Raw genomic sequence first — 143203 nt, forward strand, 5'->3', positions numbered from 1 at the left:
TAAGAACATATGTCAAACATTAATTGTTCTAAGAACATTCCATTAACATTACCTATAATATTTTATCCTAACATTTATTTATATGTCAGTAAAAACTAAATTTAATAATAATAAAAATAAACAGGAAAAGATAACTTGTTTAGAATGTAGAATATATATATATATAGTGTAAAGACTATCGACTCTACCGGACAGGGACACCGGCAAAGGATATAAGTATCGCTTTTTATTTCTCTTCTTTTCTAATACCGTCGTGATTTGTATTTGTTAACTATTTTAATTTTAGTTAAATAATGTCTGAATTTATTATTTCTGTATAGGTCTTTTATTAAGTTTTAGTTTTATTTAATTTGAGTTATTTTAATACTTCAACAAACTAAATGGAAACTATATATATATGTGTGTGTGTGTGTGTGTGTGTGTGTATATATACACACACACACACACATACACACTCTAAAACAAAACTTTCAATTCTTTTCTTATGGCTGTTGATTGAGTGTAGTTGCTCTTGTTTCCCACAAGGTGTCACCGTAAACACAATGTATTATGCAGCAGGAATAAGTGGGAAGAAAACCATTACCATGGCAACATAACAGCCCACTCATAGTGAGTAGGTCCCTCTGAATATTGCTTCAAGAAATCAAGTGAGAGATGCTTTCCTGGTTCTGATGGCTGATGGTCGCTGGTTGATATTTATCATTGTCAGGCCTTTCTGTGGCTTTGTGTTTGCACCTGTCCGATTCTCAACATCAATGCCGAGGACCAAAATCTATTTCATTTCATGATCAGATGTCGTTATGAAGGATATTTATAGAACACTACTCATGTTAGCTTTGAAAAGTGTTGGCTGTTTATTTGTTGCAAGAGAGAGTATGAGAAACAATAAATTAATCTGCATTTTAGATATACTGCTTGTTTTAGATATATCGTCTTGTCAAGTTAATGAAATGAGGCATAAAAGATTTCAGCACTGAATTTAAAGGGATAAATAATTCATTTTTAAGTGAACTATTCCTTTAAGCGAATATGTTCTAATAATGTTTGGCAAACGTTCCAATTAAGTTTAAAAATTGTTAAATGAACATCCAACTGAGCAACCATATTTTCATAAAATAAAAAATAAAAAAATGTTCCATGAACGATGTATAAATAATGTTTGTTTGTTTTTTTCTAATGTTTTGAGAATATTATTAAAAACCAAATAACTTTTAACTAACATTCTATTAATGAAGAACATTTGTTCATAACTTTGTGAGAACCTTGCCAGAATGTTCTGAACTCTGAAAACGTTCCTTGGGATATTAGTTGATTTTATTTTCCTGATATCTGAGCTCTTTATTCATCATGTGTGATTTGTTTCCCTTCAAGCTTTCAAGTTTGTATCTCATTAAACCTAAAAGATACACATTGGTATCATATTAGTACCTAAATTGTACCATTTGAAATGTAAAGGTTCAAAAGGAAAAGCTGGAAGCAAACAGACTGTGATGGAAGCACAGCACAGGTTTAGTCACCATCATTAGCATGTTTCCTCTTCCCGTTGACCTCTCACACTGCCTGATGGATGTTTGCTGTAGGCCTCAGCCCCATAATAATGATGCATGACTGTGTTCAACATGACTTTGATAGCCTGTGTGATAATGTGTCCTTCTGTAATGGCAGTTAGTAAAGTATCGCTCATTAAAATCGTGCTCCTCTTCCGCGCTGATCAGATCCTGGAATAAGCCCTGGACCCACGCATTCTCCTTAGTGTGATTGTGCCACCCACGTCCAGCCCTGAGTTCGCTCATTTCTCTGAGAAATCAGTCTGTTCTGCTGAGTCTGGTCCACAGAGAGCTGAGCATTTAAATATCACACAACATTTGATTCAAACATCAAACAGCGGGGTCGCTCATCTACATGTCACATGACGGTCATCACACACGGATTTCAGATGAAAACAATACGCTGCGACTTCAAAGTGAAATAATGCATGAAAAAAGAGGTTTCACATCATATATGGCAAGCCAAATCTGGTGTTAAATTAGTGAATGAGCTCTGAGATTTCTTTTTGAACACTTTAATTGAGATTTTGATCTGTGTCTGAGACACTGATTTAACAGAATAATAAGAAGTTTAAAAAAGAGACATGCCTTGAGAAGTAATTAGGTTGTAAGCCCAGTCTTTACACAGTCAGTGGCCCTAAAATTAGATGGGTGAGTCACCTAATACGCAATGTCTACTACATACTAAAAATATGCAAATCATTGGGGATGCACACTTCTGAATTTGTATGAAGACAGAATGGCAATATTAAAGGGGTACTCCGCCCCAAAATTTTCATTTTCGTATGGTGTAATTACAACATCCACCAGCAGGGACTATAAGCAAAACTTGTCCTTTTGGTTGATAATCACAGACCTCAGTGTTGTGAACTATTAGCATCTTCATGTTAACACTAACATCTAGCCTAGTTAATGACTTTAAATTTACCAATTAATTGTTCTAGGCCCATACTTAGGATGTATAGTTCAAAACCCCACTGTAAATACTGTAGTATTTTTTCTGGACACATTACATTTAAGCATTTTGTACATGCATTTGTCCAAGCGACTTATAACACATTTACATTTTACACTGGCATGCTGTTTACAAAGTAGTATGATTTGGGATGCAATAATCCTTCTCTTGCATAGGAAAATATGCACATTAGGATGCAGATGGCATCTCTGTTCATCTGAGAACCAATGAGAGAAATCATTATAATCATTGTGTAAATCTAAATACGTGTTGCACACAGCAGGGCATTAATATATCCGTGCAGAAACCTGCAGTAGTTCAAAGATAATAAAAGGAAGTCTATGCCAAAGAGGAGATTGTTTTGGGACCATAATGTCAGGCTATGAAACATAAGCTACAGAAGAAACCTTTCTACAAAGTCAATTTCACAATAGAAAACAATTCGTCCCGCTCCAAGGGTCCAAACACCTTGAAAAACCATGTATTTTATATTTGGAGTTATTTCAAGTCATTTTGTTGCAATTGTTTTTCTCTGGATTCCAAATGGCCTCATTTGAAATCAACTCTTTGTCTCAATATAACTTCATTTCTTTAGTCTCTGAATACAGACCAGCTTCAAGTTTCCATCGGATCGTGCCACACAGAGGTTAAAGAGGAAAAGTGGGATTGTGGCAGTGGCGAGTAATTGTGAAGAAAAAGAGGTCCTGACAATCCTCCCCTCTGCATTTGGCATGGAGCCTGGGGTATGGCTGAAAGGAACGCGTGGGTGGACGGGAGGCAAAAGCTTTGGAATTACACCACATTTGGCATCTGTAGAGGCGAGCATGTGAAAGCTGAATGCTCTGCACCGGATTGTGTCATTGTTTGGTCGTGCACAATGAAATCCTTACACATTTTGCTTGTGACGTGATCAGAGTATATGAAATGCATCAGCCAATGAGCGAATTGTGTTGTTTTTACATGCTATTCACAATATTTAACACAGTCTCTCCTTTAATATAAAAAAACAATAGATTTCAATGCCATTAAAATAAAATTTTCTTAAACAAATTCATTATACAACATCCTTACACTAGGACTATAGTAAACAGTTGTCTTTTTTTGAGGCTAACGTTCTGGCAAGGTTCTCTCAAAGTTAAGAAAAATGTCCTTCTAGCAACATTAATAGACTGTCCAAAGTTATCCAATATTCTTAAAACTAAATTTATACATTGTTCATAAAATGTTTCTTCTAAAGCATTTTGGTTGGACATGTTTTTAATGTTACTTCTTGTTTCACAATGTTGAGAAAACATTCACATAATGTTTGCAAAATTATCAAGTGGAATGTTCCATTAACGTTTGAAAATCCACAATATATATTTTTTAATATTAAAACAACTGGACATTTTGAATGTTCAGAGAACATTCAGAAATAGCATTTTCGTACCTTAATGGTATGCTTAACGAAACGAACATATTTTTGTTATTTTGGGTAGCTGGCAGATGTTTGTCTGTTACTCTATTGTTCATTTTAGGCTGGAATGCTGTATTGACCCATCAGAAAGAATAAGCCACACAGAAATCAAAATCAAGTCACACAGTCAGTGGGCATAAAAATGACCCTTTAGTTCATTTTCGAAAACACTACAAAAGTCTGAACCAATTAAAGCACTTAGAAATTTGCTATGAGCAACATGGAATTCTATTAATTTGCAGAAAACATGGTGTTCATTTGTGGAGCATTTGGCAGTTTATGCCAAAATTTCTGCATTATTGGATTCTTGTAATAGTATACCTGACACAGAACAGCCAGAGCCACACACCAGCCAATCCCAGCGCACTCCCTCACCAGAGTTCTAATCACCTGCACCTGTCTCCCATCAGCACACTCATTAGGCTGGCTTCATAAGCAATCCCTTCACCTCACTTCAATGTCCGGTCTCGCTTACACATGTTTGGACTCACTCACATGCAAGTCTTCTTTAGAATACTTACCTTTCAAGTGTTGTCTCCTGTACTTCCCTCCAGCGTCCAGTCCTCGTCCTCCAAGCTCCGATCAAGTTCCTGTAGTGGATTCTCTCACCAGCTCCTCTGCCCACGATCTCCTGAAGTGAAGTGAAGTGAAGTGACATACGGCCAAGCATGGTGACCCATACTCGGAATTCGTGCTCTGCATTTAACCTATCCAAAGTGCACACACACAGCAGTGAACACACACACACCTTGTACACACACCCGGAGCAGTGGGCAGCCATTTATGCTGCGGCGCCCGGGGAACAGTTGGGGGTTCGGTGCCTTGCTCAAGGGCACCTCAGTCGTGGTATTGAGGGTGGAGAGAGCGCTGTACATTCACTCCCCCCACCTACAATCCCTGCCGGCCCGAGACTCGAACCCGCAACCTTTGTATTACGAGTCCGACTCTCTAACCATTAGGCCACGACTTCCCTGGTTCAACTCCAGTATCCAGAAGTCATCCATCCTGAACACTCACCTGAACCACCCGCTCATTCTGCTGTGCCATTTAATAAAATCTGTCTAACCTTCCTCTCTTCGTCTGGGGGTTCATTCCGTAACAATACCATTGTAAACAGTGCCAACGCATCCCCATTGCAGTGTTACTGCAAACCCCTACGGCAAAAGCCTGACTAGGAATGGGAATTGTAAAAAATTATTCTGCTATCGATTCCTTTTAATGATTCTGGTTCCTTATCGATCTCAATTCGTTAAGAAAAAGAGAGAAAAAAATTCAATTGAGCTGGCAAATGATTTTAATAATAAACTTGCAAAGGATGTGTTTACACTAACTTTTAATTACTTTAGTTTTTTGGAACTATAATTAGCCTTAACTATTAATCTATACGTGGAAGTCGTGGCCTAATGGTTAGAGAGTCGGACTCGTAATCGAAAGGTTGCGGGTTCGAGTCTCGGGCCGGCAGGGATTGTAGGTGGGGGGAGTGAATGTACAGCGCTCTCTCCACCCTCAATACCACGACTGAGGTGCCCTTGAGCAAGGCACCGAACCCCCAATTGCTCCCCGGGCGCCGCAGCATGGCTGCCCACTGCTCCGGGTGTGTGTTCACGGTGTGTGTGTGTGTGTGTGTGCATTTGTTCACTACTCACTGCTGTGTGTGTGCACTTGGATGTGTTAAACGCAGAGCACCAATTTCGAGTATGGGTCAACATACTTGACAATACGTCACGACTTTACTTTTTTTTTTTTTTTACTTTATACTAAACAAACATTTCACTCGTTTTTCATAAAATTGCAAACAATTAACAAAATGCATAATGTGTGTCTTTAACAACACGAACAAGCAGTCAACTCCATTTACGTCTCATTAGTAAAGCATTATTGTTTGATTCACTAAAAATAACAGACTCCTTGTGAATTAATGGTTTGTGATATGGACTGCACTGGTTGTGCTGTAGATTTTTGGAAAAAAACGGGAATAAGAACTGTTTCTTGATTCCTAATCCTACTGCCTAACATTTCAATGTATTAAAAACAAAATTTGCCTGACCCAGCATAGCACACGCAGTTTGGAAAATGGATTGAATGGGTTTGTCTAAACAGGTTCTTGCCAGATTGGAAATTTATTCACCTGCTTAGAGGATTTTAGCACAACTAAGCGATTGATCTAGTAAATGGTTTTGTAAATAAATGCATCTGCCAAGAGTTTAATTGTAAACGTAAATTCATTTGCCGTGATAAAGCAACTCTCTTGCACAACCTTTGCCAACTAATTTTCTAAAAACGTTTGACAATTCTTCTTTTCGACTTTTCACAATGTGCTTCCATACCGGCATGATACAGCAGAGTGTTCCCTGCCAATATGTATCTTTTTCCTCATTCATTTGAGAAAGTAAAGCTAAAGGTTGGTTCATTTCTGTTGCCTCTCCTCCCTCTTTCTGGAGCAGTTCCCTGGGGCAATTTCAAAACAAGCCAGCAAAGTGGGGCTTTGTCATATTGAATTTGCAATCAAATCAGTCAATTTAAAAAGGTGCTCGTTGTCTTAAAAAGGCTTTGCTTTTTCTCTGCTTTTACTCCCAATTACCCGAGCAGCATTCCACAGCATGAGTAATGGAATGCAAAGTGGTCTGTCTGCCTCGGCCACATCTCCGGAAAGCACTTACATCCTCATGCACACGCACACACAAAAGTTATGCATGCATGAAAGGACACACATGCACACATAAATAAACAGTGTATCAAAACATGCATTGACGCAGACTTTTCCTCTCTTTTTTTAAGAAAATTCTTGATGTAATCAGCCGATGTTGCACAAACACAGCCAGTGCTCTTTGATTACTGCAGTACATTTTGTTTTGACTGATTAAATGTGGGTATGTACTAACTGCCTCGGGCAGTTTTTCTGGATTAACAGGGTCATTCCTCCTATGCAGCACCTTTGAAACTTTGTAAATGAAAATGTATGTTGTTTTTAAAGAAATAGTTCACCCAAAAATTAAAATCTGGTGAAAATTTTCTCACCCTCTGGCCGTCCAAGATGTGGCTGTATTTGTTGCTTTCACAGAGCAGATTTGGAGAAATTTACCATTACATGACTTTCTCACCAATGGATCCTCTGCAGTGAATGGGTGCCATCAGAATGAGAGTCCTATCAGATGATAGAAACATCACAACAATCCACAATCAGCAGTTAAGGTCTTGTGAAACAAAAACTTGTGTAAATTATGAGTCCTCTATCCATAATATTGCTTTCTCCAGTGAAAAAGTTATCTTGTCTGAATCAGGAGAGACAAAAGCACAGATTAAGCACAGTTTACAATGGAAAACAGTTCAGAACAAATATTTCAGTGGATTTTGATGTGAGAGACAAAAGAAGATGACTTTTTCACTGAAGGAAGCATTATTATGGATTATAGACTCATATTTTGGCTAGAAGCTATGTTTTATGTAATTTAATTTGGACTGGAGTGGTGTGGATTACTTGTGGATTATTGTGATGTTTTTATCAGCTGTTTGGACTGTCATTCTGACGGCACCCATTCACTGCAGAGGATCCATTGGTGAGCAAGTGATGTAATGCTACATTTCTCCAAATCTGTTCTGATGAATAAACAAAATCATCTTCGAAGGCCTTATTTTACAATTATTATTGTACATTTTCAGAAAATATTAATTTTTGGGTGAACTATTCCTTTAAGGATATATATTAGCAGCTCAAGTTCAGAAAATTGGACTTATTATAACTTGATTGATTTAAATTATCTTACATTAGTAATCATGCTTTTGAATGTTTATCTCATCTAATCTAATGACTATTCCCTGCTAATGGCTATAATGCCAGATGGAAACTTCAAGAAGAAAATACGGATATGATACGGATGCAGATGCGGAGGTGGATGTGACCCCCTGGGTCGGTCTCATATCAGACATACGGAGGTCATTTATCACACCTTGCTTCTGAATGACATACACCCCCTCCTCATCAATACGCTTATCAGCCCGGTGCCACCCGGAATGCAATATCCTGCTCTGACGACTGCTGACAACATCCAGCTCAGCGCTGCGGATGTGTATTAATTTCAGGAGAGTTATGCTGTCTTTATGATGAGAACAAGCCATGTGTGGTTTTAATAACAGGCCAGTGTGCACATATGAACATATGGACTCATTATCATTTTTTTCTTAGGATGAAATATCTTTTCATCTTGGCCAGAAATAAAACTGTGCACTGAAATATATATGACTGTGCACTGTCATATATATTTCCTCCCAATCAAGTTTTTTTTTTTTCCTCCCAGGAAGGATCCCGTTGGCGTCCACTGTCTTTCCAAACACTGCTGGATATAAATAGACTCTGTAAATGAGGATTGTTTCATAAATTCTTCATGCTTTGCCAGATTTATGCTGGTTCTCCAGTCATTTGGTCCACCAGCTAATTGTCTCCATGTGTCAGATCTTATCTGCTATAATTAGAACAATGCCAGAACACACAAATCAACATCTGGCCACACTGTCACTGATCTCATATCAGAGGAACGTCAGACTTTGTGAAATGCTAACTAAAGTGAGTCCTGCTGATGCCTGCAGTAATTTGGCTCCATGCCTGCATGTGAAAGATCTAGCTGCTTTCTGCTGTTCTCTTCGGGTGTACCTGGAAAACAAAGCAAAAATCGTTAACCCCCCCGAAAAACAGCAGTTTTGTGTACTGTGCAGTAATGTTGTATAGTGCATCTGATTACATTACTTTGAGTGTAATGTTGCGTTTATGCAAAAGTTCAATTTACAAGTATATAAAAATTAATTTACAAGTATGTACAAAAACCCAATGATTGTATCCAAAGGACTTTATGTGTACTGAACTAATTCACTTACATAATTTAGCTTTCCTCTGCTAATTTCCACGGACATCCCCCTGAAATGTTTAAAGAATGCTTGTTTTGTTTGTTGTTATTGTATGTAGATATATATATATATATATATATATATATATATATATATATATATATATATATATATATATATATATATATATATATATATATATATATACACATGGACATATATGTATGATGGAGATGTGATTGGAAAAGTGTATATTTTGTAATAGGCATTTTATTGTTCCCTATTTGAGTTTGTAAATTGATATTGTTCAATAACAAAATAAATAAAAAAATTCCACGGACGTGATCCAGTCGTCCACAGTTTCTCCATGGCAGAAGATAATATTTATTTTACACATTTAATTGGGTGACTTACATTTTAAACACTGAAATTTTTTAAAGTTACTTTGTTTTACTCCACCATTGAAAATAGTTTCAAACTAAGCTACAGCAGAACCAAACAGTAGACTGGTGTTTCCTTGCTGAAAGGTTGCGTTGTTTTGAACAAATTGATGATTTTTATTGAATCAGTTGAATGAACAATTCAATGACTCACTTGAAGACAGTAACTTGTATCATTACTGAATTAATTCCTGATTTTCCGTCATATTCTGTATATAAATCTTGATCTTAGATGAAAACTTTAATGAATGAATCGATTGCATGGTCTATGATTCAATTATAAAAATGGTCAGCTGGCAGCTAGTGGTGTAAGGCTGTAAATAATATGTCTCAAAAAATATATATTTTTAAAAGGCTGTCTTAAGACTACTACCAATTTTGCATTGTGATATTATTTATGAAACTTAATAGACATAATAATCTCACCCTATTTTTTTTTGTTATGCACCCTAAAGGGTTAGTTCACACCAAAATGAAAATTCTGTTATTATTTACTCACCCTAATGTCTTTCCAAACCTGTAAGACCTTCATTCATCTTCGGGACACAAATTAAGATATTTTTGATGAAATCTGAGAGCTCTCTGACTCTCCATAGACAGCAAGGCAACTGAAATGTTCCTAGACCCAGAAACATAGTAAGGACACTGGTAAAGTACACTGGTAGTCCATGTGACATCAGGGGTTCAACTGCAATTTTGTGTGAAGCTACTAGAATACTTTTTGTGCGCAAAGAAAACAAAATTAACATAATTTACTCAACAATTAGTTACCATCGTCCACCAGTTTGGAGAGTACCCCAGAACGTATTCAGCTTAGTTTATGTTCGCGGGGGAAGTTAAGCCACTGATGTCACATGGACTGTTTTACTGATGTCGTTACTATGTTTCTGGACTTGGGAACATCTCAGTTGCTGTCTATGGGAGGGTTAAAGAGCTCACAGATTTCATTAAAAATATTGAAGATGAATGATGGTCTTATGGGTTTGGAATGACATGAGGGTAGTAATTAATTACAGAATTTTCTTTCTGGGTGAGCTAACCCTTTAATTCTCCTTGCCATTATGTGAAAAATCTTGATCTGAAAATTCTCGTCTGTTCATCTGTCAGTCTATTCAAATATTTATGTCCCATATAATGATGTATGACAAAAATGTTGACGTATTGTACCGCACAAACTATGAATTACCCCATAAGGTCAGTGTTTTGTGAATTAAAACTGGATTTATTACACTCTCTATGAACTGTTTTCTAGTAGCATGACATTGTCTGCTGGTCTGAAAGGCCACAGGAAGACTAAATGTCCTGCTCACCTGCTTGGCTTTCTAAAAGCTGCATGTGGGTTCGATTTGATTCCTGCCAACTGAACCATTAACTAATCTAACCCTTCCTGACAAGTGCAGTAAGGGCAAACACAACTTCACCCGGTTAGTAAATTGTGTGTGTGTGTGTGTGTTTGTGCTTGCACACATGAATGCTTGCATGCATGAATATTTCCAGGGGTGTTGGGTCTATGTTTGTCAAATGCAAAAGGGCACAAGGAAAAAAAGTGAATTATACTCTATATGCCTATTGAATCTTGTTGCCCAGTTGTCATCCTTCCATAGCTCAGTGTGTCTCAGATGTTTCTCCTGCAATTCCGTAAATGAAACAGGCAAATATAAGAATTTGTTGACAAACTGCCCAACAATTGTTGACAAACTGTAAATGACTTTTCATTGAAATCTCACAGGTAAAAAAAAAGGTCCATTGTTGTTAATAGAGTATAGAGAAGATGTAAGCTCATCCCACACAGAAGTCATTTTCAAACCAAGCAGCTTTCTGTTGATCAGCCTTGCAAAATCGCCTGACCAAATCTGTGAGGAACTTTTTCACAAAATTCCTGATAGTGCTGATTCCTGCATTTCACTGGTGAAATAATAAATATAATTAATAAATAAGAATGAATGTGGATTATAGCTCATAAAGTTTTGGTCTAGTTAAGTCTCAGTTTAATCTCTGTTTACTCATGTTCCCAGTGAACATAAATATTAATGTTTTGCTAACATTCTCATCTAGTTATGAAAATTTTATTTTGTAATATCTTCAGAAATTTAAAACATGCAGTTTTGAAATGTTTTAAAAACATTCTTGGTTATGTGAACATTAAAGAAAATATTAAAAGGACTATTCAGTTTTGTCGCTTTGCAAACATTATGGGAACATTACTCTTAAATATTCTCTGAACATCTGAAACAAGTAGCACTGTTTACAAAACACTAAAATGCTTCAGAAATATATTGTACATTTATTAATATATTGCATTATGCAAATACAGCTTGTTAAGGTTGTGAGGTGAATACAATTATTTTTTCATGTTATTCCTAGTTTGAAATATATAAATTGTGCTTCTTTGGCATGAATGAATGAATTTTAACAGTCACTTGTTTTAATGCTGAATAAATCCTCATTTTTGAAAAATCCTATTGAATGAATGATTCTGTGACTCACTCATAAACAGTAACCTTTTTTTGTTCCTCTTTCCTAGCAACGTTTAAAAAACACTAAAATGTACAATAAAATAAAATAAAATAAAAACATTACATGAACAATGTATAAATTGTTTTTGTGCTAATGTTTTGTTAAAGACCAGATAACAATGAACAAATCTCTATTAATGTTATTGGAAAGCTTTTGTTCATAATTTTTGTTCATAACCTTGCCAGAACATTCTGAGAGCAGTCCCTTTTAGATGGGTTGCTGTCTGGGAGGAACAACTGAGATAAAGATTTCATTTGTGATTTTAATTATTTTTTTAATGAGCACACATATTCTTTCTCTCACAGAAAAAGGGAAGTATTTCTGTCAGGTCTGTACGTCTGTGTATTGGTGGATAATCAGTTTCGGCATGAGTGCACCAAACGGCAGTTGGTCCCCAGGTTTATTTTGACTCAATCAAAACTAATCAGCTTTCATGCTATCACCTCCAGTTTCATATCCCACTGCTTTGACAGTTGGGTGATAACTTCCAATAGGTTATGCCTGGTGTGTGGGTGTGTTAATCTATTTTGTTTATTTGGATTCCCCAATAGCTGTCGGAGCATTGAAAGCTTGACTTGTGGAGTATGTGTGTCCCTGTCTCTTTTCATTTTGTATTTTTGCTCATGGCATTCCTTCCGCCATCTTGTCTGGCTCTCGCTGACAGTTCTAAAGAGAGAGGCAAGATTCCCTCATCCATGATTTTAACATCTGTTCCTGATTCTGTGCCACCCTGCACAGGTTACACTCAAATCTGCTTTCCAGGCCGCGAGGCATCTCCAGCTTCGTCTCAGTTTTACAGCTGACCGTCTCATTAAACAGAAAAATTATTTGGTTTGAGGTTTTGGTTATTAATTGTTTTCATTTGGAATAGTAAATTAAAGCCGTAAACCACAAGAGGCTATGAGTTACGGTTGAAATCCAAATTTACTTTCTTAATGCATGTTCTTGTGCATGAATAATCCTCGCTCATTATTCAAAATAATTATATCTGTTTTTGTAATCTTTCATAAAAACGTAAAACTAGCTTTGCCTCTGAAATGATTTAACTTTTGGCTGTCAGCATCAATTTTGTTTTTAAACTCCTCCTCTCCGCTATTTTCACATTACAGTCAATCAAGCCACATCTTACTTTTTTTTTCTTGACTTTAAGACATTATGTTGTTAAGAACAATGCAAAAGAAAAACAAAGCAATGTTTACACAAATGTTAGAAAAAAATATTTATATTTATTAATATAATAAATTATGCAAGTATAGCTTGTTACAGTACAGGTTGCAGTACAGGCATATACAGGTTATAATGTGGATACTATTATTTTAATTTTATTCCAAGTTTGAAATATATAAATTGTGCTCTTTGGATTAAATAAATAAGCAAACAAACAAACAAATAAAATAAATATGTAAATAAAGAAATAAAACAGTAGGAGAAAAAGAGACACAAATGTATTTTTTTTATATATTTATTAATATAATAAATTAAGCAAATACAGCTTATTACAGTACAGGCATATTCAGGTTATAAAGTGGATACCATTATTTTAATTTTATTCCCAGTTTGATATATATAAATTGTGCTCCTTTGGATTAAATAAGTAAGTAAATAAATAATAAATGAATAAACAAGTGAACAAATTTAAAGAAGAAATTTGAAATAAATAAAGCAGCAGCAGAAAAAAAGACACAAATGTTAAAAACTGTATTATATTTATGCGTTTATTAATATAATACATTATGCAAGAATAGCTTAAAGGGTTGCACTTTATTTTACAGTACGTGTAATTACATGTACTTACAATGTACTTACTGTCTACTTACCCAAGAAAGTACTGGCAATATAAGGTAACTACATGGGGTTCATGGGTCAGTACCTAGTTATTGTAATTACTACAATTAGTACATAGTATGTACATGAGGAACAGGACTGTCAAATAAAGTGCTACCGCTTAAATAATAAATAAATAGAATAAATATAGATAGATAGATAGATAGATAGATAGATAGATAGATAGATTATTATTTATATGCACAGACTATATTGTTTTGATTGCAAGATGATATGAGGGATCAGCTGCCATGCACAGTAGCTGACCTCGTCACGTTCCTCTCAGATCTGAATTGAGATGTGGGCACTTTAGCTCGGTTGTTGGCATGGCAACTGCTAGGCTTGTCAGAATGATAAGCTTTTTATAACCACAAGTTTACCAACTAGTGCTCTTTTATCTCTCGAGACCATCGTGAAGAGAATACTCACACACTGGGAAAACAATTCAAGTACATGTTGAACCTTGAGTGTTTTTCCGTTGTATTGTAGCATCCTTCAAGTTTTAGAGCTGTTAAGACATAAACAATAACTGAAGTGCCAAGTCTAACTTAATAAAAATCAGTTTATTTATAAAATATTATTTTCATGCTCAGGCAGACATGATTATTCCTACTGTATTTCTCATACGGTACATGCATTAACTCCTCAAATCATTGTTAAGGAGAGGTTGATTTTATCCTAAATATAAATGAATAAATCAATGCTGTTTTAAAATGCCATATGGCCATGACACTGAGATACTTTTATACAATCTTTAAATATTTCCAGCCTGAAGTCCTCATTAAAGCTCAGGGAAAAAAAGCTCTTTTACAACATATTTTTTCCACCAAGTGGCAGATTTTCTGGGCATGGAGGATCTTGTATGGGCACAGGAGCTGGGGGCGGCCGTCCTGCCAGGCCCCCGTGATACAGGTCCATATGCCACTGCGCCAGATGCCAAGAACAAAGGCATGGCAGCCGGAGCAGTCTCTAATGCCCTTGTCTGAGGCAGCCTGGTGCAGCCAAGAGAGGACGAGACAGCTAGAACTAATGAAAAACTAACAAGGACTGAGACTAAACTGTCTAACCGAGAAGCTGAGCTCTGCATGCGTCCTGGAGTCACGTTCGAAAACCGTGAGCTCGTCCCAGTTTTAGCATTTAACATCACAAACAAGGCAAGCCGCAACAGTCTTTCCCTGCATAGGCAAAAAAACAAACAAAAAAAAAAAACTGAGAAATAAATCAAACTATATTCATTACTTTAACATTTTAGAATGATTTAATTATAATTAGCTCATAATAATAAATTATAAAAACAACAACAATTAATAAATAAACATTTCTTGTTACATTTGTTATTATTGTTAACAACAACAACAGCAACAATTTTTACAAAGGTATTATGATTAATACAATTTATTATTATTTTTATTTATTTTATTATGATTTAATTATAATTGTATTATAATATAAAATAAAATTTTTATAATTTTAATAAATAATAAAAACAACAATTATTAATAAAAACATTATTGGCATTATTATTATTACAGCAACATTTAGTACAAATTTATTATTATTACTACAATGTATTATTATTATTATGATTATTATTATTATCCTATATAATCATTCAACAAACTGCATTTAGTTATGATTTATAAATGGCTTAATAATAATAATATTTTCAAATACTTTATATATCAAGCTGAGATCTAAATCAAATTAAATTAATTAATTAGTTTTACATTTTATTATGATCTAATTAGAATTGGCTTATAAATATAAATGATAAAAAGAACAACAATAGTTAATAAATAAACATTACTGTTGTTGTTGTTATTATTAACAACAACAATTATGACAAAAGTATTATTATTATTAATCTATATAATCTTTCAACAAACAATAGTTTCCTGCATGTATAAATAAAACATTTAAAATATAAATCAAACAAAATAATATTAATAATATTTTTTTAAATAATTTAATTTTAAATTGGTAAATACTAAAACCATTATTATCAACAACAATTATAAAATAAATATAATAATAATAAACTATTCTTACAATTATTATTAAAACAACAGTTTTCAAACAGTAATATTAATATTATTATCAACAACAATTATTAAATAAACTATTATTACTAAACTGTAAAAAAATTAAAATTTTAAGATTTTTGAGTTTTCTCAGCTTGTTTTAAGTTTATACAACAAAAATTTGAGACTCTCCTACAAAAATAAGTTGAGAGAACTCAGAAATCAGCTGAAGCTGGTTGCCTTAAAATGTTAAGTTGGCTCAACTTTTTTTTTTTTTTTTACAGTGTACTATTATTATTATTATTATTATTTTTATTGTTATATTTGAATAAAAATATATTTTCTGTACTCTTAAATAATTTGAACTTAATTTTAATAATATATCTTATTTTACCTTCTATATTATAATAATGTGCTTAAGAATTTTTTTTATTATTACACATATTTTTGAATGGCTGGCAAAGGAGAAAGATGCTTTGTAGAGTCAGAAGGTGTAGTTGCGACATCTACCAGCAGCTTCTGAATTTGAACATACAAAATGGGTGCCGTAGTTTTGGAAACCTGTTTGGAAACAATCATTCGATTTTTGTGCCACATCATCACTTAATATATTCTCTGACTCTCCAACATCATATATGCTGATTCAAACATTACTCACACTGAAAGTGACGCCAATAAACAACCAATAATAAGACATGACTGTGCCACTTGGACATACCAGGTTTCCTAGCAACAGCAATTAAACTAGTTTCCATTATGTCCATGCCTAATTTGCTTTTAAAATCCGTGTTTGGCAAGACTCCCACCTCTGATATGAGCCACCGAAATATCAGCTTGGCCACCACTGATGGCAATATCACTCCCGAAAGAGAAAAGCGGCATTCAGAAGATGGTGGTCTTAAAAGCAATGCCCCGCTCATGTTGTTGTCATTCTTCGCTTTGCTCCTGTCACGGAAAGCTTAGCTGCTCAAACTAGAAAATCCCTTCTTTCTACGGTTACCAAGGAAACTATTTACTGAGACCCTTTCCCCCCACAGCATTCATTCTCGGTTGCCGAATCAAGAAAAGTACTTACGTTTCGACTTCCACTTTGTGCATAATAAAACTATTACAAGCACAATGTGTTATCTGCCTGAAATGCCAGAGGATCGCAGGCCTGAGAGGACTTCCAAAAAAAATTACGTGTTTTTATTGTGTTCCCCTTCCGACGCTGAATTGATTGTAATTGCTGATGTCTTGGATGTGTATTAGCTTCTGAAGTCTGTCATGGTTTGAAAAGGTTTAAGGATTATTGTGGAAAACGAGCATGAGCTCTAAATGACTGCCTTTATTATTTCACCAACAATGAAGCCGTATAATATTGCATAAACATTTATGAGTACGAGCGACTTGTGGATCTATCTGGGTCAGTGCTCAAATCGAAGAAAATGGGTCAAGAGACATCAGAGAGACAGACAGAGATCCTCTAGGTATATGTGTGGTTTCTTTATGCCACCATCACCTGCTTGATGAAAACAATCACATACAATGAAAATGGGCTTTAAAGATATGCATTGTTGAAGTCTACAGATACAAATAGATAATGCGCAATAAAATAAACCCTTAAAAGTGTATTTTGCATGTCTTCTTTCCATTAGTTATGGAAATAGCTCAAAATCTCACAAGTGACCAGTCAAAAAAAACAACTACAAGTTTTTGCATGTAGTACCTTTCCTTAAAATGTACTTTGAATTTAAGGTAACTTAAGGTAAATATGTTTCGCATCTCAATTATTTTTGTTGAATACCATAACCAAAGCATATGTTCTGTTTGTGCTGCCTTTATAAAGAATGTATTGATATTTCTGGGTAAATTAGCAAGTAGTGCTAAAATGAAAGTATTGCTGGCATTCATCTCACATAAAGAAACTGAAAACAATAAAGAGGAACCATTGTAGTGTATTTCTTAAAGGAGCAGAGCAATTTTATGGACAGAGGGCTCATATTTTAGCTGGAAGCAATGGTTTTAAGTTAAAAAGGGCTTAATTATACATTTGTTTCTTTTTACAAGAAACAACTTTACAAGATGATAGTAGATGTACTGGAGTCATGTGGATTACTTTTAGATAATTTTTGTTTTGTTTTTATCAGCTGTTTGGACTCTCATTCTTTCACTGCAGGGGATCCATTGTTGGGCAAGTGATGTAATGCTAAATTTCTCAGAAATGAAACAAACTCATCTAACTTGGATGGCCTCATTTTTTTGGTGATCTGTTCCTTATAACTTAAAAGGTCATTAATAGAATTAAACAGAAAAGCTTATATGTTTTACTCCAAAAATATATGGCACATATCTTTTGAGCTGGCATGAAGTGAGAGCTCTACACCAGGAGAATAAAGTGTGCCCACAATGGTGTATTCTTTGCTATGCTATGCATAAATAATGTTTCATATGTGTGCATTCACTCAAACACCCGCTCGCCTGTGTGTTTGTGTGCAATCTTGCATGAGCCAATATGGGCTGATGTGTATGTGTCTGTAAGCATGCATGTGCCCACTGCTCTGTGTGTGTGTTTTATAACGGTATATGAGGTCAGTGTTAAGCACTGGAACTAGACAAGGACAGAGGGATCCCATGAACCCCTGCAGGCCCATTGACACGGTCAACATCTGCCTCTCTGGCTAATGCCTGCAATCGACTGAGCAACCTCCAAACAGCATCTAAGCAACATCTTAACAATGTACCAGCTGAACTCTCCTCAGGGGCTGAAGTCTGCACTCACCTCACCTGCCACTCAAATGGATTGTGCTCTGTTTCACTAACATGATAAACACACCTCACACTACAGAATAGAACGAAAGGCAAAATGAAAATGTTCTGCCTCAGAGAAATGTGGGGCACTATAAGACCAAAGCAAGAGGATGATGAATTTGAGATTAACTTTGTTCATGTACACACTGCAGCTAAATTCAGTTGTCAGTTCACATTAGTGCTCAATCTTGTTCTGTACACACAGAGTACAGTAATTTACAGGAGTGGAGACCGCTGTCACGTTTCTGTTGTGTTTTGCCATGTCTTCCTTTGACCTAGTTTTCCTTAGTTGCCCTGATTAGTTAATTAGCTCCTCACCTGTTTCTGTTTCCCCATGATTACGTTTAGTATTTAAAGCCTGTGTTCTCCCCTGGTCCTTTGTCTGCTATTTGTTTTGATCAATGTGTTTTGCTACCCCTCGCTCCTGGATTATCTCTGTTCCTTGTTTGACTTTTCATTTAAAGACCATATTTTTGATTATTCTCCTTCGTCGTTTGCTTTACTAGCACTACACATAACAGAATAGCAGACCCTCAAAGTGAGTAAATTAAGTGGCATTTTTCTTTCTGTTTATTTATTTTTTTTGTTCCTCTCCCGGAATGGATCTCCCCGCCATCCAACTCCTGTGCCTGGAGCAGATGGACTGTTCGCTGGAGAACCATACCAGGGATTTTCTCGATCTGGTGTGCCTTACCCACTTCCCAGACCGCTCGCTCTGTGTTTTCTACATCACCAGCCTGAGTGAGCGTTGTAAGGCACGCCTACCAGCAAATGGTCCCAAAGAGGATTTCGCCGCTTTCGTGGAGTGGGTGCTCGAGAACAAGAGATCTCCACTCACCATCTGCCCCTCCGAGGAGGACATCTCCAACCCCACTTCCGAACCAGAGACCAGCCAGCCGTCATCCCGCTGCACGGAGCTACTGCCTGAGCCCACTGCAGACAGAGAGCCTGAGCCCGCCGCGACTGAGCCTATCATCGCCACAGAGCCTGAGCCTCAAACATCGTCTGACCAAGTGCGCGAGCCGGCAACATCGTCCGTCCTCGCGGGAGTTTTGGTGGTGTTCGAGGGCTTGGAGGGAAGCCCCGCCCACACTCCCGCGACTGAGCTGCATCTGGTTTCTGGGTGCTATAAAGAGGAACTCCTGGACATTTTCAAGATGGACCTAATAGACTGGTTTGGAGAAGTATTAACCTGTGCTCCTGAATCTCCCACGTCTCCGCTGGATCCGTCCAGCCCTGAATCTCTCGCGTCTCCGCTGGTTCCGTCCAGCCCTGAATCTCCTGAGTCTCCGCTGGTTCCGTCCAGCTCATGTCCTCCTGTGTTCCCTCCCAACCTCCCTCTCCCGCCTCCTCTCAAACCAGCTAGTTCCTCACCTCCATCTCCGCTGATGCCTGTCAGTCCCTCGTCGACCATCCGCCGCCTCGGGACTCCACTCCTCTGGATTTGCCTCATCATTCCGTCCCTTCAGCTCTGTCAGGCTCCTCCTTCCCTTCAGCTCCACCTTCATTCTCAGCTGCACCGGCTCCACCGCAGTCCTCTGGATCCCCACATCTGCCTCAGTCGCCAGAGCCTTCAGTTTCGCCTCGGCTCTCCGTCTGCTCGGTTCTTCCTGGGTCTCCACCTCCAGCAGCTCAGTCTCCGTCAGTCGGCCCCCTGGTGTTGTCGGTCCCTTCTCCACTATGGCTCCTCCCGCCGTCAACTCCACCATGGGCTGCCATCCTGGCTGGCCTCTGGATTGCCTCCTGCTCCGGGCTCCTCCCACCCTCCACTTTCCCATGGACTTATTTTTTTGACCGTTTTGGTTTCTACCCCTTTCCCATTGCCTGCCCTTCATCTGCTCCTCGCCCTCCGCCTGAACCCCCACCCTCCCTCCTCTGTTGGACCTTTGTCAGGGCGAGGATACGCCATTCCAGGAGAGGACGAAATGTCAAGTTTCTGTTGTGTTTTGCCATGTCTTCCTTTGACCTAGTTTTCTTTAGTTGCCCTGATTAGTTAATTAGCTCCTCACCTGTTTCTGTTCCCCCATGATTACGTTTAGTATTTAAAGCCTGTGTTCTCCCCTGGTCCTTTGTCTGCTATGTTTTGATAGCTGTGTTTCGCTACCTCTCGCTCCTGGATTATCTCTGTTCCTTGTTTGAGTTTTCATTAAAAGACCCTATTTTTGATGATTCTCCTTCGTCGCGCGTTTTACTAGCACTACACATAACCGCATTCTACGACTGAATTAACTCCTGAAACATTCAGGTAGACAACCACATTGACAGTAAATCTACACAGTGCATACTGAAGAACTAGTATAATGGTATCAGAGTCATGTCTCTCATCTGTAAATCAGAGGGAATAAGGTATGTCTTATTCCCTCTGATTTACAGATTTAATTATTCTTGATGTATGTCTTGATTCATTAGTGTTGCTAGATCTTGCTCTCAAAATATAAAATAAGAACAAACCCATAACAAATTGAAATCCAAATGCTTTATCTTGAAAATAAGCCACGTAGCAAAAGATCGCAACCAGCACCTGCCTAATTTATTAACTTCATAAACTGGATTGATTCATCAGCCAAGCCCAAACAACAAGGCCAAAAATACTTAAGTGTTGCTTATAAGTAAGCATGGCAACACTTTTTAAGCAAACAAGACAGCTCTGTCATCGGTGGTTTAGTTAAAATTGACGAGCATAGTTAGACTTTGGTTGGTGTAATAGTCAAGTCGAGCTTTATTGACATTCTGCTACATGTGTGCAATTTTGTGTCTCGCGGGACCACGGTGCTACATACAAATTAAACATACTGTAATACAACAATAGAAATATAAGAAAGACAATTAAAGACCTATACAAACAGTTGACTATCTGACTATATACTATAAATAGGCAATACATACACATAATCTGAGACTGTACAAGAACTTTACATAAATACTGTACATGAAATTGTGCAAAAGAGATATTTTAGAGGAAGCAGCGCAGAGTGCAAGATGATTTGTAGCGCAATGCACAAGCAGTCTGACAGAGTGAGCTTTGATACTCTAGTACCTTCTACCTGATGGCAGAAGCTTTAAACATTAAGAGATTGTGGGATGGATGGATGGGGTCCGTCACGATGCTGGTAGCCTTATTGGAGCATCGTGTGAGGAAAATGTCTAGGATGGAGGGGAGGAGGGCTCCAATGGTCTTAGTGGCTGTGTTCACTGTCCGCTGTAGGGTTTTGCGTTCAGCAGCACTGCAAAGGGCTGAAAGCAGAGAAAGTAGCGGCGCTGTTGGGCCTTCTTGTTGAGTGACGTGATATTGGTGGTCCAGGTGAGATCCTCTGTAATGTGCACTCCCAGGAATTTAGTGCTGCTAACTCTCTCCACGGCCGAGCCGTCGATGGTCAGTGGAGAATTGTCAACAAAGTTTCTCCTAAAGTCAATCACAACCTCCTTTGTCTTACTCACGTTGAGGGCCAAGTTGTTAGGACCACACCATTCAGACAGCTGTGCCACTTCCTCTCTGTAGTAGTTTCATTATTGGCCTACCACAGTTGTGTCATCAGCAAACTTGATGATGTGGTTGGAGATGAACTTGGCAGTGCAGTTGTGAGTCAGCAACGTGAAGAGCAGCGGGCTGAGCACACAGCCCTGTGGGGCACCTGTACTCGGTGTGGTAGTGCTGGAGGTTTTGCAGCTGACACGGACTGACTTAAGTCTTCTGGTTAAGAAGTCCAGGCTCCAATTACAGAGGGGTAAGTTGAGGCCCAGCAAGTTCAGTTATTTGATAAGCTGCTGAGCAATATTAGATTAAGAAGTAAGAAGTAGAAGTAATATAATATTACTTTGGTCAAAAATATATCTAACAGTTGTGACTTAAGAGCTGTCAATGTAACTGTAGTAATATTTCTTACACCCACAAGCTATTTTTGGACTGAGGTAGGAATATGCAGTAGAAAAACTCCAAAACAAAACCAAACTCAACAGAAAAATATCTTCTTAAAGGCTCAAATGGACGTTTGACAGGTAGTGTGTGTATATACAGTACCGTGAAAAGGTTTTTGGCCCCTTCCTGTTCTTTTTTTTTTTTGCATATTTGTCACACTTAAAAGTGTTAAAAAAGTGTGAAAAATATGCAAAAAAAACAACAACAAACAAAACAAACAAACAGGAAGGGGGCACAAACTTTTTCACACCACTGTATATATGGAGCAACAGTAGAGAAAATTATTTTTATTTCTAAAATGTAAGTTACTTAATATTACATTGTTTATTTATCACACTTGCAATCATGCTTTTGGTCTGAAAATCTGTCAAGGCGCTGGTCTAATCTGGGTTTGTTTATGTTGTGTCCTGGTCTGTCTGGAGCACATGGCTGTCAGTTGGTATTTGTGCTTGCCATGTGCTCTATTGTCTATTGTTACCCCGCCTCTCTTGTTACCTTATTATCTTGTTAGGGTTAACACCTGTTTTAGATAATTAGTCACCCTCTTGTTTTCTGTCCTGTGCCAGATCGAATCTCTGCTCTGGCTCTTGTCTCTGTTGACGGTTATACTGTTCCCATTGTTGTCAAGCCTAGTCTTGCATAGTTTTCTTTGCATTTATTTTATACCTTTTTGATATTAGGGTTTTTTTTTCTTTTGATTTAGTTCTGTGATATCTAGTTCCTTGTTTTTTGAGCTCCTGCCTTTTAGTTTAGTTTTTCTTTTGCTTTTGTTTTTCCCTTTTCCACTTTTGCTCCCCAGCTCCCCCTTTGGCTCTGGCTGCTGGATTCCCTACTGTCTGCCTCCTCCCTCCCATCCCTGGCTGCCCAGCTCTGCCTGCTTCCCTGCCCTTTCGGTTCTATCCATCCAGCTGCTCAGCTACTATCAGTCTCGTTCACCAGCCTCAGGAGATCCAACTTAAGTCAGCCAGGCTTCATCCTCCTGGAACCTCTCTCGCTCTCTCTCTCGCTCTCTCTCACACCGTTGCCATTCACTGTGCCCTGGTGTTCATTGGAGAGCTTGTCTGTCTCGTAGCTCTTGGACTGTTGCTCTCTGCCAATCACTCAGGAAACCCCTTTCCTAGATTCCTTCTGCTGAGTTGGCATTCTCTGCCATGTACCTGGCTGGAATCTCTCCTGTCTACCCTCTCAGACAATGGCTAGTTCCTGTTTTGTGTTTGAATCTCAAATCTCTGTTATCCCTGCAACTGATTCCTCTTCCTTTACCACCTGACAATATCAGCCTGGCTCGTGAGATAGAGTTCGGTTTTCTAAAGTTGCTTTAAGCACCAACACAGCTTTCACTGACTGTGTCAATGCTTCCTTGAAAAGCCTTCACCACTGCTTTACCTCCACAATAACGGCAAACAGATGAGTTCTTTAATGTTACCCCTCATCAGCCGATGCCCTTTTCTAATCGTTTGACCTCCGGTCACCTCCGCTGCACTCTTCTCTGATGGAACCTGTTATGATGTCCAGCGAAATTACAGCTCTGTACCATTCACATAAACTCCAGTCAATAAATTAATCCCTGCTGCTTTTAATTTGATGTGATGATTCATTATTGTTCCCTAAGCTCATCTGAAGTAGATGCACCTTCAGCTATCAGTGCTAATGATCTCGAGAACAGCACTTCTTGCTGTTATTATGGGTCACTCATAAATGCAGTCGCAAGCAAATAAACCAGATGTGGTAAACATCCTTGCCATTAGTGAGATGGCAATAACACAGAAGATTGCTACAAAAGAATATAAGTGTTTTCTTGGTGGGTGAATGTTTTCACATTACTGCATATATAGACAAACATTTCTAGGTCATTTAAGAGTTGTTGTATTTCACCACGAATAATCAAATTTCTTGACTTATGCTCAGAAAACAGAGAATCATATGGTTCACATAAGGTGCGTTCTGATTGACAGAGTCCCTATGCAGTGTTCACTGCTCCATACTCCCTAAGCATGGGATATCTGTTAAAGTTGACTTCAATAATCGGTCATTTGGAAAGCCCTGGAATGTCATCCAAGAAAGGCAAAAACAGGGCACGCAGATTATGATATAACATTTTTACTTTCAAATTTAAATACATATAAAATACGAATACAATTTTGTATCTAATAAATATAGTCAAAATTTACATGTATAGACTGTTAACAGATTGTAGTGGTCTCATCTCATGCTTTTTCTTTTCCACACGCAGCCTCATAGTTAACTCTCCGGAGGAAAATAAAGTAAAATAAAAAATGACAGAGCCTCAGCTGTTTCTCATCGGTTTTACTTAGTTTCACTTATTCATGCAATACAATAGGCAAATGTAACATTAATCACCATAACTTTTATAAATACTCTAACTTGTGGAATAATAACATTTATTGCAACCACTACATTGTATAGCCATTAAAAAATGCTTTCAATGGCTCTGTTTCATCGTTAGTTCTAACTGGTGACGTGATGAGCAAAGACAGATGGGTGATGCTCCCTCTCCGCTTCCTGTGAAGTGATGTATCGATGTTCCCTTATTCCCTATGCTATTCACGCAGTGCTCGTGGAACTGAACATTTGCTCCCTTCGGATTGGAATCTCACTTAAGATGGCTGAATACCATGTGAAGTCCACTTCGCAGTCCACTTATGGTCAAAGCATTGACAGTCAGTGAAAGCTGAATGGAATGGAATGCACCTATAGTTTATTTGTATCCCAGACTGAACTTTGATGTCAGTGAGGCTGGTGGTTTTCTTAGGAGACAATTAAAACTCCTTAAGCAGAAGAATTTTAAAGTTTATATAAAATAGAGATTAATTTACTATAGAAATTATGGAAATTTTTTCACACAGTTCTGAAAAGTCAGAATTATGATCTATAATTTTAGAATTCTGACTTTTTCCTCAGCGTTTATATCTCACAATTCTGACATTTTTCTATAAAATTCTAAGTTTAAATTTTGGAATTTATATTTTATTTCCTCTGAATTCTGACTTTATATCTTGCTATTCCTTTTCCCCCCGGCTCAAATAAATAGCTCACAGTTCTTTTTAGCTCACAATTCTGACTTTTTTTTCTTGTAATTGCAAGTTTATATTTCACAATTCTGACAGAATTGCAAAATAGAAAAGGTTGAACTGTGAGATAAAATGGTGCAATAACTTTGTTATTTTTTATTAATGTTACCTGTTTTGTTTATTTATTATTATTATTGTAACATTTGGACCAATCAGACACAAATATTTGTTATATTTAACAAATAATCTCTTATGCCCCCTCACCTAACCAAAAGTCTAACTATGAGGGTCTGTGGACCCTTCCCCCCCGAGATGCATCTAACACCTAAGAAGGCAGAACAGGCTTCTGGTTCCATGGCAACCCATCTGATAACAATTGTTTTATTGCTTAAAGGAATGCAGGAACTCACTTCTTTTCCCCTTAGGAAAGAGACATGGACTCTTCTCTAATTAATTCATAGAAAAACCTTTCTTTGAATGAACACACATATCTTCAGGTCATTGTGTATATTATTACTGTTCTTATATATGTTTTTGCGTATTGTATCCTGTTTTATGCATGATTATGATAGAACACTAGTTAATATTACCTCATGTATATCATGTTTGGTTTCTATCAGTTCGTCTTCGGATGATCTAATTGAGAGTGTATATTATATGTCGATACCTGTGCAACATATAAGTGTTCTAAGAATCTTTAATAGTTTGTATATCAACGTCCAATCCGGTTCATATGCAAATTACCATGCATGGAGACAAAGAGTTGTAAACTTTCCCTCCAAAAGTTCAAGTCACCATAGGCCCTTTGACTCCCAGAGGTGTGACCTCTATAGCAGATAAAGCTCTCACGTAAGTGACGCTCTGGCAGTCTGCGGTTTTGTTAGATCCGAAGAGGATGTGAGCTAAAACTCTTCTGAACAATCTAAGTTTTGTGCCAGGCCTTGCGGCCCTGACTTTCCATTCAACAAAGGATCCTCGGACCTCAGCAGATCTCTTTCTTAGCTCTTTTCCACTCTCTACCTGGAAAGAACATTTCTACCTCAGAACATCTTTGGAATTCATCACTCTTCAACCCGGAAGAACGTGATAAGGAATCCAAAACCTTGAAACCATTAAGACTTTCATCTGAGACTGCATTCCGGACACTTGTCACGACCAAATGCATTGCAATATTGTACATTTAACTAAACAAAACAGAGGTTATTAGTACAAGTTATAAACAGCGCTGATGGTTTTACTCAGGTGGTTAAATTACTTTTTCCATAACTGCATTCTCTGGTTTTCCTGATGGTTTCATCCATCAACTCTCATTAGCCCTTTCCCCATGTATGAGTGACTGTATGTATGTTTGTTAGACTAGTTTGCTTTAGTGTTTAGTTAATAAAACTTGTGTGCACAAATTGCATGAGTTTCTGGTTCTGCCTTGCAAATTAAATGTCTCTTTAAGATTTTGACCCTCGCTACATGCTCTAATGCATTAATAGGAAAGTATTTGCTGTGGCCAAGGAAATATCCTTTCTTAGAGTTGATATGAACTTACACTGAATGTTCGCTGGACGGACAGATCAGTTGATGGAAATTTAATTCTGCTACAGTTATTACTGTCAGCCGATATAAATAATTGTAATTAATCATAATTATTTATATACAATTCCATTTTGAACTTATAACTTGTTACATTATTATTATTATTTTTTACTTCATTAGAAAGCGACCTGTTGGATTTATTACCATTTTCATTTGATAATTTTCAATTAGGTTTACATACCTCATTATTTTATATGAATACAACTTTGCGTGGTTATTCATGTGCAAAATACTTCCAACACAACTTGAAGACCTCAATAAACTGAAGGCTGTTTAAAACAAGACAAGACCTTCAGTATACTCAGCTTCCTATTTTAATAGAAAATACTTCAACGCAACAAAAAAGTTAAATCACATTAGGTCTCTTTCAATTAAAAGCACATTCAGAATCATAGACTGAGACGTACAGTACATGAATCACAAGAAAAGAATGTGTCAATGTAAATGAGGAGATGTAACGTTAGTCATGGTGAAGAACATCCTTTGTTTCCCATTAGCAGTCTCCATAAAGTTTCCAGTCTCTAATGCATCATCTGTTTATAAAGTTCCCCACAGCTCTTCAGGGAATCAGGGAACTTTAAATCAAACGACTCCTCTAAAGTCAGTTGGAATCGGAGGAGTTCGATGATGGTAGTTGTACAACCTACAATGACTAACGACTTAAATCGTTCAATAAATCTACCTGTGACGTTAATGTCTTCTCTCCTTATGACTTCTCACTGAAGGTACTTCATCATTGCACCATAACAGTCTCCCATATGCACTCTGAGCCGTTATAATTGTGAAATTAGCTTTGTGATTATGCCGTAGGTGCACCTGAGGCATGTCGTGGAACCACAGAGCTGAGGGTTCTGTCGGGAATATATTACTCCCACAGTGCTCTCAGCTATGGAAGTTTGAAGGTGGAAATTTTATTTCAGATTGCATTCTAATGACAAGCAGAGATGTCTTTGGTGATAGGAAGTTTAGGAGAACTTAAAAAGTAATAATAATAATACTAATGCACTGAAAATTTACTTGTGTTATTTAATTAGTTTAGTGTTAAAAATAATTGGCTTAGCTTTAGGGCCCAGATTTTACATTGGACATCAAGCAGTGACCGATCACAGGATTGTTATTAAAAATGTTGATATTGTTGATAAAAATGCAGTAAAAACAGCAATATTGTGAAATAATACACAAATCTATAATAGCAGCTTTCTATGTTAATATATTATTATATATATAATATATAATATAAAAAATGTAATTCATTCCTGTTATGCAAAGCAGAATTTTTAGCATCGTTGATGATCCTTCAGAAATCATTATAATATGCTGATTTGCTGCTTAATAAACATTTCTTCTTATTATTAATGTTGAAAACAGTTGTACTAACTAAATATATATAATCTTTTGTAACATTATGTCTTTACTGTCACTGTTAATCAATTTAATGCCTCTGTAATATTTACTTAATATTATGATTTTATTATAAATATTTATACACACACACACACATACACACACACACACACATATATATATATATATATATATATATATATATATATATATATATTATAATATAATACTTTTATATTTCTTTAATATTACATTTTCATTTTTTACATTTCTATATTATTATATTATATTATATTACATTATATTGTTGGCAAAGGAACAAATGCAATGTTTAAGGACAGTGGTTATGGCTAAAATCAAATTATGTCCAGGTCCATTATAACTATATTTCTGGTCATCTTTTTGCAGAATAGATATCTAAAGCTTCTCCAAAGTAGTTTCAGAAAGTCAGAAAAAGTGCTCAGATTTCTATCAGGGATGGAGGTGTGCAGAGCAACCGATCTGTGCCATCAAGGAAAATCACGGACACACTGTTTTCCCATAACAGTCAAACCACGACAGAAGAAAAGTTCTTATAAGTGTATCTGGTGTGACATCAAGACATTGTTGACATTTTTTTAGGGCTTGAGGTATGCCACAAGTTGCAGTATGACTGAGAAGCCGACAGGCTTGCTGTAAAAATATTAGTAGTGAGTATTTTTGACAGAACTTCTGAGACAAGTGCAGCACCGACACACACAAATGCATGACACACACCATCATAAACACAAGAGACTGCAGTACGGTCGAGCAGAACACGACACACCGCAGAATTATGTCACATCCGTGCTGTGGATGAGATGGATTGAATCATTTATCTGCCAAATGAGAAGAGGGAGACTGGGAGGAGAGAGGGGCCAGAGAGAAGATAGATGTCAGATGTGTGTGTGTAAAAAGAAAAGAAAATATAGAGTGGAGCAACGGTTCGGTGACACTGAGGTAAATTTCAGCGAGGAGCTGTGGAGGATGTCAGGTCTGGTACCTTGTCTTTGCATGACGTGTTTGGAGTCCATCAGATCAGATCTGAACGCTGACAGACTCTTTTCAGTGGGTGAACACTGACTATACAAACTTTCATACTGAATAAATCGGATTATGGACTGGATCGGGGGTCTCGGACTGTCAGGGGCTGCCAAAACTGCTTGTCCAGGGGTCTCACAGGACATGATGTGTGTGTCACCACGATATACAAATGACATATTTAACATATAACAGGATACTGACTATAGTCACATTATCTGCTATTTATGGCAAGAAGCCACTGGCAAAACTATTGTTTTTCATGCACTGCTCAATTTTGAGATTTTGGGCGATTTTGTTTCCATAACATGTTTTATTTTCAGACCAGCGGAAAGAAAATATCCAAAATACACATAAGTTTTTAACTTATAACACTTTATCAATTTGTGTCTGTAGATTTCAATTATGATACATGTCTTTAAAGGCTGTTTTCTCAAAATTAATTTTGAAAGTAAAAAAAAAAAAAGTGTTTTTTTTTTGGCTGTTGACAGTATTTTCTGATTTGTGGAGTGATAAAATGAGATATCTAAAAACCCTTTTATAAAATCCTTACTCTAAAATGTCAACAAAATGAAACAATAACTTTGAAGCTGACTTCATCTATTGTTCAGATTTCTGTTCTGGAAATGTAGGCAAATATGTGCTTTTTTATTAGACAATGCCTCATTTACATATGTAAACATAACATTTCCCTTGTAATATGAAATTTAACTTCTTAATGTACTGTATTTAAATAACTAGGGAAGTATGGTGATATGCAATAGTTAAAATTTCACCTTATTCAACTGTGGTGTCTTGCCTTACTATTTAGAATGCAGTGCAAATTGTCTCAAATGCTTTACAAGTGTAAGTTAATATATATGTAATTATTTAAATAGAATTAAAACCAGGTTTTGGTTAAATTAAGCTATTATTGAAATTAAAATATGCTATCACAGCCTGTATTTATTTATTTTTTCAACTTAATTGTGACTTTCTGGCATCATATTTAGGGAAAAGACATCATAGACTTTTTTTTTGGACCACATAATTCACTGTTATGGGGAAAAATATTATACTGATTTATTATTATTACATTAGCATACCAATGTTTTTTTTTTTACAGAAAATTTTCTGTTATGAATATGAAAGTGGGAAAATGTTGTTATATTATATTATCATACTAACTAATGTTTTTACAGAAAATATTCAATTTTATTTTATAAATATCAAAGTGGAAAAATGTTAATAAATTATCTGCAGTAACTTCCAGCTTTATCAAAAATTGTACTATTTCCTGATAACAACCCACTTTAAACAGAATGTTGCACTCAGCAGCCCAAGTGTTTCTAATGGACAAGTGCAGTGATTTATGTTGCACAATTCTTTTTTTTTTCCTATAATATCTCCATTACCAAAGCACATTAGAAACCACACACACACATTGTGTTCTGGCCTTGCTGAAGGATTAGTTTCCTCTCCAAGCACTGATTGATTTGTCAGAGCCCAAACAAAACTCGTTTTCTGCTATTGCGGTAACAGAAACAATTTAACAACCCAGCAATCTTAGAAGCAATTCTAGCATCAATCAGTTGGGGCGTGTTTTTTGAAGAGCGGGGTTCAATCACAGGAAAGTACAAAATCTGGTTTTCTCTACGGTGTTGCCTTGTTCGTGTTTTATATTCCTTGCAAATTAACCTTTTGCTGCACCGGCCAACTGGTGGGCAACCCTGTGTTATTTACTTACCAAAGCCAGTTTTACTCACATTTTGCTCTGTGGTGAAAGTAATTTTAGATACTGCAGGCAGAGAATCAAGAAGGACATTCATGCAGTAGAGTTTACAGACCTCTCATCGCTGCTGTGAATGCCCACTTTGAGTGGAGTGAAAGGTAAGCGACATGTGAAGGGTGTCCCTGTCTGGCGTTGCTTTTTGGACAGAGCAGGCCAGAATGTTATTGATTTAAATTTGGCAACACATTCAGATTCATCAGCCCCTTACAAGTTAAATCTAATTTTCATCCTCTCCATGTCTGTCACCAGAGACGATTCTCCCTATACGCAGAATACTCAAGCTGCGTAGGGCCCCCGAAACACCAGGGTGCCCCCTTGCTCTCAAAGATGTTCTAATTTTTGTTTCGTTTTTGAGTTTGGCCAGCGGTTATTGAAAACATGAATGATCATTTCTTTTAATGCGGTGCGCTGTCACCCTCTCTATTTTACTAAACTAAATTGCAAAAATGACTCGTCATTGTTGCCTAATGCACTGAACTCCAGATTGAAGCATCATACATGCCACTGCACAGGCAGTACAGCATGAAAAACCAAAACATAGACTGATCCTGTGTGTATCTACACATCAAGTAACACAACACATCAACGAAGGCATATAATTCAGAGAATAATCACTAGTATGAACATTAGATATTCTTTGCAAATTAATAAACAGGAAAAATACCTTTTCGTCATGCGTTTCATGGGGAGCCCAACTGGTTCATGGCACTTGTACTGAAGTACGTCGAGACCTTCATGTGTGAGTCATATGAAGGTCTTTGCAAAACCATTGATTAAAATGTGAGTATGATGTATCTCTGCATGTTACATTTTAATTCCAACATTTATTTGTTTTCCCATCCAGCGTATTCAAAGAACAATGACTATTGAATGAACATTCTGTAACGTAATACAAGTAATATTAATATGTAATTTAAAGAAATAGTTTAATTTAGCTCAAAGGGAATCATTTATGATTTTATAGGGATTTGAACAGAATCAGTGTTACGGCGATTCACTGAACGAGCCGTATAACAAACTCTGTACTGGATATTAAAATACAAAATATAGTGAAAACACTATTAAACAGCACAGTAACTAGATCGGCAGATTAAGACATTAACTTGTGAGCAGAAAACACAAGATACTTCTCTTTTCAATATAAATCAGATTTTATTTATATAAACCTAAGAAATAAACTAATCTAACACATGAACACAAGCATTCACACATTCACACGTTGCAGAAAGAGAGAAAGTGAGGAAAGGATGAGTGGAATGTGAAATCCCAAGTTTACAGAAATATGTTCAATTGCATAGACCTGAACAACCATCAATCACTTATTTAACCCTCGTTTTGAGTTTCTCAATGAGGCTAAGATTTATATTAAAGTCACCAATTCAGAACTTGGAGGCGTTACTTGCTTGCATTGCCTGTGTTACGGGTTTCCTTTGTGTTGTCGTTGCAGACAGGGGGTTCCCCGAAGTGTCTGATTGGCTGGAAGTTCAATAATCTTTGAAGTGAGGTCTTGGGCGTTGGCTGAGGATGCGGAGTTGGTCTGGTTGAAGTTTGAAGCGAGTGCAGTCGGAGCTGGACTTTGTAGCAAACTTACATTAACACACGAAACTCCACGGAAAGACAATAAACTAAAGTAAAAGAATAAAAGGATGTAACGAGACTAGGTTGGTTTTCTTTCCATCGCGGTAGCAGCTGGCACGTGGGCCAGAGCACACTCAAAGAGCAGCACGCGGTGGCAAAAGAGAAGCACAAAGGGCGTAAGAGAGTAAGAGCGAGTTTGATGGTGTCCTGAGTTTTTAAACTCTGCTTTCAGACCGTCCCATCTGGACGTCTTGACCAATTAGATACTGTCCTTGCTTGGGGTATTGCTTTGTTTCTCCACCCCACTAATAAATCGTAGTTATCTGTTCAGTCAAAGGTCCGAACTTTACAGGCTCTTGCAAAGTATACTTTTTGAACATGATTTCTATAACAAGACTATGATGCATTTGGCAAAGAATTGATTGGAAGAAACATTTAAAGCATGAATTTTCAAACTCATACATACCAAGCATGAATATTAATCCTTCAGCTATTACCACTACATACTCAATGAGTGATTAAAACAAGGATATACAAATGAGTGAATTACATACCTAATATACAGTTATGCACAGAAATTGTAACACGTCAGTTTCTGTTTAGTTCCCCTTTTGACCTTATTTGGTAGTTCCTATTCTGATTTAGTTAATTAGTAATCCTCGTTTAGTCCGGTCACCAGTTTTTAGTTAATTATCTCGTTGTCTCCTTTTTCCCCTGCTCTTTATAAGTCCTCAGTTCTCCTTATGTCTTCATCAAGTCTTAAAGTTATGTGAAATGAAACTACCTGGAGTTTTCTTCTGTTTCTTTTAATAAAGTTGGATTTTGTTTTGGCATTCCTCGTCCGCCTGTCTCCTTTGAGGAAGCATACCGTGACAGAAGACTCGACCCACGCTTGCTCCATGGATTGCTGCGTCTTGCCCTTGCCATACCTGTTTGCCACTGTCTGACCCTGCCTGTTTTCTGACCATGTTTTATAATAAAGCTTTGCATATGGATCCGCACGTCTCACGTCTCGTCAGCCCCGTAACAGAAATGATTAGTTTCATTAAAAATTGAAAATGAAAGTCTTTTATGTAGTTCTATGGAGAACGAAGGCATGTTCTTTTAGACAAAGGAATTTTGGTTTGGTCTGTCTTCTATGTGTGGAGACCTGCTCAAGAGAGTCTGTAGCTCGTGATTTTCTATCACAGCTTTACATGTGAACATCAGTCTTGATTACTTGCAACAAATTTGACAGTCTCCTTCTTGAACTGGAATTATCAATAAGTGTTCTTTTGTCTCAATGTTGCAAGCTGTTTTGTGAAAGAGGCTTGCTGGTTAGGCTTGCTTCAGCTAGTTGGAGCCAGGAATCCGATTTATGGCGTTGTTACAGCTTTGAGGCCCCCCTCTTTCTGGAATCTCAGCTTCTCAGGTTTCAATGTTCTGATGCATCTTAAATTCGTCTGATTCGGTCTCTGATATCTTACAATTCTATTAATGTTACTGGAAGAACGTTTGTTCATTTGAGAGAATCTTGCCAGAACGTTCTGAGAACGTTCCTGTTCGCTGGGATCATTGTGTATTCCATCATTTGCACCTGTTTCCAGAGCATAATTATCACATTATAACTCAATATTCAGAATCTATGAAAAGCAAAGTTTAACAACACTGGAGCTGCATCCGTCTCCAACAATACAGATAAAACCGTAAAGCATGAGTCAGGCTTTCAAACAGCTGTTGGCTTGAAAGGAGATACGCAAACACACACTGTGAAGACACGACCGTGGAGAGACCGTGCGTTCTCGCTTCACAGATGCCGTTCAGTTCTCCTTCACTCTTCATAGCTGAGCAAATAATTAACGAGAAACAGGATGAGTTTTGCTTTTCCTGACGCGCACAAACACATTCAACTCCTCCTCTTTTAACACGACCTAGATTTGAAGAGCTCATCTGGACAATTTGCATGCAAATGATGTGTCATTTTTCTTCTGATATTTATTACTTATCTCCGCATTTGCAAGTCTGTATTAAAAATTTCAGTGTGGAGCGAAAAATTACGCGAGCTGAAGCAAGAATGATTATTCTGAGAGGCTGTGAAACTTCTGTGTAATTTGACTTTGTTATTATTATTATGTAGACTTTTTCTCGTTAGTCATTGATGAGGTCTTGCATAATTCCTAATTAGATGAGTTATGAAGCTAGGACGCAGGAATGAACACGAGGCTGTAGGGACTGATACAGTGCGGTCAGTTTAACAGCCGATTGTTCTACTGAGGAAACATCTTCCCGGCTTTAAATAGACAATAATGCCATAAAGCTTTGAAATTTGTGAGTTGTGATTATTGCATGATCTACAACCTAAGTCGATCCCTCACTTTTATCCAAATTAAATTCAATATCACGTCTTACCTGACTACCATTTTTTTTAAACCACAACCACCTCACACTGTTAAATCCTCATTTAATAGGAATGGTAATTTTGCCTTGCATTAATCCTAATTTCTCTGTGGCCTTAAAACTTAACTAGATACAACAGCACTTAGCACTGACCTTTACATCTCAAAACCTTGTTAAAGATGTTGCTTTTATTTGAATCTTTAATCAGATCTCCCAGGTGCTAAAAATAGACCAGCATCCGCCTTGGCAATTAAACTGCTACTTGAGCTAATCAGCCTAGCTGAAACAACTGGAAAAGCTCAATTAACTGAGCTTGTGAAACTCTAATCATAGTTGCATTTTAGTGGCGTTAAAGCCAAGTAAACTGCCGCACATTCATTTGGCTTTATTTTCATTAGCTTGCTTGATAGAGCAGCGACTATATAGCAGCGGAAACATAGCCTTTCCAATTCACTTAGCTTTCCATTAAATCAACAAATTAAAATGGCAAGGTGCTGATCAGTCAAGCCGTTGGTTTAGCTACAAAACTGGTTAAATGAAACTTTAATGTGGTCTTTTAAACAAGCAGTAGCAAAACCATTGCAGCACTAATTTGCTCGCAGCTAATGGGCAAAAAGCATTCTGTTGATCGGTCATGGAGATCCATCTCGCAGTCACTCAATCCCCAAAAGCATTCGATAACAAATCTAGCCAAGCCGAAAGAAAAAAGACACAAGGAAGGCAATCATTTATTTGAAGCCCAGTGCATTTGCCAGAAAGGCCACAGATAGCGGCGACAGCTGCACAAAAACATCTGAGCGCCTTTTAAAGGCAGACGGGTGGATATGTTATGCTGCTGACATCTTAACCGTCAGGCATCTATCACATCCGTGGAAATGACTCTTCTATTTGCGAGCACCAGCTGACGAAAAAGACAACAATCTGTTTAGCGTGACACTTGCTGGGTGTACGGCGGGTCGCCGCTGTGCTCGTTCGGTGGAGTAATGAGGAAGAGTTTGTGGTTATTTGTGAGTGACGGTTCTCACTTTGTCATAGTGCTGTATGAAAGAGGTGGAAAATAGTCTGCATGGAAAAACATGGAGAGAAAATCTGTAGAGAAATTACTTGAAAATTTAAAATGTCAAAGCAATAGTTCAATATATTTGATCATGTGACTTTCTTCTGTGGATCACAAAATATGTTTTGCAGAATGGCAGAGACTTGCAATAAGTAGATGGTGAAATCAGGTTCTTAAAATCATGCTTTATGCTTTCAGTCTATTACTGATGCAGGATTTTTGTGCCAGAGCCATTATACAAATAAAAAAAACTTTATATTATTTTATATAATTATATTATATATTTATTATATTATATATAATATTTTATACAAATATATCTTAATAATTTATTACATGTAATTCCAAGTCTTGATCATATACTTGGAGCTTTGGACATATAATGGACTGGTTTCGACATTAATAATAATAAAAATCTCATTTTAAAATATATTTCAATTGAAAACAGCTATTATAAATGTCAATAATATTTCACAGTGACTGTTTTACTGTGTTTTAGATTAAATAAATCTTGAAAATGAAAAATGACAAGCGCTTGACTTGACTTCACTTGACAAATGATTATTTATGAGCTTTAAGTCATTAAATTTAAATTTATGGCTTGGCTTATTCGGAATCTGAAATCTCATCTTTAACTCCATCCTCATGGTGACATTTTCAAAAATGTTGCAAGTGAGAATCAAATGAAGTCTCTAGTGTGAGTAAACCAAAGCCACGCTGCAATAACAGCGGTAGCTTCTGTCCCTTCTCAAGGATGAAGAAAATCTCCACAAGCACAGTTATATAATTGCTTTTTTGACCTATACAACCGTGTCAAATTCATGACAATCACACGTTAATCTAAAGAAGGACAGAAGATCTTGAAATCCTTAATGCCAGCAGCACATTTGCTAGCAAGATTGTATTCTTATAATGTAATCCTCACAGACTTTTAACAGAGTCTCAGTCAACAAGTTCAAACACTAGTTTAGCATTTGGCAAGAAACACGCGATATTAAGAGTCTGTTTATGGAATTTTTGTAGATGTGGAGTCATATTAACACCCTGTAGTTTTAAACAGCCATTGACAGATTTAGAAGCAGTGTGCATGTGGCCTTTGACATTCACATTTACAGTGTAGGCGTACTGATGAACTTCATGCTGAAATTTATTTTGTTTAGGCATAAATAACCTGTAAAGTGCAGCTTGACAAAGTCAATACATAAATTCTCTCTATAGCCTAAATGAAGTGCCATAATCCTTGGTGTTGTTAGACAGGAGCCGTCATTCTCTGTCATCGGGTCCTTCCTCTGCTGACTGATGAAGTATAACGACCTCTTCCTCTTCCTCCTCACCCATTTTTAGAACTCCATTTAAGGGTTATTCTTTAATCATTCAGAATGAACTGTCTGGTGCTGCTCAGGAAAACAGCGGCCTGTCAGAACCGAGACCTCATCTGGATTCCCCTGCCCTCAATTTCATGTGTGATGCCAGGTCACGTATGAGAAACCCAGGATGCCTTGTTCTGCAATCTGGTTTGACAACCAATACAACAGGTTGGGCTTTGAAAATACTAGTTTTAAAATCCCATAAAAGGGCTGAACAAAAGGTAAATCTGATAAAACTAAACAAATGTGTCGGTCATATTTCACCTCAAATCAAAAGGAAAAAATTAAATAACTTTTTTATAAAGAAAATCCTATTTTAAGATCACTAAGATAATTTGCATTTACATTTTCATGATAATTAAGCATACTTCATATACTGCATTATATTATAGCAAAAATAACTAATACATTTTTTTAATTAAAGACGACGCAGCTAACAGGAAAGTGCACTTAAAAATTATTAAAGTTTTTTGAATTGCATAACTGCAATAAATCTGATCCATGCTTCAGTGTGATTGACCCCCAAAGTCCAGTTCATTTCACAAGTGTGACTGCTCTGTACCGTGTCCAGTGCGGTTTAACCATGCCCTGGCCCGCTTGAAGAGGTGGCTCGTGTGCAGTACACATGAAATGTGATCGCTAACCGCGCCGGAGCATGGGACAGTTAATTTACTATTTTTGTATGCACTATTGTTATCATTATGACAGCAACAATCTTTATTGCTACTTCTTGGATATCACACTTTTCAATTAATTTAATTTGAGTACATTTACATTTAGAATGGGTCTGGTTCTCATCTTATTGATGAACAGGTTTTGTAGTTTGTGAGAAAAGCTGCAGATTCCACCATTAACTTCAGCTGCCTCTGTAATAATCCTGTGATATCTGTCTGTTAGCGGAAGGATAATCGCAATTGGACTTTAGTACATGGCAACTGTGCCTAGTGTGAGTTTTTTGAACTTTATATCTTTATTATTAGCATTATAGTTATTTTTGTCTTGGGATACACACACAGAAAGCTGCTTGTTACTCATTTATCCATATTTCTTTAACACTCTGACATGTCAATAGCTCTGGCCCACTAAAAGCTCCACAGATATATTTGCATACCACAAAGATATATAAATGATATAGAAAAAGTTCAATTGATTTATGCTTTATATCATTGCCAACATATATATTGTCGTATTGGCATAGCAACCATAATGATTAAAGTATAATGAACACATTTGACTAGCTAGGTGATAAAAACCAAAATCTGACCAAAAAAAAAAAAAAATTATCAAGACTGACTAGTGCTAATGGTATGTTTCTCTTTCTAGTGCTCTTTGTGACATCCTCACCTTATCTTATATGCTGCCTTCACAGGCAATACATTTTTTATTCATAAATGTTTTTTGTAAATATGAGTTTTCTAGTTGGAAATTGGACATGATTGCCTTTGTCATATTTTCTACTGGAAAACCCTGAGATAATTTTTATACCCACGTTTCTGAGTTGTGCAGGCCATAAACATTGTGGAGGGGAAAATAGTTGCTGCTGGGACAGGTGTTTTTTTTCTCCCATAAAAGCAAGATCACCTTCTTTTAATGTTAAAATCATACACACCGTAGTGCAATAACCATTTTGAGCATTTTGTATATTTTATACACAGCAAAACAGCATGTATTTAACTGAAAATCCAGAATCATCAACAAGCTATCTATATAGATAGTTCTGTGAATGATAATATGGTTGTCAACGAATGGGATGCTACATTTTATTCAAAATTAAATACCTTAAATATCTACAATTGTGGTTTTAATAGGATGTTCCCAAGAAACCTGGCATCCTCCACCTGTCGCTTGTAATCAGACTTCTGAAATTCTGAAAACTTGCTTACCCAATTCCGGATGGCGTCATACAGCTGCAGCTCACATGCATGAAAGTGGCATGTTTGAACTAGTTGATACAGGAAACCAGCAGTCTAATAAAGAGGCTGATTGGCAAAAAGTACTTGATGTATTTTGAAAATACAAACATACTAAGATTAAATGTATTAAAATACAAAATACATTTGATTTTTTCAATGGTATTTGAAAAAATGGCTCTCTCACACCCTTCCACACACACACACACACACACACACACACACACACACACACACACACACACACACACACACACACACATGTTGGGTTTCCATGTTTTATGGGGACATCCCATAGGCGTAATGGTTTTTATACTGTACAATCTGTATGTGCTATTGCCCTACACCAACCCTACACCTAAACTTAGCCCTCACAGGAAACATGCTGCATTTTTAGATTTTCAAAAAACTTTATGCTGTATAATTTATAAGCTTGTTTCCTCATGGGGACCAAAAAATGTCCCCACAAGATTAAGATTTACTGGTATTACTATCCTTGTGGGGACATTTGGTCCCCAGGACGTGATGAATACCAGGTGCACACAAACACACACACACACACACACACACACCTCAGGCTTTACTATCCTTGTGGGGACATCTGGTGCTCACAAGTATAGCTAAACATGTACACACACACACACATACACACGCACGCACACACACAGTATTGTTATATTAATATTATATACTGATTCTAAGCAATTTGAATAAATGTATTTTGTAAAATATAATTAAATATGCACGCAAACTGTCTAAATGGACAGAAATTGTATATGTAATTCAAACACATAAATCTTAAAATCTTAAAGTGAAACAACTGAACAAACATGAGTCCAAAAACTAATCATTTTTGAAAAATTTATATATATATATATATATATTCTTGCATTTATGGTAATGAGAATGTTCAGGGGGAAATGGTGCACTAATTGCCACAAATAATGCAGAAATTGCATTGCAAAACAAAAAAATCATAATGGTCCTAAACACTGGTTCTGTTATCTGTTAAAGCAAAATGTAAATCATTACTTTGTTCTTTTAATATGACCGGACAACTCTCTTGACAGATTTTGTATGCTGTGCTCTGGACAGAGACTGTGCACTTTATTAACTGAGGTCAAGGCAAAGGTATTAAATAAATAAATAACCTCAGACTCAAACCGATCCTGACCTAATTGAGGCATTGGAAATCGTTGGTCATTAACTTCCTGCCCTCAGTGTCTTGCTACTGGAATTGTCTCATGGATTTGACAGTGGACCTCAGATCCTTGGAATAGATGATTTTAAGCTGCAGTGCAGAGGGAAGCCTCCTCCACTAAAATCAATCTGAATGGGGAGTTACTGTGTGTCACGCTCATAGTAATTTGTTCCTCTGACCCAACTGAAAAGTCTTGGAGGGAAATCCCTGTATCTGATGATGGAATTCCATGAGCCCATGTCCTGATCTTGTCTTAAAGGGATAATTCAGCCAAAAATGAAAATTTACTGAAACTTTACTCACCCTCAGGCCATCCAAGATATAGATATTTGTTTCTTCATCAGAACAGATTTTATCATGGATTATCTACTAGAATTTTGTCCAGAAGTGACAAATGCATTAATAATGGATTTGTTTCTTAGAAACATGCAGCTTTTCACTTCACAAACATTATTAATGGACTGGAGTGGTGTAGATTACTTGTGGATTATTATGATGTTTGTATTCACTGTTTGGACTCTCATTCTGACGGCACCCCTTCACTGCAGAGGAACAATAGGTGAGCAAGTTATGTAATGCTACATTTCTCCAAATCAGTTTTGATATGGGAATAAACCCATCTACATGTTGGATGGCCTGAGCATGAGTACATTTTCAGCAGATTTACATTTTTGGGTGAACTATTCCTTTCCGGTTTCTAAGTTGCTTGGATAAAAGGATAGCAATGCTTTCAATAATCAGTTTTTAAATGGAAGGAGAAAACATTACATAACCTATTTTGCTATTGATATATTTTGCCTTTGCCCAAGATTTGCCCTTACTGTAGTCATTATGCAGCCTGGCACAAAACAATGGCAAATAACAGCAAAAGAATGTATATAAGCATGTATTTTGACCATCCTGAATACTGGAAAATGTCCTGAAAGAGGCATATGAATAAAATAATCAGACATGAATATATTTGTTCTAGTTGTTTATTTAGCAAGAAGCTGTTGAAAGAGTAAGTATAATGATGTTTTAAAGAGAAAGTACCAATATTTAGAAATTGAGTCCCAGCACTTAAAGGACTAAAGCGGTTCAGTTGTTGGTTGTGTGCCTAAATTCACATTTACATTATAGGAAACAACATATTCATTATATAGAATGATAACAGACATTAGTGAGAACTTAGCTGGTCTTGGTGATTCATTTCAAAAAGTATACAACCTATTGATGTTTCCATTTTCCAAATGCTATACATTTTCAATTGAAAGAATAGTTCACCCAGAGTGAAAATGCAGTCATTTACTCACCCTCATGTTGTTCCAAACCTGTATGCTGGTATTTTTTTCTGAAGAGTGCACAAAAGAAGAATTTCTGAAAGATCCTCATGCAGCTTCATAGTGATCATGTCAGTAAACCTTCCAAAAGTACATAAATATACCAAAATAATAACAGCATACGCATTTAGAGCACCATTTAAGTGATAAATTAGATCAAATGTTATTTTTGGATGCAATGTTCCTTTAAATAATAATGCTGTCATTAAAAGCTGATTGACAGATCAGTTGTAACACCTATGAAAAAAAATCCCCTATTATATTCAGACATTCTGTTCAAAACATCCCATCTGAGAACATGAACCACTGGCACATGAATGTTTCATTCATGTATTTACATCGTCTTTTTTAGCAGGACAATGACAGAGAACTATACATTCTTTGTGTGGAAAGCTCTTTTCCATGCCAGGAAGTTTAAATGTCACCCCTTCTTTTTTTATTGCTCAAACAGTTTCTGCATAACAAAGATGCAACCATCATTTAATACAGTCAAAGCAATGTAAAAATTAAAGCAGAGCTTCAAACTATATGATAATCACACAGAAAATAGATTTAATATGATAGCATGTCAAATAATACTGAGAAATAAAGAGAATAAATTAAGATGTATATATTTCAATAAATGTATTGTTAAATAAATTTGAGCTAAAAATATCGAAAGACACTTTGATATGAATTCCTAAACATTAGAAAATATGTTTTATAATGAACAAATTAACAATAATAAATAGTAATAAATAATTGTAACAACAATGTATACCAATCCGAAACACTTTGATCATTTTCTATAGAGCCAAAAAGGCTGCAGCATGCTAAAATGAACATCATACATTTTTCCCTTAAAATGAATAACTTAAAAGCTTGCCTGAAATCTCTGCAATGCGTATTTTTTTTCTGTGTATAAAACTGTACAAACAGACAACATAAAACAGGCTCATGGTAAATCACACACAAGTGTATAACAACACCTACATGAACAAATATTCCTTACATATATACAAAAAAAAAAAAAAATTCAATAAGTATGTTGTCTTCTCTGTGAAATTTGCAGAATTCAGAGTGACATTTACATGATGTTACCGCATCATATTTTGTAACACACTGAATTTGAAGAATATTTAGCTTCATTTTAGAGGGTAAACAATTGTAGTAAACATGCAGTAGTTGAAGCACTTCGGTCTTTTGGTCCAAAAAAATCATTGTCTGTAAGAGTTCAATTACAGGAAAGCACAGTGGCAAAATGAGGAAACTACTGAACATGAAATCATCATATTATCATTTTTTAACATGTTCACTAATTTCCTTAGCTTCAGCATGAAAGATGAAGTGTGTCATTTCTGCATCATTACCGGCACCAAACAGATTGTTTCCAAACACTCCCTGTCTGCTATTGGTTGAAAAATAGCATAGCTCCGCCCATATCAGGCTGCTTACAGTTCTTAAAGTGCCACAAAACCACAGTGATTTCACTCTTTAAGAAGGCAACATATAGATGTCTTATAATAGTTTTTTTACAATAAACCTGGACAAGGAGAAAGTATCTGAACATCAAAAATGATGCACTTCATCTTTGATGGAAGGATGGAAAGCTCAAAATGCCGTTATATTTATAGTGGATTCATTAATATATAATTTAAAGAATAATGAACAACAAACTATGCCTAGGAAATAGTGCATTTATATACAATCATGAAGCACCAAGTCTAGTCACGTTTAAAGTAATATGGACCCATTTTACTTTCTTGTGACTAATTCTTAAAGTAAGATTTCACCCACAAGTGAACATTTCCCTAAAATATTTTCAACCTCAGGCCATCAAAGATGTTGATGAGTTCTTCATCGAAACACACTTGGAGCACTTGCTCACCACTGGATCCTTTGCAGTGAATGGGTACCGTCAGAATGAGAGTCCAAATAGCTGATAACAACATCACAATAATAATCCATAAACTGAAGGTTTGTAATAAACAGATCAATCATTACGAGAACACTAATTTATCAAGTTAGAATTTGTAATAAGTTACTTGTGGAATATAGTTTTTATCAGCTGTTTGGATTCTGATTCTGACGGCACCCATTCACTGCAGAGGATCCATGTAATTTAATGTTAAATTCACCAAATCTGTTCAATCAAGACACAAAAACAACTCATAAATCTTGCATGGCCTAACATTTTAAGCAAATTTCAATTTTGGGTGAGCTGTTTCTTTTAAGACTAAATAATATGCATTCCTAAGCTTTCATCGAAATACAACAATTAGCTTTCAGCTCTAGCCTTGTTGGCTAACATCAGTTAGTCTGGTTTTTAAATGAAATGGAATATTTTAAATTCCCAATGGGTAAAATCAAATCCCAGCTTGCATTTTTGTTGTTGTTGAGTAATTTTACTCAAAAATAGGGCACATTATGGAAGTAATATGGCCTGCAATTTCGGTTTCTTCTTGACTTCAAAGTTCAGGTTGAATGAGCTTTCCAAACAACCCTGATACATGCTGCTGCATTAGAGACCTTTATAAAGGGATGTAGTCAAAAAACTGACAGTAAACAAATCCTCCAAAATGCTGTTAAAGGAACATTCCTGGTTCAACAGAAGAAAATAAAATCACAGACGGTAAAGATACAGCAATTTGTGTAAACGTTTGATTTCATGTTTTTTTTTTTTTTTTTTAATGTATAGGCCCAGCACAAAATATCAGACCATAAGCACAAAAGAGCTTGGTCTAATATAAAAAAAATATATTTATAGGCTACTCAAAAACAAGCACCATCACAAAAAGGTTTAATTTTTACATCAAATAAATAAATAAATAACTATAATTTGCTAGTCTATATCACAGATAGAGGTCCAAAGTCAGATTCTCACAGAGCGAAACACAAACATAACACGTCATTTTCATTTTCACTACGTACATATTTACAAAGGCAAATGTCATTTCAAAAGCACTGCTGAAAAGGCTGTAGAAAAGAGCGACGAGATATAGAGAGAGATAGAAAGGCATCTTGCAACAATCCACGACACTTCTTTGTGGAGCAGATGGGAAAGAGCGTCGGAGCGTGATTATATTCAGTCCCTGGGTCGTTTTGGCCTAGTCTTTAGTCCTGCTTATTGGAACCCGTCGCAACCCTGGACACCATCTAATAAGAGGGCATCATGTCTTTGATCACGGGTTCTCTGTTCAAATACGTCGCCCAGTAAACCAGGTTGAATGTCCCGAAGAGAACCGGGAACATGATGCGGGATATGCGGTCGATTTTACTCACGCTGTTGAAGGTTTTCTTTGCCTCGGCCGGTTTCCCATCGGCTTTGGTCTTTCCCTGTTCGGCTATGCTTCCCTTGGCGATGGTGGGGAGGACGGTGTCCTTGGTGATATTAGGTGCGTAGTTTGCCACGGCGACGGCGTAGGCATTGTTCTTCTTGATGACTGAAGCTTTCTCCTTTTTCTGTAGGGAAAGTAAGAGTTTGTCACTTTTAAAAAGAAATTCACTTGTCAGTCCTATTTGGAGTGCTTAATGCAATTCTGTTGACACAGTTTGGATATAAAAGCAAGCGAGAACTGTATTTTATTGCCAATTTGTGAGGAATTTGTGAAGTTAACAGCTGCAATAAAAATTAGTTTTTACTTATTATTTTTGTGTGGTTATCCAGTACAAATATCTAAACATTCTTAAAAAGATATATTTGCTTGAGAAATACAAAAACCTAAGATATTAAGTATTGTTTTCTGAACAAATAAAACATCTACCAAAGGGATAAGAAAAATCTTTTTTTTTTTTAAGTTTATTGATTGATTGAATACCCCACTGGCAGATATTTTTCTTGTTTTAAGCAAAAACTCTTTAAAACATTATTTGTATACATTTTTCAGAAACTACAAACCTGGATTCAAAGTAAAAAGTTAAAAGAATATATATGTTTATTCATGTTTAATGAAGCAATGACCTACTCATCCCTTTACGAATTGGAAATGATGTAGATGAACCACAAAAAACAACATATAAAACATATAAACGTAAAAATGTATAAATATTATGTATAAATATAAAACTATAACCGTTAAAATGGTTTTCTTTAAGTGTGACAAAGCAGAAATAAAATACAGGTATTCTGCAATTAAACAATACTTACTGAAGTCAAAATTGCTATTTGCAGCCAATTTTACTTCTGTAAACAGACACATTTGTGAAACAGGATATACTAAAAAAAATAAATAAATGAGATATAATAATAATAAAAAGGTAGGATGTGAAAAGTGAGCGTTACACACCAGAATAAAACTATATTAAATGTGAGTTTGCTAAAACAATGATTGATATCTATGTACTGTATGCTCTTGGTTAACATTCTCTAATAGCCTGTACGGTTTAAGTGATTAAAAGAATAGGATTGGCTGCCATTCATACTGATAGATTTAAATCTGAAAAGGACAATCCCAGCCTCAAATATGGGTGTCAATCCCAAGCAATGCAGTCTATGTGTGTTATACATCATCCATTTGCCAGAGAAAACCACACAAGTTGTAAAACATGAGCGGTATTATGATGAGGAGTTGATGGAACAACTGGAGGTGTTGAGGATGAGCAGACTCATGATGAAGAATGTGAGGAAGATTCATGATTCAATAAGTTCTTGTCATAACAGCAGCAGGAAAATTCAGCTGTGGCGGCCCCACTCACACACAGAAATATAACAAGATCCCACACACAACAAACAGTCATTAATAACAACTTTCTCTCTCCATTAACGTGTGTTAACCCACACACACCCACACATAAAAAGAGACACATGCAATTCACACAGATAAGCCTGGGTAATATAGGTTAAAATCACACACACACACACACACACACACACACACACACACACACACACACACACACACACACACACACACACACACACACACACACACATATATATATAATATGCTTTTTACTATATATTTTTGCTATATTTATAATTGTATTTATAAAATCTGCTTTATATATATATATAAAGCAGATTTATAGAAGCTCCCGTTCCACCACATCCCAAAGATGCTCTATTGGGTTGAGATCTGGTGACTGTGGGGGCCATTTTAGTACAGTGAACTCATTGTCATGTTCAAGAAACCAATTTGAAATGATTCGAGCTTTGTGACATGGTGCATTATCCTGCTGGAAGTAGCCATCAGAGGATGGGTACATGGTGGTCATAAAGGGATGGACGTGGTCAGAAGCAATGCTCAGGTAGGTCGTGGCATTTAAACGATGCCCAATTGGCACTAAGGGGCCTAAAGTGTGCCAAGAAAACATCCCCCACACCATTACACCACCACCACCAGCCTGCACAGTGGTAACAAGGCATGATGGATCCATGTTCTCATTCTGTTTACGCCAAATTCTGACTCTACCATCTGAATGTCTCAACAGAAATCAGACCAGGCAACATTTTTCCAGTCTTCAACCGTCCAATTTTGGTGAGCTCGTGCAAATTGTAGCCTGTTTTTCCTATTTGTAGTGGAGATGAGTGGTACCCGGTGGGGTCTTCTGCTGTTGTAGCCCATCCGCCTCAAGGTTGTGCGTGTTGTGGCTTCACAAATGCTTTGCTGCATACCTCGGTTGTAACGAGTGGTTATTTCAGTCAAAGTTGCTCTTCTATCAGCTTGAATCAGTCGGCCCATTCTCCTCTGACCTCTAGCATCAACAAGGCATTTTCGCCTACAGGACTGCCGCATACTGGATGTTTTTCCCTTTTCACACCATTCTTTGTAAACCCTAGAAATGGTTGTGCGTGAAAATCCCAGTAACTGAGCAGATTGTGAAATACTCAGACCGGCCCGTCTGGCACCAACAACCATGCCACGCTCAAAATTGCTTAAATCACCTTTCTTTCCCATTCTGACATTCAGTTTGGAGTTCAGGAGATTGTCTTGACCAGGACCACACCCCTAAAACGCGATAAACACCATTTAAAAAAAAAAAAATTCTACCAAAATCAGTATTGTATATGGTCGGTATTGAAAAGTCTATTTTTAATTTTATGCTAAATGCAATATTTGTCGTGTTATTCTGTCATGTTTTCTTACTTTTTTTCCAAACCGCAACAAACACCCGTCTACTTTCTCTGCAGAATGGGATAAATCCGCTCAGCCAATCACAGCGCACCATTCCATGCATTGTAAACAGTACTGGTAATGGCGGCGCTTTGAATACAACCGGTATCCTAGTTTTCCTCATCTACTTTGTGATCAACAAACAAACAAAAATTAGGGCTGCAGGATAAATCGCATGTGATTGTCATGCGCATCTCGTCAGTAAAGCCGGTTCTGGGATCTCCATCACGTGCTTTCAGATGGAGCGGCATTTAATACACAGAGCCGTAGATCACAGCAATATCGCGTTCATAATCGCAGATGAATCGCATTCGATTATGAATGCGATATCGCGTAGCTTGTCAGTGTGAGTGTTTTTATTAATGCCATTAATGTTTTTGTTATAGCCTACAGTGTATAGCACTAGTCAACTACATGAATATAACATGGCAAAGACTGATTGAATGCATTTTTAGTCCAGTGCCTGTATATAAAATTAGTATTGACCAAGTTCAGAGGCTGTCATATGTGGATCAACTTACTTTGTTGTGTATTTTCAATATTTTCAATATGAAAAAATAACTTTTATATTGATTCAATGGATTTAGTGCATTATGAAGAAGAAGAAAAAACATGTCATGGATGTATTGCATTTTGGGGAGTTTTTAGAATAAATCTTTGAAACTCAAAATCTGGATTTGAATTTTTAATGTTATTTTAACCTAAATATGCTATGTGAAAGTTTGAAACAGAAAATCGTGGTTTTCATCTTGCCACTTTCTTGGTAAAGAAAACACATTTTTACTCAAATTAATCAAAATGGATTTATAGCGTTTTGGAACCAAACTCTTCATATATTCTGCCAAGATCAAACACATTAACATTGCCATGTATATCACCATGCTAAACTCTCAGAGAATTGTCATGACAGAAGTAAAAAAAAATTTTTTCCACAAGCATCCTCTTTTACATGGAAACAAATCACATCATGAAATTAAAATGGTTTGTAAATGCCATTTCATGTTGACTTTAAAGTAAGAAGTCCTGCCCTGAGTGATACGAGATGACGCAGCAGTGGAGCAGAACTGATTCGCGCAGGTGTTTTGATGACGAATGCGCTGAGCGTTCAGTATGTTTCTCCAGCTGGGTTATCGGCACATGCCTGCAGGCCCTGCTCTCATTCCCGGTGCTTCAAAAAGCCACAGAAAGACCTCCACCTCCCCCCTCATCCCAAGAGTACCACCTCTCCCTGACGCGCTGATGAAGCAGCGCTGCGGTAATTAAAGAGACTGACAGGAACTAGTAATGCATCAGTCTAAACGCAGGATGGTTACTAAGAGAGGGACATTTGATATACACTGTCAGCTCAAACACCACTGAAATTCTGCACTTAAACAATGTATGATCACTGCAAATGAGTCTGACAGCTCGCTGCTCCTTAGACGTCACTTGGATACCTTGAATGAAATCAGTGAAGATCTCCTAAAGGTTCTGGTTGGGCTAAGATTTAGATTAGAGTGGAATACAAAGTTTGATAGCATCGAAAACCATGTCTTGTTTAGCTGTGCATGTTAAAATGAACACTGACAACGTGAGCATATTGTCAAACAGCCTTCAGTAAAACAAATGAAATGACACTTTAAAATCCCACAGAGCCTATTTCATGCTTAAATCATTTATTTATATGTTGCTTTAGAAATCTTATGTGGCAGATTCGGAGTAAACAAGTCAGACGCTATGTGTATGTGTGAAGTGTGTTTTCTGTGCCTCCCAGAAATTAATCTCATAAAATCTATCAAGAAAATGAGCCAAAAATCAAAAGGAAAAAAGGAATTTAGTTTAAGATATTTTTGTACTGTGATATCTTTTGGGATTACAGTAACGAGAACAAGATTTGTTTGTATTGCAATGAATATAGGGCTTCATTTTCTTTTAAATAACATTTTGGAGTGAAAGCACGACTTTATCTTAAAAGTTTATAAAATGTTCACTGTAGCTGGACCAAATCTATCAGATAGATGAAATCTATTTTAGGTGCATTAGACACCAAAAACTTGTACCAAGAAACCAAGAAATGAACATCTACTCACTTTGACGGAGGAAGACAGTGCCAAAATCTGCATAAACATGCCAATTCTACAGGCTGTCATTTCTGATTGGCTGACTGACCTTTAGTGGGAAGAATGTGATTTGTGGAGATTTGAAGGCTCATGAATAAGCAATGATCTTGTGCTACAGAGTCTGACTAGGGGAAGGAAGAGACTCTATGAAACAGATATTAATCAATGCTAGATAACGAGAATAAGACTCCAAATTTGATTTTGTGGATGTGATGTGAAGTCTGTCAGAAAGACAGGGTGGCAGTAAATTGCAGGTTTGACCTCACTGGATTACAATAATTCTTTGCAAAGCACTAAAATCTCAATAGTCATTAAAATCATTTGACTGGAAAATAGCATATAATGCAGTTTTGCTTGGGCTTAATTTTAACTGACTGTGCTGTCATAAATCTTGTCTGCAAATAAATGTCCAATGCTGGCCTTGGATCATCTTTCTCTCATTATTGGTTTATAAATGAGTTAAAAAAAAAAATCTTTAAGCCTAAGTATTAAACTTTGGAGCGTAACTTTCCCATATAGTTTGTATTTTGAACATGAATTTTAAACATGACATTTCACACCATCATAGATACCACAAAGCGTTGGTATTGATTCATAAACATTTAGAGCACTTTACTGATTTTTTCCGTGATAGTTCCTTTGAAAATGAAATTTAACCACAGTGTCCTCGGCTCACAAAACACAACACTTGTAAAGCCTCTTTGGCGCTGACATTGTATATACAGTGGGGCAAATAAGTATTTGATACACTGACGATTTTTCAAGTTTTCCCACTTATAAAGAATTGACAGATCTGTAATTTTCATCGTAGGTACACCTCACCTGTGAGAGACAGAATATAAAAAAGGAATCCAGAAAATCACATTGTATGATTTTTTAATAATTAATTTCCATTTTATTGCATGAATAAAGTATTTGATACAATAGAAAAATAGAACTTAATATTTGGTACAGAAACCTTTGTTTACAATTACAGAGGTCAGACGTTTCCTGTAGTTCTTGACCAGGTTTGCACACACTGCAGCAGGGATTTTGGCCCACTCCTCCATACAGGTCTTTTCCAGATCTTTCAGGTTTTGGGGCTGTCGCTGGGCAACACGGAGTTTCATCTCCCTCCATAGATTTTCTATAGGGTTCAGGTCTGGAGACTGGCTAGGCCACTCCAGGACCTTGAAATGCTTCTTACGGAGCCACTCCTTAGTTTCCCTTGCTGTGTGTTTGGGGTCATTGTCATGCTGGAAGACCCAGCCATGACCCATCTTCAATGCTCTTACTGAGGGAAGGAGGTCGTTGCCCAAAATCTTGCGATACATGGCCCCATCCATCCTCCCCTCAATACGGTGCAGTCGTCCTGTCCCCTTTGCAGAAAAGCACCCCCGAAGCATGATGTTTCCACCCCCATGCTTCACGGTTGGGATGGTGTTCTTGGGATTGTACTCATCCTTCTTCCTCCAAACACGGCGAGTGGAGTTTATACCGAATTTATACAGGTAACGAGTTCAAACAGGTGCAATTAATACAGGTAATGCGTGGAGGATAGGAGGGCTTCTTAAAGACAAACTAACAGGTCTGTGAGAGCCAGAATTCTTGCTGGTTGGTAGGTGATCAAATACTTATTTCATGCAATAAAATGGAAGTTAATTATTTAAAAATCATACAATGTGATTTTCTGGATTTTTTTTATTTATATTCTGTCTGTCACAGTTGAGGTGTACCTACGATGAAAATTACAGACCTCTCCATTCTTTGTAAGTGAGAAAACTTGAAAAATCGGCAGTGTATCAAATACTTATTTGCCCCACTGTACAGTATCTTCAGTAATGGCGGACCGCATCTTCTCACTCAGGGCTGTGTTTATGCTAATAGGGCAGAGAACGTCACAAATGTGCAGGATTTTTCCCTTCAGTGATGTGCACAGAGGGAGAATCTGAAGCAGCTCTTTTGGAGAGACTGTTTATGATTTATTGGTTTTATAAAAAATTGAGTTGGTGGATTTTTAACATTATAGGCTGCTTGTTTTCACACACTGCGGCCACACAACTGTTCAAACACCTTATAAAAGTGATTTTTGCATAATAGGTCCCCTTTAAAGCACTGAATAATATTATGATGTATAACATTTTTTTACAAAGAGACTGAATGGTGTCCACTGTATTCAATATAAATTCATTATTATTTATTTTACAAAAGTGATTCAGTCAAGGACAGTAAGCGATTTTCTTTCTGATGTTTGATTTGCATTATTGACACAAATGGCAACAGCAGCTACTGTATATTAGGCTGCCTTAGAGGAATAGTTCACCAAAAAAGAACAATTCTGTTGTTGTTCTAAACCTGTATGAGATTCCTTCTGCTGTTGAATGCAAAATAATATTTTTGGAACAATACTGGTGGTCGGACAGTTGCTGGGCCCCCATGACTTCCATAGTATGAAAAAAACCAGTGGGGATCAGAAACTGGTTGCGATCATTTTTCAAAGTATCTTCTCTTATGTTGAGGAGAACAAAGAAATTCATAGATGTTTAGGACAATTTGAGTTTATGATGAAAGTATCTTCATTTTTGGGTGAACTATCTTTTTAATATCTCATCATATCCAGGATCTCATAATCTAACTCTACACATGCTTTATCTTTAAATAGGCCTATTAACGTTAATTTAAGACACAAATAACAAGGATACTCGCAAATACTAGAATTTTTGACACATAAATGTGTATTTGAACGTTTAAGCACAAAAAGGAGCGAAAAGTTTATTCAGTCGCAATATGAGCATGTGCGCGCCTTGCGAAATCAGGCTGAAACCGTTATAATGCACGCATTTACCAGAATGAATTCTGCCCCACTGCTTAATTAACAGTTTAAACTATTTTAAGTGCTTAAAACGCGTTTAAATGATAAGCTTAGCCAACATCTTGAAGCGCAAAATGATTGATATATTTCTATCGGATTATCTCCCAAGTCCCAGCCCTTAATGAATAGAGTTTGTTCAAATATACTGTACATCCAGTTAATAATCAAACTAACCTAAAATCTGTTTGGACGATGACGCTGTTTTTTTTGTTTGTTTCGTTTTTTCTGCTCTGCGCAGAATAAAAAGTGGACTGCTGTGCGTGGTCCACTCGCTGTTCCAACAACTTCCACTCCATCATTAGCTTTAGTAAAATAACCCGATAGCTGGGGATTTTACTGACTAACTTGTGTTTTTTTTCTGTTCTTCGTATTTGGAGTTTTACATTTATTGAGCCCTTCTCTCAGAATTGCTGACATTTTTACATATTGATTGTTCTTTGCGCGGCCATTTCCATATTGCTCCAGAACGAAGTGAAGAGTGGAGGTGAATGGAGACATACTGGGCAGCGATCACCTGATAGATACGTGCACATATCGTTCAGAAGTCAAATACAGAATAAATGCATTTGATTGGTAAACTAAATTCAGACTTTACGCTTCAATCTCAAATGGCAATGCATGGAGTTTACGGAAAAGCTCAACTAAATAACAGCGCTAATAAGTGGGGGGCGTGGTGGTTTTGGCGATCGGCGCGCCAGTCAATCTACCCCACAGCCAATCACGGGCCCCCTCGTTGTTCGGGCCCCAGGCTTCAGCCCCGCCTAGCCCAATGGTTAAAACGACCCTGCATGTATGAGTTTTTATGTTTTTATATTCATTGCACAAGCCATGTACTTTTCTAAATATCAGCACATGTGCTATTAATTTTATACAACAGTTACAGTGCATAGCAACATGTTGTTTCTTTCCTCGAATGAATCAGTTTTTGAACGAATCGAGTGAGCTAGTGATTCAACGGTCCATTCAGATGGACTCACTAGTTTCGTTTCTAATTGAATCAGCCATTTTGAACGAATCATTTGATTTGAACGATTCAATAAATCATTTATTAAAACAAGGACTTGCTGCCACCTACTGGTGATTTTATTATCATCATACCTTGGCTAGTACCATCACAAAAACACATTCAGCAAAATATTGTTTAATTATCAATATTGGCAATTATCAATACCAAAATTCCTCCATTTCAGGCCCCAGAAGGGAAAAAAGCTTATAAACAATAGTTCATTTAACAAGGCTAATTTGTCATTAAATAAAAACCTTTTTAAAAATTTGATACATTTTGTAATTATTATGTACAGGACCCCCCTCCCTCCCAACAAAAACAACAAAAAAAGAAATTGACCACAACATCCCCCCTACAATTTTTTTTTACAATTCGACCACTGATGCTAACAACCCCATTGTAATACCTAGAACTCATTAGCAACCCCATAGCAACACCTAGAACAAATTAGCAACCATACTGCAATGCCCTAGCAACACCTAGAACATTTTAGAAACCACATAGCAATTCCCAAAGGAACACCTAAAAAATACTAGCATATACACAACAATGCCCTAGCAACACCTAGCACTCATTAGCAACCCTTATCAAACCTAGAACATGTTAGCAACCACAGGCAATCACCACATTTTCTTTATAAACCATAAAAATGTCATTTTTCTTCTGTAATCCCTCTGTGTAATTTGAGCCTCTGTAGTCTCCCCTGTCTCAAACGAGCAGGATATAAGTGAAGTATACAGTGCTCCATGATAAGATCATAATGGACTAATCTGTGGTTAACTCATCCTGACCTGCAGCAGAAGTACATAGAGCCACATGTATCATAGACGGCGCATGATTCTATCAGCATGGCTTTACAGTTAGAATATCAGTGAACTACTGGAGAAGAAATTACTTTACAGATAAACACGCACTGAAGTGAGATCTTATAGATGTTGTTCAGCATATAAAATCAACGCCTATCTATTTAAAAAAAGGCAAACCATAATTTTTTCTAAGGTGCCCTAAAAAGATGGAGGAACATATTGGAAATGCAATAAAACATAAAATGTAAAAAGAAAGCAATTTATGGTATGCATAAGCATTTATTGAGGTGTCAAATTAGTCTCTGATGTTTAAATAAATGATTGTCAAAAAGATGAATTTGACAAGAAATGTTTCATATTGAATTCATATCAATATCTCAGATATGAGATAATTTTTTTATAATACATTTATAATTATGGCCTGTTTTTCAGAAGAAACATCTGAGAACCATGCAACTCAGCAAAAGTCACCGTTTAACCCTGTAAAGCCTGCCATATTGAATAATTGTCAGAAGAAAACAAAAGCATTTTATTATTATTTTTGGAGTATTATATTTGATACATCAGGCTTTTATGACTCATATATAGTAGTATGATATATGAGAATATGGAGCTCATATGAGGAGGAAAAAAACATCTCAGTTTTTTCAGAGGCCCAAACTGAGCAAAAATATGCAATTTGTATTTGGCCAAATAGCAAGATGAAATTCTAATAGCTTGTAATATAAATCATTGAGATCTTGAGATCCTCTGAAAAGTAAACTATCAATATCAAGACGACGACAGAAAGCATGTAATAGATATTGTAGGCTTTATAGGGATAATCACGTTGCTGTCCAGGAGAAACAAATGAGGTATTCAGGTGTTCTACAAGACAAGCCAAATTCACATCAACCTGAAGTGCTCTTAAATTCCCATCAGTCACATCATTTTTTCAGAGACGCCACATCACTCAAAAATTTACCACACTGACACCACGTCAATCAAGCTGAACCATACACCACCCCACCCGAACAACACAAAGCATGCTGGGACATGATTAATGATAATTACCTTGTCATTGACCACACTCTTGCCATCCCAAGCCCAGCCACGCTTGGTGAAGTAGTTGACTGTGGCGAACTCAATCAGGGCGGAGAAGACAAAGGCATAACACACTGCGATAAACCAGTCCATGGCTGTGGCATAGGCGACTTTCGGCAGGGAGTTACGGGCGCTGATACTCAAAGTGGTCATAGTCAGTACAGTGGTCACACCTGAGAGAAATACAAACAATGACAACACAATGCAAATTACCATGACAAACTAATGCAGAGCTCTATTCAACTCAGAATGTCAAAATTTCTTCAAGTTGGAATTTCAACTTCAATTCCGCAGAAATCTTGCATCACATGAATGCGACAGCACTTGTTTCCAACATTGCATGAAAAATAAAACCTGTTTAGCAAACGTTTGCAGAGACAGGCGTGTAAAACATGGTTCTGACAATTACACACACACACACATACGAAAACAAATGCGTAGTAAAAAGAGTTATACATAGAATAAAACATAATTTAAAGAGTTAGTTCACCCAAAAATGAAATTTAGCCCATGTTTTAGTCAACCTCAAGGCATCCTAGGTGTATATGACTTTCTTCTTTCAAAATTATCCATGCTCTTCCAAGCTTTATAATGGCACTGGTTGGGTGTTTTTTATCAACAGTCCAAAAGTAGTCAAATAAAGCACATCCATCCATATTTATAATGTTATAAACTTTTTTATAACGGATGACGTCGGACGTAGACGCAGCGTATGTGGTGATTAGTGACGAATGCAGAAGCACGGAGGGGAGCCAGCAAAACAAAACGTCACAAATTAAAAGCACAAAACGAGGATTTGTAAAGAAAAATGTTGGAGGAGTTCGATATAAGACAAGAGGAGACTGGTTTTCCTTTGCTAAAGTAAGGAAACTTTGCTTCCTTTGCTCCTGTAAACAAACTTGTGAGACTAGCATATCTCAGACGTGCATGTGCAACACATACGTCCTACATCATCCGCTGGAACAGCTTAAGTGTACGCGCAGAAGTGAGAGAAAAGTGTTTATTACGTTTAAAATATGGATATTTTTTCGTATCAATTTTAACGTATCAGTTCGCTACAGGAGGCCTTTATTCACCGAAGAACTGTGTGAGGCACATTTTATTATGGCTGGATGTGCTTTATTGGACTTCTTTTGGACTGTTGAAAAAGAAATAGACCAGCCCAATGCCATTAGAAAGCTTGGAAGAGCAACAACAATTTTTAATGTTACTCTGATTGGATTTATCTGAAAGAAAGTCATATTCACCTAGGATGCCTTGAGGGTGAGTAAAACATGCATAGGATAATTTTCATTTTTGGGTTAACTAACCCTTTAATAACTGAATGAATGAAGTAAAAGTAAGTAAGTAAATAAATATATATATTTTCCAACTTCTGGAATTTTTTAAACGGTCAAAACTGTTCCCCAAAATCTGCCTGTGTTTGTAAAACAAATAACACAGTAAAAAAACTACAACAAATAAATGTATAAAACAATTAATAAAATGATAATTGAATAAAACACCAAAAAATGAATAAAATGTCAAAATAGTCAAAACTGTTCCCAAAACATTACACACTGTTCATAAAATACAGATAAATTAATAAATCATTAATAAAACAAATATAAGCAAATAAATAAAATGACAAATAAAAAAGCAATAAATTAATGAATAAAACAATAAATATAACAATAACTGAATTACTAAAAAAACATGAATGAATAACCCTCAAATCAAACCTTTTGAATGTTTCAAAACGGGTCAAAACTCTACCTCTGCCATTGGTTGGAAATATAGATAAACAATAAATAAATGAATGAAACAATTGATAAAACAAACAAATTAAATAAATAAATTAGTAAGCACAACAGATCTTTATACTTTAGGAGCAACCAACCCAATCTTATGGCAAATTCGTACATATTTTACAAGGTGGCTAATTCGTACAAATTTGTATGACCTCTCTCGTACAAATTCATACAATTTTTGAAAAGTTGTACGTATTTTACAAGGTGGCAAATTCATAGGAATTCGTATGAAGGACCACCCCTAAACCTACCCATCACAAAAATCGTACAAAAATGCATGTGTGAAGTCATACGAATTCATAAAATATGTACAAATTGGTCATGAGATAGTGTTGGAGGAACACATCACCGTCTGTGTCACAGGAGAAAATATTTTAAATCACAAAAATGACATCACCTTCAATGACTTTGTAAGACTAAACATCTCTTAAGCTTGAGGCTGTAAAGACCCTGCTGTTATATCTTCAGCGCACCACATTTTTTCCCAGTCTTGGAGCTTCTAATCATCCAAAAACACGACAACCCTTTGGCCTCTAACTGCCTGAATTGCTCTCATTCTTTTCCATTTCTGTCCCTTTCTAAGAACTCTGCTGTGTTTACTGAAATTAAAGTATTTTTAGAAAGCGCCTTGTGAATTACACGGAAGGGCATGAATAATTCTGTTTTTGAGGGGAATAATACAAGATGATGACAGCCTTGTTCAGTCACGGGACCAGGGAGACAATAACCTTAATGAGAATCCTCCAGCACTTTCACAACTTTGGGTTCGCTCTGAACGCTCTCGGCTGAGACTCGGTGGCATCGTAAAGGGATTCTGGAGTGTGTTCCTGACTCCTGCCTGATCCAGGTCTGAAATGACAGATCGGCCTGGCAGACGGCAAGCTTGGGTACTCCGATCGCGACCGTGTGCGTAAACAAATGCCTGCAATTAATTTCCATTGCTGTCAAACTCTTCAGTATTCAATCCCAGGTGGGACAAGCATGACAGCAGTTTGAAACGGGCTGACAACAAGAGAAGCGCAGATAGGGAGTGTAGGATGGATCACCTTCCCCTTACTGTCAGACACCTTCAGCCATAATGCAGATATCCATCCAATGACAAAGCAGCCAATGCATCAGTCAGAACTTGCTGCAGTGAAAGGTGAAAGAGATCAATATAATCTCACACAGCGGATACATTTCAGATGACCAACTTAAATGTGATTACAAATCGTAGGAAGTGCATTAGCTCAATCTGCAAAAAACTATAGAGAACACATTTACACAGGAAGTGGAGAGAAATTTACCCATCAGTCATTGTGAACCATCTCATTAGCCCCACTTCTTAAAATATGGCTAAAGTAAATGGTTACTGAACAAGTAAAGTGCACCATTTATGTGATTACAATGTTATTAAAATAATATTTATAATTCAAAATTTCAATTTGAAAGTAAAAAGATTGTTTCAACTTAAAATAATTTGTTACCCCACTGACTTATTTTTTTTAGTTTATGCAACTTGAAATTTTAAGTTACTCAATGTTAACTGGAATATTTTAGTTTACTAAACTAAACATTTTAAGGCAGCGGGTTAATAAATTATTTTAAGTTGAAACAACTATTTTCTTTACTAATTCACAACTAATTGGTCAATTAACCAATTTTATATTAAACATTACAACAGTCAATAATCAATACAATTTAGGGGTTAAATAAAACACTTATGATTATAATTTAAATTAAAATAAAAAAATCTATTTAAATAATACAATTTTACAGTAAGAGGAAACACATTAGCCAAATCATTGTTTTATATTAAACCTCACAACAGTCATTAATAACTAGGGAAATAAATAAATAAATACTAGTCAAGTGTGCTAGTTTAAAGTGCAACAGTTATGTGATTTTTTACTGTAGTAAATAAAATAAAAATAAAATAATAAATACAAAAATAAAATTTTACATTAAAAAGACACCTCCTGTAAATTAAACGGAATATTTTTTGTATTAAATCACATCTGTCATTAATTGTAGTGAAATAAATAAATGTAAGTATAGTAGATTATTATACTGTAATTTATTGAATATGGAGTCTATTGTACAGGTGTACTGGGAGCAGTGAAGACTGCACAGGAACCCTGATTGCCTGAGTAGCAGGTGATTTGCTTGCTGAAGTTTAATCATCTCATTCGTAGAGACGCTGTCAGACTCTAGACTGCAGGATGGAGAAGTATCAGTTTTGGCATGGAGAGAAATGTAATGGAACACACTTCACCACTTCAGGGAGATGAAAGGAACAAACTGCCTGAAACGACTTCAAATGCCTCTGTTGGCACTTTTTAAAAAAGCAAAATACCATCTCAAAAATACATCATCCTAAATTTAGGTTATAAATGGCATGGTGACCAGCAGAATGGCTGAATTCTGTGCAATTATTTATCAGTTTCCATCAAGTACCATTATTGACCAAGCTGCAAATAAACCCAGCTGAACCACTAAAAAAAAAAACATACCATAATACATGACGAGACCAGCTGCTTTCTTCTTCACCAGAAAGTTAAAGAAACAATTCACCTAGAAATGAAAATTTAGCCACCCCCAGGCCATCCAAAATGTAAATCAGTTTGCTTCTTCATCAGAGAAAAATAATATTATAGATAGAAGCAACGCTTGAAGTTAAAAACTTCTTAATGATGGATTTGTTTATTGCAAACATGAAGCTTTTAGCTTCACAAGACATTAATTGATGGACTGTGGTTGTGTGGATTACTTGTGGATTTTTGTGATGTTTTTAGCAGGTGTTTGGACTCTCATTCTGACGGCACCCATTCACTGCAGAGAGTCCATTGGTGAGCAAGTGATGTCATGCTACATTTCTCTAAATCTGTTCTGATGAAGAAACAAATTCCTTTACATCCACACCTTGATGGTGAGTACATTTTTAACAAATTTTAATTTCTAGGTGAACTATTCTTTATGCTTTCAATTCCACAAAGCCTTAAAGTCGCTCCAAACCCCTGTGACTTTCTTTCCTCTATGAACACAAAAGATAATGTTAGGCAGAATGGTTACTTATTTCCATTCATCAAAAATAAATGCATATAAAAGTGCTGTCAATCTCCAAAATTAACAAAAAAATTACTACTGAATTAGTCCACATGACTCACACACTACATTCCAATTCTACTAAAGTCATATTTTTTTAGCATTTATTCAAACCTGTCACAATGCGATTTATCACAACATGAAAAACCAATTTGTCGTTAAACCTGGTGCAGTGTGGTTTTTTTTTTTTTAGACACTATGTTTGAACTGAAAGTGTTTGAAGATTTGCGAGTTGTCGCTGATGGCAAGATTTTCCGCAAACAGCTTCGTAATTTTGTTGCGCTCCTTTCACGAAGCTATTGCATCACATCAGAGGACTAGAGAATGAAATGCATGAGTCATACGGACCGATTTTATGGTGCTTTTTTTTGTTATTTTCGGAGCTCGAAAACCCCAGTCTCCATTATGAAAAGCACTCTGGGCATTCCAGCAATACAACTCATGGAAGAAAGAAACTCATATGGGTTTGCAACAACATGAGAGTGAGCAAATTAACAGAATTTTCATTTTCAGCTGGACTAATCCTTTAATACTTTCCCAATGCAACAAACTAAAAAACACATGGCCGTGCCGTGTACATACAAGCGTCATAATAAAGTATACATTAGATAACGCTCCAGAGCTATTTAGCCTGCAGCAAGTTTTCAATTATGTAGCTCTCGACCGCCTTCATGCTTATCTGAGCTCCATTTTAATGATATTCTCTCTATTTCAACTTTAATATCTCAACACCTCATAAAACTCTAATAAGCAATCCATGACATGGAAAAATGTCATAGAGCTTTTTTACAAATTCATCTGATGCTCTACAATTAATGCACGTCATTAATACACTGACTTTTCAGGGTTATTATTTGGCAAGGAAAGATCTCTTTTGGGAGCACTAACTCTGCACATTTGCCTGATGGCAGGTAGTTTAAAAGGCTCGTATAATAGACGGATAGTGAGAGAAAGATAAGAGATGGAAAGAGTGACTAGGACAGCTGAAGAACTGCCAGAAGACTCCAGGGACAGAGAGAGACACCGACAACAGAGAATAAAGACACAGGCAAAAATAGACAGACAGGCGGTAGGTGTAGAAAGACATCTGAACCCATGCCAGAAGGGCTCATCTCCTCAACGTTACCTGCTTAGCAACACAGAGCTCAGGGAATCTCCACAGTAACCGAATTGTTCCGTACCTGAGCTCCATAAATCCTCACAGAAACGCTCAGAAAGGACCGGCTTCCCTGCTAAAGTCTCTAATCTAGGGCAGAGGACTCTGGAGCCAGGGGCTCCCAAGGCTCCTTGTGCATTTTATGGCTTGAAGGTCACATATTTAGCTACAATAGTGTTTCTCAGCCCTGATCCTGGTGCACAGCAACATTTTGGTTGTTTTTAATACCTAAAATAACCAATTTAGGTCATAGAGACTCTATTAGTGAACTAGAATCAGGTGTACTATATTGGAAAACATGATCCAGTTTTTCTTACTCCAAAAGGCATACTTTGTATTTCACGGCTATTTTCCATTGTCTTTCAGGAGAAATAAATAGCCTGTTTATCCTACTTTAAATTCTGTATGTAAATATCCCACAATATTGGCTAGACTTGTTGTTTAGAAAGACAGGCTTGATTGCTGAACACATGTAGATGATAAATGTACATGGGGGGGGGGGGGGGGGGGGGCAAACTCATTACAGTTTCCCCATCCATTTCTACACTCTACACAAAAGTAAAGGTTTCAAAAGAGTGTTTTCGCAGTGATGCCATTGAAGAACCATTTTGGTTCTCCAAAGAACCTTTAAATCAACAATTCTTAAAGTGGTCATGAACTGAGAAAGCTAATTTCCCTTGATCATTTGATATATAGGAGGTCATTGTGCTATAGTTTCATAACTCAAAACTTTCTTGTTAGTCTAAAAACAGCTTATATTGAAGCCAGTCTGCCAAAACGATAGGTTGTGGAATGTGCCACTCTTTGATGATATAGTGAGGCTAAACTCCACAGAAGAAGATCAACGTCTGCTTCTACATCACTGCCTGTTTAGCCCCGCCCACCAGTTCGCAGATGTAGTGTAAATAACGAGAGGTGAACACAGGTCTATGCAAAAAACTATAAACTTGATTTGATGAACTTTATTTTTAATGAAGTTTCAGATCGCGTCGATAAGAACTTGGTCCTTTGTTCACATTATTTTACCGTGGGTTCATTTACAAACAAGATACAGTTCGACTCAGGATTTTCAGAAAGATTGAAACTAAAAGACGATTCTGTGCTGGCTATATTGGATCCAATGTTGCACCACACAAGTGTTAGCCAATCATAGCAGTGGGCGTATACTTCCGAGTTTACCATCTGCTACACCTATTCAAACAGAGCGTCCAGATGAGGGGGTTCAAAACATGACAGAAAATAGCTTATTACTTCTAAATTGTTATGTTTTTTGATGTAAAAATCTTGATAACATTATAAGCGGACCTCATAGAACAGTACAAAATAAAAACAAAGGCAGTTCATGAACCTTTAAAAGAACCACTTTTTCCACTCTAAAGAACAATTTGTGTAATGGAAAGGTTCTATATTCTTAAACATAAAGGTTCTTTATTGGCATCTAGGATTTCCTGAAGAACATTTCTATCATGACAACTCAGAAGATTTTAACATGGTAATGCATATGACAATGTCAATGCTATTTGGTCTTGGCAGACTAGATCTGCTATGCTGCTGCTGAATTGCTGCTGTTGGTTACTTTTGTTTCTGCTAAGCAAGTACAGGAACTTGCTACTGCCAATGCATATGGCAAAACAGTGCTGTGAGCAGTGTTGGGTAAGTTACTTTCAAAAAGTAATTAATTACTATTACTAATTACATCATCAATATTGAATTTAAATTAATTTACTAATTACTCTGTCTGAAAAGTAATTTAGTTCCTCAATAAGTAACTTAATTATCCAAATAGCTAATTAGGCTACATCTTAAAAACCCTATAATATTATTATCACTATTATTAATTTATTTAATTGGTTTATAGTTATATTTTATGGGTCACACTCCATACCGTGGCCCATGTGAGGACTTAACCAAATCTCCAGGTACTCATATGAGAACCAGGCTGAAAAACTTATGTGCACCCCTGCCAATAAACATTAAAGCACAGACAATAGAAATTAAACTCTTTACTCTTTCAATTTGAGTCAAACATAGAATTGTTTAGCCTTTTAGCTTTAATACAACTGTAAGCTAAAACTAAATACTTAAAAGTTTTTATAAAAAATGTAACCTTCTTTGGTTAACAAATAGAAATACTCTGCAAAATATCTGAATAACAAAAAAGCTTAAGAAAAGTTAAACAATACATTTCAGTTTGGCAAGATGTTCAGGAAAAGCCCAAATAATAAAATCCATACAGGCTTATGTAAAAATAACACGTTAACTAATGTAGGTAAGAACAAATTACAGAAATGATCTCCGCTGAATAAAGCCGCATCAGATCATGCTGTTCTTCTGATGGAAATTCTGGCTTATTCCTCACAGAAGATCTTCTTTCAAAAACAATGAAAATTAGATGAATATTGAATATTCATTTTCGATTTGAATTTGTTTATTTAAAAGTAGACACTTGAAGATTTCTATAGACATATTTCTCATGTCTCTGTGTCATTCGCTGAGTTTGTGATGAGTAGAAAGTTACTCAGTAACGCGTTACACCCAACACTGGCTGTGAGTATGTAAGACATACTGCTGCTGCACAAATAGCTTATAAAATAACCCCTAACAGATGCATACAGGTGGAGCTGGGGAAGGAGGAGGATTTCAGAGGAACTCTGAAAGCGCGCTGCAAATGCTCAAGTGAATGCTAACCAACCTTTTAAATGTAAATCAGCAAGCTCATTGGCTGCATATGCAACATGAACCAATCAGCTAGTGCCAAGTCATTTAACATTATGAATATCATCAGTTACGTTAAAGTGTCCCTATTATGGTTAATGAAAGGTTCATATTTTGGTTGAGGGAGTCCCCAACAACAGGTTGACATGCATGCAAGGTCAAAAAACATTTTCATTGTCTTATAATATACATTTATTTTTACCTTACTTGCTCAACGACTCCCAAACGATTCTCTCAACGTTTAATTTTTCCAAACCCCTCCTTTGCATTACGCTAATCTGATTGGTCTGATTGGTTTCATTTCCACTTCATCATGCCTGTAATGCCTGATAAAGCAGTCACATAATATCTGGGAATCAAAGTCTAAGATTCACAGAAATTTTGTTTATCATTTTATTCCAGAAAAGTGAAAATATATATATTTTTTGCTGCATGTTTTACTTTCTACAGATAGGAAAAACATCTCTTCAGTTTTCCCCTTAAAAATGAATGGGTAACTATGGTAACTGGGATTTTTCTTTACCATAAATATTTCTCAGTTAATTATGTACAGCACATATATCTATTGTTAGAATTGTAAATCTAGACTCAATCTTAGCCATGTCAATTTTAACCTAGGATCAAACCTTCACTTCTTTATTCAGCTCAGTGTGACCTTAGTCCTCTATTAATCTGTCACAGTAAATTAATTTATGCAGATTTTCTGTATCAGGTCGGCTGGAGGCCAACAGTGTGTCATAAAGTCCTGTAGAAGTCACAAAATCAGTATGCCAACAGTGACTGTACGGAACGTTTTCAATTGTAATCAACCTTTATATCCAAACCTCAACATGCAACATGATAAACACTATCAAGATGATGGTTTCTGGTTATTACAGTCCATTTATGATATTAAAACACCTCACATTTGAATGTAACAGTACACATAAAAATAGGCTTTGATGAACTCATAAAGGGGTCTTGAGCATATGAAATTCTTTGAGACTAAAGAAGAGCTGCATGCTCATTGATGTCTCTTTAAAGTTGTAAATTAATTATGCTCTCAACAGTGACTTTACTTTCCTCTTACTAATATAGTGTCATATTTCACATCTTTGAAGTTGCGTCCAAAGTGTGAAATATTTCAAAACCCCAGATCAATCTGAAATTTGTGATTAAGTTCGAGATTAAACTCACCAAAAACAGTCCGGGCTGGAACAGACTCTCGGTTGAGCCAGAAGGACACCTGGGACAGGATGACGGTCATGATGCACGGCAGGTATGTCTGAATCACAAAATAACCGATCTTCCTCTTCAGGTGGAAGTGGGCCGTCATCACAGTGTACTCACCTGTGAGGACAGAGGAGAGTTGTGGGAAACAGTCCAAAAAAGTCCAGAAATTGGATTTGTTAACTAAATAAAACCAGTAAATTTTGGGTTCACAATGTAATTTACATGAAATTATATTTTTTAAAAGATATCAACCCCTTTAATTATTTGTTCACTCAAAAATTAAAATGTTCTCATCCTCAGATTGTCCAAGATGAGATGAGTTTGTTTCTTCATGAACAGATTTGGAGAAATTACATCACTTGCTCACCAGTGGATCCTCTGCAGTGAATGGGTGCCGTCAGAATGAGAGTCCAAACTGATAAAAACATCACAATAATCCACAAGCAATCTTGTGAAGTAAAAATCTGTGTGATGCAAGAAACAAATCCATCAAGTTTTTAATTAAAACAAGTCAAACTACTGCTTTTGGCTAAAATATGAATCTAGTATCCATAATATTGCTTTCTCCAGTGACAAAAAGTTGTTTCTTCTGAATCAGGAGAGAAATATGCACAGATCAAGCACTGTTTACAAGCGAAAACAGTCCAAAGCAGTTCTAAACAAATCTGTCAGTGGATTTTGATGTAAGAAATCAACAGGGGAGGGACTTTTTCACTGGAGGAACGACCTAGGTTACGTATGTAACCCAGGTTCCCTAAGGGAACGAGAGCTGCGTCCGAAGACACTATGGGAATGCTCTCAGCGTCATTCCGCTCTGAATATCGTATGCAATCAGTCCAATAGAAGGGCGAAGCGTCACGGGCGGGGTGACGTCACGACCAGGAAGTATATAAGCACGTGAGGCGGCGCCCGCGTCAGCTCCATGTCATGAAGCAAGCGCTGGCAGGGATGCCGGAAGTATGGCTGCGAGACGCAGCTCTCGTTCCCTTAGGGAACCTGGGTTACATACGTAACCTAGGTCGTTCCCTTTCAGGAACGTCGAGCTGCGTCCGAAGACGCTATGGGAACGCTATACCAACGCCTCCATACTGACAAGTCCCTGTCTGTGTCAGGACAAAAGGACAGAGGAGCCTGGAGTGGCTCGGAGATCAAGGTTGTAAAACCTCGCAAAGGTCAGGGGCGTGGACCATCCAGCAGCGTCGTAGATGTCCCGTATTGGGACACCTGCCCAAAGGGCCTTTGAGGCCGCCATACCTCTAGTTGAGTGCGCTCTGACTCCCAGCGGATGGGCAAGCCCAGAGGCCTCGTAAGCAAGGTTAACAGCATCCACAATCCACCTACTAAGAGTGGGCTTCGTAGCAGGAAGACCCCTCTTAGGCGGACCATAGCATACCAGCAACTGGTCCGTCTTTCTCCACAGGGCAGCTCTGTGGATGTATGCGCCCAGTGCTCGCACTGGGCACACACAGTGGTGCTTCTCCTGGTCAGGCTCCCTGAAGGTGAAAGTGTGGGGTGAGAGTGCTAGGCCGAAAGGAAGAACCCGATACTGATACGCTTTGCCCCCGAAAGCGAACCTCAGGAACTTCCTGTGAGAGGGAAGGATGGATATATGGAAATAGGCATCTTTGAGATCTATCGAGACAAACCAGTCCTCGGACCTGATCTGAGACACAATCTGCCTGACTGTAAGCATCTTGAACTTCAGCTTTCTGACTGAGCGGTTCAGAGCTCGCAGATCCAATATGGGCCTCAGCCCCCCATCCTTCTTTGGAACAATGAAGTATCGGCTGTAGAAGCCGGCGCGAGTCTCGTGAGGAGGAACCAACTCGATGGCTTCCTTCCTTACTAAATTCTCGACTTCTTGTTCCAGAACCAGAGCCTGCTCGGGGCGGACCGTAGTCACGCAAACCCCGTTGAACGGCGGAGGTGGCCCATCGAACTGGATGGAATAACCATACTCTACCGTCCGCAGGACCCAAAGAGACACATCTGGCAGCCGCTGCCAAGCCGCTAGATGATCTACTAAGGGAATCAGTCTCTCGAGACTGACCTCTGGTGTTAGAGATATGGCCAGACCACTGTCTTGCTGCGGCTCTCCGGAGGAAGACGCGGTCTCTGGCGCTTGAGGCGAGGTTCTCAGGCCCGGGGAATTCTGAGAAAAGCACTCGCTGGGACCTGCTGTGCCCTGGAGCTGCAGGGTTGACAGACAGATCCCCGGAGGGCACCGAGGGGAGACGGTCACCGGGTACCGCGGTGTAAGCCGCTCCACCCCAGTAGGGGCCGCCCTCCGAAGTCCTGGAGCACGCCCATCAGGACTTGTGTGCCGAGGACCTCCTAGCCGTAAGGGTATCCCGAAGATCAGCCTTCGGCTTAGAGGTACTCGGCGTAGAGCGCCGCCGCACTCGGCTCCGCCGCGGGGGAGCACGAGTGGCCACGCTCTGCTTCTGCACAGCCCGGTATGAGGAGCTGGTATGCGGAGGGGACTGCTCCCGCCCAGCAGTCCCCCGAGTTAGAGATCGGCGAGGGAGGAACCTCTGAAATGCCTCCGCCTGCTTGCGAGCTTCCTGAAATCTGTCGACGACCAAGCTGACTGCGTCGCACAAGACAGATTGGACTGACACACACACAGAGCGCTTGCTGAAATGACAGAAAGCTGACGCGGGCGCCGCCTCACGTGCTTATATACTTCCTGGTCGTGACGTCACCCCGCCCGTGACGCTTCGCCCTTCTATTGGACTGATTGCATACGATATTCAGAGCGGAATGACGCTGAGAGCGTTTCCATAGCGTCTTCGGACGCAGCTCGACGTTCCTGAAAGGGAAGCAATGTTATTGATAGAGGACTTTGACAGAAGCAATGTTTTTTTCAAACACGTAGCTTTTCACTTCACAAGACATTAATTGATGGACTGGAGTGGTGTGGATTACTTGTGGATTATTGTGATGTTTTTATCAGCTTTGTGGACTCTCATTCTGACGGCACCCATTCACTGCAGAGGATCCATTGGTGAGCAAGTGATATGATGCTACATTTCTCCAAATCTGTTCCGATGCAGAAACAAACTCGTCTACATCATGGATGGCTTAATGGTGATGGCTCATTTTTTGGTTGAACTATTCCTTTTAATTGCTTTAATGTATTTAAATACATTTGCAAAATGGTTGACTGTGATTTAAGTACTTGCAAAATTGTGGTTTGGAAAACTACACAGTTTCAAAGTAGCTACATAAACACTGGTGAACAATTCCAATATGAGGATCAAAGTCTTGATGATTCATGATACATTGAGTGCAAAATGTGCTTCCTGCAACAAGGGAAAAATATCGAAGTCAACAAATTATATAATATTAATGGAATATTGTGATCAGTAAAAAATATTTATGGCTGATGCATTTCCTCAATTTACCCGCCATCAGAAAGAGCTGGCAGAAATATAATCTGATGGCAAATCATAAGCAAAGAGCGTGCAAAATGGGACCAGGTGAAGAAGCGGCACTCTGTAAATAGAACATCAAAGAGCAGGATTATGAAATGCATATTGCAACCAAGGATATTTTGAAAGAGCTGATGTCACAAAGCAGGGGAGGGAAAGATAAATGTAATTATAAGCCGGGGAGCTCTTTGAGGGATGCCACAATTACACCTCATCTCACGAAGCCCTGGATGAAAAGATCAGGTCAGTTTGTTACCAAGCAAAATGGCATAAAGTGAGAAAATCTCCTCGACATCATCATGAGGTTTTTAACCTCATTATAACTGAGCATTATCCCAACCGCTCGAAGAGACACAGAAATGTGGCAAGCCGCCTGGAAATGGAGAATCTCTACTGGCAAGCAGCTCACAAACAGAGAGAGAGAGAGAGAGAAAGAGAGCGGGAAAGCAAAACCGAAAGACGGAGGAAGACATTGGTTGCCCATGGCAACAGAAGAGAGAAATCTATCTGACGCCTTTGGATCTTGGTGGAGGACGCCGTGCTGGTGCCATTTGGCAAAGGGGGGGATCTCCTCGTCCTTTATGCAGAGGAAGCACAGACGGATTTTAGCCAGCTCTAATCCTGTAAAACCCACTCTTCCTTTTCTTGTTCAAGTGCACATGGCACACTCTCGGAGTTTGTTTCCTCCTTTCATGAGTGCCGGTTAGCTCAGCATGGAGCCGCGGTGGGGAAAATAAGCACAGATGAGGCTGAGCCATGTCTGATTTAATTTAATTAACAGCAGTCCACTAGAGAAACGGCATGATGAAATGTAAATGTGCGTAGAGAGAGACACAGAAAAGAAGGTGAGAGTTCAGGTCTGTATGTGTGTGAGAATGTGTCTCTACTGAATTAAAAATAAAAATTTTAGAGACTGTGTCATTGCTGTGGAGAAAGAAATAGATCTCTTTCAAAACCTAGTGTGCTGCCTACTTTGGCAGCATTTTAAAGCATCATACGCTCACTCTTGACATGAAGACTGGTCCAAATGGTAGGCAGCAACCTTACTGGCTTCTTGGATACCTCAATGTGGCCAAGTTCTGGCAGTATCACATGTAACCCGGAGTTATTACTGTAAAGCTCAAGTAAAGTAAAATACAAATGAAATAAAAAAAAAATGTTGATTTGGCAGTTAACTGAAATAAGTTTAAGCTGAAGCACTGGAAATAAAAACTAAAACCGAACCAAAAATAAAAGTTATATAAAAATAAATTAAAGCTAAATAGTAATGTTTGAAAAATATGATGAAAGCAGATCACAAAATTGCTAGATTAGAACATTAGGTTTAGAACTTGAACTTAAGAACTTAAAGGAAAATTAGAAAAATTGCCTTGGCATCAACTAAAATGTTTGAAGCATAAAATTACTATTTGGGAACCCAACAAAAAACAACAAACATACTGTATACAGTGGTGTGAAAAAGTGTTGGCCCCCTTCCTGATTTTTCCCTTTTTTTGTCACACTTTAATGTTTCATTATAAATGCTTCATGATAAAGTTTTTTATTATGAAGGGAAAACAAAATCCAAACCCACATGGCCCTGTGTGAAAAAGTGTTTGCAGAAAGAAAGTAATTGAGATCTATCAGTCTGGAAAAGGTTATAAAGCAGTTTCTAAAGCTTTGGGACTCCAGCGAACCACAGTGAGAGCCATTATCCACAAATGGCGAAAACATGGAACAGTGGTGAACCTTCCCAGGAGTGGCCGGCCGAACAAAATTACCCCAAAAGCGCAGCAACGACTCATCCAAGAGGTCACAAAAGACCCCACAACAACATCTAAAGAACTGCAGGCCTCACTTGCCTCAGTTAAGGTCAGTGTTCATAACTCCACCATAAGAAAGAGACTGGGCAAAAATGGCCTGTATGGCAGAGTTCCAAGACGAAAATCGCTGCTGAGAAAAAAGAACATAAAGGCTTGTCTCAGTTTTGCCAGAAAACATCTTGATGATCCCCAAGACTTTTGGGAAGATACTCTGTGGACTGACGAGACAAAAGTTGAACTTTTTGGAAGGTGTGTGTCCCATTACATCTGGCGTAAAAGTAACACAGCATTTCAGAAAAAGAACATCATACCAACAGTAAAATATGGTGGTGGTAGTGTGATGGTCTGGGGCTGTTTTGCTGCTTCAGGACCTGGAAGACTTGCTGTGATAAATGGAACCATGAATTCAGCTGTCTACCAAAAAATCCTTAAGGACAATGTCCGGCCATCTGTTTGTGACCTCAAGCTGAAGCGAACTTGGGTTCTGCAGCAGGACAATGATCCAAAACACACCAGCAAATCCATCTCTGAATGGCTGAAGAAAAACAAAATGAAGACTTTGGAGTGGCCTAGTCAAAGTCCTGACCTGAATCCTATTGAGATGCTGTGGCATGACCTTAAAAAGGCGGTTCATGCTCGAAAACCCTCCAATGTGGCTGAATTACAACAATTCTGCCAGGATGAGTGGGCCAAAATTCCTCCACAGCGCTGTAACAGACTCATTACAAGTTATCGCAAACGCTTGATTGAAGTTGTTGCTGCTAAGGGTGGCCCAATCAGTTATTAGGTTTAGGGGGCAAGCACTTTTTCACACAGGGCCATGTGGGTTTGGATTTTGTTTTCCCTTCATAATAAAACAACTTCATTCAAAAACTGCATGTTGTGTTTACTTGTGTTATCTTTGATTAATATTTAAATTTGTTTGATGATCTGAAACATTAAAGTGTGACAAACATGCAAAAAAATAAAAATCAGGAAGGGGGCCAACACTTTTTCACACCACTGTATATATATATATATATATATATATATATAAACAAAAACAAATTAAACCTAAACCGTAAAATTACAACTAATAATAATAAAAAGGCAGCGGCAAGTGTAAATGGCTATAGATTTTACACATTGTAAAATAGCAGGATTTTCTGAAATTTATACTACTTATTGCAAATAGTGGCAATTATTTGCAAATCAGTATTGTAGTACATTATAAAACAGTGTGCTATAAAAATGTATTGAGTGTAAATTATCATTTTAATTCAATGGATGCCACCTCATTGGGACAATAAATCCCTCCCTACACCTACCCTAACTCTACCTGATACTTTATTTTCAACTTCGATTATTTCCTTCTTTTTTATTGAAAATAAATGTTTCTTTTTTTTTTGTGAACAGTTTATTTTTTATTTTATTTAAAGGCAAACTCAAAAAAATAAAATAACATGCAGTGATACAAAAACTACACTTCAAAAAAGAAGAAACAAAACGACTAAAAACAAAACAAAAAAACAAACAAGAAAAACACATACACCGAGTGCACCCCGTGGACATACATAAACTGCAATTTGGGAAAGGCGACATGCACACAGAAGTGCCCCAAAGGGGACAGACAAAGTCCATGCAGCAATTACAAATGGATCATCCGATGATCTGGGCTCTTCGAGGATGATGTGATTGTCTCCCAAATCCGATCAGAAAAGAAAGTTCATAAGTCACCACTGATATCCTTAGACCAGATACTTGTTATGGACAATGGTCTGCATGATTGTATGAGGAGAAAAGGGCAAACAACTGAAGCAGAAACAACAGAATTATCAGTTAGGATCAGGGAGAATTAATTTTCACAAAGGATGCACTGGCAATTCTGTCAGTATTATCACCATTTCTGTCTAAAATAGAAAGATTAAAATTTATTATTTATATATCACTGCATATGAATTAACTCAAGTCTGCCTTTAAAAAAAAAAAAAAAAAAACACCCCATAAAATGTTTACAGACTGGGGTAAAAACCCTAGGCTGCCACCCTCCTCTGTCTTAATCAGTGACAGTAACATGAAAACCAGTACCATTCTTTAGAACTCCGCCATTAGCCCTATTATAAGAGAACAGAATAACTTAGAATTCACAGAAGTGATAAAGTGGGGTTAAAATAAAAAAGTATGTATACTTTCCATAACGAGGAAACAAACATAAATAATTGCATCATGTACATTGAAAACTGTACATTAGTACACAAGTTTCCTAACCTACATGAAGATCTGCCAGTAGCCGATTGTCACATGAAGATCTAGATCAGTAAATCAGAAGTCGAGTCACTCAGTATTAACAAACCCTTATGCCACGTCCATCCCGGGAAAATTAGGAGCGGGAAGGGAGCTCAGGAGTTGACGTGCTTTGTCCAGTGAGTGCATTAGTTTGGTCTCGCTGTGTTTCATGACAATCTTCAGCGTATCTGGATACTGAAGAAAGGTCTGCAGACCTGCCTCTTTCAATTCTTTCCGTATTGCACTGAAGGAACTCCGTTTCTTTGCCATCGTGGGAGAAAAGTCGAGGAAAAAGCACAACATCGCACTGTCACCCACTTTCACATAACCGTCTTACTTCATTAAGAATCAAATTCCTGTCATTGTAGGGTAACAGTTTGAAGAGAAACACCTACGGTTTGGAGAGATCAGTTGAAGCTCTGGAGTAAACTCGATGTGCGCGTTCGATCTCGATATCTCTGCTCGCAAGTGATGGGATCCAGATCACTGTTGTCAACTCTCACGAGACAAATAAGCAACCGCAGCTTCAAAAACAAACCCAAAACAAGCCCAATATTTTTTGATGATTTATTATCATCAATATTATTTATTATCAATTATTTATTACCAATAAATGAGCCTGCAACATATTAAACTGAAACCACTCTTTTATCTGAAAAGCAAAAACAGAAGCTATTTTACAAAAATTAGCAAACGGCAACAAAAGTGGAAACAAAACTCATCTCCAATCACCTTTGAGCAGAATAGGATTGGAGAGATGGAAAAGGAGAAAAACACAAGAGCTTCAAAGGGGAACTATAACATAGCCACATATTTATAGCCTAAAATATATAGGGGTCATTCTATGTAAATGTAAATGTTTCTGTCCCTATAGCTTTTACAGAAATATATCATTTGGTAACACTTGGCTGCATTGTTTTTATATATTTTAAAACGAAACTGTCTGTTATTTGAACAATTACACCTTCTTGAGCCATCAATGTGGCAATATTTGTTTTTAATTAATTATAAAGAATTCCAAGCACCACGAAACTGCTCGTCCCCACAGCCATATACAGAGGGAAAGTGCTTTATTTTGAGGTCAAAAACAGGTTTTTAATAAAAACCTGTATAATAAAATAAAATAGAATAATGTATATATAACTATCAAATAAATGACATAAAAGACTAAATGCCAAATAAATATTATAGAAAAATATATACAAAAATATATTAAATTATAATATATATTATATTAAAAAAGAAAATATTATATTATATAATATTAAAAATATTATTAAAAATATTTTAAAAATCATTAAGCTGTCATTTATGTGTATTCATAAAGTCAAAGGGAAATCTAATAATGTGGTCTAAGTTTAAATGTTAAAAAATAAATACATTTTAAGATTTTAAATTTTTTAAAAATTTAAATTTTTACATCTTACCATACCAGGCTATTCGAACCAAATGTATTTACTCTTAGTATTAGGATATGACTACTTGTCTTTTTATTATAGCCCGTGATAATTAATACATGACAAAAGCATTGTAAAAAAAAGTCATCCCACTCCTCTACATCTACTTCTATCATCGCTTGGATAACAGCGCCCAAAATAAATAAGCCCAGAAAACCACAACCCGCGACCAGGGATTTTTTTTACGCAACTTTACAAAAAAAAGAAGCCCAAAGTCATAATACGTGGACTTGGCAACTGTGATCCAGATCGGTAGTGACCGTTTCATAAAGCTGATCAGGTCATCCTTCTCGGCACCTTCAGGTAGTCCCAGCAGCCGGAGATTACTGCGTCTGCTGAAGTCTTGTAAATCAGTCACCTGCTGCTCGAGGGCATCCAGTCACACAGTGTGTTCGCCGATCACTTTTTTCTGCTCTCTCTGTTCCCCGATTAAAAAGTAAACTTTAGAGCATATATTCTGGATTGTAGTCATGTGAGAGGCGAATTCGGGCGCATTGCTGCTAATTCAGCCTTCAAAATGTCCACTCTGGAAGCGCGGACACTTGAGGGCACTCTGGAGGCGCGGACATTTGAGGGCGCTCTGGAGGCGCGGAGCTGGATGGGACCAGCGGAGACGTAGGAGGGCTGGACGGGACCAGCGGAGGCGCAGAACTTCCTCCACCGTGAATGAACTCGCAAGGTACAGTACATAAAGCAAGGTACAGTACAGAAAGAAGTGTCTTTTCTGGGCGTGAGAAGGTGCTGTCCATCTTATAGTTCGTTAAATGGTTCAGACAAAAGTGCTGGCTGAGGTGTGTGCTTTAATACTGGCTGCTAATGAGGTGATTGAGTGACAGGTGCAAGTGTTCTGTGACAGCGACAGGCTCATTGAAAAAAAAAAAAAATCCAAGATGGTGGTTGAGTTCAGAAAAATGTTAAATACTGTATATTTAATTCAGTAATGATGAAAAAAATTAAAAAGCACTATGTGTGCTATGCATTGTTCTTATTAGTGTGTTGTTAGCTTAGCAGCATACTAATGTCAGTAACTATTGGAACCAATTGGAAGTTCAAATACAGTTTAGCTTGTGTAAAGTGTTCCAAACAGTTGCTTTATGAGGTTCCATTTTAGTGAGGATTTTGCAGTATACAGGCAGTATACAGCGAGGTAGCTCATTAGGCTTTGCAACAGAGCTAACGTGTGTGTCCGAGCCACAGTCTGTGCACCGTGAAGATGTTAATTAAAGCGTGAAGATGACGATCGGTCACAGGAGGTCACAGGAGATGCTGTGATTCCAGAACACACACTTCTCTGCTGTCTACTATTTACATAAGCAGATGCTTTAGAAGACAGCACCATAATCGAAATCAAACCCCATGAGAGGCTGAAATAAAATGCTCTACAAATCCAGTAAGTCCATTGACACTTACTTAAAAATAACAGTCCCTTTACTAGCATTGATAGTTCCATGAAGAACCTTTGATATCCATGAAAGTGGATATTTGAAAGTAGAAAGTGGAAAGAGCTGGGAGCGTGCATGATGCCTAAAAATGTTGTCTAGATAGACAGCTCCCTATGGTTTGGAACGGAGCTAATATATTACAAAAACACTACATATGACACAAAGATTCTCATTAAGAAGCCTAACCTCACCCTGACCTGAAGACCAACACAGTAATAACAGGAGAAAGACAATGATTTTTTTACACGTCATTTAATAAAGACAAAGAAACAGCCCTCTGAGACACGACTATATGGAGTCTGTTTGAAAAGGGGAGTGACGCAGCAATAAAACATCTGTTGAAAACTGTCTTCAAACACAATGTTATGTTTTCAACAGTATTCAATCAATTATACTGAAAGAAAACAAACATTTCTGACTCAATATTTAATATTTTTGTCTTGTTTTCTATCTAAAATGATTAAATCAAGAAAGACACAAAATCAAGTCTTTTCTGAAACATGTATCAAGATTATGTATGCTTGAAATAAAAACATGAAATAAATATCTGTCAGTGGGGTAAGAAACATAATCTTGTTTGAATTAAGTTTAGTTTTTACTTAAGTCATTAACTAACATTAAAGCGATAGTTCACCCAAAAATGAAAATTCTGTCATCTTTTACTCACCTGTATGGATGTCTTTGTTCTGCTGAACACAAAGGAAGATATTTTGTAGAAAGTTTGTAATCAGGCTGTTTTGGGGCACCATTGACTTCCATTGTAGGAAAAAAAAAATACTACGGAAGTCAGTGGTGCCCCAGAACTGCTCTGTTTCCCACATTCTTCAGAATATCTTCCTTTGTCTTCAGCAGAAAATTCATTCAGGTTTGGAACTACTTGAGGGTGAGTAAATGATGACAGAATTTTCAGTTTTGGGTGAACTATCCCTTTAACAAGAATGAGCAATACATTTGTTACAATATTTATTAATCTATGTTAATATTAGTTAATAAAAGTACCACTATTCATTGTTATTCATAGTTCATGTTAGCTCAGATGCATTAAATAATATTAAAAGGCACAGCATTTGATATTTGATTTTAATAATGTATTAGTATGCCTAAAGGTCATTGCACAGTCTGAAATTTTCACATGCGTTTTTCAGTTTTTTCGTATTCGTCATCCTATTAAAATGCATGCTACGGATGCGAAAACGCAGAAAATCTAACCTGATCTGAATTTTTTTGATGGACGAAAGTTTCGGAGGCAGTGTGTAAATGTGATTGACACAACATGAGGTCATATTTATTTTTTTAACGTTGAAAAATGTCGGACGAAAATTTCAGCCTCAGTGTGCAATGACCTTATATAAATAAATAAATAAATACTTGATAAAAATGTTGACTGTATATGTTTTAACATTTACATAATAATACTACTGCATTTAAATAATCTTAATAATATATTAGTAAATGCTAAAATGAACATTAACCAAGATTAATAAAGAAGTATTCTTCATTGTAAGTTAATGTTAAATAATGCAGTTAACTGATTCAAGCATAAACTTAGATTTTTATTTTTTTTTATAAATTAAAACAAGATTTATACTTTCTTCTCAAGTAAATGTATCTTGATTTAAGAATGTTTAGATATTTGCACTGGAAAACAAGACAAAAATACTAAGCAAGACAATTTTTGTAGTGTGGAAAAAAGCAAATAATTGTGGTATCAACTATTTCAGATTCTATTTCCATCACGAAAAGAAAATTAACTGTGGCTGGTCACTTTTATATGTTTATCTGTTACAACACGTTATCACTCCCAACTCGTCACATATTGAAGCTTGGTCAGGACCCCTTTGGCATCGCTTTTTGACGCTCAAGGTACACCTTTAGCGTAATTTTTCGACTTGCAGGGTCCTCTGTTGTTTGTCTTAGTTTAATGGTTTACATGCATTTGTAAAAAATTGGAAATAATTGTATATAAATTTATACTTTCACTGGAGCACCTAACCCCACCCCTATACCCTAAACCTACCCACTTCTGAACAATATAAAACACGTAACAGGCAAATATAAGTGCAGTCACAGGTATTTATTGCAAAAACTGACCATAAACAAGCAGTATAAAAGCATTACAAACAAGTCGTGTTGCCTTCCAAGTCTTCTGAAGCCATACGATGTCTTTATGTGAAGAAGAGAGTAAAACATAAGAGTCGATAGCATTTCACAACCAAGACTGACATAAGGCTTCTTCTGGCGGCATTTTTTGAATTTACGCACAAAAGAACGAGACTGCAAAAAAGCTTTGCGGTGGATGGAGACAGCGATCGCATCTATTCCTCTCTCAAATCAATCGTTTTGCCTGGAATATTAATATTTTTTAGAATAAATTATGATGTTATATTTTGCGTTTTATTGACAAATGGTAGGTTTAGGGGCAGGGGTTGGGTTACATGCTCATAAATGTGTAAATAATGTAATATAAATAAAACTGTTGTGACTGTTTAGATTGAAAAATCACACCCCAACATATATGCAATAATGGCAATGTTATTACCCAATATATAATTTAATTATGATGATAAAATTCCCAGTATCGCGTCGACATATTGATGCTAAGGGTTTCCTATTTAAAGCAACGGAGGATCTTGCAAGTTGAAATATGATGCTAAAGGGGTACCTTGAGAGTCAAAAAGCGACGCCAAGTGGTCCTGACCAAGCTTAAATATGTGACAAGTTGGGAGAGCGAATGTGTTGGTTTATCAGACAATCTATTCATATCTAAGTGGGTGTCTTTTGGGCCACAATAAGCTGCTATGTAGACTTCATGCTGAGAGTCAAAAGTCTGATCCTGCACATACAAACATAAAAGCATTGCAAATGATGACAGATCTACACTGCTAATTACCACTAGCGAGCGTGCATTGCTCTCTCCCACCACAACCGTGATGCTGATCATCATGGTGATGCTGCCTGTGATCCAGATGTCTCATCTTCTAATCATGATGTCACTGACAGTATGCCAACATCATTTGATCTTTCCCCTTCTCTCTCGTTTTTAAAACTTTTCGCAGGGGAAACCCAGACAACTTTGATGAAACCATCGCCATCAAGCATGTTCGCCAGTAATGATCTCACAAAAACACACAGATCTTATTGTGTGAATATTATGATGGACAGAAAAGAGAACAAAACTGAGAGAGGGGTGATTTTGTGATTAAAGCAGTAGTTTACCAAAACATAAACAAAAGAAGGTGTCATAAACCAAGGGAGCTGTTCCAAATGTCTGTGGTGCTTTCTTGTCATTTTGTGCATTCAATTACATTTTACCAATACATTAGGGTGAGTGAATAATAACAGATTTATCATTTTTGGGTGATCTAGACCTTTAACACTTGCTTTGTGCAAGTGAATATTGTGAAAAGGTCAAGGGCACACATCACACATAACATAACATAACATAACATAACATAACATAACATAACATAACATAACATAACATAACATAACATAACATAACATAACATAACATAAAATATAACATAACATAACATAACATAACATAACATAACATAACATAACATAAAATATAACATAACATAACATAACATAACATAACATAACATAACATAACATAACATAACAATTTTATAAATGAAGAAAACTAAGCCCAATTTAAAGGACCATTAAAGGGTTAGTTTACCCAAAAATGTTCATTCTGTCATCATGATCTCAGAAAATTGATATATTTTGTAAGTCATTGAGATGAAATATTTGGACCACACTGACTTTCACTGAATGCACAAAACAATACATTTTTCAAAATATCTTCTTTCATGTTCTGAAAGTCCTACAGTTTTGGAAGGACATAAGGGTTTTCATTTTTTGGGTGACCTATTTATTCCTTTAAGATCTGCTGCATTATGCACATTTCCCCCTCATTATTCTCATTACTGTAATGCATTTGGACATTTTACTGACAGTTTTTTTTTTTGTAATTCTCATTATTCTCAATGGAACATCTCATTAGATTCTCATTAATGTAACGCTGCTTGATTCTCATGAAAATAATGTCATCAAATCTTAATGTCCTAAAAATAGGCTTTATATTCTTTAAGCAAAATATTATTTCAAATATTTCCTTTCCTGATTTTTTGGGGTGAAATATGACCGGGAAAGAAGATTCACTCATTGATATACTAATGTGTATTCGTTGTTATTGTAAAGCCAAGACAAGTCTGAATAACACATGGGCATCACACACCCTGACATCATGTTTAAGTGCCCACCTGACATTGTGAAAACACACACACACACACACACACACACACTCACACACACGTTTGTTTTTGTAAAAAGTGGGGACATCCCATAGGAGTAATGGTTTTTATACTGTACAAACTGTATGTGCTATTGCCCTACACCTACCCTACACCTAAACTTAGCCCTCACAGGAGACTGTGCATTTGTACTTTCTCCGCAAAAAAATCACTCTGTATGATTTATAAGCGTTTTGAAAAGTGGGGACATGGGTCAATGTCCTGAAAAGTTACATTGACCTTGTAATATCTATGTCATACCTGTGTCATTATACAAATTTATGTCCTCATTTGTCACAAAAACGCACACACACACACACACACACACACACACACACACACACAGGAGTGGTTTTACTCTAAGTGGTTTCCCAGCCTGCGGCCTCAAGGAAGACAGGTATTAAAAAATCCTTCAAATATTATGAACACTCAAGTGTGCAAAATGTAGTGCACACTCAAGTGTGGCAGATGACCCAATTTCCTTCACACTAGACGGCATGTTCACGCTGTTGTAATGAATGATTAATCTCACATCACATGATGGGGACTTACAAGAGCCTCGGGAGAAAAGCCCCAAAGGCTCATGCATGTGTGTTTTAATGCACACATTTGTGTGAGTGTCTCACCGGTACCGGTTTGAGTATATCCGCTTGCTATGGGTGATGTAAACGGAGCTTAACAAAGGTCTGAGCAGAAGACACCAATCCCGCAGGACACAACAAGCAAAGCCATTGCTCGGCAGGGGAATACTGTATTAGGAAATTAAATGGAAACCGTTATCATGTATATTAGAATGAATAGAATTAAGACTCCTCTCATTACCTTCATGCCCTCACAACATCAGAAAGATCACTGATTTGATTAAATTCAGATTTACATGTGCATCCACTATACAATTAATCACAAAAGCAGTTTGTTCAGCAAGATTCTCTAAAAACAGTTGCTTTTCAATGACAGTAGTTGACCTGAAACCAAAAACTGTCAGACAAGATAGTTTAAAGGGGACCTATTATGCCCCTTTTTACAATATGAAAGTTGTAGTCTCAGGTGTCTCAAGAAAGTGTGTGTGAACTTTCAGCTCAAAATACCCCACAGATCATTTATTACATCATTTTGATTATGCAAATGAGCTGCTGCTCCACGCCCCCTTTTCAGAATAGCGTTGTGCCTTTACAGCTTACAGTTTGGTTTTGATTCTCATGTCTATCGCACTGAAATCATGCATTTTAAACCATATTAGTTTAAACTTCTGGTATACGGTTTTCTGAGCACACACATCTGAAGCACGCACACAGAAAGCATCTGTCACACAGCTTTCATGTCTTATTGCGCTTGAACTGTCAATTACACACAAGTTTATGTTAAAAACACACACGAGTTACAAAAACAGTCGGTTATGTCTGTGAAGATCTGGGAACATCTGGGAAAGAAATCGCATGTTTTAAACCAGGTATGCTAAGTGCTTAAAATAAGGACACCCCCCCTCATCAGCTTTTAGGAAGAACTCAAAGAGGGAAACACCGTGGCAGGTGTCGAGTTAAAAGTATACACATTTCCTACCTTATTTGTAAATTAAATTAATCTCCAGTCCTTCTTCTATCGTTTCAGGTTCATCCATAGTTATTCAGATGCTAGAAAAACATATAACTGCTTTTCCAAGTAAAAACCGCCAAATAACATTTACACGTAGTTACGTTATGATATGCAATATTCAGAGGGTGGGGAGATGAGGGACTCCCCCGCTCTATATATCTCTGCATCGACTGAATTAATTCCATTGATTAGGAGTTAAAACTCCCACCCGGGTGACATTAATAATAACAGACCATACAAAATACCAAAAAATAAAATAAGATAAATATTGCCAAGTAACATTGCAAACAACAATAAAATTACATAAGGACTTTAACGGTAAGCGACAACTTTAAAAAAAAAAAAATTACCACTTAGGCATGTTAACAATAATTTTGCGTATATCTTCAACATTGTCTATGACCCGATATGTTTTCAGTGGACTTTCAAAATTAAGCTTTAAGTTACATCTCAAATGCAATCATGATTATATTAATTAGCTTGTGAACTCATTCTTTGAGACGGCCTGAGTATGTGGAGCATTCGCAGCTTATATGGATGGAACACCACTGATGTTTATATTAGATCTGTATACATTTCACTGCTGGTTATACCCCGTATAATTGTGTATGTGACAAATAAAAATCTTGTATGGCAGCAGCGTAATACACAGTAAATAAATGAATAAATCCAATGCTTTCTTGTTTCCTCTGAGGCTGGGACTCTAAATAGTGTTCAACGGAAATTTAAAGGGTTAGTTCACCCCAAAATGAAACTTCTGTCATTAATTACTCACCTTCATGTTGTTCCAAACCCGTAAGACATTCGTTCATCTTCGGAACACAAATTAAGATGTTTTTGATGAAATCGAGAGCTATCTGACACTCCATAGACAGCAACACAACTGAAATATTCCCAGGTCCAGAAACATAGTAAATATATCGGTAAAACAGTCCAAACAGTCCATCAGTGGCTCAACTTCAGCGGCTCAACAGCCATTTTAGAGATTATCACAACGCATTTGCACGCTTTCCCCTAAGCGTAAACAACGCTTAATACGCAGATTACATTCATGCGCGCGCTTTCTATCTATCTATCTATCTGAAAAATGTATCACAGTTTCCACAAAAATATGAAGTAGCACAACTGTTTTCAGCATTGATAACTACGTATAAGGAATGTTTTTGAGCACCAAATCAGCATGTTAGAATGATTTCTGAAGGAGGAACTTCAGCTTTGCCCTCACTGGAATAAATTACATCTTGAAATATATTAAAATAGAAAACAGCTGTTTTAAATTGTTTTACTGTGTTTTTGATCAAATAAATGCAGCCTTTGTGAGCATAAGGGAATTTTTCCAAAAGCATTAAAAAAAATCTAACTTTTGAAGAGTAGTGTATTAGTTATATATCTGCCATCAGCTACTCTGTTCTCTAGTTATCGGTAATAATAATCCCATATGTGTTTATCATTACTGTTGAGCAAGAATAAAATCCAGAATGTCTTTAATTTCTCATAAGCTGTGAATATGCTATCCATTTGTAAAGATAATGTAAACATGACATGAGGTGTGTCTTTTGGGTGTTGTTGTTGTACAGTCCCTGTGCTCAACTGAAGTGGAACATCTTGTATGTGCTCTGGCCTCGATCTCACCACATGTTGAGGATATGTTCGCTTTACTGAGCTACCAAATGCCATCACGCAAGACATGTCACTGCAAACCAAAGATGTGCATGAGAGAGAGAAAGACAGCGAGTGCGAACCATGGGAAGTGAGGGGCAGGGTTTGTTGAGTCTTGCCCAGAGATCGTGTTAAAGCACACAGCAGATTTAGCAGAACAGAACGAATGTGTGCTTGATGAACTATGACAGAAAGATGGACAAATCTGCCGTGACATCAGACAATCCTTTAAAATCATCCTTGTATATTTATCCAACATGTCTTTTCAGTCTCTACGGCTTTCAGAGCTTTTGTTTGAGGACAAACCTAACCAAAAATGTAACTTCTGTCATCATTTACTCACTGTAATGTTGTTTCAAATATATATGAGTGACTTTGGAAGCATCCCTGAAGAATCTTTTGCTTGTTTTTCTATATAATGAAACCATATCCATCAATCTGTAAGTATCTTGACTCACCAGTGCTGGATCTGATGGTTTCGTTCCCCACGGTTTGTCCCAGCAGATCATACTGGTTTAATCTAGAGCTTTCCTCTTCTACCACCACAGAGTTGGATGCATTCTTTGTCCAGGTGTACGTCACTTCTGTTGTCGTGTAAGCATCTGTAGGAATGATTTCAGTGGGGGGGCCACAATTAAAACTTTGCAGATGATTGTTTGAAAGTTTAAATCAATAATTACAAGCAAGACACTCCATGCTGTTACTCACAGCTGCCGAATTTGAGAGGACAGGAGTGGAAGTCCATGGGGAAATCTTCAAGATGCATTGGACACTCAGCATGCACCGTCAACCTGCGATTTACATTCAGACACACAACAAAAGCAGACATTTTATGCCATTACCTTTATTCTATATAGTGATTCTATATAGCTTAGAAATAAATAGAAATTAATTATTCAGCAAGGACACATTAAATTGATCAAAAGTGTTAAAGAATACTTATATTTCAAATATATTTTGAACTTTCCATTCATCAAAGAAACTTGTGGACTGCAGTTTCCATTCATCAAAGTAACTGTGGACTGCAGTTAACCATATTAACCAGGATGCTGAATGTGTATATATATATCTACAGTGGTGTGAAAAAGTGTTGGCCCCCTTCCTTATTTTTTATGTTTTTACATGTTTGTTTAAATGAAGGTTTTTTTTTTTTTTTATGAAGGGAAAACTAAATCCAAACCCACATGGCCCTGTGTGAAAAAGTGTTTAAAACATAACTGTGGTTTATCACACATGAGTTCAGTTTCTCTAGCCACACCCAGGCCTGATTACTGCCACACCTGTTCACAATCAAGAAATCACTTAAATAGGACCTGCCTGACAAAGTGAAGTAGACCAAAAGATCATGTTGAGATCCAAAGAAATTCAGGAACAAATGAGAAAGAAAATTATATATATATATATATATTACTGTACTGTATTTTTAATCAAATCTATCTAAAATCTATCAAAATCTAAAACCTAAATCTAAAAAGCTATAATCTAGTAAAAAATATATGAGGAACATTATTTAATTATTTTTATTTGTGCACCATAAACAAAGGTTGGAAAAATGCCTCTCCTGTTTCTGTCCACATTTTATCACTCTCATACTTTTTAAACTATTGTTTAGCTCTTTAGAAAATTGAATGGCAAAATAAAAAGAGCATTAAAATCACTGCGACATTCACTGCCTAATTCTATATTCTCAATAATATTGTAAATATTCAGCGATCTCTTACTTGTAGTCTATTACTAGTCTCTAGTCTAAATGCAAGTTCATATTCACATCCGTTTCTCCTCTATTTTACTCTGTCTGCTGCTTTCTCTTTCTCAGTCTCTCTCTCAGTTTGTCTCCTTTTTTCTTCCTGCGCTTCACGGCTGAGTCAGGCTCTCATTGATTTGGCAGCGGCGAGGAGCATTTGTGCTCAAAGGAAGAGCTGGGAGCGAGAGAGCGATTTAGAAGAGAGAAAAAAGCAAACAAAATTGAGAGTGTACGTGTTGGAGAGTGTCATGATGTGTTCTGGAGCAGAGTCAGGATGAACAGAGGCGAGATGGAGTCATTACGAAAGGCCGTGTTGTTTGGGGCTTGTGTACACGACACATGACAATATATCACAGATTCTGCTCTTCCTGTTTCATCTGCAGGTAATCAAGGAGATTGATGATGATGTTCGCAGACTCTTGAATATGTTGATTATAATGAGAACTGCACTTTACTAAGAGAAAGTCACTGGTTTCAATGAAATCGGCTCCTACAAAAGTGTCACATTTCTGAAAACAGATGAAACATCTTAATTAGTGGCTAAATCAATACGGCAGCCTGTCATACTGTGGGAGCCGGTGAGGAATGAATTATTCTAATTATCGGGAATACAAGGGGATACAGGGATTTAACATAAGGAATGACTCCATTTGCCACCCACAATATGAGCTAAATGGATCGTTCACCAAAAATATAAATTCTGATAACATTATGTGAGGAACAGTTTAAATTAAAGTCATTATTCACTGAAAAATCCCTGGAGGGCAAGATTCCTTCAGTTTGGGTATGATCCTCATACAAGAAAAAAAAAACACTTGGATTACAGTTCACAAGATTGACAGTGAGAAAAGACAATATGACCATAAATCGTATATTTTTAAGGCTGATCTAACTGCTGGACCTAATTTTATGGTATTAATTATGGTATAGGTTTTAAGGGGTCACTGGATGCAAAATTCACTTTTACATGTTGTTTGAAATTAAATGGGTCTTGGCAGTGTGTGTACACAATCACCCTTTAATGATAAAATCCACCCAGTGTTTTTTTTTTTTTTAATCCCCATAAATCAAACCGTTCTCAGCTTCTTGTATGTGTGACGTCACAGGTACAGGCCCCTCCCACGATTGTTGATTGACACTGGTGTTTAACCATAGACCCGCCCTGAGTGAGCTGTCAACAGTCCGCCATTGTTTCGACGCCGGAGCGCTTGTAGAAAAGAATGTCTTCTAAGCGATTCCGGTGTTTTGTTGTTGGATGTAATAATGAGCATAGCAGTCGTCATTTACTCCCGACGTCTGAGCTGCTGAAGACGCAGTGGATTACATTTGTCTTTGAAGGGAATGTGCCCCAAATCTAACTAAATGTCTTTATGTTCACACAAATCATTTGTGATCCAGCTTCACCTCTAGAAGAAGTAAGAATAAGATTTTTATCAATCTTTGCAAATTGCCTTTCCTAATAATATGCTATTTAGCAAGTTCCGCGGCTAAATGTGGCTAAAGTAAACAGTCTCATGAGAACAGCTCGTCACCCCACGGAAGAGAGGGGTGGGGAGAGCTCATTAGCATTTAATGGGACATGCACTGAAACAGGTTGCTGTGAACAGAGTTGTTTTTGACAAGGTAAAAAAAAATGTAATGTTATAGACTTTTCATTAAGACCCTAAAGAATCATATTAACTTGTGGAAAATGGGCATCTGATGACCCGTTTAAGACAATTAATATTCAGTAATATTATTGGACGAGAACAAAACTTGAACAGAATTGAGCTGGATAAAATGATAACATTATCACAATATTATATTATTATCATTGTAAAAACAGATTTGTTTCTTTTACAGAAAAAATAGTGTGTTTTAAGGTGAGTAGATGCTACTTTGAATTTGAAAGACAAAATGACCATAAACCTAATATTTTTACAGTATGGGTCAATATTTGCGGTTTAAAGACAATTAATATTTGGTAATATCATCAATTCAAATGCACTGACACTATCAGATGAGAACAAGATTTCAACTGGAAACTTTAAATACATAGCACTTTCCAATGATGTTATGTGTGGTAGCAATTGAAACTTCAAAAGCACTTAGTGAAAGTAACACCTTGCTTACCTCATGGTGTACAGCAGGGTGCCGTCATCTTGGATCCGCAGCAGTTTGTTGGGCATGGTCATGTTGTGCGCGACAGATTTCTTCCCGTTGTGAAAGAATGTGTCTGGAGTCCAGATCTTACTGGCCATCAGGTTGTTCAAACGCAGAATATTCATCGGCCCCTCAAACTTCAGCCGTTCATCCTTCCAGCTCTGCCTGAAGAAGACATCGATGGTGTACTCCTGCAAAAGGATGAAACAATAGCACATTTTAGACACATTTTGAGGTTCTGTTGGATGTTTTCTGTCACTAAGGGCTCGGATGGTGTTTTGTTTGTGCTAATTGAGCACACAATACTCTCTTACAGTGACTGACTGGCGGTGAATTTGCTGTTGTGTTCACAATTATAACAATCCAATCAATTGGAAAACCAGGGTTTGTGTTCCTCTTCAAGCAAAGCCTATGACTGCAATTCAAATTCAGGCATTTTCTTACCCTATAATGATCTGTGGTGTAACATTTTCTATCCACTTATTTTTGCATTGGTGGATAAACACAGTTTGCAAACTGATTTGCAAATGGAGTTTACTACATTTGAGACTCAAGCTCTGTAGGGGAGAGTCAATTGCTCAAACCTTTAACTAGTGCTGCTGAGGGTGATCAGATCCCACTCTCGGCCCCATAAGAGAGATTGTGCTGCCCAGAGATACCATTATGAAGCTCATCATGGATGGCATAACAGGGAAAACTTTTAAAATGCTTCAAAGAAAGATTATGAGAGGGTTTTGGCTTTAGATTCGGATGTGAAAAGGTAACAGAGTTCTATCTAACAACCAACAAGTTTCCAGCAACAAGCAGTTTGGCCACAGAGAATGTGAAACTGCTGTGACACATTCACAGCCAAGACAGACATATTTCTGTAAAACTGTGTGCTTTGTACTCAATTGTTTCAATGTGGTATTAGTATGTTATATGGATACTTGTGTAACAGAAGCCCATCTCCCATGCCAGAAACACCGGTTCGAATCCCACTCGGAGCATGTTGAGTAAAACCACAGAGGTTACACTTGCAATATTTATAAGTAGTGCTGACAGTATCTGTTAATTTTTCGTGTTTATAGTGGGTTATTTTTTTTTTTGTTTCAGTGTTTTGAGAAATGTAACAAAAAACTAAACTATAAAAATTAACATAACTGATGTTTAATATATTGATTAATGTAGTGAAATTTTGCACCAATAAGATTTCACTCATATATTTCAGCTAGTTGACAAAGCACAATTTCTCATTTTATTTTAGTTTAACTTTGTATTAAAATAGCGGAAACCGAACAATGAAATAAAAAAACTGCTAAAAATCACAAAAACACTAAAATTAAAATATAAAATAAAAAAAATAAATATCTATAAAAATATATATTCTAAATGTCAATTATACAGTGAAAGCAGTTCAGTTCTAAATTCAAAGAGCCATTTGGAGAAAGTTTTATGATGGATTTATGATGGATAATTAAAATTTTATGTATGAATTAACCATTTAAACTACAATCAAATCTAGTAGACAAAGCAGTTCTAGACTAACAGAAACTGTAGACTGTTCTAATACTAAAAAGCAGATGCAGTTCTAGATTTAAAACAGCTCTGGAATAAAAGCAGCTACAGAAAAAAAAATGAAAGCATTTCAAGAATAAAAGCAGCCTGACTAGAATCAGTTCCTGATTTAAAACCAGAGCTACACTAAATTATTTTTTTTCAGCATTTAAAGTTCCAGACTAAGAGTTCTGGTTTAAAGCAGCTGCAGACTGAAGTGTCAAACTGCAAGGAGTTACAGAGAAGCACTGCGACAGACGTTTTATGACCGCTCAGACATGAGTGTATGAACGCTGCAGGAACTGTAGCCAGATTCCTTCTGCCGCAGCAGGTGCTTTTTTTTTTGATGGATGTACAGCTCATTTTCTGGCATGTCTCCCGGATCTGGGTGTTTTGTCCAGTCAGCATTCTGCAATGGTTATGAACGTCTAATTTCAGTCAAGGGACTTGTATTGTCCCGGCTGAGGAGGGTTTATATGAACATCCATTAACAAGTAGAGATGAACCATGAAACCCCACCACCATGCCATCCCTGCACTCACATTATTAAACATACACCCACCACACACACACACACACACACACACACACACACACACACACACACACACACACACACACACACACACACACACATCAGGGAGTAAGGGAGATAAAGATAAGTAGGTGGTGAGGTCAGGAGTTATGAGATTGCTTCTCAGGGGCTGAGTATGCATTTACATTGGATTATTCGTAGACACATCATTTATGTGTGTGTGTGTGTGTGAAATAACTGTTCTTTATTTAAAAATATTTTAAAATGGAATTTATTCCTGTGATGCAAAGCTGAATTTTCTGCATCATAACTCCAGTCTTCAGTGTCACATGATCCTTTAGAAATTATTCTAATATGCTGATTTGCTGCAAAAAAAAAAGAGAAAATCTTATTTTAATAAATGCTGAAAACAGTTGTGCTGCTTCATATTTTTATGGAAACTGTTATACATTTTTTTAGGAATATCGGACAGATGGAAAGATCAAAAGAAGAGGATTTATGCAAAATAGAAAACTTTTGTGACAATATACATGTCTTGACTTTCACTTTTGATCAATTTAATGCATCCTTGCTGAAGATAAAAATGCATAAATGTTTTTTATTTTATTTCCATTTTTCTTAAAAAAATAAAACATGTATGGCAATGTACGGTATGTAATGTAAGGATTGAAATCGTAAGAAATATAGCAATTCTGGTTCTTGAATTGCAGATTCCATTAATGATACTTTTAAGGAAGCTTTTGGTCCTCACTGTATGCTAAATAAAATTACAAAAATAATGCCATTTGCTATCAAAAAAGCAGTTCTTGACTCAAAACATTTCTATACTGAAAGCAGGCCTAGAATAAAAGCACATATAGACTAAAATGAAAGCATTTTAAGAATAAAAGCAGCCTGATTCAAAACACTTCAATATTGGACTGGACTGCAGATAAAAGCACTGCAACAGAAGCCCAAAGTTTTATTACTGCTCAGACACCAACAGAACACTGCAGTGACTATAGCCAGATTCATTAAAGATGTGGTCTACTTTGTAAATAAGAGTCACAGTATATTTCAAGCTTTTTTCCTGGTCATTATTGATATTGTGGGTACATAAACTGTATTTAATTTAATTTAGCTTAAATGAATTTAATTTAACAACTATTGTAGCTTCTGTCTGGGATTCCCCATCAGGATGGACAGACTAAGAACATTATTCAAAACATTATTTAATATATATATATATTTTATTAGCATCAGGTTTTTAATAGTTGAAACTAAAATCATAAAAGTATTCTTCCTTAATTAAAATAAAATAAATTTTAACTGAAATTATAAAACAAATCTATTAAAAAGGAAATAAATATTCTGCCGGCATTCTGACATTGAACCAGGATGCATTGCACCTTGTTTAAAAGGAGAAGACAGTCAAAGACTAACACAGAGGAGAAGAAACTGTTGAATAAAGTCATTATTTTTGTTTTCTTTGCACGTAAAAAAAAAAAAAAAATTCTTGTAGCTTCATAAAATGAAGGCTGAACTGCTGATGTTACATGGACTATTGTATCGATGTTCTTCCTACCTTTCTGACCTTGAACATGGTAGCTGTGTTTCTGTCTATTTCTAAAGCTGTCGGATTTCATCAAATACATCTTAATTTGTGTTGAGATGAACGAAGGTTTTCGAGTTTGAAACGCCATGAGGGTGAGTAATAAATGACAGAAATTTCATATTTGGGTGAACTGTCCTTTTAAATGTTAGTCATTTTTATCTAGTAAGAGTTTTAAATGTTGGTAAGTTAAATTATTTAAATGTTGGGCAGTTTGATTCTATTATCAATTGATTGTTGTGCTGTTTAGCGATTTAAATATCGATCAGTTTTGTTCCATTAGGATATTTAAATATTGGTTGTTTTTGTTCTAAGAGATTTAAATTGAAATCGATTATTATTATTAAGTTGATTATTGTTCTGTTAAAATATTTAAATATTGGTTGGTTTTGTTCCATTAAAACGGAAATGTTCTGTTAGATGATTTGCAAAAAGTAAGACTGAAAAGAGTGAAAGGTCTTTAATGTCAAGGAAAACATTCTGTTACGGAATTTAAAAAAAAAGGATTCTTAGACTCTAGTGTGTGTGTGTGTAAGTGCAGTAAGAGAGCAGATATCAGTTCAGTTAAATCTCGGCTGTCCTCGTCTCACCCCAGCTGTATAAGGAGACTCCTGGGGGTCGTAGGGCAGTACAGGGGCCAAATAAATACTACTCCCTCTCTAACCTCCCTCTCCACTTTCCTTGTTGCCCTTCCATCTCACTCGCCTCCTATTCCATACCGTCTGCTCCATGGCTCAGAGGCACACAGCATTAATAGACATGATGACCTTCTGTGCTGGTGTGTGTGTGTGTGTGTTTGTTTGTGCATCGTGGCTTTGTTTAGCCCAGATAAAGCAGCACCGGAGGCTCAGTTCTGAGTAGGTTTATCAGGATACAGAACCACCAGGTTCACCCTCATCCATCAAAACCGGACATCTCACATGAGGATGATGTTGGTTTAAGATTCCCAGTGCTACCCACAAGTCATATCTGTCACAGCACCGGCTGATAGAAAATAATGATTATAAAGAGAAGGAGGCATGATGGAAAAAGAGAGATGCTGGATCCCATAGGAAAGACAAAAACAAAAATGAGATCTCTTAACCCTATAAAGCCTACTGTATCATATTTGATACGCAAAGGCCTCTAAATGATCAACGTGATAAATACTTTGCTGAAAGAAATTGTACACAATCTACTTCATGCCTTCTGTTGTCTGATTGACCTTTTTAACAACTAATTGTTTCACATTAAATCTTTACTGATTTTTGTAAAGTAAATATTAGAAAAAACTCTTTTAGTATTATTAATTAGTATTATTTCAAGATGAATAATTACTTAACTGAAGTATGTTCACATAGAGATCTCTGACATGGCAGACTTTGGTAAACTGACAAATCTGTGCACAGTTTCAGATATTGTTGAGGTCTTTTTTCTCAAGAGAAACATGTGAAGAGAATGAGACTTCAGCAAACGTCTCCATTTGTTTTAATTTCAATTCACAATGCTGTCCAGGAGAAACAATTGAGAAAGAAATGGAATTTCTGATTTCGCTATGGGAAAACTTTACACTAATTCTTCAAAGACCCAGGGTTATTATAGTTAGCTAAAACTACACCCACAAAAACGTTGTTACTTGCATTATAAAAGAAATGTTATCTGGAACAATATAAACTATTTAAAAAAATAAACTTTTTCCCTTCAGCAATATTGACACAAAAACCCCACTAAAACTAAAACAAAAATGACTATATATATAACAAACAGAAATTTGACAAATAAAAAAAACAAGAATAAAGACTAATTCAAAAACAACAACAACTATAATTACACTTTAGTATCTAATAATATAACAATCTCAATCTTATAGCTCTATACTTTTACTGTACACTGAAAAAAAATGCTGTAGAAAATGTTATCTGAAATTGCTAGTAAATCAAACAACTGACACACTGAATCTTAAACATAACATTTTAAAGTCAAAAACCTGAAAGTGTATGTTCTTATAAAACATACTCCAATCTTTGTTTTATTCACAACTTTGAGTATTTATTTATTTGCTTATTTACTTATATGTCTATTTTTACTTCTCAGCGTGAGTTAAAGGATAAACATCTCAGGCAATGTTGATTCTTGAAAGAAAAATACGTTTTAAATCAGTCACCAAAAGCCACCTTTAAACAATAATATTTTCTTCTGGGAATATGCGATTTCCTGATGCTACCTGCAGAAAGCGTGATGTTCATTTGGCATTGCTCTGCCGAATCCTTCTGTGAATGCTATTTGTGTCACCTACAGCACAGTTTAAACAGAATTACCCTGGTACTGCTTCACATATTCCAATAAACCCTCACTAACCGATGTCAACCTGACGGCAAACATGCTAACTCTCAGCAGCCACACCTACCCAACCTCTTCAGCTCATTACCCACGAGTCGTTTCACTCAGCTGTTTACCTGAGTGTCACACGGTTCCCAGCAGGGTCAGCTCTAATGATGAGGGTTAGCATGGCCACAGGGCATTGAGACAGAGAGATAGAGAGACAGGCCATCATTGTAAACCCACAGTGCAGAAAACTAAATCCACAGGCTTTTGCTAACAGCTCAAAGCTGTTGCAGATAACAATGTGACCTCTGACTTGAAATGAAATCACAAAACAAGCAAAAGATATTGTCACTTGTTTACTAGCTATTTACAAGCTAAGGAATCAAACTTGGACATGTTTTAGAGCACGCTACACTGTAGCCATTTCTTCAAATTATTGACATGAATTATTCATCAGGGACAAGAAATCATAAATGTTTTTTCTTGTGGTGTGGTACTTTAAAAGTACTCTAAAAAGTACACTTTTAGAGTATTTGTGCTGTTTGCTTCATTTCTGGGATTTCATACAAATATTAAGTAAAAAAGACAATTTCTCAATTCTTTTATTTAATTAAAAATAACTAAAATAATTCCATTTAAAATAAAACGCTACGATGAATGTATTTTATCAATGCATTTTATCAATAAATGAAATATACACAGTTCAACAATTTGGGGAAAGTTTTTTCTTTTTAACAAAAATATTTTTAAAATAAATCTATTAAGCTTATCAAGGCTGCATTTATTTGGTAAAAATACAGTAAAAACAGTAAAATTGTGAAATATTATTACAATTTTAAATAACTGTTTTCTATTTAAATAAAATAATTTAAAATGTAATTTATTTCTGTGATGCAAAGCTGAATTTTCAGCATCTTTCTAAAGTCGTCACTGTCACAAGGTCCTTCAGAAATCATTCTAATATGCTGAGTTGCTGCTCAAAAACACTTATTATCAATGTTGAAAAAAGATGTGCTGCTTCATATTTTTGTGGATATATTTTCAGCATTCCTTGACAAATAGAGGTCAAAAGAACTGCCCTTTTTTGAAACAGAAATTATTTGTAACATTATAAATGTCTTTACTGCCACTACCGTTCAATTTAATGTGTATTTGCTGATTAAAAGTAATTAATTAAAGTAATAATTTCTTTAAAAAAGGACTAATCCAAAACCTTTGAAAGTTAGCTTTCATTCTATAAAATTACTTATTCAATTTTTACTTTACGCAGTCACTAGCTACTGCTTACTTACTCATAATTAAACTTACCAACCTCAAACTTTTCAACAGTAGTGTAGATATAATTATAATATTAGAATTCTGGAACAGCTTTTGCCTTAAAATGCTCTCTAGGTAGGAAGGTCACCAGGTTTCGAAGCAGAGCTGAGGTTGACACTGAAATGTGTTTTTGCATGTTGAATTCATAATGAAAGCGTAATATGGAGAAGAGCTATGATTCAGTGAGGCAGAATGAGTTCTTTTAAATAATTGATAGTACAAAGATTTACGTGCAGAATGAGGAAGGACTATCTGCTACTACGTTGAGAGGGAATGTATTTCAAAAGGAGTGGAGAAAAAAAAAATTGACCATCAACTGTCAGAGCACTTGAAAAGAAAAAAGAGAGAGGGATGGTGTGGCAGAGGAGGATGATAAGCTCCGGGGAATGTGGAGAGGCAAAGAAATGGAACAATTTGTCTTTGAAAATGAAAAAAATATATCAAAGACTTAGACGTGCCTCTGTGAACTGCTCTCCCTCCTGCCAGACAGGGTCAGCATGCTAACGTGTGAAGGCACGGCAAAGATGTCGCTGTACAATGGAGAATGCCATGCATTGTATGTTTCAATATGGACTGTTGAAAAAAAATTACAGAAGAGCAGACATTGACTTGAGAATGGAGGGAGAGAGAAAAGAGTGAAGGGTGGATGAGTAGAAGTAAAGGAAGGAGGAAAGTGAGTGATAAAGGGATGGAAGGAGGAAGAATGGTTTATTTTCTTGGGTCTGAAGAGCAGAAGGTGTAGCATCTGGGTCTAATCTCAAAGACACAGGAGATCAGGGCTGAGACGCTCATACTGAGACACTGATGAGTGGACACATGGACGCACAGCACACACACACACACACACACACACACACACAAATGTAGCATGGTAACCATAGATTTTGTACAGAAATTTTGTAAACAACAATCCTTATTTTCATAATCATTACATTTTATTACATTGCCATAATAATGAAAATATAATAATGAATCTGATAAAAAAAACAAATAGTCATGGGATCTTCAGGGGTTCTCTCTGTGATGTGATTTCTGGTTTTAGGCCTTTCTTGTCACATGACAATAAAATGCATATATTTATTTTCCTGACAAAGGTTTGCAAATATCTATGGAAGATTGTTTCCACCACAGAAAAAAATATAAAAAATATGAAAATTTATTTATATTATCTTACAGTTCTGATTTTTTTCTCGCAATTCACACTGTTTTGAAAAAAGTTAGATTTGTTAACTATAAAGTCAAAATTGTGTTTATATCTCACAATTCTGACTTTTTTTCCTCAGAATTATAAGAAATAAAGTCCATATTATCTGATAAAAAAAGTTAGCAATTACCTTAACTTTTTTTATTCTGTGGTGGAAATTTACTTTCATAAATATTAATATATTAAAACTAATAATATTTAAAAACAAAACTGCTTTATTGTTTTTATATAAATTCATTTTTATTTTTTTTATGAAAGGATAAGAAATTATTATGCCAAAAACTAGCCTTTTCTTCAGACTTTTTTGCAGGATAAATCACCTACACTCTAAAAAATTAAACAAATATTGGAGCATGTTTTTGCAACCGGGAATTCCGGAAATGTTGGGACCTTTTTTAAATTTGAATAAAATGAAAACTAAAAGACTTTCAAATCACATGAGCCAATATTTTATTCACAATTGAACATAGAGAACATAACAAATGTTTAAACCAAGAAATTTTACACTTTTATCCACTAAATGAGCTCATTTCAGATTTGATGCCTGCTACAGGCACGGGGGCAACAAAGGGCTGAAAAAGCAATACATTTTGAAAAAAGATTCAGCTGGGAGAACATCTAACATCTAATTCAGTTAATTGACATCAGGTCTGTAACATGATTAGATATAAAAGGGATGTCTTAGAGAGGCAGAGTCTAGGGAAGGCCTTGTGTATTTCAGCAGGACTATGCAAATCCACATACTACAGCTATTACAACAGCATGGCTTCGTAGTAGAAGAGTCCCGGTGCTGAATTGGCCTGCCTGCAGTCCAGATCTTTCACCTATAGAGAACATTTGGCGTATCATTAAACGGAAAATAAGTCAAAGATGACCACGAACTCTTCAGCAGCTGGAAACCTATATCAGGTAAGAATGGGACCAAATTCCAACACCTAAACTACAGAAACTAATAACCACGATGCCCAGACGTCTTCAAACTATTTTGAAAAGAAGAGGAGATGCTACACCATGGTAAACATGCCCCCGTCCCAACTATTTTGACCTGTAGCAGGCATCAAATTTGAAATGAGCTCATTTTGTGCATAAAATTATAAAATTTCCCAGTTTAAACATTTGTTATGTTATCTATTTTCTATTGTGAATAAAATATTGGCTCATGTGATTTGAAATTCTTTTAGTTTTCATTTTATTCAAATTTAAAAACATCCCAACATTTCCGTAATTTGGGTTGTACAATATAATACTATTTCAGTCTTTCCACTTCAAAATTTCACATTTATTTGAGTGCATTGCTGATTATTTGCAATTATTTGTAAAATCTACTAGGAATGCTTGAGAAAAATTACACATTGTTTCTACATTTTTTCAATATTTTTGGACGTAAAAATGCATTTGAATTCTGAAATTGAATACAATAATATTTATTCATTTCATTATCTTTAAATGCTGCATTTTTAATATTAAGAACAGAAAATGAGCATTACATCACTGACTATACAAACTACTGTGGTATTTTGCTGAAACGGTCTATGGTTATACAATTCTGTAATGAAAAGCACAAAAGAGCTAACACTGCAAAGCCAAACAAGACTAGTGCAGCTGCATGCTCTGATTGTTAATTTGCTTTGTTAGTTTGTTTGCAGCTGAATCAAAGTTTCATTTAATTTAATGGCTTTCGATTAAAGTTCATTTGAAGCTCCAGGGTGGGCTGTTAAGTATGCGTGTAACGTACATCACGTGCGAGTACAATCAGAACGCATTGTTAGCACACATATTCAATGCAGCTTACATGAGTCATACGTTATCTCCCCAGAACAAAAACTTCATTAAGTAGCTCCGAATCCATTGAGAAGTGTCAGAGCGACGGTGTGAGTCATCAGAGTCACTGACACTAATTCACAGTGTCATGGACGCAGTCAGGTGGCAAAGCCTTTCATTTCCTGCCTCGGTTCCGTCGGATATGAAACTCATCCGGGTCGCTGTGGACCGCTGATTATCTAGCACCGACCATTTCCCCACACGGATCCGAACAGAGCTCACTGTCACAACTTGATATGTGTGGACATTAATACATTAGCAGTGGCGCTTTTCAAAAAAATGACACCTGTACAGATGGTGGCTCTCTGTAGGCAGCAGTTAGATAAAAGACTGATCAGCTGTTGTGTTATTCACATTTACATTTATGCATTTGGTATGCTTTCCTGCAAAGCGACTTACATTGCACTCAAGGTGCATTTCCTGGAAATCAAACCCATGACCCGGCCATAATCTAATGTTTGAGCTGCATTATGAGACATCGCCTCAGACGTCACGTCTACGGACTGTCTGATGCTCAATGCATACAAAAATGGATCCAATCTCAGTGGCTGGTGTCTGCTTTTAAATGCATGTTGACACTGCCTAGAAAATGATTTTCCTAGCAGAGCAAGTTTATGGTTTACATTTTTTCTGGATGGAAATTCAGACCACAATGTTTACGCACATTTTGTTCTAATTTCAACCATTAGGTACATTACCGTTTAAAAGAAATTAATATTTTTATTCAGTAAGGAAGCATTAACTTGATAAAAAGTGAAAGTAAAGACATTTATATTACAAAGGCATTCTTTTTCAAATAAATGTTGTTCTTTTGAACTTTTCTCCAATTTTCATAAAAGAAATAAGCAGCAAATCAGCACATCAGAATGATTCTTAAGTATCATGTGACACTGAAGACTGAAGCAATGATGCTGAAAATTCAGCTTTGCATCACAGGAATAAATTACATTTTACAATATTTAAATAGAAAACTGTTATTAAAATGTAAATAAGATTTTTTAGTAATATTTCACAATATTACAGCTTTTACTGTATTTTTGATCAAATAAATGCAGCCTTTGTTATGCATAATTCACTTTCCACTTTGTTCAAAACATTAAAATATCTTTCCATCCAAATTTTGTATCAGTGTTATTTTAGAATTCTCTCTCTCTCTCTCTCTCTCTCTCTCTCTCTATATATATATATATATATATATATATATATATATATATATATATATATATATATATATGCAAGAAACATCTCATGGATGCACTGGGATGCATCCTCAGTGATGTATCCTGGGGTCACTGGGTGTTTCGGGTCTCGCAACATCATACACCCTCACCCAGGCGACCCAACCGGGGTTGATCAAGCCCCGACTTGCGTTCCAGTAGCAGTCCACGGATCAGCCCTCTTAATCCAAAGCCACCTTTTGGCCTTCTCTGCGGCTTCAGTCGCAGATTGATTGGCCCTCTTCTTGGCCGTTCCAGCATGATCAGCTTTTTTCAAACCTCGGAGGTAAGTATCATGTCTGGGCGAAGACTTCTTGTTGCAATGTGCTGAGGGAACCTCAGCTGTTTTCCCAGGTCGACCTGCAGCTGCCAGTCTGAGGCTTTATGGTGGATGCCCGTTGTTAATTGTGGGTGCGCCCGGGGTTTCTCTCCAGCTTTAATGAAGGGGACTGCCTTCTTTGGAGCATGATGGTACTTGCTGGTGCTGACGGCTGAGGCTAAGCTCTCAGCAATTGCCTTAAGCACCTGGTCATGGCACCAACGATAGCGACCATCAGCCAGAGCCTTTGGGCAGTTGCTGAGTAGATGTTCTAAAGAGCCTCTTTCAGAGCAAAGAAGGCAGGAAGGTGTCTCGCTCTTCCTCCAAACATGGAGGTTTGCTGGGCTTGGCAGGGCATTACAGACAGCTTGTACCAGGAAACGGACCCGATGGAAATCTGCCTGCAAAATGTTTGCTCAGGTGATCCTGCGCTGCTGTGTACTCTCCCACCTAGTCCACGCTCCCTGCTGCCGGAGCCCCACCACCCTGCTCACTCGCTCTTCCTCCATGTCTGCTCGGACCGCTTCCTGGAGTAGATGGTATCTTTCCTTGCCGCGGGCCTGGTTAACCAGGGTCTTTGGTAAGTAGCCCAAGCTCACTCTGCCTGTCGCCACGGTGCCCACCAGTGCCTTTTGTCTCAGGCGTGACTCTGCCACCTCCACTGCTTTTCCAGCCGTCCATTTCCTTCCTGTCCTCACCTCGATGCTGGCTGATGACACCTTGCAGTCCCTGGAGTCCCTGTACTGTAAAGCTTCTCTGGTGTGTACCACCATGAATTCTTCCGCGAGGCCACTGAAGGGCAGCTGCAGGATGTTACTCGTCTCATACAGTGCAGCGCTGGTAAGACTGCGTGGAAGGCCCAGCCACTTCCGAAGAAAGCCACTGATCTTCCTTTCTTGGGACTACACTGTTGTCATTGGGACTGCATAGACCAGCAGGGGCCACAAGACTCGGGGCAGGATGGAATGCTGGTAGATCCAGGCTTTAAATCTACCAGGCAGACAGGATTTATCAACCTTGGTAAGCCAAGCTACAAGTTCTTTGTTGGACTTCTGGATGGCGGCAGAGTCTTTCAGGCTGGAATCAAAGAGCTTCCCCAAACTCTTGACAGGTTGCTCCATGTTGGTTGGGATGACACTTCCTGAGATGGAAAAATGGAACTTGTCAACCACTTTTCCCCTCTTCAGCACTATGGACCTTGACTTAGAGGGCTTAAAACTCATCCTTGCCCAGGTGATGAGTCTCTCGAGTCCTTGTAGGATCCACCTACTCCCTGGGACCGATGTCGTTGTGATGGTAAAGTCATCCATATATACTCTTATAGGGTGCTGTCGTATGCCTGACTTGGTTAAGGGCATTCCACCTCGGCTGACTTGACCACCATGTTCATGGCAAGAGCGAAAAGAATAACAGAGATGGTACAGCCTATTATTATTCCTTTCCCAATGCGATGCCAGTCTGATGTTTCTGACCCAGAAGTGACCCGCATCCTGAAATTATTGTAGTAATCCAGGATCAGGTCCTTAATCTTACTGGGAACATGATGGAGGTGTAGAGCGAGCTCAACCAGCTTGTGCGGTATGGACCCATAGGCATTTGCCAGGTCCAACCACAAGACTATAATATACTGTATATATATATATATATATATATATATATATATATATATATATATATATATATATATATATATATTTGTTTTTTCGGTTTTCATTTTAATTTTAGTTAAATTTTAGTAATTATGTTTTTTTTTTTGTCATGTTTTTTTGTCATTTTTAAACATTTTTAAGTCAATATATTATTAGTAATTTTTATTTCAACTTTAGTTATTTTAGTTTATCAAGTTGAAATAAGAAATGTTACCTTAGTAACTTACTGAAATATATAATATATATATATTAACAATTTTATTTCAGTTAACATTTATTTCAAGTGATGAAAATATTGTTTAATATTATAATATATAATACATTATATGCACTTTAGGTAACAATTATAACCCTGATATGTACTTTCTAGTCATTTATTGTATTGTAAATGAATTCAGATTTACTAGTCCCTCTACAGGTAAACAATCTGTGGTTGGTCAGGCGGTTTGTTCCTGTCTAGGTAGGTGGTTCTTGGCTTGAAAAATCGAAGTGCGAAGTGCTGGTCCATGACGCTGATAGTGATGGCAAAGGGATGCTATCTGTTCGCCTGTGATAAATAAATGCAAAAAAATAATTCCACTCACCATGTCGGTGTCTGAAACAGGGCCAAAACTGGTGACGTAAATGTCGGTCTTCACTGTGGTAACTCGATCTGGGAAAACAAAGAGAAGAGACATCAAAATGACCAGTGTTATTTTCCCAGAGTGCAACGGCAACAGCCATGTCATCTACCTTGAGAGGGGCATCTTTGTAAAACCACATTGTCCAAGAAAAGAAATGATTTGTGAATTTCACATTTTCTTTACAGGCTCACTGCAGAAAGAGCATCTTTCTTTCCTGAGAGGAAAGTGTGCATTAGGCAGGGGTAAATGTGCTTGCGTTTACTGGCCCGTGTTAGGTTGGCTAGTAATCAAATCTTTCTGTTCCTGCTTCAATATATTCATTTTCCCCCTCCTTTTTCTGAGCTTTCTTTCTTTCTGGCATTCAAAAGAGCTCTTGGTATTTCCTTTGCTCGCTGCACTAAACAACACAGGCCCACAGTAAATACATTCAGTCAGACAGCGAAATATTAAATACAGAACCACTACACAGACTATTCAGAACAAAAAACAGTCTGAGAAATACACACACACTCACACACAAACACACACATACATACACACACACACACACACACAAAACTACTGCATTTTCACAGATACTTCAAAACAGAACCAAATAACTGTAATTAATATCTCAAATAAAATTACAGCACAATTTAAAAATGAATTTTTAGGCTTATTGTTGCATTTTTGGTGAATAAAACTACCAGTGTTCTGCAAAACTGCACCTGTACATTTATTTAACTGCAGTTTCCAGGTGAAATAACCACTACTGGCAATAAACCATCAATAATTTGTGTTGCTTTTCATATAAATTATGATTACAGGGGCAGATTACTGAAGAATAAAGTCTTATTTTCTAGCAGTTCCTTGCATAATAAAATACTATGACCTTAAACACTTGTATATTTTGATGTTCACATCACTTAATCCACTTCAAATGGTGTATGAATACTGTGAAGTCACTTTAAAAAAGCTCAAAGACTTGCAGATGAAAAAGCAAAACTGGCATGATTGCTTTAACAAATGTATTTTGCTAAACATTTGATTTTGATATCATTATCGGTTAGGTTTACGGTATTTTAAAGCATAATAGAGCATTAAACTTTTAGCTCCACTCACTGGAGATTTCATTTCTGAACCGGCATGTTATATACCACAAACTGCATAATGAAACGTTGCCACTACAGGTTGACCGATTGATCGGTATTGCCGATTAATTGTCACCGATTATTGCTGAAACAATCAGTTATCAGCAAAAATGCATACCGATTTTTCAAATCAACCGTTTTTCCAGGTTGAGTTCATTGCTTTTGCACTTTTTCTGGTCGTCCCTGTATGACATATTTTGTTATTTTGATTAGATAATAATTAGAAGTTCTCAAATAGAAGCGAAAAAAGTGTGAGAGTATCATTTCAGTGTTATGGTTGATAAATGCTAGAGAATAATTATGTTAATTTCAACATTTACTAATGCATTTTTAAAACTATCAGATGATTAATCGGTTATCGGCCATCTAGTTATCAATATCGTTAAAATCCTCTATTGTTCAACCTCTAGTTGCAAACAATGTTCCCTATAATATGCTGCGCACAAGCAAAAATGAATTGGGGAAGCCATTTGGTTAAATTCTAGTAAACGCAAAATAATTCATGGCCAAATCGAGTTGGTGTGGTACAGAGCTAGAACTGGTAAATGCGGTTTACAGGTTTAAAAGAGAATGATGTATGCCAAATAAGGCGCTGTAGAAATTGAATAATTTAATGGTTGTGGACGAAACAGCTCAACATGAGAGCAAACGCAATGACATGTGAAATAAAATGTCATCATGTTTTAAAGAAGAGTGGCTTGATTAAGTGGTGGAGATAGCGGGTGATGGGCACAGAACGTAACAAAACTCCAAGACATTTACAGTTACACACAGGTGTAGTAGTGTGCAAACTCTACTACATACAGTAGGGATGTTAAGACCACTATATAATAATTCACGTTCACGATTTTTCATCCGTTTTTTAAATTATTTTACAGATCTCCGTTTAAATGCTTCAGTTTTCTATTCTATTCTATTCTATTCTATTCTATTCTATTCTATCAGTTTAAATGCTTCAGTTGGTTTTTATATTGTATTATATTACATTATATTATTTTTTTGAGTTTCAATGCATACAAATGCAGAGCAGCACTCTGCCCCATATGCACACAAATATCAGAATGAATGACATATTCTCATAAATGAGCTCATAAGTTCAAAGTGAGAGCCCAGGGGTCTTCAGTGCTTCTTTAGTGCTTAAAGTGGCGAGTGTATTCTGAGCTTGGAGAGGCTGGTGTGTTATATTAATAGCTGGCTAATGCAGGGGTGGTTTATTCAGCGCTGAATGGGAGGACAGAGGCCCGGAGACACCAGGATGCTTTGATGTCTTTTCTGTGGGGTTTTTATTCACTTCACTCTCCTGTTTCACAAACACAAGCTGATAAAAATACTGAGTAATCAGCCGACGACAACAATCAAACAAACAAGAATAAATTAAGACTGCTCATTTTAAAAACAATGTCAATCTCTCTTTCTGTCTGTCTCTGTCATGTCTCTAAAATTGCCCTAATTATACAATGCCACGCGCTCGTCTGGGCACTGACCCAACGAGGATAGAAAAGGGGGAAAAAAATGCTCTGGCTAGATTTTACTTGGTGTTTCTGCACATAATCGATAGACTGCTGGGAAAGTATAAAAAGACATAGAAAAATATTGACATTTTATGCAAAACTAGATGTTTTCATCTTCTCAGGTCTTTTCTGTGTTGAGGGTAGTTGCAGTGGTGTTTCTGTGCAATTGTGAAGATGTTGGGAGTGGTTTCTTGTTTATTACTATGAGATTTCTAGATGGTTGCTATAGTGCTGAAAACTGATTAAAATAAAACTGAAATGCATTGTAGATTAGAAAAAACAAACAAACAAAAAAACAGAAAGACTGCAAATTCATGTTCTTTTACACACAAGCAGCTCATTATCTGATGCTTTCAGTGTCTCAACATATCACAGTTTAAACAGATTTGAAATGAAAAGTTTTTAAACCTGTTGCCAACAAATGAGATGCTTTAAAGGGATCCCTGCACTTAAAAAGCTTAATGGTTTGAAACTGAAATTAAGACAAATAAGACACATAAAATACAATTATTATTACTATTATTTTATACTTTATAGTTACTAATATTAATAAATATTCATATTTATACCTTTTTATTTTACAGTAAAAAGGTATTCTTACAATAGTATATATTTATATTTTTACATTTATATTTCTTATTTTCTTTATATTTTATTATTATTATTATTAATAATAATGCTCTTAAATTTTTTTTATGGCTGTTTATTTTTTTATTTTTTTTATAGCTGTTTAAGAAAAGCGTCACATTTAATTCACAATCACAATTTTATCAGAATAATCACAATTCAATTTTTTTAATGTTCTTTACCGACTCAAAAGTGTTCACCCTCAAATCTCTATGACATTCTGGTCTCGGGTTCCTCCTTCTGGATATTCTTCATCCATTTACTAGGTGAAAATTATAAGTCTTTTTTTTCTTTGAAACCTAAACAAGCAGTTTTAATAAAATAAAACAATAAGCAACAGTATTGATAATGCTGTCTAGTAATGGTACTAATAATTAAGACTACTCATCTTCAAAACAATGGCTGTCTCACTCTTCAATTTCCATAATTACTCAATGCCACACAAGCGTCTGGGCACCATCCCAACGAGGATAAAAACGAATGAAAAAACAGAGAAATTCCACTGAATTGACATTCATCTCTGACAGAGATGAAAGACTGCTGGGGAGGCATAAAAAAAACTTACTGCTTTAAGTAGCTTTTATAAACCTCAGCTTCTATTGTGCATGGCTATCAGGTGCCATTATTCTGCGGGGTTAGACGGTTGTGTTGTTAGCGGTCTGTGTGTCTGAGTGAATGTAAAGTGGCTCAGCTGGGTCTCAGAGGGACGGGGGAAGGGTCGACAGACTGTCTGAAATGAGACTGGGGGGGGGGGGGGGGGGTATAAAGAAGTGCTCTTAAATACATGACATTATTCACATATGCAGCAGAGCAATGTGTAACGTCTGGGAATGCCCTCTCTGTTTGACTTCACCTCTCTCTCATGAGAACAAAGCTCTTCCAAAAACTAGTGAACTGCCTTGCTGTTTACTCTCTATATCACCAGAACCAGTTTTTTAAGGCTGCGCTCTACATAGTCTTCACCTCTGCACGTTGAACATGAAGTAAGACAATATATTAGTATACACTCCCCTCTAAAAGTACTGGAACAGTGAGGCCAATTCCTTTCTTTTTATTGTAGATTGAAAACATTTTGGGTTGACATCAAATGATGAATATAAGACAAGAGATCAATATTTCAACTTTTATATCCAGGTATTTTCATCTGGATCTGATACACAACTTAGAGGACAGCACCTTTTGTTTGAACCCACCCATTGCTCATGTTACCAAAAGTATTGGAACATGAGTGACAGGTGTGTTTTGTTACTCTGGTGTGTCTTATTACATTGATTATTCAAACAATAAATATCACTGAATGTCTGCGCTCAGTTTCAGATTTGGATTTTGCCTGTGCAGACTGCATTTATAGTTAGATGTGTAACCAACCTGAAAACCAGAGAGCTGTCTATGGGTGAAAAACAAGGAATGGTAAAGCTGCGAGAAGATGGAAAATCAATCAGAGCCATTGCACAAACATTGGCCATAGCCAGTACAACCATTTGGAATGTCCTGAGGAAGAAAGAAACCACTGGTGTATTAAGTAAGAGACCTCAAACAGGTAGACCAAGGAAAACATCAGCAGTTGACGACATAAACATTGTGACAGCTGTAAAGAAATACCCTAAAACAACAGCAAAAACCTCCAGAGGGCAGGAGTGAAGGTATCACAATCTACTGTTCACAGAAGACTTCATGAACAAAAGGTACACCAGAGGGTACACCAGAAGATGCAAACCGCTCAGTAGCAAGAAGAATAGGAGACAAGCCTCAAAGATTCTCAGACAAAGTTTCATGGACTGATGAGACAAAGATGAACCTTTACCAAAATAATGGAAAGGCTAAAGTTTGGAGAAGAAAAAAGGATCTGCTCATAATCCTAAACATACAAGCTCATCTGAAACACAGTGGAGGTAATGTCATGGCTTGGGCTTGCATCGCTTCTTCTGGGACGGGCTCATTCATTTTAATTGATGATGTAACATGACAGCATCAGCAAAATGAACTTTTGTCTGCCAATTTACAGAAAGATGCAACCAAACTGATTGGAAGATCCTTCATCATGCAGCAAGAATATGACCCAAAACAGTGCCAAAGCAACAAAGGAGTTCATCAGGGGCAAGAAGTGGAAGCTTTTGGACTGAGCCAAGTCAATCTCTAGACTTTAACCCTATAGAGTATGCATTTTACCTGCTAAAGAAGAGAGTGGAGGGAGTAACCCCTCAAAACTGAAAGAGGCTGCGGTAAAAGCCTGGAAAAGCATCACCAAAGAAGAATGCAAAAGTTTGGTGATGTCAATGGGTCACAGGCTTCATGCAGTTATTGCAAGCAAAGGATTTGCATCTAAATATGAAGTCTTATTCACTTTAATCTAGTTTAAGTCAATCTGTTCCAATACCCTTGGTCAAATGAGCAATGGGTAATATTTAAAATATTATTTAAAAAATAAATAAATACATTACTGTAGCAATAATACTATTGTAGTGTAAAATAAAAAATGAGTATTTAATAATAATAAGATAAATAAAAAGTCATAATCAAGATATTATTTTCAGTTTTACTATTATTATTATTTAACTGTGAAAATAGTATTTAAATATTTACTACTACTACTACTACTACTAATAATTTATTATTATTATTACTATTATTATTCATATCATTTTATTTTATTATAATTAAAATATTTTGTAAAATTAAATCAGTAAAGAAATTATTAATATTTTAAAAATAAAATCAATAAAGAAATACTTTGCTTATTATACTATTGTAGTTAAAAATTAGTATTTAATAATAATATGAATAATAATATAAATAAAAATAGCCAAGATATTGTTTTCAATTATAATATTATTTTTCAACTGTAAAATTAGTATTTAATTATTATTATTATTATTATTATAAATAATACTACTACCACTACTAATAATTAATAATAATAATAATATTATTAGTTATAATATTATTTAATACAATTTTTGACATGTAAAAATTAAACCAGTAAAGAAATTAAAGAAAGAAAAACTGCAGAGAAACCTTAAAGCTTCTCTTTTGTTGATAATATATTTAGAAAATATTCTCATTATTTATTTATTTAATTTTGTATGATTACTTGTTTAAAATGTGAGACATAGATAATATGGATAACATTATCACAACATGTGACACACCAACATTGCCATCCATAAAACACCTTGCTCTAATCCTTTTACCTCCCCAATTCTTGTAAAACAAATCTTTGATTTTCATACAGTACATAAAAATCATCTCTGATATTTTCTGTCCTTAGTCAAGACCATTATTAATAGCCTACATACTCTTTTCTCCCTGCTTCACTCTTCTTCTCGCACACACTCCTGTTTTGTCTAAACACCAGCATCAATTAATCTACAGTGGCAAACTCAATTAACAGCCTTAAAATTACTGATGTGGGTGTAACTCATGTAACCTCTAGTTTGCGATGTGACATCAAACATGCCTCGTGCTTCCTGCTCCTTAGTTTGCCAGGTATTCATTCCAAGGATCAATACACATTAGCAAAAGTATCCATGTTCATTTTTCATTGTCTACAAATAAGCCTTTTGTGGCTACAGTGCATTATAACATAAAAAAAAAAAAAAAAAGCAAGCTGCTGATCTGTAATTTTTCTTGCGACAGCATTTTCAAAATAGCCCAATGTGTGGGAAAACCGAAACCCTGGCAACACTGACAGCTAACACTGACATCCATCACATGCTACCACCTGATTTTCAATCTTCATCCACCTATAGAGCAAACATTCTCGATCCAACCCCTCCAATGTAAGAAAATGCTTGCAATGGCAATAACAACACCATAAATTCACCTTGAACTAAATCAATAGCCTCTTGAGGACAAAATGATTATCCAAGTCTGGTTTATGCTTCTTCTAGATGTTCCATTTATTAGGTCATTATATCCTCATTCCAGCAGCGACAAACTCCTCTACACGGTGAGATATGCTCTTTGATTCGCTCGCAAAAGTTAATCAACCATAAACATAAACGCTATAACAACACATTCAGATTTACTGACACATTCATCCATCCTGAGATTGACTGACTGCCGTATTGGATTGAGGAACAGGGGGTTTGTGGGAGTTTGGCCTGAGGAATGATGAGTATGTTGACCACTCGGGCTGTTTTCCCTGGGGTCTGGTGCTGTGAACAGATGGGTGTAACGGAGGACGACAGCAAATAACTGTTGTGCACACAAGATACACAAATTAGGTAATTTAAAAGATGAGAAACATCAGTGGATCCATTTGGAAATAGATATTTTGACATTCTGATATTAAAACATTTTAGTAATTTAGCAATTCTGATATTGTTCAATTTAATATTTTGGTACCACCATTTGTTAACTATATTGGTTAACATGAATGAGAAATACTGTACTTCTAAAGCAATTATTATTTTTAGTTAATTTTAACATTTAGTAATACGTAATCTTGTATCTGTTAAAATTATTTAATAACCAGTGTTATTTTAGTATCATTTAGGTACAGAATTCTTAGTAATATTTTTAATATATTTAATAAATTATTAATATATTATTTATATTATCTAAATGAACATTATATAAATTATATAAATTAGTTATATTAAATATAACTTGTTATTGTCACATGTCTGTGTTGAGTTTCTGTTTTTGACCTAGTTTTTGCCTGTGTCTTAATTTCATCGTCACCACCTGTTGTTTCATTAATTATCCCATTAACCCCTGGGTTTATAAGTCCTGAGTTTTCCCCATTTCAGTTGCCAGTTATTGTCTATGTTACACGTTTTTGAGTGGACTGTTATTAAAGACTGTTATTTTGGATTATCTTTGCCTGATCTCATCTTCCTCCTTGGAGCTCCGTAACAGAATAACTGGCCAAAACTGTTTGAGTGGTGTTTTTCCCCTTTTTGTTTTGTTTAAACTTTTCCATGGACCTTCCACCTGTAAAACTTCTCTCGTTGCACGAGCCCACTGCTGACCGAGGAGTTTGGCGCGCCGTGATGGAGGAACTTGGACCGAGGACAAGGTCTGAAGTTACCATCGCCCCGAAGCCTACTACCCCGCAATGGTCTGACCAGGTGTGTGAGCTGGCTGCACCGCTGAGTACTGAGGGAGTTTTAGTGGAGTTCAGGGATATGGAGGATTGCCCTGCCCACACTCCTACCGCTATGAGTGAGTACGAACTGGCATCTGGTGGATTATGAGGAACTAAAGGACATTTTTTCGGAGGATATGATTGATTTTTTTGGAGAGGTGAACCCTAAGCTCCCTGTTCTTCCTAATACTCCTGTGTCTCCGCTGGTCCCGTCCCGTCCAGCCCTGAATCTCCTGTGTCTCCGCTGGTCCCGTCCAGCCCTAAATCGCCGGTGTTTCCTGAATCCCTGCCCAGCCTCCCTCTCCTGCCTCCTCACTCAACCAGTCCTTCAGCCCCACCATCGCTGATGTCCTTCAGCCCCTCTGCACCTCCCACTGGTCAACTGGATATGCTAAGTGTCTTTGGACCATCAGCTCAATCCTACACAGAGGATCCCCTGTCTCCGCCTCAGACCTCTGCGCACCCTGCTCCACCTCGGTCCATCGACACTGCAGCTCCACCTTGGCTCCTCCCTCCCTCGGCTCCACCGGAAACCATCGGCCATATGTCTTCTCCGGGCTCCCTCGTCCATCCGGCTCCGCCTTGGTCAGTTGTCGACCTGCCTGCACCTACGGCTTTGGCTGGCTCCTCCTTCCCTCCGACTCCGCCTTTGTCCTCTGTCCCACCGACTCAGCCACTGACCTCTGGATTTCCGGTTCCTCCTCAGACGCTCGCCGCCGCGGCTCTTCCTCGGTCTCCAGGACCATCGGCTAAGCGTGGGCTCTTCGGCTCCATCTGGGTCTCCATCTGCGAGGGCTGCATCTCCGTCGGTCGTCCCCAGGGTGTCCACAACTGTCAAGGCATCAATCCCTTGGTTCCTTCCGCCTTCGACTCCATCCTGGGGCCTTGTCCTGGTTGGTCTCTGGCTCAACACATGGCTCCTCCTGCTCCTGGCTTCCCCTTGGCTCCTTCCACTCCCCCATGGACTTTTTGTTCTGTGTTTGGTCTGCCCTCTCTCCTGCTCCACTCCCTCCTCCAGAGCCCCCACCCTCCCTCCTCAGTTTGAACTCTTTATGACAGCTTCTGTTTTTGCCTGTGTCTTAAGTTCATCGTCACCACCTGTTGTTTCATTAATTATCCCATTAACCCCTGGGTTTATAAGTCCTGAGTTTTCCCCATTTCAGTTGCCAGTTATTGTCTGTTACACGTTTTTGACTGGACTGTTATTAAAGACTGTTATTTTGGATTATCTTTGCCTGATCTCATCCTCCTTGGAGCTCCTTAACAGTTATATTAAATTAATATTTAATAATTTATTTATTATTATGGTTATGTCTGTACAATTTGTAATTTTATTTTTCAGTAATTTGCCATGGTTATGTAATTTTATTTTTAGTTGACGTTTATTGTATAATGACAACGTTTTTCATGGTTTTAGTTAAGTTATATCTTTTAATATTTAATAACCAGTGTTATTTTAGTATCATTTAGATGCTATTAGAACTTTTAATATTTTTAGATTTTTTTCAATTTAATTTTAGCAAGAGTTTTAGCAATTTTGTATTGTACTTGTCTTTTATGTTTATAGAATTTGTATTCACTTTTATTTCAGTTTTAGTTATTTTAATACATCAATTTAATCTAAATAAAATGAGCTGAAATAATATATTTAAATTTCAGTTTATTTTTATTTAACGTAAATTATTTAATGGTTTTAGTTAACTAACCCTGAAGCTAACATAACAAATTAACATAACTAAATTAACATGAATTATTAAGTAACAATAAAACAGATTAATAAATACTGTAAAACATGTATTGCTCATTGTTAATGTTAATGTATTAATTAGTGCTGTCAAATGATTAATTGCGATTAATAGCATCCTAAGTAAAAGTTTTTGTTTACATAATATATGAGTGTACAGTTTATATTTATTATGTATATATAAATACACATGCATGTATATATTTAAGAAAAAAGTGTTATGTTTATATACTAAAAATATATGAATATAAATATATGCATGTAAATACATGTAAATATTTTCAAATATATACTGTATGTGTGTGTATTTATATATACATAATAAATATACACAGCACACACACACATTGTGAAAAAAAAACTTGGATGCTATTAATCGTTTGACAGCACTAGTACTAATCAATATCAACTAATTGTAAAGTGTTTAAAAATATATATTTCGTTCCCTCAGATGTAATCACAAAATCATTTAAGATTTGCTTATGAATTAGTCAGGGCAGTCGTGACCTAATGGACAGAGAGTCAGACTTGTAACATGAAGGTCGTGGGTTCGAGTCTCAGGTTCGGCAGGGATTGTAGGTCGGGGGAGTGAATAATGTTCACTACTGTGTGTACACTTGGATGGGTTAAATGCAGAACACAAATTCTGACTATGGGTCACCATACTTGGCCACACACCACTTCCCTTCCCTTTCCCTAATTTAGAGCATCTGCTCAGCTGAATTATTGAAATGAACGACTCAAAAACAAACAAATGAAACATCAATATTACTCCAAGAGCACTACGGTGGAGACAAATGCTACCAAAATTTGCACGTGTCTGGGAAACCCTGAGGTTTGCAAATCATGTGACTAGTAACAGTAATTCTTGTGAACAAGTCATTGATTCGACTATTGATTATTTTGATGAAATGTTGACAGGATGCTGCTAGAAACCCACAAACGAATCTTTGACCGTAAATTGAACTCAGGATTAATGAGCGGACCTGGGGTCAAAGGTCATGGGTTAAAACTGAGCCGAGAGAAAGCGACTGAGAGGACCAGAAGATAATTAAAATTCAACACGTGTCGAGAGCAAACAGCTCATTTAACTGTACTGTTAAAAACTGTTCAAAGGATGTGAAGAGATGAAAAGATTCAGTCCTCCTCTCTCCTGAAAATATGCACCTTGTCTTTGAACGGCTGAAACAGTATTATTTATTCATTCTGCTTTGTCTTTTCAAGCTCTCGTATCACCACCAAAGTGTCAGCGACAGGTACGTTTTATACCAGCTGGTTCTTTAATATGCTAAGACCAGCTTGAACTTCCTTTGAGCTCTAAACACAAAACCGTGAAGGCCCTTACCTGCCTGGAAGAATACTTCATTGCTCATGCAATTCAATGCCTTTGTTTCATTTCAGTATACATTTCATTGTGGTATATTTTCTGTAAAATTGAAATGACTGTATATACAGTATGTCAATGTCATGTGACACTGAAGACTGATGTAATGAAAATCAGCTTTGCATCACAAGAATAAATTACATTTTAAGTTATTTTAAATTGTTGGAGGAGGGACTCTCCTGCTGTTCAGGTTTTATGACCATGTTACCACATTTTAACACTGGTGATTGTGATTTTTAGCAATTGCAGCTCTTTTATGGATGCTGGCTTTGTGAATTCTCTGTGGTCGGTATATTTGAGTAAGATATTGAAGTTTGCTGTCTCTTTATCGAGTAGTTGTGTGTCGTTTGGACACAATCCATCTTAGTGTTTGACAGTCCTTATCATTCACTTTCAGTTTTTGCTCACTTTTCTTCTTCACTGTCAAGTTTTGCCATGTGTACGCAATCACAATCGTAAAGACTGTTGTTCTTAAAACACCAAAGAATTGATCTCTAATGGTAACAGGCACTCTTGCTAAATGGGCTTTTTGGAAGTCTGACAAGCCACCATTTCACTGACCACTTGTACTAACAGCTGCTGAACACAACTTATACTATACTGTTAAACAACCTAAAGAATGTAGATAACAAAAAGTAATTTCATTTTTTTTTTATATATTAGCCTACAAAAATTATATAGATCCCTATAATGAAGGGTGTGCATATTTGGTCCAACCCCTATGTGTGTACAGTGTGTGTGTATGTATATACAGTATATATATACTGTATAAATAATCCATAATATATAATCCATGACTGTGCATATTTTGTATATATATATATATATGTAGGCTATGAATATAATCCATTACTTTTTTATTATTATTTTTTTTGGTGAAGATTGTTCAGTAGTCCCTTATTTGTCCTGAACAGTTAAACTGCTTGCTGTTTTTCAGAAACATTCTTCAGGTCCCTCAGATTCTTTTGCATATTTGAACCCTTTCCAGCAGTTACTGTATGATTTAGAGATCTTTTTACACTGACAACAACCGAGAGACTCATACGCAACTACGAGAAAACATGATGTATTAAGAGCTGAGGGTGAAAACGTTTGAACCGGATGATGGTGTCAATTTTTCTTATTTAAATATATATATTTATTTATTTATTTATTTCTCCCCCCCATTTAGCACTGCACCTTCAGAAGCTACAGAAGATGCTTACATGTTTCACAGAAGACAAAATAAATAAATACATTTACCCTGGTCTTCAAATTCAAAAAATGTTCAAATAATAAAACACTGAATTTTTAAAAAATAATATTGAAATTTGCAGGTCAAATGGTCTGTCTCATCTCGCTCAAGTAGAAAATGGGGTTCAAAATGTGATGCCCCAATTTCTGCTTTTATTGGTTGAATGAATATTTTTTGTGAACTGAATCAAATTAATCAAACTATTTAAGTGAATCTAATAATTCAAATGAATAAAGCGATTCAACATAATCAGATGATTCAAATGAACCAAATGAATCAGACTCCCTACTACCAGTTAACTGATCTGTTAAAGCAAAAAGTAGCTCAGATCATTTGGTCTTGGAAGAATTTGACGAGAAACATTTGAGTCCAAGAGATCTGACTTTTGATTGCAGACTGAACACAATTTGAGACATTGCAATCTGTTCTAAAACCCCAGAGTAGACAAAAGTGAGATTACAGGGGTCTTTTTCTCAGGAAAGAAAAAGTTCAGCAAAAGTCTCCATTAATTTCATTGATGTCTAGGAGACATTAAAGACATTTGCGATTTTCTTTTCTATGATACTGCTGTGAGCTCACAGTCCTTCTACGCCTATTAAAGGATGAATGACTACAGCAGCAGACAAATCCATAAGGTTCAGTGAAATCCTGCATATCGTTATGGCCTTTGTTAGCTAAACTAATCTGCTAATGGAAAAAGGTCAGTGACACTTAAGTAGTGACAAAACACCAAAGACAAAACATTTAAAAAATGCCTTCTTTTATGCCAGTCAATAGAGAGCTGCTTTATAATAGCACCACATACATGACCACATAAATCAATAAAAACAGGTACTCTGTATCTCTCTTTATTCTGGGCTAATGTACTTCTGTTGTCACTATAAGCACTATAATGTGTTCCTGCCTTTATCATCACAACATCAGACACAAACTACACCGATAACCACATAGATACGAATGCACTGAAGGTCTTTGTTTAAATCCATTACGCTACAGATTTAGTGATGTTTGAGGAAAGATAAACTCGATTCTGGAGAAGAGAAGAGATGATTTCAGCCTTCACATATGCTCTCATTACGGCATCCTTTATCTTTCCCGGGATATCAAAGGCAAGCCATTTAATTCAGACACTACTAACTCACCTCCCAGTCCGGGTCTCAGCCGGTTGTCGTAGCCATCCAGCAGGCGGTCCAGGATGCGTGTGAACAAGGTGATGTTATTTTTGAAGGCATCTGTTGTGGCATCTGCGGACACTGACCTACAAAACAAAGTCGAGAGCATGTGTGTGAACTTAACAGTCTCATGAATAGCATGGGAAAGACTTCAAAGACATCAAAAATGAGAACGGCGAAACTACAGACTGAGTGAAATGAGGAATTACCTGATCTTCGCAATGTTCTTGACATCTTTTAGCACTTTATTGATCCTAGTTTTATACGCTGCGGGGTTACAGCTCTCATCTAAGATGTTCTGAGAATTATTGCACCAGATTCAAATGAAATTTTAAATAATTTTAGCTGTCAGACTTGTGGAAAGCTACTCTGAAGACAACCCCATAGTCAAACTAGCCTTTACAATTAAGTTTTTGACATGTTTTGGTTAGTAATCAGATTGCATCCTTTAGAAAATTAATAAAAAAAAAATTCATAAAAACCATGCAATAATAAAACGTGTCGTGGCCTAATGGTTAGAGAGTCGGACTTGTAATCCAAAGGTTGCGGGTTCGAGTCTCGGGCCGGTAGGGATTGTAGGTGGGGGGAGTGAATGTCCAGCGCTCTCTCCACCCTCAATACCACGACTGAGGTGCCCTTGAGCAAGGCACCGAACCCCCAACTGCTCCCCGGGCGCCGCAGCATAAATGGTTGTCCACTGCTCCGGGTGTGTGTTCACGGTGTGTGTGTGTTCACTGCTGTGTGTGTGCACGTTGGATGGGTTAAACGCAGAGCACGAATTCCGAGTTTGGGTCACCATACTTGGCAGTATGTCACTTCACTTTCACTTTAAAACACTGAACAAATGCCATAATGATTAATTTATTGATACAATTGTAATTAATAAATGGTTTAAAATGAGTTAAATTACAAAATTAATTAAGAAAATGGCATGCAGGCAATTTTATGACTTTTATAAGTATGATTTTTGAAACACTACATAATGACACAAGAATGTTACGCATAATGATAGATAACATTGTTTAACAAAATATTTGGTAACACTTTATTTTGATAGTCCACTTTAGACATTCTACTAATAGTAAGTAACTTTGCAACTACATGTCAAATAGCAGTCATTAGAGTATTAATAGAATGTTTGCTTAATAACTTCTAACAATTTATTTTGATGGGTCCACAACATACAACATACTGACTATGAGAAACTTTGCAAGTATATGTCAACTTATTCTACTAACCCTAACATTCTACCCTGAGAGTTAGTAGATATGTAGTTGCAAATTAATGAGAATTAGGTGACATGTAGTTACGAAGTTACTTATAGTTAGTAGAATGTCTAAAGTGGAGTACCAAAATAAAGTGTAACCAAATATTTAAATAAATAAATAAATACATAAATACATACAACATGCAGACAATTTAATAACTTTTATAAGTAATGATTTTTAACCACTTTGTTATAAAACACTGAATCAAAAGCATTATATGCAAAATAATTTAAAATATTTATTTTACAAATAAAATCATTTTAAGCAAACACACACACACACTCACTATTTTTAAAAGCATTTTTAAAGTCTAATTGAATTGTTCTGCTGAAACAGGATTTCCCAATGCTTGAGAAAGAAAGAACTATTCTAAGAGTGTGCTTTGATTACTGCCTTAGAATGCTTGTGCACAACACAATGAAACATGAAAACAGCAAGTGTTTTGTCAAACTACATTGCTACTTTTTTGGAAAAGTATCCTTCCTTCCAGAAATATTAGTTTTAGTGCTAACTCCCCAACACTGCTGTGATGTGATTAGAGCACTCTTTCACATGTTCTACTTACAGGAAAGTTTATGTGAAACGCTTCTCAGGAATATAATTAACATACTTAAACATAATTGGCTTAATTAGCATAAGCAATCATGCATGCATTATGAGCTGACTGTTAAAACCCTTTAACTCGCACTGTTTCAAAGCCTATGAGCGGATGATTGAGAAAGCATTTAGAGGCATCATAGGTGCATTTTCTTCCAAAGCTACCTTCTAAGGATACATTTTTTGGACAAATAGCATGCATGCATGCAACAAGCTAAATAAAAAAATAAGAAAAAATATCAGTTAGATCATCAGTTAGATTTTGAGCTGTCGAGCTAATGAAGTTGTTGCCTACATAGAGCGTTCCAAATCAGTCAGTTAGGATGCTGCAGTGCAAGGCAGCTGTCTATGTAGGCAGCAGTGAGGCAGCTCACAAGGTTTTGGAACAAAGCCATAGATCATAAATGGACATGACTGAGCAAGTTCTTCTGAATGTGATTTCCGTCCAAAATGCTCCAAAGTAGCTCAGCTGGAATATTCAGCATATGTATAATTCTGCGCTCTGCCACGGGGTAATACCTCATTATAGAGCACATATGAAGCTAATTCCTACATAAGCCTCACATACATTGAGAGTATTTAATAGCTAATTATACAGCTTTGAAGCCGGTCATACTGCTATACCATCTGTGGGAGCACAAAGCAACCTGAAGGGACAGTATCGACCCATTTAGAATTATAGAAAGCACTCTGTTTTTATGGTTCCTCTACAGTTGGAGGACAAACCTCCCCCTAGCGCTCCTTTCGCGGGGCGCATCCATGCGTGACCCAGATTAGAGGGAGGTTTATCTGATGCTATCCTGATTCCAGTTATTCAGAGTGAATTCACTGCTCGTGGAAACCAGTAAAGCATATTTCATGAATCGACTTTATGACACAAACAGGAGGATTGCTTATCACATGAATTATCTAGATTTATATGATATTGGTTTATTGATTGGTTGCCTATGGCACGATGTGACCATGTTCATTCCCAGGAGAGGGTCTAAGTCGATGATTTAAAATGAATAAAAGGTTAACAGGCTATCATATTAAGTTCCAATTAACTTGGCAGTGAACCTGCAGTTGAGTTTCATAGAGTGGTCAGAGTAATTATAATCCATGTGGTCACTGTTTAATCATGGCTTTGCAACAAAATCAAGGTTGCCCCTCTTTATTATTGTTTGATCAGGATAACAACAAGCAAAATTTCGACCAAAACACTCAATGGGCACTCCAAAACACATACATGCACAAAGCTGTTTGTACTTTCCACAATACTTGCAATAAAACAATCTGCATAAAAACACACAAAATGCTAGCCAATTTAATATATAAACATTAATTTCAATGAATTTGTGCCTTACATAAACATCAATATCTATGAAAAGCAATTTTCTTGTTCAAATTAAACAAAGTATTTCATATTTTATAATAGTTAGAGACCCTTAATTTGAAATGGCAGGTTTTTCATTATTATGAATAGGCTTCTGAAATGAGGGTTTGGAAATTCATGATTAGTCTATTAAGTGTCATTCACAAATTAAACATATTATGGAATATTCTGAAATAACGTTTTTTTTTTTATATTACAAAATAGCCTACTATTTTCCCTAGGCATAAGTCGTGTTCATATATGTTAAGATACATTTATATATGCAAATATGTACATTTTTGTATCGTGTTAAATAAACAACCTTTTGACAAATCGATATGGCAATTACAAATCAGAGATCGCAATTACAAAAATAGGCTAAGTGACATTTTCTGTAAGACTTTTGATTTTCTATGTTTAATAAGATGTTTAATATTCAGTAGGGTTGTGCATAATTCGAATTTTAAACGCTTGATTGGGTAGGCTACATGTTTCTAGTTTTTAGTAATAATAATAAAAAAAAAATAAAAAAAAAATCAGCCTTTGCACCTGTAGTACCTCTCCTGAATGAGAAAGCGCTCCTCATGGTTTCACGCTGTTCTGCACCACCTAGAGGATTCATTACTGTTCATGTACAAAAATCAACGATGAAGCCTCTCACAAAAACCAATGCTAATTTGCATGAATTAAACTTGCAATAATTAGTCCTCATCAAATAAACATGAAGCCAATCTTTGTCATTCCTTGTCAGCGGAGCGATTTCTTTCGGTGACCACCGGAGTCGTGCGCGTAAAAGTCTCCAGTTACGCACGGAGACAAGAGGTTTCACGTCAATCCCAGTATCCTCAAATTAAGTTTATGGCAATTATTTTGATGTATTACATCATTAAGCCCATTTAAAGAGCGAAGTCAAGACTGTCAGTCCTACCTGGTGTGCCAAAACAGCGTCAACACGAAGATGAGAAGATAAAACGCGAACCTCTCCCTCATTTCTGCCAATCAAACCTGTGTATAAGAAGACAAATCCACAAATCAGGTGAAGAAACTGGGGCTTGTTTTAGTAAAATACTGCAAATCACACACTATGGTGACGGCTTAAGTTGGCCCATAAGCGCACACGGTCCGTACGATCCACCTGCTGATCTTAGATGATGGATCCCAAACATTTCATTAATATTTACAGCGTGTAACAATTCATGATCTGAATATCAATATCTATTAAAAACATTTCAAATCATAAAATGAAAAAAACATGACCAAGTGACCACGGCTCGCGCTGTGATGTTAATGGTAACATATGGCTGGGCATCATTTACACACATGGCCAGAAACACAATATCCTGTACTTTATGGAGAGGACACCCACCTGTGATCCACCAGATCCACTTTGTCCTTATGAATAAAGGATGATAAATAACAACAGGAATGTGAAAGTTTATTCCCAGCCGATGAAACCGGATCACGAATGTTTCTCAAGAGCGCGCACGCGGATCGGGAACGAGCGTTAATGAATTCCCATAATAATTCACTATAATATCAGATGCATATGAGCATCACTGAGGGTCTCTCTGATCCTCCACCACGTCTCTCTCTCTTTAGCTAACGCACCGTACGCGCCTTGACGCGCCGTGATCTCAGATCTTCTTTACTGAATCTCATACTGTTCACTATTTATTTATTTTTTCTCCTGAAAGAAAGAAAGAAAGAAAGGGGGGATAACTACAAAGAAAGAGACAGATAGGGAACTGGGTCCTAAAGACAGTTATATTAGGGCACTGATCGCTCGCGCGCTCTATCGAGCACACATATAGGCTACAATTCACATAATGACATGTTGTGTGAAGATGTGCATTTATTTGCAGTAGCCTATTACTTTTTTTATTAGTATAAATTAGAATAGAATGAGGAAACACAGAGGAAAACAGAGGCTTTTTAAAGTTGTTTAGTGTTCATCAAATTGTTCCTTTATCACATCATTATTCCAGGTAAAAGGTGTTCCTAAAACACACTGACGAGGAATAGTTCACCAAAAAGAGAAAATTTGCTGAACATGTACTCACCCTCAAGAAGGCCATCCAAGATGTTACTAAGTTATTTTCTTCATCGTAACATATTTGGAGAAATTTGGCATCCAACATCATTTGCTCACCAATGGATCCTCTACAGTGAATGGGTGCCATCAGAATGAGAGTCCAAACATCTGCTAAAAACATCACAATGATCCACACGGCTACAATCCATCAGTTAGTGTCTTTTGAAGTGAAAAGCTGCACGTTTAGCTGTAATGATTTAAATCCATCATTAAAGCAGCATCTTTGAACCATTGCTTTCAGATAAAATATGAGTCTATAACATTGCTTTCTCCAGTGAAAAAGTTGTCTCGTCTGAATCAGGAGAGAAATATGCACATCAAACACTGTTTACAAGTGAAAATAGTCTAAAACAGTCCTTAAGACATGTTGGTGGATTTTGATGTTAAAGGACAACAGGGAATGGACTGTTTCACTGGAGGAAGCATTACTATGGATCATGGCCAGAAGCGACAATTTGAAGTTAAAAACGCCTTGATGATGGATTTATTTTCTTACAAACACAGCTTTTCACTTCACGGATGTTAATTGAGGGACTGGAATCGTGCAGATTACTTGTGGAGTATTGCAATGTTTTTATCAGCTATTTGGACACCCATTCAACGCAGAGGATCCATTGGTGAGCAAGTAATGAAATGGCTGAATTTCTCCAAATTTGTTCTGATGATGAAACAAACTCATCTTCAGTACATCTTTGATGGCCTGAGGGTGAGCAAATTGTCAGCAAATTTTCATTTTTGAGTGAACTATTCCTTTAAGCATTGTGGCAAAAAACACATGCAAGTCACACCTTCCACAGATTGTTCTCCTGTGGAACACAAACAGAGTTATTGAGAAAGTGTCAAAGTGTCAAAAGCTGTGTCAAAGCTGCTTTTTATGTACAATGGAAATACACTGGCTGTCAAGTTAAGTTGCAATTTTCTTGGTCTATTTAAACAAACAAACAAACAAACAAAATACACAAAGATATACATTGTGAAACTGTGCTGCTCCGGACAAATAATAAACGTACCCGTGCATGAAATCCTGAAACCTGATAACGCAGGATTAATTACTAGCTCAGGGCAAAGTATGAACAATTTGAAACAGAATACAATGACCCAGAATTACAATAACCATGGGGTTAAAAATGACCCCCAAAAATGACATGAACAGCTGACAAGCTCACATTGAGCCACTATTTCCAAAATAATTACAATTATTATATAATATTTAGAAACAGATCTAGAAATAACGATATTTAGATTATAATCATAAATTCATCAGCACCAGGGGATGTGGTTGGATTCTAAAAAATGTCAAGTCACTGGTCATCTGTGTGTTAAACAGAGGTCTAAGATCAGGTCTTTTAGTTATGTATTTTTAATACAGAATAAAATGATTTCCACATGAAACACATTCTTTATCCAAGCTCTCTCTCTCCAGAATATTTTATGTCCCCCTGTGATATCAATAGCAGGGGGTATCGCAGTAAAACAGCCCATATGTGTGTGTGTGGGTGCATGTTGCATCATATAAACAGAAGCAAACTCTATCTTAATCTAGGAAATCTGCAATAAACATAATGCTGTTCAATAATATTTTATGACCCTATCTGCCTCGTAATGCTTATTTATGCTGGGGTGGCATTCATACATAAATAATCCAACAGACACAATGAGATCCCACAATGCTAATATAAAAATAGGAGACAGCCAATAACTTTTCCCAGCATCGTCTATAGCATCTTTAAAAATCCGAATGAACAAATCTCACTATATACCAGTCCAGATATTCACTAATTTAATTGCAAATGGCTGTATTGTGGACAAATTGTGCCTGTCTGCCGACACTAAACAGGCAAGTATGTAACTTCTGTTAAAAGCATTTTATTTAGAAACCTGTATTAGCTATTGATCAGGTTCAGATGATGAATTTGTAATTGGTCCCATGTCCCCTCCAGATTCTGCTTAAATATTTAAAGCAAAAAGGCAGCCATGTCAGCCTGCGGCCCCAAGAAGACAGATGAGAGTGTAATGCTAAATGCCAAAGCATGTTTGCCAATGCAAATACACATTCTACACAATATAAGAGGAGTAGCTTTTGATGCAACACGATGTTGCTTTGAAAACAGTGTTTCTAAGTGTTTCAGGTGATGCTATGTCAAAGGCATGGGTTTGCTTTCAGCCAATCTTAAATGTTAAATTTAATTAATCTTCAATATGCCAATTATTTTGTGGAGTCCATTCCTTACAACATCGTTCTGACCTTCAAAAAGAAGCTTTTTGCTGCTCTTGGTGACATTTTCGATTGTTCTGAATAGCATACTACTGTTTCTGCAGTATATACCATGCTTAATATGCTAATTTTCCATATGCATGAAATGCCCAGGTGACCTACTGCATTTGCCAAAATGTGCATGTGTCCCACTATGCAATGCATTGAGTTTGACCTTACATTTCCAGTGTGATGAATCAACCAGAAGTAATCATCATCACACTGGAAATGTCAGCCAAAACTTGTAATATTGTTTTCTTGACTCTTTTTTTTTTCCTCACCAGAGAGTTAAAGACATTTTCACACAAAATTGGATCAGAAAGGCCAAATAACTATTTTTATTATGGAGATAACATAATGTAGTAACATAATGCGCCCAAAATGCAGCATGCTAATGTTTCATATATTCATGCATATTGCATAATCTTTTTACGGCAGCAGGGTCATTTCTAGCTTTTCATCATTTTCACAATTTCGGATACCTTTATGGATATAAGGTTTGTGGTGGGAAGGCTCTTTACCTTCCCTTATAATTATGTGGATCGTAAGCCAATTGGCTGTCACCAGGGGGATATAAAGTGCGATAGACCTGTGCTTTAGGTCAACGTCATTTGTCGACGTCATTGACGCGCCGCAAACACTGTACTGTGGCTGCTTCCGGCATCAGGTGTGGACATTAGAGAGTAAGCTCTTGATTGCCAGTTCCTCTTGTAGCGAGTCCTGTTCCGTTTCTCGTGCGGATCTCGCACTACTGCTGTGACTGCCGTTGTTGGGTGCGCGCGCTCCTGATAATGCACGCATCATATTTGTCATTGGTGCTCTCCCTAAAACGTTGGAGAGCGTAAGCTGATTGCTTGATCGCCATTCCCTCTCGTATGGCTTAAATCAACGGATTCGTTTCTCCTGTAGATCTCGCACTGCTGCTGCGACTGCTAGTTGGGCGCGTTTCACGTCCTGCCCACGGATAACATTGTTGTTTTGTTTTGTGTTGATTTTGCTTTACATTTTCTATTTTCTTTTGTTCTGTTTAAGTCGTCTTTATTTACATTTGAATAGAAGTGATACTCTTTGCCTGTGCATATTCTATTACAGTTTGTTTTCTATTATTTGGTTCTTTTCTATTTTGCAAAGAGCTTTACCCTTTTGGGTTTGCTTTGCAGTGCATTATTTTGTGTGGTTTATTTGATTAATTCTATTAAATGCAATTGTATTTTCTAGTTTGTATTTTTGACTTGTAATTTGAGGGCAATTAGGCCTTGTACATTTCTTTTCTAGTTTTGTTAATTCTTATTTTGGGTTTTTGTTTTAATTTAACTCGTCATAGGGCAATTCAGCGCTTTAATTATTCTGTGTGCTTTTTAGTGACTCTTAAAATTGTGCTGTTCTTGGGTTGCAGGATCTGGGTGCCAAAGGCAGGGAGGCCAGCTCTATTCCCTTCTAAGTGGTGGTGGTGTGTTGTTCACAGTGTGCCGTGTCCATCCGTGGAGTATGGTGTGTGTGTGTGTGTTTGCAGGCACTGGTGAAAGGAATGAGTTTTCTGCTATAGGCAGCCTAATCTTTGATAGCCTGACCCTGCTGGTAAGCCCCAGTTGGCCGGTGTCCCTGTGACCTTTTTGGAGTCCAACCCTTGTGATGAGCTGTGCTTGACTGAGGCCTGATCTATTTTAATGATTGTTTTAAAGTGATTGTGTAACTTAATAAAGTCAACTGTTTTGTATTGTTACCCATGTCTCTGAGCGATTATTGGTGAACGAACTTGCGTGTCCTGTTAGAGACACTAAATTCTCTGGGTGTAACTCCCTGAGTGGCGTAGTTGGTAAATTATCCTTTAAATGCACCTCCGGGTTGCCACATAAGGTTAAGTATAAATAGTTTTTACCTGCAGAATAGCCTATAGTCATCCACAAGCTGAATGTGCACTACACATCTATTTTGCTGACAAATGATAGAAGACATTTTGTTTCCTAAAATGAACTGTAGGCAAATATCCACCTCATCTAGTGCTCTTTGTGTTTTCTGTGTTATAAAGTATCCTGCTACTAATTTGATGTTAGCAACCACCGGAAACGATTCAGTGAGTGAGTGAACTGTCCAAATGAATCAAACTGAATCACAAACAATTTCAGAGCTTTCAAATGGCTGATCAAACCATCTAAATGCATTCTGAACGTTTTGCTAATATTCCCATTAAGTCATCTATATGTTGAAAACGTCCGGTTACCCAAAGTTCTGAGAACGTTCCTTGTTAGCAGGTTTAACAGTTGATAGGAAACACAACACATGACTTCTGAAATATTATCAGGGATAATAATTATCTGGGCCCCGTATTCCTAAAGATTCTAAGAATCCTTTTAGAGAGCTCCTAATTTAGCTTAAAATTTTCTAACTAGGAGTCTTAGCTTAAAAGTGATTCAGGACCAATCTGAGAGCAACTCTGAGCAAGGAAAAGACAAACACTTTTATCTTAGTGAGGAGGCGGGGCTGACCCCGTTGCTAGCTATGACACAGTCTTTTGAAGACTGTGATTGGTTGGTTGTCAGGAAGGAAATAAAAGAGCGCTTTTAAGTTTAGGGTATATTATAAGCCTTCCCTTTGAAATTACAGGTGTAATTTTGCCATTATATATGTATAAATATATATTCTTGTGTGTATATATATATATATATATATATGCAACGCATTTCTTCTCCCTCTTCATGTTTCATCCATTTTCTCCACTGCTAAAGAAACTCTTAAGCCCCTTAAAAGTCCTCGTCCGTACTCCTAACAATTTTGGACCTTAAGACCTCTTTTAAGGGTTAAGATGCTTTCTGAATTACTTTTTTCTTTACTAGGATCTTTTCTTTAATTTTAAGAGGAAACACCCACATTTATAAGAATTTTCTTACAATTTTGTTTCTAGGAGCACTACAATTTTTCATGAATACGGGCCCAGGTTGTTACAGTATGAGCAGTTTTTTCACTGAAGCATTTGCAAGATGTCTGTTAAAGATCGCATGACGACAACAACACAAATTAAACAACGACTGACTTTCATCAGTCGACCATAATTTTGAAAAAAACCCAAAGAACTTAAAAGTATAATGACTGCTATGTTGCCTTTATTAGCTTCTTTTCTCTCAGTTTCGTCTCCCATTCAGCTCTCATAATGCACCGTGTCACGAAGCACGCCGTCTCCATTTGAGTCATCAAATGTCCCAAAAGGCCGCATTGGTGATGATGGCATTTAATTGAGGCAGTTAGTAGGGTGGAATTTGCCTGGTTGTGAGTGATTAACCTGGAAAATGTGTGTGCTCAGACTGTACATAACAAAGCATGACCTGATGACCTTTCCCTCACAACGCCTTCCCCGCAGAACGCTAATGTTTGACTTCGCGGAACAAAACGGGCGGCGTTTTGAGTAAATTCGATTACAGGAGAACACTCCAGTTCTGCTTCGCTGCCTCAGTGGAAGTAATTTAAAAGTGTGATCTTCTGAAATTAAAACAGACTTGTATTTACAACATCCGCTCTTCTGCGGATAAAGTGGTGGTCAAATGCTCTCTTTTGGTGCAGCGAGTCAAAATATATAGTCACCTGGAAACCGAGCGCGCCACTCTGCACTTGAGAAAATAAATGTGATCTTCTTTGAGATCTCCCATCAGGTCTGGCACAAGCTCTCAGGTGTTCAGCTTCACACAGTTATCCACATGTCATGGCTGGCACCGAGCGTCCGACCTGCAGTGCCAGACAGACTCCAGCAGAGCCACTCGCTGACCAACGAAATGCCACGGGCCGCGCTCTTCTGGGCATTTTCGATGAGACAGAGGCGTCTGGAACACAACAGAAGGGTTTAATTTGAATTTATGAGGTTGTGTGGGACTATCAGGTGCACTCCTGCTTAATAACATGCTTTATTTGGATCCTTTACCTTTGCAACACGGTTGGTAGGAGGTGTTCTGCTGTAGCGCTCACACAGACACATTATATAAAAAGTGCAATGAGTCACATAGTTATTAGCCTAACAATCAGTCTGAGATCAATGAATTCAAATGTATCCTTAAAGGAACAGCTCAATTAAAACTAAAATTCATCATCATTTAATCACTCATGTAGGCTACACTCTTAAAAAATAACGTTATTTGTTCGCCTTGATGGTTCCACAAAGATCCTTTAATATTTTCCATTCCACAAAAGGTTCTTTATAAAGGGGGAGGGGGGGTTCTCTTTTAAGAATGGTTTACTGAAAGGTCCTTTAGGGACCCAAAAATGGTTCCAAAAATGCCATTGCTGCAAGAGCTAATGGTGTGTATGTGGCGTCACTCGACAAAATATCTTGGTGTGCAAAGTTTGAGAATATGCATTTGAGAATAAGATTTGTGAGTTGCAACGACGTTATCAGTGAATAATGTCTATTTTTTCCTACATAAATGTCTATGTTCAAGTTTTCAAGGTGCTTTTCTTTGCAGCTTGACAGCATGTTGTCAGTTTAAGATTTCACTGGGAAAGAACTGCATGAACGTTTTTAAAGACATAAATGCTTTTATTCTTCAAGGATACATTAAATTGATTGAAAAAGGGACAATAAATACATCTAATATTGTCTTAAAAATCTATTATATTCATCAAACAATCTTGAACAAAAAATCACAAATGTATGTTTCCACAAAAATACTAAGCAGCACAACAGTTCATTGCTAATAATCTTTTTCTGAAGGATCATGTGAGACTGAAGACTGGAGTAATGATGCTGAAAATTCACAAGAATAAATTACATTTTAAAATATATTAAAATAGAAAACAGTTATTTTAAATTGTAGTAATATTCCACAATATTACTGTATTTTACTGTAAATTTCCTGTATTACCTGGTTATCAAATAAATTGGTGAGAATAAGAGATTTCTTTCAAAAACATTAAAACAATCTTATCAACCCCAAACCTTTGAACTGTAGTGTATCATGGAACAAATAGCTCAAAAATGATTGGCACTAGGAAAGTTCTAACTATAAACTGAAAATGAACGTTCCATGTGGGTGAACAATATCTTTTTAAATCCGGTCATATATTTAAAATGCATGAGCTCTGAGCATTGCACACTTTTCTGCTGGAGTGAGCAGTGATATTTAAACTCACTATTTCCCTCTGAGTAACTCTGAGGAATACAGGAGACGTGCCGTCGTAAACCAGTGGAATCCTTCATGCGATCTTGACAATACTAAGTACATATGTCAGTTTTCAATCTGATATTCCTTTATGACCGTATGGACACATTTGTTCAGCTTTTAACAGCCCTCATAAGATTTGTTTTGAGATAATTTACTGAAACCCATTTGAGAGCGCGTTTGGTGTATCTTCATCTAATTCCAGCTTCTATATTTCATCTTAAATCCCACAGGAGCTGTTTTTCTGTGCGACTCGATGCAAACATCTTGTCATGGCTTTGAAGTATGGTAACACACATGCTCCTTGGTTCTTGCGAGAAACGTGGGCGTCCAAACATCATCTCCTTGGCTAATAAAGGTAATAAAGGTTTTCCCTTCCTCAAGCTCAGATGCAATTTTGATATTTCCCTAATTGCATTCTCTGATTTTCACATCTCTCCCTGAGCAAATACCTCTTATCAGCTAAATCTGAAGATTAATATATGAAATCTTTTATGGGTTTCTGTCTCACGTAAGTATTTGAAATCATGGATTTTCAATGCCTGCACAGTTTTGAACTGATAAGGTGAAAGATTTTCTTTGTTGAAGTCATGTGCAAACACAGGCCAAAAGGTTCTTTGTGTTATTGCCATTTTGATGTGGAGCTCATATGCATGTAGGTGGGTGAGTTAATTTTAGAGGTTAAAAAGAAAAAGTCAACTGAAATGGAAAACTAATACTAACCCTAAAGATTTCTTAGTTGTTTTTGCTAAGGTGGGAATCACTATTGCTATTACTCATAAAGGTTAAAGATTCAAACAAACCATTAAACCCTAAGCATTTTAGCATGCAACTCATCGTGTATCATTTGTGCTACCAGTGCTATTTTAGTATTATTTATATACTATTATAGAACTCATTAATATTTAAAATTCGCTTTTATTTTTACACTATTAGTACTAGTAGTGTAACATCTCGGTCATGTACTTATCCCTCGTTCCCTGATGCAGGAACGGAGACGTTATGTCGTAAAAACATTAGCGGATTCACTTGGGAGCCCCAATCACCTCTGACTTTAAGACAAAACGCCAGTGAATATTGGCTAGTGGATTTTCCATACCTGACCTGAGCCACTCCCCGTGCATACGGGTATATTTAGGCGACAGGTGCATCCACTCTTCAGGTTTTATGCTGAGGAACCGAGAACTTGTCCCTGGCCGCCAGTGATGGTTCGAGATTGTGGCATGGGGACATAACGTCTCCGTTCCCTCCATCAGAGAACAAGGGTTACGTACGTCGTGACGACATTAGGGGTCCATGGAGAGCGCCACAACCTGAACCCCGTCACAACCCTATGGCATTGTAAATGTTGACAAGCAGCCGCTTGACAGATAAATGCCATGCAAAGGTCGTAACCTTCCCACAGCCCCAGTGCAAATTCGCTGCCCTTGGTACCCGCAGGGACCAAAGGGGAGAATAACGCTACTGGTGATAGCCAAGCCGCTGTTCCTTTTACAACAGAAATTTCTTAACAGAAGGGATTTCGACCTTCAGTGAAAGATTGCTTCAAGTCTTTCCTATTTATTGTTACAACTTGGTAGTAACGATGGGGAAGTGAACTTTCCATAGAAGGACGCTACGGAGGCCACATGCTACCCATAGGGAGGTATCACGTGGAGGCACAATATGGACTGGTCTCTGAAGCAGGTCCTACCTGAGAGTAGAGATGGAACAACTGCCAGCAGAGACTGACAAAATGATCTGTCAAAGGGAAAACATGGGATTACCGAGAGGGGAACCTACCGTGGAAGAATACACATATGGGATTGCCCGCAGGGAATCAAGCCATATGGACACCTAGCCCAGTACAGGGGCTGACCGGAACCCCTTGCAAGCTAACACCAATACCTAGCTAACACCATCTGCCTGGCGTCAGACTGCTCCGCCCAGTCTGACTGCCGGGGGTGCTGGAGGATACTCCACCAGGGTTCGCCGTCCGGGGAATTTACTGAAGGAGGAAAAAGGCGCTCACATCTCCGGGTGAGGGGGAATGGCGCAATAAGCGCGACACCGGTCAGTTCTTCCCGCCAATTACCTATTACCCAACACACGGGAAGAAACTCCCTCAACGTGGAGACTGTAAAATCTCACAAAGGTGTTCGGTGTTGCCCAGTCTGCAGCTCTACAAATGTCTGCCAGAGAGGGGCCATACGTCAACGCATAGGATGAGGCAACATTCCATGTGGAGTGAGCCCTCACCCCCAGGGGGCATGGCAAGCCATGGGATTGGTTCGCCAAGGCGATGGCATCTACTATCCAGTGGGCCAACCTGTGCTTGGAGACCGCCTACCCTTTCTGCTGACCTCCATAGTAAAACAAAGAGCTGCTCAGAGCTTCTGAAGTTCTTGCTGCGGTCCAAGTATATGCGCAGCGCTTTTACGGGACACAGCAACGCCAAGGCTGGATCTGCCTCCTCCAAGGGCAGTGCTTGCAGGTTCACCACCTGATTGCGAAAGTGCGTGGTGGGAACCTTGGGTACGTATTCAGGCCGGGGTCTCAGGACAACATCAGAGTAGGCCAGCCCGAACACAAGGCACTCTTCACTCATCGAAAATGCTTGGAGGTACCCGACCCTCTTGATGGAAGTGAGTGTGGTCAGGAGTGCTGTCTTAGCAGACAGAAACTTCAGCTCGACCGAATCCAGTGGCTCAAAGGGAACCCTCCGATGGCCTGCCAGGACAATAGAGAGATCCCAGGAGGATTCAACCTTCTGGCACCCCTCAGGAACCTGACGATGTGATTGTGCGTTGTATGTCAACATCTTGAATGGGAGCTTGTGAAGGGCCCGATTCAGGACTCAGATCCAGGATTGGCCCAAGGCCACCGCCTTTCTTGGGGATGATTAAGTAAGGGCTTAAAACCCCTGCCTCATCTTAGTGGGAGGGACTGGCTCGATTGCATCCTTTGCCAGGAGGACAGTAATCTCCTCGTGCGAGACAGGTGTGTCTCGGACTGCCACCAAAGTCTTGAGAATGGCTCTGAACTTGGGAGGTCGTCTGGCAAACTGAATCGCATAGCCGAGTTGAATTTTGTGAATGAGCCAGCGAGACAGGCTGGGCAGCGTAAGCCACGCCCCCAGACATCGTACAAGTGGCACCAAAGGAACAATCGACATGGTGTAGCGAAGGGTAGTCGAGCTGGATGGTACAGAAGGCATAGCATTCTGACCCATCCCCACAGAACTCCCCAAGTCCCCTGGCATTGCGTCTAGCATTGCGTCCCCCAACTCTTGGCCTCTGGAAAGAAGGATCATGGGCGAGAGTGGGGAGGCAGAGCATCGCACACTGTCAGTCCACAAACCTGAGAACCCGGAGGAAAAGGAAATTGCTCTATCTTTGACAATGTGGGTACAGAACAGAAACAAAATGAAACAGAAGATTCTCCACCCGGCCCTCCTCCAGGGGAAGGAGCGATGAGAAGGAGCGATGCTGTCCTCGCCATCTCCTGAGAAATAGCAGATTCCCACATCTCCGGGTTGCCCACTCCTACAAAAGGCTCAACGCACCGGCCTAGGTGTTAATTCAGCGTGGGGCAGAGCAGCTCTGAAGGACGCAGGAGGGTGCCCACGTTGATGAGCAGACTGAGGCCTGGTCCGCGGGGTAGTGGTGGCTGGTGGTGTATCACGCCGGGGCAAGATGTTCTGGATTGCCTCTGTCTGGTCCTGCACTGCTGAAAACTGCTGGGCAAAGTCCTCAACAGTGTCGCTGAACTGCCCAGCCTGGAAGATGGGAGCGTTAAGAAAGCGTGCTTTGTCGACGTTCTTCATCTCTGCCAGGTTGAGCCAGAGATGGCGCTCTTGGACCACCAGAGTGGACATCACCTTCCCGAGGGACCGTGCCGTGACTTTCATTACCCAGAGGGCAAAGTCAGTCACTGAACGCAGTTCCTGCTTCAACCTTGGGTCAGAACTACTGTCATGTCAAGTCAAGTCAAGTCACTATTATTTGTATAGCGCTTTTAACAATGCAAATTGTGTCAAAACAGCTTTACATCAGCTTGATATAAAGCTGGGTGGCTTTACATCAGCTTTGCAGTATTTAGATGGGGTGTGTTGAAATAGTGTCTTTCTCCTCTGGCCAGACAAAATCAGCAGTTTAAATCTAGGCTGCAGCATAGTCAGATGCAGATGCCCTCGTGCATTTGTTTCAGTGCCTTGGCGGACCTGCAGGATAGCCATGGCATGCAGGGCAGAGGCGGCCTGGCCCGCAGCACTGTAAGCTTTGGTCGCGAAAGCAGCCGTCATCTTACAAGCTTTGGACAGGAGACACGGACGATTGCTCCACGTGGGGGTGTTTTGCGGGCACAGGTGCACCGTAACCGCTCCTTCCACCTGGGGAACGTCCATGTACCCCCTGGCCGACCCCGCCACTGAGGGTAGTGAGGACGGAGGAGGGAGACGAGTGGCTTCTGGCCGTAAAAGGGGCTGTCCATGCCTTTGTCAGCTCCTCATGCACCTCTGGGAAGAAAGGCACCGGACCAGATCGTGGTTGTGAGATGTGTCCCGCTACGAGAAATCAATCATCCAGCCGCGAGGGCTCGGGACTGGGCGGTCTGTTGACCTCCAGCCAGATACTCATGGCTGCCAGGGCAAACATGGCTGTCAAATCCGTGTAAGATTCGGTGGCGGCCGCAACACCCGAGGGGGGCAGCCCTGCCAAATCTTTATCCTCGGAGGACGATAGCCCAGTCCCGATGCTGCGATCGACATCTGATCTTCCAGAGGTGCATCAGCGAAATCACTCGTGAGCCGAACGAGACATTCGCTGCACGAGGAGTAAGAGGTCCATGGGGACTCAGCTGGCGGAGAGGCTCTTACTGTAGAGCGACAGCCGACAGTCCTCTGCTCGAGCCAGAGAGACCGGGACGGGTGGCGACAAAAGGTGCCACTCTTTTTACAAAAGAGAGGCGAGATTGCAGCGAAGCCATGCTCATATCCCCACAACAGGCTCATGAGTCATCTATGAACGCAGCTTCAGCGTGTTGGATGCCCAGACACTGAAGACAACAATTGTGTCCTTCATCAGAAGACAGGTAACGACCGCAACCAAGAGGACACAGATGGAACGGCATCTCTCAAGCCGTTATCGCAAGCCGTGTGTGATTTGCTCTTTTAGGAAATTTGCTCTTTCAGTTGAAGTAGAACAAAAACACAAGAACGACAGATGGAAGTAGCAGAAAGGAAGAAGCTGCGATTCTCCTTAGGACTAACAAAATATGACCGAGAGACAAATGACAATATCAGAAAACGTCCAAGTGGACGCATTAAGTAATCAGCTGAAAGTGAACAGACTAAGATGGGACGGTCACGTTTTGAGAAGAGATAATGAATACGTTGGAAAGAAAGTCAGAAAGATGCACTTCGGTACAAGAAAGAAAGGACGACCAAAAACGAGACTTGAAGATTGTGTGAACAAGGACATGAAAGCTTTGGGCATCAGAGTAGAGAACACAGCAAACAGGAGAAGTTGGAGACGAAGGATACGCCCCGGCGACCCCACATATACTGGGATTTAAGCCTGTAGAAGAAGAAGCTCTTTCAGCTGAAGTGCCCAGGGAAATCACTGCTGACAGGGACACCGCTGTTCGCACCATACCGCCAACTCGAACAATCTTCCAGAGAGATGAAAGCGCTTTGTGGAAATCAGCACTCTTCATTCCACTCCTGTCGCCTATTTATACCTGTATGCACGGGGAGTGGCTCAGGTATGCAAAATCGACTAGCCAATATTCATTGGCATTTTCTTTTAAAGTAAGAGGTGATTGGAGCTCCCAAGTGAATCCCCTAATGTCGTCACAACATAACTCGTGGTGACCGACAGATAGGGAACTACTAATAGTGTACCACTTTTTAAATGTTTTTGAAATAAGTTTCTTATACATCTTAAGGTTGCATTTATTTTATCAAAAATACAGTAAAAACAGTAATATTGTGAAATATATTTACATTTAAAATAACTGTGCTCTATATGAATATGTTGTAAAATGTAATTTATTACTGTGAAGCAAAGCTGAGTTTTCAGCATCATTAGTCCAATCTTTAGTGTAATATGATCCTTCAGAAATCATTCTAATATTTAATCAGTCAATCAATCCATCAATCCGTCAATCCATCCATCCATCCAGCCAGCCATCCATCCATCACTTTTTGCCACTATTTTAAGTTTTTATTTGAATTTTATGTTCATTTTTTAGAAAGCTATGTGCTTTTGTCATTAAAACTTATACTTACAAATTAAACTTATTTTATTTCAGGTAATTGCCATGGGTAATTGTCAACATTTTTATATAATTTTTTATATAATATATTTTATTTTATTCCAGATTTTATTTAAATTAACAGAAGTGATTTTCATTGTATTAGTTAACAATAATAACAGATGTGAATTTATGATTCATAATTTTCGTCTGATGGATTTCAAACAATTTGCCAGTGTCTACATAGAGACTTAGGCCAAGAATCCACCTAGCAACCGCATAGCACACACAACATTTTAGCGACAACACAGCAACACCAGGCAAACACTTATTGAACTAAAAATCAAAAAATCTATACTGAAGTGATAAAAAAAAAAACATCTCAGGTTACGTATGTAACCATGGTTCCCTGAAGGGAACGAGACGCTGCGTCGAAAACGCATATGGGAACGCCTTCAGCGTGACCAGGCTCTGGATATGATGTGTAATCAGTCAAACACGGGCGAGGCGTCACGGGCGGGGTGACTCCACGACCAGGAAGCACGTGCGGCGGAGCCGGCTTCAGCTTCAAGTCATGAAGCAAGCGCTGGCAGGGATGCCGGAAGTGTGGCAAAGCGACGCAGCGTCTCGTTCCCTTCAGGGAACCATGGTTACATACGTAACCTGAGACGTTCCCTTCCAGGAACTTCGAGCTGCGTCGAAAACGCATATGGGAACGAGATACCAACGCCGCCAGACTGACAAGTCCCTGTCTGGTGTCAGGACGAAAGGACAGAGGAGCCGGGAGTGGCTCGGATGTCGAGGTCATAGAACCTAACGAAAGTCAGGGGCGTGGACCACCCAGCTGCGTTGCAGATGTCCTGCATGGAACACCTGCCCAGAAGGCCTTGGAGGCCGCCACACCTCGGGTTGAGTGCGCTCTGACTCCCACCGGCGGGGGGAGCTCAGAGGCCTTGTATGCCAAAGCCATGGCACCCACAATCCACCTACTAAGAGGAGGGCTTCGTAGCAGGAAGACCCCTCTTAGGCGGACCATAGCACACGGGCAGCTGGTCCGCTTTCTCCACAGGGAGGACCTGTGGATGTATGCGTCTAGTGCTCGCACTGGACACATACGGTTGTGCTTCTCCTGGTCTGGCTCCCCGAAGGGAGGAGGACAGAAGGCCTGCAGTACGACCGGCTGTGGAACGACTGATGGGACCTTTGGAACATACCCCACGCGGGGGTAGAGGAATACTTTCGCCGAACCGGGCGCAAAGTGAATAGAGGCCGTAGTCAGGGCCTGAAGGTCACTCACCCTCCTCAGAGAGGTGATAGCCAATAAGAAAACGGTCTTGATAGTGAGGAGTCTCTCAGTTATCTCCTGAATGGGCTCGAAAGGTGCATTGCACAGAGCCTCCAGAACCACAGCCAGATCCCACGTAGGGACGAGATCGTACCGGAGGCCTCAGCCTCAGCGCACCGCGGAGGAAACGTGTAACCAGGGGGTGTCTACCCACTGACTGGCCACCGGTAAGGGCGTGGTATGACGAAATAGCTGCCACGTACACCTTAACAGTGTAATGGGTTACCCCTGCGGAGAAACGGGCCTGCAGGAACTCCAGTACTGCACCAACGGGGCAGTTGACTGGGTCGAGCTGGCGGTCCCCGCACCAAGAAGTGAAGAGCCTCCACTTCAAGGCGTACAGTTTCCTCGTAGAGGGAGCTCTGGATTGGAGGATGGTCTCGACAACCTCGGTTGACAGACTGGAAGCTATGAGCTGTGCCCCCTCAGGGCGTCACACCAACAGCTTCCATCAATCCGGGCGAGGGTGCGCCTCGGTGCCCCCGGCCTGTGAGAGGAGGTCCCTCCTGACGGGCACTTCCCACGGAGTGCCGTCGAGGAGAGATATCAGGTCCGAGAACCATACTCGGCCCGGCCAGAACGGTGCTACTAACAGTAGACTGACCTCGTCTCGGCGCACTCTCGCCAGAACTCCAGGGAGCAGAGCGATCCGGGGGAAGGCGTACAGATGGAGCCTCGGCCACGTCTGTACCATAGCGTCCAGTCTCAGAGGAGCTGGAGGGGTCAGCGAGAACCAGAGAGGACATTGTGCTGACTCTTGAGTCGCAAAGAGGTCCACCTGGGCCTGGCCGAAAATACCCCAAATCTGCTTCACCACCTCGGGGTGAAGCCTCCATTCCCCGGGCCTCAGCCCCTGCCTCGACAGGATGTCTGCTCCCACATTGAGATGCCCAGGTATGTGCATAGCTCTCAGAGATAAGAGCTTGCCCTGGGACCACACAAGGATCTGGTGTGCCAGCTTGTACAAGGGGCGCGACCGCAGACCTCCTTGGTGGTTGATGTAAGAGACCACTGCCGTGCTGTCGGTGCGCACCAGCACGTGGTGATCTCTCAGGTCTGGGAGGAAGTGCTTGAGTGCACGGAACACCGCTAACATCTCTAGCCGATTGATATGCCACGTCAGGTGGCAACCTCTCCACAGACCGCGGGCAGGGTGGCCACTCATGACCGCACCCCAACCGGTGAGGGAAGCGTCCGTCGGTAGCGAGACGCGGCGACAAGGAGCTCCCAACACCGGGCCCTGGGACAAGAACCAAGGATTCCTCCACATGTCGAAGGCACGGACACAACGGCGTGACACTTTTACAGCGCGGTGTGAGTTTCCCCTCAGGGAGACCCCCTTGGTCTTGAGCCACCACTGTAGGGGTCTCATGTACAGCAGGCCAGAAGGTATCACGTTGGACGCAGCTGCCATGAGCCCCAGCAGTCTCTGAAACTGCTTGACAGTGAGTGACTGGCCTTCTCGCACTCTCCTGACTGTAGTAAGGATCGACTCGATCCGAGCAGGGGACAATCGTGCCTGCATCGTGGTCGAATCCCACACCACGCCTAGATAAGTGATTCTCAGAACCGGAGAAAGCACACTTTTCTTGGCGTTCAGTCTCAACCTCAGTTCTTTCATGTGGGCGAGAACGACATCTCGATGCCGAACCGCCAACCGCTCTGATTGAGCGAGGATCAACCAATCGTCAATATAATTGAGTAAGCGGATGCCCTGAAGCCGCAACGGGGCCAGTGCCGCATCCACACACTTGGTGAAAGTGCGGGGTGAAAGTGCTAGGCCGAAGGGAAGAACCCGATATTGGTACGCTTTCCCCCCCAAAGGCGAACCTCAGGAACTTCCTGTGAGAAGGAAGGATGGAAACATGGAAATATGCGTCTTTGAGATCTATCGTGACAAACCAGTCCTCGGACCTGATTTGAGTCACGACCTGCTTGATAGTAAGCATCCTGAACTTCAGCTTTCTGACTGAGCGGTTCAGTAGACGCAGATCCAGTATGGGCCTCAGCCCTCCATCCTTCTTCGGAACAATGAAGTACCGGCTGTAGAAACCGGACTGGGTCTCGTGAGGAGGAACCAACTCGATGGCTTCCTTCCTCAGCAGAGTACCAACTTCCTGTTCCAAAACCAGAGCCTGCCCGGGGCGGACCGCAGTCATAACAACCCCGCAGAACGGCGGGGGTGGCCCGCCGAACTGAATACGATAGCCTCTCGCTACGGTCTGCAGGACCCAAGGAGACACATTCGGCAGCCGCTGCCAGGCTGTCAAATGCTCTACTAAGGGAATCAGTCTCTCGAGACTGACCTCTGGTGCAGCCAGACCGCTGTCTCGAAGCGGCGCACCGGAAGGAGGCACGTGGCCTGGCTGCTGGGGCGAGTTTCTCGGCTCCGCGCTGCCGGGCGGACAAACCTGAGAAATATACTCGCTGGGACCGGCTGTGCCCTGGAACAGCGGCAGGGTCAGCAGACAAGTCCCTGGAGGGCACCGAGGGGAGACGGTCACCGTGTGCCACGGTGTAAGCCGCTCCACCCCAGTAGGGGTCGTCCTCCGTAGTCCTGGGGCTCACCCGTCAGGACCTCTGAACGAACCAGACCCTGCAAGGCAGGACCCAAAGAGACACATTCGGCAGCTCGCTGCCCAATGATCTTAAGGGAATCAGTCTCTCGAGACTGACCTCTGGGTTCAGAGAAGCGGCCAGACCGCTGTCTCGATGCGGCGCACCGGAATGAGACGCATAATCTGGCGGCTGAGGCGAGTTTCTCGGCTCCGCGCTGCCGGGCGGACAAACCTGAGTAATATACTCGCTGGGACCGGCTGTGCCCTGGAACAGCAGCAGACAAGTCCCTGGAGGGCACCGAGGTGAAGGGGTCACCGAGTGCCACGGTGCAAGCCACTCCACCCCAGTAGGGGTCGCCCTCCGCGGTCCTGGGGCTCGCCCGTCAGGACCTTTTGCGAGAGGAGCTGGTATGCAGAGGAGGCTGCGCCCGCCCAGCAGCCACCTGAGTTTATAGAGAGCGCATACCCTCTGCCCACCAAAGATGTTGTAAGCAGAGCAGGAGCCTTCAAAGGCGATGCCGTAGAGGGAGACAGATAGCTCGCAAGCGTCTGTTCAACCCGCGGCATCGCCGCATACCCGCGCTATTTCAGTTCCCGCGGGAACGAATGGCCGGGACGAAAAGATTTCACCCGCGATCTCGACACCTCGGTGAGGAGATCGGGGAAAACGGAAGGCTCCTGTGTAGAAGTAGCTCTCTGGGGCGAGAGAGGCGGCGAAACCTCGTCAACGCTCGTCACATCAACCTCCTCGGAGGACGCAGCGTCAAGCCCTCGTCTCGGGGGAAGAGAAGAGACCGCTTCCGAACCGAGAGACGGGGCGCCAGATCAGGCGCGGGAGGAGATAGGGACATGCCCGTCAGACTCTCGCCAGCCAGATCAGCCTTTTTCTCTTTTTTTTTTTTTTTTTTCTCTCCGCAAGCCGCAAGCGCAGCCGTTGCTCTGCCTTTTTTTCTCTGATTTAAAGGCAGAAGCGGGACCGGCTTTATTCATTTTATGCTTGTGCAAACACTGCAGCTTACAAAGCTTTCATAGTTATATCATATTGGGGTGACAGAGGCGGCGAAACCTCGTGAACGCTTGTCACATCAACCTCCTCAGAGGAAGAGAGACGAAGCATTGAGCCCTCGTCTCGGGGGAAGAGACAGCTTCCACACCGAGAGACGGGGCGCCAGATTTGGCTGATACGGGAGGAGATAGGGACATGCCCGTCTCACACTCGCCAGCCAGATCAGCCTGCGAGCCCCACGAGTGCAGCCGCCGCTCTGCCTCGGCAGCAGCGGGACCGGCACCGCGTGGGGAGCTCGCGAAGGCTCCCTTCTCGAAGAGAGCCCTCCGGGTGCGGAGACCGCTTCTGCGTGCTCCGCACCCAGGCAGACCACGCAAAAATCGTGTGTGTCCTCGCTCGTGATATAGCGAGGGCAAGGATGCACACACGACTCAAAACGTGGTCTGAAAGCTTCACCCCTGAGCTTGCCCTTGGCTTTGGCATGATACTGAATGCTTTCCACTTAAAACTAGGACAAACAACAGTAAATAAGATACAATGACAAAATAATGACAAAAAGCTGAAGCCGGCTCCGCCGCACGTGTTTATATGCTTCCTGGTCGTGACGTCACCCCGCCCGTGACGCCTCGCCCTTGTTTGACTGATTACACATCATATCCAGAGCCTGGTCACGCTGAAGGCGTTCCCATATGCGTTTTCGACGCAGCTCGAAGTTCCTGGAAGGGAACATTACTTATCCTTTTGAACTAGTTATAATGTGTGAAATAATTTAGGATTTTTTCAGATTACTCTTTTAGAAAACCACTGAGTCTAATTGTGCACAACCGAACACATTAATCCAGCAGCCACTCTGAGAGGAAAAAAATCTATTTGGTCCCATAAAAAATATGAAGCGTTTAGCATATGCAAGGCCACAATCAATTAAATGTGTTATTCAATAAGAGGAGACGGAGGGACAGTAATCGAAGCAGGAGAAAATAAATAGTGTCTTTAGGTGCCAGCATTAACCCAGAGCTCCTTCACTTCAATCAATTAATCAATAGCAGCTATGACAAACACACACTACAGTAATTCCTCTGGACTTCAGGTTTGTGTTACAATTTTGTCTTCAGATTTAACTGTATATCTATTATTCCTACCATTTAAACCTACCAAACTTCTTTCTTTGTGAAATGTTTGGCTTGAAAAGTGTTGCACTTGGGTTGCAGTGACATTCAAAACACTTTTGCGGCCAATGCACTGATTATCCGGTCCTGGTTCTGTAATGTATGTGTGTGTTGTGTTGTCTGTGTTTTACCTGAAGGCTGTCTGTACCCTCAGGACGGGACGTACCGACCACAGGAACCTTCATTCCAAATGCTGTCAGTCACGATTCAATCAGTTCTCATGCTCCACTTCATCAGTTCTGAGTTTAGCTCGACCACTAAATCTCACAATTACACCCTCTTTCATATGAGTAGATGCCCTGTGTGACATGAGCAGCAAAGAGCCAAATAAATAAAACATGGACCCACAGCAGATGGGGATGTTATTCTTGCATTATATTAGGTGAATCTCTAGAAACCTGTCAAGTAGAGTCCAGGTCACATTTTACAGCAAAACAACAACAACAACAACAACAAAAAAACAACAACAAATTAATCATAACTATTTTAGGACCATTAAGATCAAAATTATTTGTATTGTGACAATTTTCATGCCAAATAAGCTATTTTTTTTGTAGTTTGTATATAGTTATAGTTAAATAGTAATTTTGTGGGGAACTGTGGTTAATTGTCATTTAAATAGTTTCATGCAAAATACTACTACTACTAGTAGTTAAAAATAATAATAATATTATAAACTCTAATAATAAATACACAACAAATACACAATTTTGATATGTGAGAATTTACACATGACATTCTAACCTTCCAATAAACGCAGATCTCCTGAAGTATACAGCAAAACGTGACATGTTTGCTTGATTTGAATGTTTTTCTTTACTGGCTCAGATGTGTCATATTCCCGCTCCGTCGCACAAATGTCAATAGACCGCACACGCAAACACTGAACGTGAAATGATCAATTGTGTATGAAATGTTCTAATCTATACAATTACCCTAATTCATAGTGAGACAGGCTGCTTGACATCACTCAGGCTTTCTGTTGCTGTAAACGAGAACAGGGGTGTTTTCAGGTTCAAACCCCCACCTGAGAGCCAGGGGCCCCTGCTGAGCGCATACACCACCTGAATACAAACACTTTGTTTGAGATCATAAGCGTTAGCTCTTTATATTGCACCAAATTACATCACCATCTGCACCACTTAACACACCTGTTTGGAATGATAATGTGGAAACTATAAATACTTTGTTACAGTTTAGCAGATCACAGCAGTATAGGTTCACCTCTGAGATAATGGCCCACATTTCTCAATTTGGTTTCATGCACTGAACTGCCTCATGCAAATGACTGTAAATCATACACCAAGCTCCTCCGCTGATGCAGCTACCAGTTATTAGGAAACAGTGACCTCTAGTGCTTTCATCAAAAAATGCATATTACAAACAGGCAGGCTTAAATTTAGATTTATCATTTACAATCTCCTGATGGACAGTAAAATAGGTTAAAAAAAATACCATAGACTTGTAACAACCATCCAAAACAGCCTAACATCCACCTAGCAACCAGCTAGAACACCCTACCAACTACAAAAGCCCTAACAACCACCTAGCAACCTAACTAAAACACATTAGCAACAATCTAACAACCACCCAAAACACCTTAACAAGCTACCACATAGCAACCACCCTGGACACTCTAATAAACAACCAAACACCCTAACATCCATCTAGGAACCAGCCAGAACACCCTTGCAACAATTTAACAAACAGATAAAACACCCTATCAACCACCTAGTAACTAACAGAACACCCTAGCAACCACCTGGAACATCCTAGCAACAAATTAACAAACATATGAAACACCCTAACAACCACCTAGCAACTAACAGAACACCTTAGCAAAAAATCTAACAATAACCCAAAACACATTAATAACCAAAAAATATCCAACATCCCAGCAACCACCATGAACATGCTTACAACAACCTAACAACCACCAAAATGTCCTAACATCCACCTAGCAACTAGCCAGAGCATCCTAGCAACTACCCAAAATACCCTAAAAACCATCAAGCAACCAGCTAGCATACCCTAGCAACAATCTAACAACCACCAAAAAACCCTAACATCCACCTAAAAACCTGCCAGAACACCTTGTCAACCACTCTGAAAACCTTTGCAACAAACCCCCTAACATCTACCAAGCAACCAGCCAGAACACACTATCTACCCACAACCTCCTAATAACCACCTTGCAACCAACCAGAACACCCTAGCAACCACCCTGAACATCCTAGAAACAATCTAACAACCACCTAAAACATCCAAACAACCACCTAGCAACTAACCACAACACCATAGAAACAAGGCAGAACTCCTTAACAACAAACACCCTAACGACAACCTAGCAACTAACCAGAACACCCCAGCAAACACCCTGAAAACCCTATAACAATGCAACAGTATAACAACGACCCAAAACACAGTAATATCCACCTAGCATCCAGCAGGAACACCCTAACAACCACCCAAAACACCCTCACAACCTCCATTGCAACCAACCAGAATCACCCTGTTGCAATCCTGTTGCAATCGC

General features: G+C 38.2%; 1 protein-coding gene across 1 annotated transcript; it reads right to left on the reverse strand.

Annotated features, from left to right (window-relative positions):
- Window positions 1-45041: 45041 nt before the first annotated feature.
- On the reverse strand, window positions 45042-115719 carry LOC306852931 (gamma-aminobutyric acid receptor subunit alpha-2; the record flags this gene model as incomplete). Its single annotated transcript, XM_079390045.1, has 8 exons — window positions 115620-115719; window positions 101717-101784; window positions 87610-87830; window positions 84462-84544; window positions 84212-84355; window positions 65765-65917; window positions 55814-56016; window positions 45042-45347 (listed from the first exon to the last, which is right to left on the reverse strand). Exons 2-8 carry the CDS (start codon window positions 101717-101719, stop codon window positions 45042-45044), a joined length of 1113 nt encoding a protein of 370 aa, XP_079246171.1. The 5' UTR covers window positions 101720-101784; window positions 115620-115719.
- Window positions 115720-143203: the final 27484 nt, after the last annotated feature.

Source organism: Barbus barbus (assembly GCF_936440315.1).
Source record: "Barbus barbus genome assembly, chromosome: 33".
In the NCBI taxonomy this organism is placed as follows: Eukaryota; Metazoa; Chordata; class Actinopteri; order Cypriniformes; family Cyprinidae; genus Barbus; species Barbus barbus.